The sequence below is a fragment of the Myxine glutinosa genome, chromosome 5, assembly GCF_964187855.1.
Source record: "Myxine glutinosa chromosome 5, kmMyxGlut1.1, whole genome shotgun sequence".
In the NCBI taxonomy this organism is placed as follows: Eukaryota; Metazoa; Chordata; class Myxini; order Myxiniformes; family Myxinidae; genus Myxine; species Myxine glutinosa.
In genome coordinates this window covers 67,563,028-67,707,206 of record NC_136265.1, presented here as the reverse complement: position 1 = coordinate 67,707,206, position 144,179 = coordinate 67,563,028, and the positions used below count along the sequence as shown (strand labels likewise).

General features: G+C 45.5%; 2 protein-coding genes across 2 annotated transcripts; both read left to right on the top strand.

Annotated features, from left to right (window-relative positions):
* Window positions 1-60,381: 60,381 nt before the first annotated feature.
* Window positions 60,382-124,117, top strand: LOC144892028 (uncharacterized). The gene is made up of 6 exons (XM_078777179.1): window positions 60,382-60,544; window positions 60,623-60,685; window positions 67,209-67,277; window positions 68,917-69,060; window positions 108,224-108,373; window positions 123,570-124,117. Exons 1-6 carry the CDS (start codon window positions 60,394-60,396, stop codon window positions 123,584-123,586), a joined length of 594 nt encoding a protein of 197 aa, XP_078633305.1. The 5' UTR covers window positions 60,382-60,393; the 3' UTR covers window positions 123,587-124,117.
* Window positions 75,241-92,880, top strand: LOC144891962 (uncharacterized). Its single transcript, XM_078777071.1, has 5 exons — window positions 75,241-75,996; window positions 76,066-76,764; window positions 77,017-77,711; window positions 91,668-92,054; window positions 92,292-92,880. The coding sequence occupies exons 1-5, from the start codon at window positions 75,241-75,243 to the stop codon at window positions 92,878-92,880; spliced, it is 3,126 nt and encodes a 1,041-aa protein (XP_078633197.1).
* Window positions 124,118-144,179: the final 20,062 nt, after the last annotated feature.

The following is a 144,179-nucleotide window of genomic DNA, read 5'->3' as shown; positions in this document are numbered from 1 at the left end:
TGCGGAATTATAAACTGAAACCAATCAGAAATCAACAAGTTAGATATCAAAACAAGAAAAATCCTTACCATCCACAAAATGTTTTACAAAAACCAGTGCATCCTGAGAATGTACCTGCCGAGATGAGAGGGAGGGAGCGGCCTGATGGAACTCAACCAGGTGCACAGAGCGACGAGTGTAGGACTAGCTGAGGATGTGAAATGATCACCAGATTATCGGATGCAATTTTTAAATAAACATGAATAGAATAAATCTGAAAAAGTATCCCGAACAAGCCTTGCAAATAATTTCCAAAAACGGGTGTGAATAGAATATGCGGTGCAGGAAAGTGAAACAGCAACAAATACAGTCCAACAATTGCAAAAAAAGACAAAACAAATATATAAAAAGAAATATCAAGAAACATACATCAACAATTGGGAGAATGACAAAAGAGCAGGAAAATACAAAAAAAAATTGGACACAGTGGAGATAGACAAAGAAGTCTCATTGGAATGGCTAAGAAGAGGTCAGCTCAACTGGGACGGCGAACAAATCATAATAAATGCCCAAGATCAGGGACACTACAGCAATGGATTTAAAAAGATGGCGGGACTGAGCCAGACGGACAAGTGTAGATTATGCAAGACAGAAACAGAAAGTACGAGTCACTTGCTCTCGGGATGCAAAAAATTATCAGAACAACGTTACACACAACAGCACAACAAAGTATGCAAAGTGATTCATTGGCATATCTGCAAAAAATTAAACATCCAAGTACCAGAAAACGAATGTGAACACAAATCAAGGGCAATGAGGACATCATGCTCACGTACGATTTGATGATTCCATCGAGCACAAACATAGAAAACAAAGCATTGCGTCAAGACATTGTACTGCGGAATAAAAAGGAAAAGACAACATTGCTGATTGACATGTCAGTACCCGGCGATTTTAGCCGAAACAACGCAGAAATCAAGAAAATGACCAAATACCAGGGCCTCAAAAATGAGTTTGAGATCTTGGAAGCTGAAGATCATCGAAATTGTACCAGTGATAATTGGAGCAACAGGAATCATAAAGAAGAACCTCACTGAGATTTAAAAAACCATCTCCGGAAATATTACCACAAATGAACTACAACTGAAGGCAATGCGGGGTTTAGTGATGATCCTGAAAAGAGCCCTTGGAACAAAACTCTGAAAAAGTTGAACAGCTTGGTCCATGAACTGTGATCCCTTACCGAAGCGGAGGTGGATACTTTGGTTCCTGGCAGGACTCTGTTCCACCTCCAGAAACCCCCTTCCGGCAAGTTCTCCCATCTCACCCAAGGAACTTTGTAGTTCTGTCAGAGTGGTCATTGGGTTCTTGGTCACCTCCCTAACCAAGTCCTTCTTGCCCGGTTGCTCAGTTTGGTCAGACGGCTATCTCCCGGAAGCGCCTGGGTAGTTTCATATTCTTTCCATTTCCTGAGGTTGGAGCTCACTGTGTTCTTGCGAACGTTCAACACTCTAGAAATTGTTCTATACCCTTCCCCAGATCTATCCCTCCTCACAATTCGATCTCGGACATCTACAGACAGTTCCTTGGACTTCATGGTAGAGTTTCTGCTCTGACTCACACTGTCAACTGTGGAACCTTGTATGGAAAGGTGTGTTTTTTTTCTAAATCATGTCCAATCAATTGAATTGGCCACAGGTCAAGTTGTACACAGCCACAGATTCCTTTGATGATCCTTGAGATGTATCTCCAATCTAGTTGTAGAGACATCTCAAGGATGATCAAAGGAGATTGGATGCACCTGAGCTCAATTTGGAGTGTCATAGTAAAGGGTTGAACACTTATTGATTCAAGATGTAAGGTATCTCGACAGACTACGATTGATTGTTGCACACGTTTGTTGCCTCTGCAGATACAGGCCCGATTCACCCCAGCGCCGTCTGAGCTGAGCCGTAACTCCCGGAAACGGAAATAAACCCGCGGTCACGGTTGTCCGGATAAAACGGGGAATATTTACACTTTCATACATGACATCCTCCCCTTTAACTCCAAAATTACCAAGAGCAATACGTGCTAGATTTCCAAAATTGACATTCCAAAAGCAACATTTCCAAAAACATGTGAAAATATGTGTGCAAACGATTATGAGAATAATGAAAATACGTGAAAATAGAACATGTGTCAATGTGAAAAAAAAGATTCAAACGGTCGGGTGCTTTTCTCTCGCACATTGAGCGTCGCGGTGGACCAGTGGATACAGAGTCCGAGGTGATTCCTTTGGTCTCCACGAAGGGTGTAGCGTTCGCAGAGGTTTTCGGGGCATCCGAGCTGGCTGGAGCGGCCATGACGATCTCCGGCGGTGGCAGGTCGAACTGCTGTTCTGACTGTGACGATGCTGCAGGCTCTATCGACTGACAGTGACGATAGGTTATGTGGTCCTGATGTCGACGAATTTCGCGGCCGTCCTGCAGGCGAATCACGCAGGACAGTGGACCTGGCTTCTCAATGATGTCCCCCGGTAGCCACGTCACACCTGCACCAAAATTTCGGGCAAACACTGGATCTCCAATGTCGATACAGCGACTGTTGGACGACTTATCGTGGACCAACTTTTGATTAAGCTGGCTCTGATAAACATTTAATGATATGTCTGGTTTGAGATTGTCAAGTGTCGATCTCAGGTGTTGTTTCATCAATAACTCAGACGGAGCTGCACCGGTTGTTGATTGTGGTGTGATGTGGTATTTGAACAGGAGATGAGAAAGCTTTGTTTCCAGGTTTCCCTCCTGAAGTTTCTGCAATCCGGATTTGATGATTCCCACGGATCGTTTGGCCAAGCCATTTGAAGCCTGGTGATGTGGGCTGACAAACTTATGTTTGATGCCGTTCCGACGTGTGAACTCGGAACTGGAAAAACACGTACCGTTATCACTCACGATCATCCTGAGCAGACCATGAGTGGCGAAACAGCGTCTGAGTCTTTCGATGACAATGGCTGATGTAGTACCTACCATGCGCCACATAGGCATCGATCCATTTTGTGTGTGCGTCCGTAATTATTAGAATCATGCTGCCGTTAATAGGCCCGGCATAATCGAGATGTAGGCGATGCCACGGTTCGCTGGGCCATTTCCCAGGGATGCAGTGGCACTTTCGCAGGTGTGTTCTGTGTGCTCTGGCAGGGGTAACAATGTCAAACATGATGTTCGATATCAGCAACAAGATTCGGCCACCACACATAGTTTCTAGCGAGTGACTTCATCTTCACAATCCCGGGGTGACAGTCATGGATTTCATCCATGACCCTGGAACGCAGATTTTCCGGGATCACGACACGACATCCCCAGAGTAGGCAACCATTTTCCACGCTGAGTTCGTTTTTACATGCTTTAAAAGCCGCAAAAGCTGGGTCACCCCCTCAGGTAGCAAATGCCATCCAAGCTGTACAGCCTGGACAGTTCTGGACCGAACCAGGTCTCGTCGAGTATGGGTGCGGATCTAGCCGGAATCGACAGCACAATCTTCCAGATGATCCATCAGTGCGATAATGGATCCTGGTGTAGGCGATCAACGGATTCTGGAAGGGGTAACTGACTCATGGCATCTGCATTTGTGATAGAGGAACCAGGCTTATAACATATGGTGTAGTCATAAGCAGCGAGAAACAGGGACCATCGGATGATCCTGGGCGGAAGTGTGTCAGACGTCGCCTTAGTAGGACCAAACAGACTGATCGGCGGCTTGTGATCAGTGCGAATCGTAAAATGATGTCGAAGAAGGTACTGGCGAAATTTGCTGATGCCGAAAACGATTCCCAATCCTTCCTTGTCAAGTTGGGAATAGTTCTTCTCTGCCGGGGACAACGTTCTGGAAGCAAATGCAACAGGTAATTCCGTACCATCAGGCATCACGTGTGATAATACACTCCCCACTCCATACTGACAGGTGTCGCATATCAGCACAAGATCATTCTCTGGATCTAAATGAACGAGAACATTGGACGATTTGAGCAGATCCTTGGAGGTCTGGAATGCTGATTGTTCAGTGGACCCCCAGCTCCAGGAGACTCCTTTCCTCAAAAGATGATAAAGGGGACCCAAAACGTCGGTCACATTTGGGATGTAACGATGGTAGAACTGAAGCAAACCGAGGTATGACTTCAATTCGGTTATGTCTCGTGGAACAGGAGCATCCTTGATAGCTCGGACTTTCTCATCTGTCGGGTGTAGACCCTCGGCATCAATCGTATGACCCAGGTACGTGACTGATGGCACCATAAACTTGCACTTGTCTCGACGCAAACGTAGGCCGGAGTCCGAAATCTTCTTCAGAACTCTATCCAGGTTTTGTGGATGTTCAGCATCCGTACGACCAGTAACCAGAATATCATCCTGGTAACAAACGACGTTGCGTTCGGCGGCAAACAAACTGTCCATGACATGTTGATAAATGCCAGGTGCAGATTTCACTCCAAAACTGAGTAGGTGGTACCTGTACAACCCACGATGTGTGTTGATGGTAAGATACTGTTTCAAATTCTCGTCCAAGTGGAGCTGGACATAGGCGGATTTGAGATCGAGTTAGGCAAAAGTCTTGCCTCCCGTTAGACGAGCATAGAGGTCTTCGATCCTCGGGATTGGATATTTATCCAATGAAGAACACCTGTTCACGGTCATTTTATAATCTCCACATATAATATGTGGATGGACTGGTCCAATTTTATGACGAACGATGGGCGCTGCCCATTCGGAGTACTGAATTTGCTCGATGATCCCCAGATTTTCAAGATGATCCAGTTCCTTGTCAATCCGCTCCCGCAGGGCGAAAGGGACTGGGCGAGCTCTGCAAAATATAGGATTGGCATCCCGGTCAACACTGAGTTTAGCCGTATGTCCTTTCAAGGTTCCAAGCTCATCCTTGAAGACATCCGGGTACGTATCCAACACATTTTTGAGTGTGTATGCTGCGGTAGCAGAAACGTAGGCTGCCCGGAGTTGATGAATGCTTTTCCACTTCAGTTGAATTATGCTCAACCAGTCCCTGCCGAGTAAGGAAGGGCCCTTTCCAGGAATGACCATCAGGGGTAGGTGAAACTCACGGTTATCGTAGCCCACCGTGACGTCACATGTACCGCAGGGAACAATCTTCTCACCTGTATAGGTGGAGAGTCCATGGGTAGTAGGTTTCAGATGGGGTCGGTCAGCCTCACTCCACAGGTTTGTGAAAACAGCATGGCCGATGAGCGAGATGGCCGCACCAGTGTCGACCTCCATTTGCAATGGTCGATATTGATGACAACAGTGGCAAGAAGAGGGTCCCACCTATGGTGAGAATCAATATGAAACAGGTCATACGATTCTGAGTTGTCGGAAACAGGGCTCACCTGGTCAAGCTCAGGTTCCTCCGAACTGATAAACTGATGAATCTTCTTGTCAGCAGCTTTCCCTTTTCCCGATTTGCGAGTATGATGCAAGCTGGAGCAATATGGCCAGTTTTCGAACAGAAATGGCAGGTGGCATCTTTGAACCGACACGTTTCCGGAGGGTGCTTTCCATTGCACCGAAAACATTTGTTGTGGGTTTGAGACTGCACTGGCTTCTGACAAGGAGCCTTGTTCCAACGTTTTGGCTGATCATGATCCAACCGATTCACAGCAAGGCTGGTACCAGATGAGCGAGTGGCACCGATGCTTGTAGCATTGCGTTCAGCACTTTCCATTGACATGGCGGTGTCTCTGGCATTTTGGAACGTCGGTCTTCTCTCAGCAAGCAGGCGTCCACGAGTGCGGTCATCGGACATGCCAACCCCCAGCAAATCACGGAGCATGTCATCAATCGTGTCCCCAAACTCACACAGATGTGACAGTTTTTTGAGGTGTGCAATGAAGTCTGCGATCGACTGACCTTGCTGCTGTCTGCACATGTAAAAATTAAACCGACACAGGATGACTGAAGGAGATGGATTATAATGTTCCTTCAAAGCGGCCTTGAGCTCTGCATAAGTGAGCTCCTGGATTGTCCAAGGACGAATCAGGTTTTTAACGAGTGTGAAGGTCTCTCCCCCACAAACGGACAGGAAGACGGCCTTCATCTGGGGCTTCCGTCGCGATGTCGTTTACTTCGAAGTAGAAAGACAACCGCTCAGAATACCTGTCAAAATCTCCCTCATGAGGGTCGAATTCATCGACATGGCCGAAAGAAGTCATGGTCTAGAAATTTAGATGTTTATCGTCGTCGTCATGGAAGGTATCTCGACAGACTACGATCGATTGTTCCACACGTTTATTGTCCCCCGTCGCACCACGGGGCGAAAGGGGGACTATGGTTTTCCCCTCCCGTCCGTGTGTGTGTCCGTCTGTGCGTCCGTCCATGTGGGCATGCGTGCGTGCGTGCGTAAGCGAAGGACCGAATTATAATTTGGTGTGTGGGTGCAACCCACGTCAAAATCCAAGATGGCCACCGCCATGTATGTCTGAACCTTGTGAGCAGAATATCTTGAAAAATAAGCGAAGTACCAACTTCTAATCTGGTGTGTGGGTGTATCTCGGCATAAGGAAGAAAGCTATTGAAAATTGGGTCGCCACGTCAAAATCCAAGATGGCCGCCACCATATATATGTCTGAACCTTGTGAGCGAAATATCTTGAAAAATAAGCGAAGTACCAACTTCTAATCTGGTGTGTGGGTGTATCTACGCACAAGGCAGAACTCTATTGAAAATTGGGTCGCCACGTCAAAATCCAAGATGGCCGCCACCATAGATATGTCTGAACCTTTTGAGATGAATATCTTGAAAAATAAGCGAAGTACCAAAATTCTAATGTGGTGTGTGGGTGTATCTAGGCATAAGGAAGAAGGCTATTGAAAATTGGGTCGCCACGTCAAAATCCAAGATGCCGCCACCATATATATGTCTGAACATTGTGAGCGAAATATCTTGAAAAATAAACGAACTACTAACTTCTAATCTGGTGTGTGGGTGTATCTTCGCATAAGGAAGAACACTATTGAAAATTGGGTCGCCACGTCAAAATCCAAGATGGCCGCCTTGCGTCTTCCACTTTGTCAATTCGCATCATTTCACCGACGGAGGACCTAGGTGTAACGCTTGTTCACTCTGCAGATACAGGCCTGATTCACCCCAGCGCCATCTGAGCTGAGCTGCAACTCCCGGAAACGGAAATAAACCGCGGTCACGGTGTCTGGATAAAACGGGGTGTGGCGGACACGAAAGCACTGACGAGGTGACATCACCCCGCACACTGAGTGGGGGTGGGCCACGCCCGGGAGAGAGGCGTGGCCTCACGATATACACGGGGTGCGCAGCCCTGAGAGACGAGAGTTCAGTGTTGCAGTAAGCTCTTGAATAAAGACTCTTACAAATTACCGCGTTGTCAGCTTCCTCCTTGTTTACAAACAGCGCGCGTAACACCGCGCTTTACTGGTGACCCTCGACGTTGGATCTGCCGTAGCGATCCTTCCAAACACGACGCCATTGCCATGGCCAACAACGCGATGTCGATTAAACTTCCCGAATTTTGGGAGGCCCAGGCCGAAGTTTGGTTCGTCCAAGCCGAAGCCCAGTTTCAGCTTCGGCGCCTCACCCACGACGACACGCGCTACTGCCACGTCGTCGCCTCCCTCGGGCCCGGCACGGCCGCTCGAGTTGTGTCCATCCTTCGCCACCCACCGGACGGCCACAAGTACGAGGCACTCAAGCAGCTACTCCTAGCCACGTTCGGCCTCACGGAGGACGCACGGGCCGACCGCCTCCTGGATCTCCCCGAGCTCGGCGACACGTGCCCGTCGGTCCGAATGGACCATATGCTGTCACTGTTGGGCGACGAAGCCCCTGGTTCTCTATTCCGGGCGCTTTTCCGTCGCCAACTTCCAGCACAGGTACACCTCGCGTTGGCCGGGACCGTGCTAACGGAACCCCGAGCATTGGCCGCCGCGGCCGACAGGTACTTCGCAGCTTCGGACACGTGGGCGAGAGTCGGTGCGGCCGTCATGGACCTCGAGGCTGATGCTGCTGATGATGCTGATCCACAGCATCAGCTTACACAGCATACGCAGCATGCTGATATTCACCTCGTGGCCGTCGCCACGCCCCGCCCACCGCCGCGGCGAAAACCGCCACCGCGGGGAACACCGCCAACTCCGCCGGCCTGGCGGAGCCAGCCGCACTCCTCCAGCTCCACCACCAGGTGCTGGTTCCACGCCAAGTTCGGCCACGAGGCTCGACAGTGTCATCCGCCATGCTCTTTCAACAGGTCGGGAAACGCCCGGGCCGGCGCTCGATAGTGGCAATGAGCGCCGGCCGTTCCAACAGCCTGCTGTTCATCACGGACACCTTATCCGGGCGCCGTTACCTGTGCGACACAGGAGCGCAGGTGAGTGTCGTTCCTGCCAGTACGTCGGACAAGCACGCCGCGGGCGGGGGCCCCGCGCTGCTTGCCGCAAACGGGACGCCCATCCGTACGTATGGAAAACGCTGCCTCTCTCTGCGGTTTGGAGGGCAGGTTTTCCGATGGTCGTTCGTCACCGCCGACGTGCCCATGGCATTGCTTGGTGCGGACTTCCTGTGCGCAAATGGGCTCCTGGTCGACGTAAAGCACAGACGTCTTGTCCAGGCCGAGACGTTCAGCTCGCTCGCTTGTGCGCTGCCCAGCTCTTCGAGCAGCCCACTGAGCGGCTCACCGAGCGGCTTGCCAAGCGGCTTGCTGAATGGTTCGGTTCCGGCCACGTTGATCTGTACGCTTCCGGGAGCGGACGAATTCACCTGCCTCCTCGCCGGCTTCCCGGCCCTCATGCGGCCCACCTTCTCGGCGGTGGCCGTCAAGCACGGGGTGGCCCATCACATCCCCACCGTCGGGCCACCGGTCTACGCCCGGGCACGCCGCCTCGAGCCGACGAAGCTGGCGGTAGCAAAAGCGGAGTTCGCTACCCTGGAGCGACTCGGCATCGTTCGGCGCTCGGAGAGTGCTTGGGCGTCGCTGCTGCACATCGTGCTGAAGCCCGGCGGGGGATGGCGACCGTGCGGGGACTATCGCCGTCTCAATGACGCCACCACCCCCGACCGCTACCCCGTCCCCCACATTCAGGACTTTTCCGCCTGTTTGGCAGGCATGTCCTTCTCCTCGAAGGTGGACCTCATACGCGGTTACCATCAGGTCCCCGTCAGGCCGGAGGACGTCCCGAAGATGGCGGTCATCACGCCGTTCGGACTCTTCAAATTCCTGCGGATGCCCTTCGGTCTGAAGAATGCGGCTCAGGCGTTCCAGCGGCTGATGGACAGCGTCCTGCGCGACTTGGATTTTGTATACGTCTACCTGGACGATATCCTCGTCGCCAGCGCGTCCCGCGAAGCGCACCTACACCACCTCTGCACGCTCTTCGGACGCCTGGGCCAGCATGGCCTGATTGTGAACCCCGCAATGTGCCGGTTTGGCGTCGCCGAACTCGATTTTCTGGGGCACCGCATCACCAGGCACGGAGCCGTCCCCCTGCCGGCCAAGGTGGAGGCGGTGAAGGGGTTTCCGCGCCCCCACACGATCAGGGGGCTGCAGGAGTTCCTGGGCATGGTGAACTTTTACCATCGGTTCCTGCCCCGTATCGCCCAGCTCCTGCGCCCCCTGCACGAAGCTCTCCGAGGTAAGCCGGGCAAAGGCGACGTCACCTGGACCGAGCAGATGGACGCGGCGTTCACGGGCGCGAAGCTCGCCTTGGCTTACGCCACCATGCTCGCGCACCCGGCGCCCGATGCGCCGATCGCCCTCACCACCGATGCCTCGGACTACGTGGTGGGTGCGGTGCACGAGCAATGGGTGCGTGGAGCTTGGCAACCGCTGGCGTTCTTTAGCTGGCAGCTTCACCCGCCCGAACGCCGTTACAGTACCTTCGACCGCGAGTTGCTCGGGCTTCACTTGGCGGTCAGGCACTTCCGCCATCTGCTCGAGGGCCGTGCATTCACAGCCTTCGTCGACCACAAGCCGCTGGTCTTCGCGATGGGCAAGGTCACCGAGCCGTGGTCGGCCCGGCAGCAGCGTCACCTCTCGGCCGTGTCCGAGTACACGACGGACATCCGGCACATCGCGGGGAAGGACAACCCGGTGGCGGATTGCCTTTCCTGGGCCGTCGCCCATGCAGTCCACCTCGGCATCGACTATGCCCGGATGGCAGCGGACCAGGCCGCTGACCCCGACGTCCAGGCCTTGCGGACCGCCGTCACGGGCCTCCGCGTCACCGAGGTGCCGTTCGATGGCGCGGGCGCGGCCCTCTTGTGCGACGTCTCCGTCGGGCGGCCTCGCCCCATCGTGCCCGCGGGCTGGCAGCGCCAGGTGTTTGACGCCATCCACGGCCTGTCCCACCCGGGCGCGAGGGCCTCCCAAAGGTTGATCGCTGACAAATTCGTCTGGCATGGCCTCCGGAAGGCCGTCCGCGGCTGGCCCAGGACGTGCCTCGCGTGCCAGCGCGCCAAGGTGCACCGGCACACCCAGGCCACGTTGGCCCCGTTTACGGTGCCGGAACGCCGGTTTGACCACGTCCACATGGACCTGGTGGGACCTCTGCCCCCCTCGCGGGGTTTCACCCACATCCTCACCATGGTGGACCGCACCACCCGGTGGCCGGAGGCCGTGCCCTTGGCGTCGACGATGGCGGCGGACGTCGCGCAGGCTTTCATCACCACCTGGGTCGCCCGGATCGGCGCCCCCTCAGACATCTCGTCCGACCGCGGCCCCCAGTTCACCTCAGAGCTCTGGGGGCGGTCGCGCAGGGGCTCGGGGTCCGGCTGCACCGAACCACGGCCTACCACCCCCAGGCTAACGGCCTGTGTGAGCGATTTCACCGCTCATTGAAGGCCGCGCTCTGGGCCACCCTCCGCGATGGCGGCTGGGTCGACAGGCTCCCCTGGGTCCTGCTGGGCCTCCGGACGGCACCCAAGGAGGACCTGCGCGCATCCGCGGCGGAGTTGGTCTTCGGGCAACCGCTGCGGGTGCCGGGCGAGTTCCTCCCCGACTCCACGGCACCATGGTCCGCGGCACAGCAGCGTTCCACTCTGCAGGAGACCGCCCAGAGGTTCGCCCCGGTGCCAACGGCACGCCACGGGCACCCACCGACGCACGTCGCCCCGGAGCTTCGCACGGCGGAGTACGTCTTCGTCCGCCACGATGCCCACCGGACACCACTGCGGCCCCCATACGACGGGCCTTTCCACGTGCTGGAGACCGGGGTGAAGCACTTCACCCTGGACATCGGCGGTACTCCTGACCGCGTTTCTGTGGACCGCCTCAAGCCGGCCCACCTCGACGTGGACCATCCACCGCCAGTGGCCCGACCCCCTGCGGGCGGACCCTCGGCACCACCCAGCCCCGCTGCCATGCCGCCCCCCCCAGTCCTGCACCCATCCCAGGGGCAGCCGAAGGCATCCCAGATGGCATCCCTGCATCCCAGACGCCGCCAGTCGCCAGGGGGCGCTTCGGCCGGGTCATCCGTTTGCCCCGCAAACTGGCCCTTCAGGTGCGCGGGGATTCTGGGGGGGCGCGTGTGGTGGACACGAAAGCACTGACGTGGTGACATCACCCCGCAAACCGAGTGGGGGTGGGCCACGCCCGGGAGAGAGGCGTGGCCTCACGATATACACGGGGCGCGCAGCCCTGAGAGTTCAGTGTTACAGTAAGCTCTTGAATAAAGACTCTTACAAATTACTGCGTTGTCCGCTTCCTCCTTGTTTACAAACAGCGCGCGTAACAGCGCGCTTGTAGCGCGTGTCGTCGTGGGTGAGGCGCCGAAGCTGAAACTGGGCTTCGGCTTGGACGAACCAAACTTCGGCCTGGGCCTCCCAAAATTCGGGAAGTTTAATCGACATCGCGTTGTTGGCCTTGGCAATGGCGTCGTGTTTGGAAGGATCGCTACGGCAGATCCAACGTCGAGGGTCACCAGTAAAGCGCGGTGTTACGTGCGCTGTTTGTAAACAAGGAGGAAGTACCAAAATTATAATGTGGTGTGTGGGTGTATCTAGGCATAAGGAAGAACGCTATTGAAAATTGGGTCGCCACGTCAAAATCCAAGATGCCGCCACCATATATATGTCTGAACATTGTGAGCGAAATATCTTGAAAAATAAACGAACTACTAACTTCTAATCTGGTGTGTGGGTGTATCTTCGCATAAGGAAGAACTCTATTGAAAATTGGGTCGCCACGTCAAAATCCAAGATGGCCGCCTTGCGTCTTCCACTTTGTCAACTCGCATCACTTCACCGACGGAGGACCTAGGTGTAACGCTTGTTCACTCTGCAGATACAGGCCTGATTCACCCCAGCGCCATCCGAGCTGAGCTGTAACTCCCGGAAACGGAAATAAACCCGCGGTCACGGTGTCTGGATAAAACGGGGAATATTTGCACCATCATGCATGACAAGACATTTCAGCTTTTCATTTTTAATTATTTTGTAAAAAAAAAAATTCGAAGAAAAAATTCCACTTTGACATTCATCAGTGGATCAGTGACAAACAAAAATCTCAATTGAATCCATTTTAAATTCAGGATGTAACAACAATATGTGAAAAAGTCAAGGGATGTGAATACTTTCTGAAAGCACTCCAGTGTTTGTGAGGTCGTTTTCTGGTTTTATCCTAAGGTCCGGAAATGGAATACAAATTACCCAGGTCGAGAGATAGATGTCAACCTGTGGCTGTAAGAATGGTGTAGGCCGGGATGTTTTGCATTGAAGAGGCAGGTGGGAATCAATTTTGGGGACAAAGGGAGTGTTTCCAGAATGACGCAGGCCATATGTTAAATAGAAAGGGAATTGCAAGGGACAGCAGTTTGCAGTGGGAATTGAGGAAGAAATGGAGGCTTTTTAAAGTTAGCAGAGGATGGGCAAGTTATAAAGGAAGGATCAAGTGTTTGAGAGGGTGTGTTGGAAATCAGAAGTTTGTGGATGAGTTGGGTACCGCAGGTGAATTACCGTAGGTTTCTAGAATGATGCAGGCCATATTGGAGGTTATGCTCTCTGCCCACTGATCTCCATAAATGGAGGAACTATTGGCCAAGGAGAGTGCGTTTTCTGATGAAGCCACGCGGGCCGCCATATTGGGACTTCTTACCGACCGAAAGTTCCACAGAAAACAACGTGAGAAAAAAAATCACAGATTAGCAGATTTTTAAATAAACGGAGTTTTTATACGTTACAGGTTTTTTTCTTGTTGTACCAATAGCACGTTTTAAAAGAAATTGAGTTTTTTATTGCACTTTTTCATGTTGTGGTGAGTACCAAGATGGCGGCCGATGACTTCAGTTGTTTTTTTTCCAGCAAACCAGTGATCCACTTATATTTCGATCAGTGGTTCTACCGAGTCGAAGATTTCCAGTTATTCCTTGATACATATATCACGATCAGTCAAACTCTGTCTGAGTAAACATTTGTACATGAACGAAGGTAACAAAGATGGACGAATGAGGGCAAATGGATCAACATCCGCTGATGAGGATTGAGGACTTCGGTTTCTCAACTTTCTCTGGTGCTTTTGAGATCACGTGATTCGAGGGGAGAATCGGCCGTCTTGAAATCGTGGATAACATAGTTTGGAGAAGGCACGCGTCACGTGTTTTTTGTGTTGTTTACCAGAGACACGTGGTTTGTTTTTACCACAATACGTGCTTTACTGATTACTGTACCTCACTCTACTTTACAGTATCTTTCGGTGCGCCATGAACCGAGATGTCTCCGGTGAAACTGAAGATCACAGGTCGAACCCCCCGGGATCCACGAGCGGTTCCGATGGAGGAAACTCGGTCGGTCCGGGAGATTCTCCCTCAGATCGCGGGTCCAGGGTCGGTCCACCCGAGGATGAGGACCCGGGATCCGGTATGTGTCGTTGTCTCCGCACCGTCACCTTCTGCTGGTTCCTGAAAGTTTAGTTTTAATGGATTGTTTTTGTTTCAGGTGTTATTGTGAAGGTGAAGGTGAAGTCCGAGTTCGTCGATGATTCGTTCACTCAACATGAAGGTTTGAACCACAAACACATTTTACTTATAAAGTTACAAATAAAAATGTTAACTTGTAATGGGGTTCTCGGCTGTGCCGCTGATGCAGTGCCCCCTGTAGGTTAGAGCAGGAATTAGTAAAAAAAAAAAAAAATCAGGATGTCGGAGATAACTCGCCAACTCTTCACAAAGTACACCGTGGGATCTTCAACGTCCACCAACGAAAGCTGTCAGTCGGGATACCCAGTTTAGCGTCCATCCGAGCGAGGGCACACACCTTGATGCTTTGCCCTACCTGCGTGACACCAGGATGGCAGTTTGTAACTGGGTCGAGATTCGAGCCCAGGCGAGATGGCTCAGAGGAGACTGTGCATCCCTCTCGGCCAAGCTGCTAGCCAATGAACGTGGTGTGGGATCTTTAACATCCCCAATCGAATGCAAGTAGATGAGACAGCCTGCTTCATGTTCTAATCATTGATGGAAAGCTCTGGATGTGAATCACCAGGACAGCAGTTTGTAGTCGGGTCGAGAATCAAATCCACAAGAGACACCTCGTCCTCGACTTCACTCCTCGTGATCTGTCATGTCATCCCGAACATTCTCGAACACGGTGTATTTGGGATAATTTATTAAATAATATAATATGAATACATTTTCACTTATTTCAGTGAAACATCGCAGGGGAGATTGTTTTTATTCATAAATGTTCATGAAAGTTTCGTTTAAATGGATTGTTTTTGTTTCAGGTGTTATTGTGAAGGTGAAGGTGAAGTCCGAGTTTGTTGAAGATTCGTTCCCTCAACATGAAGGTTTGAACCACAAACACATTTTACTTTGTAGTTACAAACGAAGATGTCAAATTGTAATGGAGATTGTTTTCTCGAGACATTCCCTTGGCCATCTCCCAACACTGTGTGTAGACTCGAACACCGAGCTCGTTTATAAACAAAACAAGAAAGAGCAATTGGAGATTGCAGACCCTCGCCAGGACGTGTTTTCAATGATTTTTAAGGCTTTTGTGTTAAAAACAAATATGGCGGCCGAACTACGTGACCGATGATGTCATCTCTTTTTTTTTTCTCCACCATTTTATCCCGACATGACGCTCAAGAAATTTCATCTTGCTCGGATGAAGTTTTGTACTTGTCGAAATATGACGTCATAATGGAAGCACCTATGACATCATCATTACCATATGTTATTCCCCATGGAGAGTTATTTACAATGAGCCATTAGTCTAGTAGGAAGACTAGGTCCCTCTGCACCCCCCGGAGATATACTTCTAATCAGTGTTTCTAGATTGGAAACAATGTGTAGAAAATGACTAGCTATGGCCCCAAGCTGAAAAAATGTCCCACATACCATTTTTATGCAAATTACTGCTGCCATTATCAAAAAAAGACTAGGTCCCCCTGCACCCCCCCGGAGATATACTTCTAATCAGTGTTTCTAGATTGGAAAAAATGTGTAGAAAATGACTAGCTATGGCCCCAAGCTGAAACAATGTCCCACATACCATTTTTATGCAAATTACTGCTGCCATTATCAAAAAAACGATTTTTGACATATCTCAGCCAATATTGCAGATAATTGAAAAATGAAGGTGTCTAGACCCATGTTTTGAAGGGCATAGATCATGATAGAACTATTCATAACATGATTACATGTGTCTATGGTATACTAGTATGCTAATTAGTGCTTTATTTACAAAATAATCACAGTTTTACGAAATAATAGACTCATATTAAGGTCCGTCTACACAGACGTTAACACAAAGTTTTATTTTTCTAAATACCCTGTGAAATTCACCGAATGCCCTGTGAAACCTGGGATTCTTCTCCAGCTTTTTCAAGGGCCCGACTTTTCCCTTCCCTTTGAAGGCACTGGTGCAGTCTTCTCCGCTGAACACATAGTACCCCAGGAGAGTGGCACAGTAGTCCTCTCCCAGGGATTCTGCCAGCTCAGAGACGTTGACAAGTTGGCGATGCTTCCCTGACCCTGTATCCAGGTACACCGTCAGCTTGATGTTGTGGGCATGGTGGAGCAGGATCAGGAGGATGTCTGTGTCCGGTGTTCTGACTACAGCGTTCTTGTATCCGATGGTAGCAGCATGATGGAGGTACAGAACCACCCTGGTATCAGTCTCTTCCTGGTTGCTGTAGATCGTGGGGAGTTCACGTACCTCGACCTGAAACACAAAAAGGCACCGCATTTCAATCACCAGTCACTGCCAGTTTCAGTATATCTCCGGGGGGTGCAGGGGGACCTAGTCTTTTTTTGATAATGGCAGCAGTAATTTGCATAAAAATGGTATGTGGGACATTTTTTCAGCTTGGGGCCATAGCTAGTCATTTTCTACACATTTTTTCCAATCTAGAAACACTGATTAGAAGTATATCTCCGGGGGGTGCAGGGGGACCTAGTCTTTTTTTGATAATGGCAGCAGTAATTTGCATAAAAATGGTATGTGGGACATTTTGTCAGCTTGGGGCCATAGCTAGTCATTTTCTACACATTTTTTCCAATCTAGAAACACTGATTAGAAGTATATCTCCGGGGGGTGCAGGGGGACCTAGTCTTTTTTTGATAATGGCAGCAGTAATTTGCATAAAAATGGTATGTGGGACATTATTTCAGCTTGGGGCCATAGCTAGTCATTTTCTACACATTTTTTCCAATCTAGAAACACTGATTAGAAGTATATCTCCGGGGGGTGCAGGGGGACCTAGTCTTCCTACTAGACTACATGTCTCAATTTTTTCAATGCAGCACTTACGGAGAAATAGAGGTGCAAAGTTTTTCGTTTTTCCCAAGATGGCGCCCGAACCACGTGACCTGATAGCGTCATAATTATCATTAACAATTCTACAGGTGGAGGTGTACCTGTGGTGAAAATTTCCTGTCAATTGGACCAACGGTTGCAAAGAAAATCATATTTATTCTGTGTGGACAGACATACAGACAGACAGACAGACAGACAGACAAACGGACTCAAATGCAATATGCTCTCCTCTGGCGAGGGTAATTAATTCTGCACATCGAAATGTCGCGATATTCATAGATTTGTTCTGGATAAACGTGCACAAAGCGAGGATTGTGAGGGAATCGCTCGGTTACCAACATGTAATCCCTATGTTCGCGCTCGATGGGATCAGGTCGTACACGAGTGTTTCGTCCTTGTTTTCAACGAACGCTTTTGGTTGGCGTTTCCATGAGTTTTCTGGGACTAGGATATCAATTTTTTTCAGATGCACCACTCGATGACTCCAGATAACTTATTATGTACAGATGTTCTCACATTAGTTTGTACATCCCGATATGAGGTGGCTCGTGCTCTTGCGGATTCTACCTTGCAAAATCGACATCTGATTCAGTCCTGTCATTTTCTTAAAGCCATTTTCGAAAATCCCGGAAATACCCAATCCACTTTGACATTAAGGGGTATTATATGTAGATCAGTGAGAAAAAAAATCTCAATTTAATCCATTTTAAATTCAGGCTGTAACACAACAAAATGTGAAAATGTCAAGGGGTGTGAATACTTTCTGAAGGCATTGTATCTACGACGTACGTTGGGTTATTAGTCCCCTGCCCGGAGGGGGACGATATGCTTGCTCTCTGTCTGTCTGTCCGTCCCACCTGTGGTTTTCTGCACCTTTTCCCCTTACCTTTTAACATATTCAACTGAAACTTTGTACATGGCTTTATTATACTAAGTTACGGAAGAAGTTCGAGTTTCATGGCATTTCAGCAGTTTTTAGCTCACATGGAACAAAGTTCCGGGGAGCTTATGCGATGGCGCGTCGTCTGTCTGTCCGTCAGTCCGTAAACGCTTGCAACTTCTTCTCCGAAGCCGTTGATGGGATCGTGACCAAATTTGGCACAAATTATATTTCTTATGTCGTGACTAAAGTTTGTTCACTGCATTAAAAAAAAATCGTGGTCTAAGGGGGGTATAGCGGGGGTCAAAGTGCATCCCGGTTTGACACCCCAAAATAGGAACTTGCTGTTTCCTCTGAAACTACACACACTATTTCGATGAAACTTTACCACAACCTTCATCACCCTTCATGTACCAATCTTTGTTCACAGCACTAAGAAAATCGAAGTCCAGAGGGGAGGGGTCAACAGGGAGTCAAAGTGGGTCCAGGTTTGACTCCCCAAAATAGATATTTGCTTTCTACTCTGAAACTACACAAAACAATTTCAATGAAACATTACCTCAACCTTCTTCACCCGTGATGCACCAAAGTTTGTCCACGGAATAAAATTAAAAATCGGGCCTTGAGGGGTCTACTGTGGGGGTTTCCCACCCAAAAATTTGTATTTGCTTTCTTCTCAGAAACTACACATACAATTCCAATGAAACTTGACCATAGCATTCCGTTCATCACCCATGATGTACTAACGTTTGTTCCCGGCATGAAAAAAAATCAGGGTGGAAGGCGGTCTATCGGGGGAGGAGGAGGGTTGCCCCCCAGAATAGGTATTAATTTTTTTATCAGAAACTACACACACAGTTATGATGAAACTTTACCACAACCTTCACTGGCCATGATGACATATTTGATGGCCCTCTTGTACTCGGAGGAATTTGTATGATGCTTCGTTCTCATTGGGACTGACACAATCTGTCAATTTCCCGACCCGGATGTCAGTTAACTGTACTTCGTCTCTTCAATACTTGGTTATGACAAACTTCCCTGCAAATGTCTGCTGTTCTTCTTCTGTCCCAATTGGTTCATCTGATAATTTGCTTGTTAAAGTGGACATCTCTCTGGCCATTCTCAGAGAGCCTCCTCAATGTCGACGAGTCTGGCATTTCACTCAGGCCGACTGGCACAGTCGTCAAGCAGCCGTCAATCATCTGGACTGGTCTCCCATTTCTACTGCCTCGGGGTCTCTCATCTATGATAAGTAAACTGCTCTCTCTCATGCACAGATTTATCCCATCTCATCTTCAGTTGTCATACCCTTCCTCCCTCCCATGTCATCCATGGTACACTGAATCTTGTGGTGAGGCAGTTGCCCAGAAACAACTTGCCTTCGCCTCATGGAAGGCAATTCCAACTAAGGGAAATCTCAGTTCCTTCCATAAAGCTCGGAACAAGTGTGTGTCTACCCTCAGGAGAGCCAGGAAACAATATCTCTAAACACTCAAGATTGAACTCTCAAACCTGTCTCCTTCCTCCAAATCCTGGTTGGCGTCTGGTCAAATGTGTTTCTGGTGTTTGTTCCCCCTCCATCTCCTCCCTTACCTCAAACAGTGACACAGCTGACCACACATGGAAAAGGTGAATGCCTCAACTCTGTGTTTGCCTCCAAATCTTGTGTCCCAAACCCATCTCTCTCTGTACCCACCTTATCCAGTCGTACCCAGCTGCTCCTGGACTCCGTGTTCTTCTCTCCTGACAAGGTCGGGGAGTTTTTGTCAAACCTCGACTCTGATTCTGCAACTGGACCAGACGGCATCAGCCCACGGGTCCTAAAATCCTGCTCTGCCGCTCAATGTCAACCTCTCTCTGTTCTCTTCACGCTCTCTCTCTCTTTCTCTTCTTGCTGAATGTCATCTGCCATCTGGTTGGTAATCAGCCAACATTACCACTTTACACAAAAAATGTGCAAAAACAGATCCTTGCAGCTATAGACCAATCAGCCTGCACCCAACCATCAGCAAGGTCATGGAATACATCATCGCTTCTGACATTAAATCCTTCCTCTTCTCCAATGGCTTGATCTCAGATCATCAATTTCGATTCAGACCAGGCCATTCTACTCTGGACATGTTGCTTCTGCTGTCTCAACAATGGATGGAGGTCCTCAATGTCAAACAGGAAATCAAAGCCGTCTCTCTTGACATATATCGTGCCTTCGATACGGTCTGGCACCCAGCTCTGCTCAGCAAACTCTCCTCTTATGGTATCCATGGAAATGTCAACTCATGGCTCGTGGACTTCCTCACCGGTCGCAGTCAAAGTGTGGCCCTGAATGAAATTCTCTCATCTCCTCTTCCTGTTCAGGCTGGAGTTCCCCAAGGTAGTGTTCTGGGCCCTGTGCTTTTTCTGGTCTTCATCAATGATATCTCTGACTCTCTGGAAAATCCTCTTATCTTTTTGCCGACGACTCCACCCCCTGCCGCTCAATCTCTCATCCCCCAGATAGACAAACGGCAGCCTCTTAACTCTCTGCAGACCTGGACAATATCACAAACTTGTGAAACAAGTGGAACATGTCTTTCAATCCTGACAAATCTCACACTCTTACAATGTCTCTCTGAAAAGACCGTCTGGAAAACCCTCCCATCTACCTTCTGAACAATCCTCTTGAAGCAGTTCTGTCACTCAAGCTTTTGGGTCTCACGATCTGCCATGATCTTTCCTGGGAAAACCACAATTCCAATCTGGCCTCCAAAGCCAGTAGCCGACTGAGCATCCTCCGTCATGTGAAGTTCTTCCTTGGCACACTTTAGCTCCTCACCACATACAAAGCTTTTGTCTGCAGCTTGATGGAATACTGCTCTCCCCTCTGGGCTGGTGCGCCTGCCTCACACCTAGCTCGGCTTCATGCTGTTGAAACCAAAGCTTTCAGAATAATTGGAATCTCCCGCGATGAAGCTGATTCTGAGGGCCTTTCACTCTCTCACCGCAGGCAGGTTGGTGGTCTTTCTGTCTTCTACCGACTCCTCTCCGGCCTAGCTCTGTCTGTGCTCTGTCCCCCAAGTATTCTTGCAGTCGGAGCACAAGATCTGCCAACAGCCCTCTTCTGGTGAAACTGCCAAAATCACTCTGCACAATCCAAATTTCCAAACTGTATCAATTTCCGAGCTGAATCTTGGAGCAGGCAGGGGCTTTTGCAATGAAATTTTGCATCAATAATGTGAATATAAAGTATGCGGGGTAGACGTTTTTATTTATTTGACCTAATTTTCAAGGTCATGACCTAATTATAGACATTTTAACATTTTTCACCATAACTCAACGAAGATTTGTCCGATCAGAATGAAATTGCCCTTTTTAAGTAGCCTCGAGCAAGGCGCATTTACGCTAAATTTACATCATATCCTCTGGGTCAATTGTCAAATGGCGGTCTGAAGAAACCTCCTTTTTGTCATCGCTCAAATTATGTGGAATCTCAGATGGCTTGGCTTTCTTAGATATTCTTGCATCACAATAGTGTACCTGCACTGAAGTTTTGCACCTGATATTTAATTGGAGTCCTTGACGTACTTTATTTTCGGAGTGACCTAATTTTAACAAAAAAAACCCACCTTTTTCATCATAACCTGAATAATTTTCCTCTGATTTTCATGATGTTGATTTTGATATGGATAAATGATGTTGATATGGATAGATTGTAGATAGATGGGGACACATTTTCTGTACTTGCACTCCATCCCAAAATGTTGAAAATTTACACTCCATCTGAAAGAAGTATGGCCATCATTGGATCACGGGCTCTGGGTGGGGTGGCTTACATTTGGTGGCTTGCATTGTGATTGCAGATATCTAGTTTTCATTGTAATTGTGATATATTCACCCTTTTGTGAATTGATCGTCTCTGCAGAGAAACGTAAGCCAGCATTTTCTTGTACCAAAAGTTTGCAATTTTTTGACAAACAAGTTTCTTTGAATCACCACTCGGAAAAATTATTCAAAGACGCTGAATTACATCAGCAGAAGTGAGAAACCAAACAAGTCTTCTTTATCTAAGAATGCACTTCCCTCCTTTTCATCTTCAACAGGAGATCAAAATGTACACGCAGAGGAGCAGCCATATAAGTGTACTGGGTGCAGCGAGGTATTTGCTTCTTCGTCATGTTTATCGGAACATCAAAAGGTCCACGCTGGAGTGAAACGGCACAGGTGTTCTGTGTGTCAAAAGACCTTCAATAAGTTATTGCGTTTTGAAGATCATCAACGAATACATACAGGAGAGAGGCCGTACAAGTGTACTTTGTGTCACAAGGATTTTACTTGTTCATCAAATTTATCACAACATCAAAAAATACACACAGGAGAGAAGCCTTACAAGTGTTCTTTGTGTGAAAAGGCCTTCAATAAATTATCACTTTTCAAAAATCATCAAAGAATACACACAGGAGAGAAGCCCTACACGTGCCTTGTGTGTAACAAGGCTTTTACTTGTTCGTCCAATTTATCTCAACATGGAAAATCCCACACAAGAGAGAAGCTCTACAAGTGTTCTGTGTGCAGCAAGGTATTTGCCTCTTCCGCCACACGTTGTCGACATCAAAAAGTCCATGCAGAAGATAAGCCACACAAGTGTTCTGTGTGTCAAAAGGGCTTTATTAGGTTGTCACATTTAAAAAGCCATGAAAGGATACATACGGGAGAAAAGCCTTACAAGTGTTCTTTGTGTCACAAGGCCTTTGCTCAATCTACATATTTAAAACTTAATAGAAAAGTCCACACAGGGGAAAGTCCTTTTAAGTGTTCTCTGTGCAGGAAGGCATTTGATGCTTCCACTAAATTGGGTCAACATCAAAAAATCCATACAGGAGAGAAACCGTACACATGCTTCATGTGCGGAAAGGCTTTTGTTCTTGTTTCAAAATTAAAAATTCATCAAAAAATACACACACGAGAGAAACCCTTCAAGTGCTCTTTCTGCAACGAGGTTTTTGTTGCTTTGTCAAATTTATTGGAACATCAAAGAATACACACCGGCGAAAAGCCATACAATTGTTCTGTGTGCAGTAAAGCGTTTACTTCATTGTCGGCATTGAAAGGACATCGAGTAAGTCACTCAAGCCTCCTGACAAGTACTCATAGCCCCAGGACTCCTTACGGAAAGCTCTATGGTTGGTTTTAACCAAAACTGCCCAACGATGACAGTACATCGTTGGATAAAGACAATAAATGGACACAGACCCCTCCGAAGCTGAGACCAAAGTCTGTGCTGTCACCCTGAGCAGTAGGAATGTATGCCAAAAAGAATAGAGACTGCACCTTTTACAATGACGAAGAAGATCTCGTCAGTATGAGACAGTTTTCCACTGAAGCAAAATGCTGAACGAGTGTGACAGACCCAAAATACAAACTAAGCCCCGATGAAAATATGTTTTAAATAAAATTGAAAAGAAAGTCCAAAATATACTCAAATGTAGAGACAGTCTCACTTAACAAGATAACCACAGTTGCATCAGCGATTCACAATACGCGTCCAACGACACAGTAAAGGAAACAACTGATGTCAGACAACAGATGAGAAGGAAATGCTCCTTGAACAAGTAATTGAACAATATGAAAGTGAATGAATCATAGTGAATGCACTTGGTGCAGAGTCATAGTGAATGAATAAATCGCAGTATCTCATTGTAGACTAGATCGGCTAGTAGAGCGGATAACAACAACAATTGTGCATTTTATGAGAAAAGCATGAAATTTCTAACATAGTTAGTGCATACCATAAGGTTTATTTTCAGATGTGGAGGGAAGTCAGATTTGACCTCTGAGGACTGTGAGAGGTCAAACCCAAAATGGCCACCAGTCCACTGAGTCTAATATTCAAACGCGCTTAATTTTGGAACCAAATAGTGTAGAAAAACATTATAGGTGTCATTTCCAACTAAATTGGGGATGCCCATTCATTTGGTGATACTTTTGAGATCTTCAGATCTGAATATAAACATATAATATAAACATGCCCATTGCTTACATAACATTGCTTTCAATGAACTCCTAGGCATGCCAAGTGAGGTCAGTGAAGGCTCAATGTTACTGCTCGGGCGATTTGTGGTGCTGATGTACGACCGAACCAGTGAGAGCACGGAAGTGAATGATGCCAGGAAACAGCTCTTCACACAGAAGTGTAGAACTCTACAGAACATTCCTCCAACCCAGGCACACTATCTGCCACTCCATTCCTCATCCCTCAGATCGGCAGTCTGCAGCCTCCTCACTCTCTGCAGACCTGGACAAAATCACAGACTGGTCAAACAAGTGGAACATGTCTTTCAATCCTGACAAATCTCACACTCTTACAATGTCTCTCCGAAAGGACCGACTGGACAACCCTCCCATCTACTTTCTCAACAATCCTCTCCAAGAAGTTCTGTCGCTCAAGCTTTTGGGTCTCACTATCTGCCATGATCTTTCTTGGGAAAACCACATTTCCAAGCTGGCCTCCAAAGCCAGTCGCCGACTGGGCATCCTCCGTCGTGCGAAGTCCTTCCTTGGCACACTTGAGCTCCTCACCACATACAAGGCTTTCATCCGCAGCTCAATGGAATACTGTTCCCCGCTCTGGGCTGGTACTCCTGCCTCACACCTTGCTCGGCTTCACGCTGTTGAGGCCAAAGCTTTCAGAATCATTGGAATCTCCTGCGATGTAGTCAACTCCGAGGGCCTTTCACTCACTCACCGCAGGCAGGTTGGTGGTCTTTCTGTCTTCTACCGACTCCTCTCCGGCCTTGCTCCCCCAGCTCTCTCTGTGCTCTGTCCCCCCAATATTCCTTCAGGTCGCACAAGATCTGCCTGCAACCCTCTTATGGTTAAACTGCCAAAGTCTAGGCTCGCTGCTCACCTTCACTCTTTCATTCTCCTTTCCTCCCGCCTCTGGAACAAACTCCCCCACTCCCTTCAATCCCACTCCTCCCTCCAGGTCTTTAAAACAGCTGTTCACCACCATCTCTTATCTTCCCCCATCGAAAACCTTGATCTTTTCTACCCCCGGTAATTCACCCCAGGGTCCTTGCAGTGTTCATATGTTTTATTCCTCTCCCACCTCCCCCCAAGTCCTCCCGATGTCCCTGCTCTTAAATGTTGTGTTTGTGTCCTTCCCCCTCTCTCCCCATCTTGTCTGCCGCTCCCCTTGTTTTTTGTGTGTCGGTTTGTCTTTTTGTATGATTAATGTTAGCTCTTTCACGAGCCTCGATCTTGTATACCAAAAAAGAAAAGAAAAGAAAAAAGCACTCAAGCAGCACATCAAGCGCACTTGCTACCAGGCCAACTGTTGGAACCAGGCATTGGTCATGGATCCAGAGATGCCAGACCCATCTGACTGGGGCTGGACAAAGCAGACAACTGGGTGGCAGCCTCTTTGGACCACTCTTCCTGAAGCATCAAAATCGTGCCAGGAATTGATCGACTGTGGCTGCAAGAAAGAGTGCACTGGACGCTGCAAGTGTGCCAGAGCTGCACTGTGCTTCTGTTCTGAAGACTGTTAGATTTTGATCATTACCAATTTTCATCATTGCACTTGATTTAATGTAAGCTTTTGTGGACATACTTGGTTAACTACAGTTATTTTTTCAGAGGCTATTGCATCAGTCCTTGCAGTGTAAACACTTTTTTTCATCTTTTCTGGTCTTTGGGTGTTCTGTACCTATCCCTGTACCTGAAAAAATAAAGTTTTAAAAGTTCAAATGAACTTTTTCCAATAGCAGTTCCAACTGCAGTATTATATCATAAAAATAGATATTTAATGTAATTCGACCTTGACCTAAATGCATGTCCTTGAGTTCTGGCGATCTCAAAAGTATCACCAAATGAATGGGCATCCCCAATTTAGTTGGAAATGACACCTATAATGTTTTTTTACACTGTTTGGTTCCAAAATTAAGCGCGTTTGAAGATTAGACCCGGTGGACTGGCGGCTATTTTGGATTTGACCCCTCACGGTCCTCAGAGGTCAAATCTGACTTCCCTCCACATCAGAAAATAAACCTTATGGTATGCACTAACTTTGTTAAAAATTTCATGCTTTTCTCATAATATGCACAATTGTTATAATATGAGAGCTTATCCGCCGTACTAGGCACTCATTAGAGAGCAAACCTCCGCCTGGTTGGCCATATCACTCAATGGTGAAGAATCACTTTTAAAATTCTACTAGTTGGATCCGGATCTTAACCAAAATTGAATCGATTCTTCCTTGTCAGACACTCAACCGGTCCAACAAGTTTTGTCCAAATCCGTCCATAACGTTTTGAGATTTTCCTGTTACTAGGACGTGCCCGTACGTGGGTGCCCGTACGTGCGTGCAAAAAAGCATGCGTGCAAACAACAACAACAAAAAAAAACTTTGAAACCACGTGGCAGTAACGACCACAGAACCCCCCCCTCTATTTACATGAAATGGTTTGGTCCATTCGCAACGACCACAGAACCCCCCCCCTCTATTTACATGAAATGGTTTGGTCCAAAGCGAACGGCTTGCGGAGTTTGGTAAAGAAATCGCCATAGCTCGGTAACTACTTCTCCGATTAATATGAAACCTTGAAAAGGCACATCCTCGGGTCCCCAGCAATATACCTGGCAAGTTTCAAGTATATCGGACCGGTAGTTGTCGAGAAACAGCGGTCACAGACAAACACACACACACACACACACACACACACACACACACACACACACACACACACACACACACACACACACACACACACACAGACACACACACACACAGAGATTACTGGAATTATAGATAGATGTATCGTTTTTGGCCCTATCTCCCGATGGTGAAGAATCACTGAAAAAATTCTAGTAGCCGGATCCGAATCCGGATCTTCACCAAAATCTAATCATTTTGTCCGTGCCACATACGCTACATCTCTGCCAAATTTCGTCCGAATCCGTCCACAACCTTTTGAGATATCGTGCTATATATCGTTCAATGGTGAAGAAACACTTTAAAAAAAAAAATTCTCGAATCCGGATTTGGATCTTCAACAAAATTGAAACAATTATTCCTTGTCACAACCCCAACGTGGCCATCAAGTTTCGTCCAAATCCATCCACAACTCTTTCAGATATCGTGCTCTATGTCGTCTTTAGCCCTATCTCTCAATGGTGAAGAATCAATTAAAGTCTCAGATCCAGATCCGGATCCATATCTTCACCAAAATCTAATCATTTTGTCCTTGTCACATACCAAAGCTCTGCACCAAATTTCGTCCGAATCCCTCTTCAACTTTTTGAGACATCCTGTTAACAGAGAAACAGACAGACAGGTGTGAAAACAACCTCCATCCACCTTCAGTGGCGGAGATAATGAGGAGAATGAAACCGGAGTGAATACAGCCCTGCCGACTGCAAAAAAAGAGCAAAATTGTAAAACAAATGAAGAACAAACATTGATAATTGGGAGAATGACAGAGTAGGGGAATTGAAAAAAAAGAGGACACATTGGGATAGACAAAAAGGGTTCATTTGGAGTGCCTAAGAAGGGCTCGGCTGAACGAGGAGGGAGAAAGAGTCACAAAAAATGCCTAAGACTAAGGACACCATATGAATGACTTTAGCAAGATGGTAGGACTAAGCCAATCACACATTTACTACTCCAGGTTCTACAAAGTGGAACAGCAAGTGTCACCTTCCTTGGGATGTAAATTCAAATAACATCTGTACACACAAAGGCACAAAAATGTATGTGGAGTAATTCATTGGCACATCTTTGAAAAACATCAATATCCCAGTCTGAAAAAAAAATCATGGAAGCACCATGATTTTGGAAGCGAAAATTCATGGTTTTTCCATGATTTCATGATTTCCATGAAAAAATGGATGATTTCCATGAATCATGGAAGCAAAAAATCATGGAATATTACGACAACCAAACAACATCTGGAGGTTGCTGGTGTTCCAGTGATTCCTGAAAATAACCCTCAGAATAAAAGATATGGGAACAACAAAAGTTCACAACTTGGTCCATGAAACGTGATCTGTATCACATTCTGAAACTAGCGAGAGAAACACTCTAAGCATCCTGAGAGCAGTAAAGCTTATTCCTCTCTTGGAAGCATTTTTGTTACCTGCATGGCCACCGATACACAAGTGATGTACTCTCTTTTACCAGTCTGTCTGCACAATCACATCAGTTTGCGTGCACATGCAGTGGATGTGCTGGCGGTGCGGACATTACTCTATTATGTCCCATTATTTTTACCTGACCCCCACTTGTAATATGATAACAATGAGTTCCCTTACAATGAACTTCAATGCTGGAAGAGGTTATTCGTCCCATCAGTCTCACACAATGTTTGTCCGTGCTATATCCTTTATAAATCCTGAGCATTAAGCAAGGAATCGGCACACACCATTTAAAAAGGTCTTTGGGATAACTTTGATGGGGTCAGGTTCAAATTGCTGACCTCACATACTCAGATCAAATGCTCTAACCGTTTCGCCACCGAGTGTGGTTAATTTACTCTTTGAGAGTGTCTTTTATGATTTTCAATTCCTGCTCGCTCTCCCCATCCTTTCTCATCACCAACCTTTTGAACCCCGGACTTCCGGCTCCCCAACCCTGGGCTCCCTGGAGAAAAATCACTGAAAAGTTGAAATTTGTTCTATTTCGGTTTTCTGTCTATGAAAATGTTTTTCTAGCCCTGGAATTACAAATAAATACTATTTTGAATCATAGACTGTCTTACTTTCTTCTTCTTTTTTTTTTTTAGTTTATTGCCAATACTCTATTTTGTGGTGCTCGTTAAACCAGCAGTCATTGCCCGGCCTTCCGATACCCAATAATTTTCCACAAAACCTCCCTTGCACTTCCTGAGCAATTAGCGGCGATGCAGACTGAGGAGTCGATGCAATATAACAGAGCCGCTAATTGCTCAGGAAGTTGCTCGTAATATGTTTGTACACAAAGAGAAAATTAGCTTTAGACCATGTATAAAATGAGCTCCATTGTGAGCCTCAGACCATGAAAATAAATAAACTTAAAAAGCATGTGGTGGCTGGTAGACTGGCCGCTAGGGTTCATAGGGTTAAGCAAAGATACGTGTTCAGTATTTTTATGCCTCCGTTGACGAAGTCGCCGGAGGTATTATGTTTTCAGGTTGTCCGTCCGGCTGTCTGTCCGTCCATCCGTGATAGGTTTTCGTTACCGCGATAACTTGAGAACGGCTGAAGGGATCTTAGTCAAACTTGGTGCAGATATGTATAATGAGGTAAAAATGAACCGAGTAGATTTTGGGGTCACGAGGTCATAGGTCAGAGGTCATGTTAAGTAGAAATTATGTTGCCGTGTCAACTTTTGAACAACTGATGGGATTTTGAACAAATTTGCTGTAAGTGTATATGATGCAAAGATTAATTGATTGAATTATGGCATCAACAGATCAAAGGTCAGAGGTCATGTCAGGTAAAAATGTGATAACTTGAGAATAGCTGAAGGAATTTAAATCAAACTTGGTACAAGTATGTATAATGATGTAAACATGAATTGATTAGATTATGGGGTCAAACGAGGTCAAAGGTCATGTTCGATAAAAAAATCCTGTTACAGTGATAACGTGTGAACCAGTGATGGAATTTTGCCGAAACTTGGTATAAGTATATATTATGATGCAAAGATGAACTGATTATATTTTGGCATTAAAGGTGAGGAGTGAGGTGATTTTGGTGATGTCAGAGGTCATGTCAGGTAAAAATGTGATACTTGAGAACAGCTGAATGGATTTAAAGCAAACATGGTGCAAGCTTTCCTATAATGAACTCGTCACATTATTTGCAGGTGACGGTTATCCAGTGAAGACAGAAAATTTCCAAAGTAACCTTCTTCAGATTTCCCAAGATGCATCGAGCAATGAGGATGTAAAACAGGAACCATGTGATTCTTCTCCCACAGAGCCGAAGAATGCTACCCAGCTGCTCGAAGGTAAACAGAGCCGTGCACGCAACACACAGCACTGCTCTACTTGTTTAATTTGTTCTCTAAACGACTAAATGTTTCAATTTCAAATCGCACATATCGACAGATCATCCATTTCTCTAATATGTGCCCACTCAGTATTATTTATGTGACAATGATATTTGTTGTATTTGAAGTCCCAAACAGGAATTTGTTCTGTTTAAATGGCTCCTAACTTAGGATTGACCAGGTTCATGAAGCTTACGTTTGTTACCCCGTGGACGGAAAGTGTAAAGCGGGGTTAAGCAATTGGTTCACTTCTGTCGGTCTGTCCATCTGTTTGTCCACAAACATTAGTTTATGATCGAGGAACAATGGGATTTCAATTGAATGTAATATGTTGAACAGAAATCGCGACATGAATCAGAAAACAAACCTGCTTTAACGTACATGAACCAGTTTTACCGTACTTTGGCTCTGAAATCTTCCTGATCGCGCATGCGCAGAGGAGTGAGATAATATTTTTAGTCTGTCTGTCTGCCTTGCAGTTAAACAAAATTGAAAATCATTTCAAGCTGGAAACGTACTGTTGTTTAAGGATGTTATAAAGGATACAGACAACAGGCATGAAGAACTGATGGAACTGTGTTAAATAAGGAGGGTGTATAAGATGCTGTATCAGCGGTAAACTTCAGGATTAATTTTTTTCTGCGACATTTAAAGTCTCTTTTATTCTGTTTGAATTATATACTTGAACACTGTAGAACACAAAATTGCCTTTTGACACTTTCAAACCCCTTCCATTTAGCAGTACTTGGACATGTTAAATAACGTGGTGTATAAGACTGCATCAACATCCCTAGACTTCTAGAATTGTTTTTATCTTCTTCTTCTCCTTTGCCCCTTTTATAAGGGGTGAGGTTATTTCGTACCAAGCTTTATCCCTGCTTTGACCACAGTACTCCTCCACTCCCCTCTGTCCTCACTTAGCTCTCTCCAATCTCCAACCATGCCCAACCTTACTGATATCACTCCTCACACAATCCTGCCATCTCAACCGTGGTCCACCTCTTTTCCTCCTACCTTGTTCCTCAACCTGTGTGCTCCAGCAGGGAAAATGGCCTTAAAATGCCTGTTGTTGTTGTTGGCTTGTTCCTCGACCTATCCGCTCTCTTTGTCATTCTCTCTTCCCCCATCCGCATCATGTCCAGCCCATCTCAGCCGGAATTTTACCAATCTCCCCATCAAGCTCATTTGCACACCAATCTCCTCCCTCAGTTCATCCATTCTCCTTATTTGATTATTTTTTTAGATGACCTTTAAAATCATAATTTTATTTCAATTGAATTATATGCTTGAACAGTGCGTGGAGAATCTCCTTTTATCTGGTCAAACCCACTCCCCATGAATTAAAGGTTTATAGTTCTTTACCACATGTCAAGGTCATGCTTCATTCCGACCCATTTATTTATCTTCATTTTTCTTCCCCAGCCCCTCCATCAACTTCCACATTGCCATGTTTCCATGCTCTTCACTTTCTTTGGATGCCATAGGGCAGAGAGTTTGGAGAGCAAGGCGGGTCTGGCACTGATACAGATCACTGTATCAAAACCTCAATATATGTCCAGAGAGAGACGGCCCTGATCTCATGTCTGATATTGAACATCCATTGTTGGGAGAGTAGAAGCAGCATGTCCAAGGTAGAGTGACCTGGTCTGAAACCAAATTTATATGAGGCCGTTGGAGAAATGGATGCATTATATTGACTTGCTGATAATTGGAAGTAAGTCTGCAGTTAAGGGCATCTGTTTTTGCACCTTCTTAGCTCACTTGAACAAACTGTTCAGGTGAGGAATTAGCATTGCGCGGTGTCTGTCAGTCAGTCAACATGTAAACACTCGGTGTGTGTCCTCCATAACTAAAAACAAGATCAAAAGTTTCACAGCGGTGTAGCCAGGCTTATTTGGTACTTTAGTTGAAGAGAATAATAGTATGACCTGGGTTGGGATGCCAGTTAGCAAATAATGTAAGTATTAAATTATTTTGAAGTACTCTAAGTCTCTAAACTTCTGTCACCATGGAAGTGAAAATATCGCATTGAGACACTGATTTATTACCCTGCGCTCATGAAGCGAAAAGCAGGGTTAGGCATTCGGTTGCGTACGTACGTGCGTACGTGTGAGATTTAAAAAAAAACATTTTCTCGGCAAATGTTGGTCCGATTGACACAAAATTTCATCATAGGAGTGCGGTAGTGCTTGTAGAATTTATTCATAATTATGACGTCATATGTCACGTGGTACGGACGCCATCTTGGAAAAACATTACACTTCTATATCTCCCAAACCGCTCAATGGAAAAAAAATGAAACATGGCTCATTGTCAAGTGCTCCCAATGGGGAATTAGAATTGTTGATGATGTCATCGGTGCCTTCATTATGACGTCATAATTCGACAAGTACAATGCTTGATCTGATCAGTATGAAAAAAAAAATTCCTCTGCATCTGTAAGTCTGATGGACACGAGATTTTCACCATAGGAGCGCCTCCTCCTGTAGAATATTTTAATGATAATTATGATCATTAGGTCACGTGGTACAGGTGCCATCTTGGAAAAACTGAAAAACGTTACACCTCTATATCACCAAAACCACTCCATGGAAAAATTTAAACGTGGCTCATTGTAAAGAACTCCACATGGGGAACAGGCTCGAGACGGCGGCAGGGATTTTCGAAGCTCCACACGGTCTCCACGTTTTTCGAAGTTAAGTCTGTTCACAATTGTATTTTGTCGAAACTGTATTTATCTTTCGGTGTGTGAAGTTATTGTGTGCAACTTTGGTTGTTTCTCGGTGTTTATCTTTCATAAATTGATCGTCTGTTTGCCGTGTCGTGTCTTGAGGCCTTGTACAGTGTGCACTGTACAACCTTGAGGCTTTGTTTTTCTCTCAGCGGTCCGTCTTTTGTGATCCAATAACTTTCGTTCTCTGTATTCCCAGGCTTTTCACCCATAGCCTACTTCCTTGTGTAAATCTCAACTCAAAAAAAAAAAAAAAAAAAAAAAAAAAAAACATTTTCCTTCTCTGTTCTCATTCGTTTATTCATTCTTATTCGTTCGTTCGTTCTTCGACCACGTGTTTCTCCCCCATTTCCCCAGATAGTTTTCACTCATTAACCTTCAATGTTTACACTTTCCCCTCAAGTTATGTATTCCGTCATATTTTATAACACCTTTTTCTTCTTCTTCTTTAAAAGGCTGCTTTCGACTTGCTCACCAAATCAATTCATCCCAAAAAAAATATCCATCTCCTATAGTGCCTTTTTTCTACATTCCCTAAACTCTCCTGCACTCCATCCTCCATCCAGCGTCCTTAAACGTATTTTTAACTCGAAGGTCACAAGAAACTCGTTTTGCAATAAATGTTCGTTTCCCATAAATCGTACACTTTCAAAAATCCAATCTCACCCCTCCCCTCCAAATCTTCCCCATAACCCCTCCCCTCCAAATCTTCCCCATCACCCCTCCCCTCCAAATCTTCCCCATCACCCATCCCTTTCAAATCTCCCCCCTTGCCCCCTCCCTCCTAAACTACCCCCTCACCCCTCCCCGCCAAGACGCCCCCTCGCCCCTCCCCTCCTAGACTCCTGCCTCACCCCTCCCCTCCAAATCTCCCCCATATCCCATCCCTTTCAAATCCCTCCCCTTGCCCCTTCCCTCCCAAACTCCCCCCTCACCCCTCCCCTTCAAATCTCCCCACCCTCATTGCTTCTCAATTTCCCCCCTCTCACTCCCCCTCCTCAAAGCGTCCTCCCCGCTTCTTCCCCCTTCAAACTCTCACCTCCATCTCCCCCAACCTTCTGCCTCGCTCTTCCCCCTCCTCAAATAACACCTCATTGTGGCTCACCCAATCACCATCAAACCTTTTGTCCGCCCCATCCTTCCCTTTCTCCGAGCTATTCTGAAATCTCTGACACACCTTCAACAGCTCTCCCTACCTCTTCCACCTCTTCCACATCTTACCCTACCCCTCCTCCCCCCTGTTCTGTATCTGATGCTCCCCCTTCCTCTTCATTAACGGTATGGACCTCAAACATCCGGGGCCTTCGTTCAAACTTAACTGATCTCTCCATACAGGTTGCTTCTGTCAAACCAGACGTGATCTGCTTAACAGAAACTTTCCTCCTTTATGATGTCTCTGATTCCATAGTATCTCTCCTGGGCTACTCCCTCCTCCGGTATGATAGACCTGAGCCTCGTCCTGGAGGCGGGGTTGCTATCTTTATCAAAAACTCTCTTCCTCACTCGCCCTGCACTGCACTCTCTCCACCTCACCCCCAGGAATACCTCTGGCTACGGCTTCCCCTTCGCTCCCACCTCTTGTTCATATGTGTGTTGTACCGTCCACCAAACAGTGATGAATCAATCTACATCTCGCTGTCTGATGATATGGACCAACTTCTATCTACTCATCCCAACTCTCTCTTCCTCATATGTGGTGATTTCAACTGTCATCATGCCAGTTGGCTGGGTGTGGGTACCTCTCTCACCAGCCATGGCTCCTCAGCAAAGGACTTCTGCGACTCACTGGGACTGACACAATCTGTCAATTTCCCGACCCGGATCTCAGTCAACGGAACATCTTCTCTTCTGGACTTGGTTATGACTAACTTCCCTGAAAATGTCTGCTGCTCTTCTTCTGCTCCGATCGGATCATCTGATCATGTCCTTGTTAAAGTGGACATCTCTCTGACCATCCTCAGGGAGCCTGCTCAGCGTCGACGAGTCTGGCATTTCACTCAGGCCAACTGGCACGGTCTTCAAGCAGCCATCAATCATCTGGACTGGTCTCCCATCTCTACCACCTCTGACATCAACTCATCCTGGGAATTCTTCCAAAGTAAATTGCTCTCTCTCATGCACAGATTTATCCCATCTCGTCTTCAGTTGTCATACCCTTCCTCCCGTCCATGGTACACGGAATCTTGTGGTGAGGCTGTTGCCCAGAAACAACTTGCCTTCATCTCCTGGAAAGCAAATCCAACGGAAGGAAATCTCATTTCCTTTCACAAAGCCCGAAACAAGTGTGTGTCCACCCTCAGGAGAGCCAGGAAACAATATCTCTCCGTTCTCAAGACCGAACTCTCTTATCTGTCTCCCTCTTCCAAATCCTGGTGGCGTCTGGTCAAATCCGTTTCTGGTGTTTGTTCCCCCTCCATCCCCTCCCTTACCTCAAACGGCTACACAGCTGACTCCGCACGTGAAAAAGCTGAATGCCTCAACTCTGTGTTTGCCTCTAAATCTTGTGTCCCAAACCCATCCCTCTCTGTACCCACCATACCCAGTCGTACCCTGCTGCTCCTGGACTCCGTGTCCTTTCCTCCTGACAAGGTGGAAAAGTTTCTGTCAACCCTCGACTCTGATTCTGCAACTGGACCCGACGGCATCAGCCCACGGGTCCTAAAATCCTGCTCTGCTGCTCTGTCTCACCCTCTCTCTGTTCTCTTCACCCTCTCTTTTGCTCAAGGTCAACTGCCATCTGCTTGGAAATCAGCCAACATCACCGCTTTGCACAAAAAAGGTGCAAAAACAGATCCTAGCAACTACAGACCAATCAGCCTTCTCCCAATTATCAGCAAAGTCATGGAATCCATCATTGCTTCGGATATGAAATCTTTCCTCTTCTCCAATGGCTTGATCTCTGATCATCAATTTGGTTTCAGACCAGGTCACTCTACTCTGGACATGCTGCTTCTGCTGTCTCAACAATGGATGGAGGTCCTCAATGCCAAACAGGAAATTAGAGCTGTCTCCCTCGACATATCACGTGCCTTCGACACGGTCTGGCACCCCGCTCTGCTCACCAAACTCTCCTCCTTTGGTATCCATGGAAATCTCCACGCATGGCTGGCGGACTTCCTCTCTAGTCGTCGTCAATGTGTGGCCCTGAATGGGTTTCTCTCATCTCCTCTTCCTGTTCAGGCTGGAGTTCCCCAAGGCAGTGTTCTGGGCCCCGTGCTTTTTCTGGTCTTCATCAATGATCTCTCTGACTCTCTCGAAAATCCTCTCTATCTCTTTGCTGATGACTCCACTCTCTGCCGCTCCATTCCTCTTCCCTCAGATCGGCAGTCTGCTGCCTCCTCACTTTCTGAAGACCTGGACAAAATCACAGACTGGTCAAACAAGTGGAACATGTCTTTCAATCCTGACAAATCTCACACTCTTACTATGTCTCTCCGAAAAGATCGACTGGACAACCCTCCCATCTACTTTCTCAACAATCCTCTCCAAGAAGTTCTGTCGCTCAAGATTTTGGGTCTCACTATCTGCCATGATCTTTCTTGGGAAAACCACATTTCCAAGCTGGCCTCCAAAGCCAGTCGCCGACTGGGCATCCTCCGTCGTGCGAAGTCCTTCCTCGGCACACCTGAGCTCCTCACCACATACAAGGCTTTCATCCGCAGCTCAATGGAATACTGTTCTCCCCTATGGGCCGGTGCTCCTGCCTCACACCTAGCTCGGCTTCACGCTGTTGAAACCAAAGCTTTCAGAATTATTGGAATCTCCCGCGATGAAGCTATCTCTGAGGGCCTTTCACTCACTCACCGCAGGCAGGTAGGTGGTCTTTCTGTCTTCTACCGACTCCTCTCCGGCCTTGCACCCCCAGCTCTCTCTGTGCTCTGTCCCCCAAATATTCCTACAGGTCGCACAAGATCTGCCAGCAACCCTCTGATGGTTAAACTGCCGAAATCTCGGCTCTCTGCTCACCTTCACTCTTTCATTCCTCTTTTCTCCCGCCTCTGGAACAAACTCCCTCACTCCCTTCAATCCCACTCCTCCCTCCAGGTCTTTAAAACAGCTGTTCACCACCATCTCTTATCTTCCCCCATCCAAAACCTTGATCTTTTCTACCCCCGCTAATTCACCCCAGATCCACCTTGTTTGAAATTCCAACTTCTTTCCTGGAAGTCCTGGCAGTGTCCATATGTTTTATACCTCTCCCACCGCCCCCTTCCCACGCCCCCCCCCCCCAAGCCCTCGCCCTCTCTCAGATCTCTCGATGTCTCCATGTCTCTCGGTCACTGCTCTCAAATGTTGTGTTTGTGTCCTTCCCCCTCTCTCCCCATCTTGTCTATCGCTCCCTATGTTATATGTTTTATGTGTCGGTTTGTCTTTCTGTGTGATTAATGTTCGCTCTTTCACGAGCCTCGACCTTGTATACAAAAAAAGAAAAAAAAAAGAAAAAAAAAAGGTGTTGGTAACGATGATGTCATTGGTGTCGTAATTATGACGTCATAATTTCACTGGGACAACGCTTAGTCTGATCAGTTTGAAATTTAATAAGCATGATCTATGCAACAATTATATTGGAGAATATAAATTTATGATGCAATCGCTCACATGGTCTGGCAGTCATATTGGATCAAAGAAAAAAAAAATGTTAAAAAAACGGAAAATAGACTGCGCAGGGTAAGTATTCTATGAATACCATCTATTTCGATATGTTTTCAGCCAACAATGAACACACCATACACCGCTTCAATCTAGTAACTTTGCAGTTACGACAAAGGGATTGCACTGTTATGATTATGTTTCCAATGTTATTATTATTTACATTATTATTACGAAGACTATGTTACTGTATTAAAAAACTGATCCTAATTCCTTACTCCCGCGATAATTAGTACACCGCTTCTCTCCAGTAACTTTGCAGTCACGACAAAGGGATTGCAGTGTTACAATTATATTTACTGTATTATTATTGTTAACATTACTATTATCATTACGAAAACGATACTACTGTATTAAGAAACCTGGGCTAATTTGTCCGAAGCGGCCCGAAGGTGAGCCATGAAGGCATGAAGCTGAAAGGCCTGTATGTACTGTCATTGGAAAACCCATAACGTCTATGCTTTTGATATTTGATGATCATTTTAACAATTGTTTTTTGTGTTTCACACTGAATGAAAAACGTAAAGGTAGAGCATGCAGATTGTGATATATGACAGGTTCGACGATATGTTCGGCCTGAACTGCATATAAATCAAAATGGTGGTGTGTGGAGTCAGCCGTGGTACGCTGTAATGACATCACAGACGTAATCACATCACATCACCTCTGTCATCTGACCAGATCTTCAGCTCTGATTGGTGTACGTTTGTGAGGGACATACATACATACTTACGGACATATGGACAGCCAAACACTGTTCTAGACAGCTTTGCCCTATGGGCTACGCCGTAAAAACATGAAATATAGTGGTCCCAAACTTTGCATGTGCACGAAATTAACTCCAAGGGGGTGCATGAATGAAAACTGGATGTTTGGTGCTTTTAAACACCCTTTTGAAGATAATTTAGCACTTGTTCTAAGGCATCTCATCCAATTCTGATCTTTTCAATGACCTGATCTGACATATTATAAAAATAATGGTAATAATAATTGGCGTTAATTATAAGTATAATACCATGACTCACCCTGCCACTCATGTAGTGAGCGAGTGGGTGTACCAGTTTGGTTAAATTAACCATTTACTCCAATCATCCGTCATCCAAGCCTTAACCGACTGCATAACATGGGCTGTTTTTACCTTCTTGGTTGTCAATGGAGTGCACCTTGTGGGTAGTGATGAGCTCCGAGCACGCAACAATATGTAGATTCTCCAAAAAGGATGAGTACAGATGTAAAACGAATGTGTGATGTCATGAAAGTGAAAGTACCTGTCTATTGTGCTGTATTTTTCATTGCAATTGTGACTTATTGACACTTTTTTGTGAATTTCTTTTATTTGCAGAGGATCAAAAGAAAATATTTTCTTGCACCAAATGTTCGCAATTGTTTGACACAGAAGTTTCTTTGAATCACCACGGAAGTTTTTGTTCTGACAATAATAATTGTAGCATCTTAGATGAGAACATGCAGGAAAATTGTTTAAAGACGCTCGATTACGTCAACAGAAGTGAGAAACCAAACAAGTTTTCATTATCCAAGAATGCACTTCCCGCCTCTTCATCTTCAACAGGAGATCAAAAAGTACACATAGAGGAGGAGCCATATAAGTGTACTGTGTGCAGCAATATATTTTCTTCTTCATCATGTTTGGTGAAACATCGAAAGGTCCACGCACGAGAGAAACGACACAAATGTTCTGTTTGTCAAAAGGATTTCAAAAGGTTATCGGGTCTGAAGGTTCATCAAAGAATGCATACAGGAGAGAGGCCATACAAGTGTTCTTTGTGTCACAAGGGCTTTATTTGTTCAGCAAATTTATCACAACATCAAAAAATACACACAAGAGAAAAAACATTCAAGTGCTCTGTGTGTCAAAAGGATTTCAATAGGATATCGGGTTTGAAGGTTCATCAAAAAATCCATACACGAGATAAGCGACACAAGTGTTCTGTGTGCCAAAAAGTCTTTGATAAGTTATCACGTTTTAAAGTTCATCAAAGAATACATACAGGAGAGAAGCCCTACAAGTGTACCATATGCGGCAAGGGATTTGCATTTTCTTCTTCTTTTGTGAGTCATAAAATAATACACGCAGAAGAAAGACCGTTCAAGTGCACGGAGTGCAGCAAAACGTTCAATCGTTCATCTCATTTTCATCGACATCAAAGGGTACATACAGGAGAAAGGCCGTACAAGTGTTCTTTGTGTCACAAGGCTTTTATTTGTTCAGCAAATTTATCACAACATCAAAAAATACACACAGGAGAAAAGCCATACAAGTGTTCCACATGCAGCAAGGCATTTGCATTTTCTTCTGATTTTGCTAGACATAAAACAATCCATTCGGAGGACAATCCCTACAAGTGTTCCGTGTGCGGCAAAGGGTTTACTCGTTCATCTCATTTTAAACGACATCAAACAATACACACGGGAGAGAGGCCCTACAAGTGCTCTGTGTGCAGCAAGGCATTTGCTCAATCGACGCATTTATCTGAACATCAAAAAATACACACGGGAGAGAGGCCACACAAGTGTTCTGTGTGTGAAAAGGCCTTTTCAAAATTGTCACATTTAAAAGTTCATCATACAATACATACAGGAAAGAAGCCCTACAATTGTTCGGTGTGTCACAAAGGTTTCGCTTGGTTAGCAAATCTATCACGACATGAAAAAATACACACAGGAGAGAATGTAGATGACTACGAGCGAGGCAAGCCGCACAAGTGTTCTTTGTGTGAAAAGGCCTTCCATTACTCATCACGTTTAAAAAATCATCAAAGAATGCATACAGGGGAGAAGCCCTACAATTGTTCCGTGTGTCACAAAGCTTTTACTTGTTTCGCAAATGTAACACAGCATCAAAAAATCCACACAGGAGTGAAGCCCCACAAGTGTTCCATATGCGGCAGGGCATTCACATATTCTTCTGATTTGGTTAAACATATAAAAATCCACACAGGAGATAAACCCTACAAGTGCTCCTTGTGCAGCAAAGGGTTCATGCGTTCAACAGAATTGTTTCGACATCAAAGAATACACGCAGCAGAGAAAATGTACAATTGTTCCGTGTGCAACAAAGCGTTCACGCGTTCAACACAATTTCATCGACATCAAAGAATGCACACAGGTGAGAAGGACTACAAGTGTTTAGTTTGTAGCAAGGCTTTCAAATGGTTCTCATCATTGATGATACATCAAATAATGCATACTGAAGAGCGACCGTACAAGTGTTCCGTGTGTAACAAGGCCTTCCCTTATTCATCAAGTCTATCCCAACATAAAAAAATACATACAGGAGAGGGGTCCTACAAGTGTACTGTCTGTAACAAGGAATTTATTTATAAAGCAAGTATACGTCAACATTATGAAATGCATGCAAGAGAGAAGCCCTGTAAGTGTTCTGTGTGCAACAAGGTATTTCCTTCTAACTCCACACTTCGCCAACATCAAAAAGTCCACACCATAGAAAAGTCTTACAAGTGTTCTGCGTGCAGTAAGGCATTTACTTCATTGTCAGCATTGAAAGGACATCAAATCAGTCACACAAGTCTGCCGACAATCAGTCTTAGCCCCAAGACCCCTAAGAAGAAGCTCTATGGCTGGTTATAGCCAGAACCACCAAAACTTGAGACCATAAAGGGACAAAAACCCCTCCAAAGCTGAGACCAAAGTGCTGCCGCCCTGAGCAGTAGGAATGTATGCTGAAAAGAATAGAGACTGCACCTTCTCCCAAATTAAGCTCTGATGAAAAGATGTTTAAGAGGTGAGTTGGCTTTTCGATGAGAAGCAAATGTTCCTTTTAGTGCAAAGTGTATTCTGCACATGAGGCATGGCCGTGGACAAAAAAGAACGTTTTGAGGATAAACTAAAAAAAAAAAAAGAAGTTGCATCACCATTCACAAATATTTATCAAATGACAGAATAAAAAAGCATCTGATGTCAGACAACAGAAAAGAAGGAAGTATCTCCAGATGAAGTAATTGAACAATCCAAGAAACTGATCAAAAAAGGAAAGATGGATATTGCTGTGGGTCATGGATAACGCCAAAAGAAAGTGCATTGGATGAGACAGTGCAAACTAATGGGAGCAGATATTTCAAAAAACACCAATTTAAAGACTACACTGTTAGACAAAGTCTGGATTTGTTGAAAATAACAATATTCCAACAGAAAACATGAACGTATGAAAACAAATACAAGGGCAAGTTAAATCCTCATGAACTGAATTGTCACTGACAAATCGAGAATTCCACTAATGCCACAAGTAATGGATTTGACTGGAAATTGGGATGAAAGTTTCAAAGAGGAACCCTTTTAGAGGACCTGCCCATTTCCCATCAATAACAGCTGATTGAGGGGGTAAAGGCGAGAGCAGCTTCATGAGAGAAGCTGGAACCCAGGGCGTCTTGAGACTGAAAAGGCTGAAAGAAATGAGGACCCAGTCCTGAAATCAGAAAGGAGGCCGTGCAACAGGGTGTGAATTCTGACCAGGGCTCAAAACTAGAAGCACAATGGTAGTGCCGAGTGCAGCTGAGGAAAATGGTGCACACCCATCACTGGAAGGAGCGCATGTTCAGCTGCCTCACCGAGACACTGGGCATCACAATGAGGGGCAAGTGTGTGTGTGTGTGTGTGTGTGTGTGTGTGTGTGTGTGTGTGTGTGTGTGTGTGTGTGTGTGTGTGTGTGTGTGTGTGTGTGTGTGTGTGTGTGTCAGCTTCACTATGAAAGAGCAGTTGATGATCATGAGGAGGACGGCAAGTAAGGGCAGTAGAGCAGGGATGAGGAGGAAAATGAGGACAATGAAGAACAATGCAAAATGAAAGAAAAGGTGGCCAACAAAATAGAGGAGATGATATCAGTACCTTTTAGGTTGATAAAACAATCAAAAGGAAAACAAGAAACAGAACAAATTACTTGGAGTACCCGCAATCTGAGCAATCGGAAAAATGTTACCAAGAAGACCCTTATATAAATATGGATTGACAGAACAGAAGAGGATAATTGAAAAATGAGCTGGACTGATTGGGGATTGACAAAAAAGGCTCGTTGGTGTGCCGAAGGAGAGGTCAGCTTAACTCGGAGGGATAACGAGTCACAATAAATGCCCAAGACCAAGGATACCAATACCAACGACATTAGGAAGATGACAGGACTGAGCCAATTGCAATTATTATTGCTTGTCTTGTTTTCTTTGCTTTTTCTTTGTGCAGAATTTTTTTACCCTTTATAATAATTTATTAACTATTACTCTTCCATGTTTGCTTTATTATGTTGTTCGCTTTATTTTCACCTTATTATTATTAAACCGTTTGCATTTATTAGCCTGTCAGCATTTTCTCTTCCCGCTATTGTTTCTATCAATAACAAGAGGGATGGATTCTTGGCTTCAACAAATCCCATGTGGAGATTTGAATTTGGCCAACACCACAACAGGGATCAGTTATCCAAGGGCACAAAATCTGTCTTCAGATTTGAGGATCAGATCTTGTGGACTAAATAAGTGTTGACATCTGGAGTGAAATCTGAAAATTAAGAAATTAAGAAAATTTGGAAATTATATTGAGCGAAGAAAAGATTAAGGAATGTGGCCAAAGTATAACTTAATTGTGCAACAAAAATAAGTAAGCAGCGGGACAAGTTTGGCTGCAGAAATCACTGTGAAGACTCCTGTGACACGAGCAGTGGGCATGGAACCGTGGCCCGGTTTTCCATGGAGAAATTAAATTAAAAAGAATCGTTAACATAACAGGAGGATTAGAGTGAGTAAAGCAATGGAACAAGTGAACTCCGAGTTCTGTGTGCCAAAAAGAACTCAAGAGAGAATTGGATAGTGTTTTCAGTCACAACAAAGCTATGCTTGCTGAAAAAACAAAAAAACAGTGCAGAAGACTCTTTAGCTTCTTCCCAAAGGTTGAAAGGCCTCAAGCTGATGAACATACAGCATCAATATTCTCAACTTATTTTATGACATCAACAACAACTCCATCACCATGAAGTGCAAATAAGCCAGTATGTCCTCTCGTGGAGTTGTCCGACATGGAAGAAGGGGCAAATAACCCTACGTCTCTGTCAGATTAATTATCAACACCATGCATCCTCACACCATGGCAGGATGGCCAAGAGGTATGCACAGTCGCTCTAAGCTGTCTAGCTTGGGTTTGACTCTCAACCCAGCTCTTAATTGTCATCCATTTGTTTCAGAGGCAGGGTAATTAATCAATGTGCGTGTGCTGTCCCTTAGATGGACGTTAAACTGGGCGTCACATCTGTCGGAATTGGTCAGTGGACATTAAAGATTCCTTCTGTAAAAATAGGGGAGCTATCCCTGGCATCCTGGCCAAATTCCAAATTTGTGCTCTAACCTACAGGGGCACTGCCACACCCTCAGTCAATTATGCTACTCTACAACCTTGTGCTGCACAGGAATAAAGAATAAAGAAGATGACCAGACCCACTATGTGTAGAATTTTATTGTACTATTTTAATTCATTTACTCTGAAAAAATTCTACTCAATTTTTCTTCTGTCAGGAATGCATTCTCCTTTAATAAATACAGTCAATGGGATTTTGAAGTTTGCTTTACATTACTTTGATGTAAACGATGTTTTCCAAGAAAGCATCTATGACGTAAATAGGGAAGTGCCTGTATGTATATATATGTACATATTCAGTCGGACCCTGCTATTAGCGGTTCCACTATTTGCGGGTTCCGCAGATTCGCAGTTGATATAATGCGACCTGTTTCTCTATTCGCGGAAAAGTGTCATGTAAATTCGCGGGTTTTTTTTCTATTCGTGGCCGTGTTCCGTGAAATCGCGGGGTTTTTTTTCCTATTCGCGGTCGTGTTCCACAAACTTGCGGTTTTTCAGGGGCGCAAAAAATAAATTTCACGCGCCGCTAACTTGACACATTTATAAAACCCATCTTTCACCAGCCATGCATAAAGCAGCTGGACATATGCAAAAAAAACATCTTCTATGAGCCGCGAACATGATGGTGTTGTATTTTTTTTAGTTTCACGGTGCAGTATGGTTAAGCTGGTTAAGCACTTTTAATAAAGTGTAAGCACATTCCTTCAATAAATTGGAAATGGTGCCTGGTGTCGTCGTTTTCTTTTTTTATTTGTAAGCATTTTTTATGAAACTGTAATCATGTGCATTTATGGTCGAAAACATTTTAAACTTTAAAAAATTTCCTCTATGAATCAGGCACCGCCGGGAACCTATAACGTATCCCCCTTTTCCCCATTGAAACAATGCTGTGGCATACATTCACGGGATTTTCATCGCCATTTGCAGGATTATCGCCGACATTCATGGGTTTTGACTTGCCATTTCCAAGACTTTCATCGACCTTCGCAGATTATCATTGACATTCTTGGGATTTGCCTCACCATTCAAGGATTTTGCCTCGCCATTCGCGGTTTGGTCCTCTCTATTCGCGGATTTTTGCAACGGGAACTTATCCCTCTTTTGTCCATTGAAGCAATGCCCTGCCATTCGCGGTTTGGTCCTCTCCATTCGTGGATTTTTGCGACTCGGGAACTTATCCCTCCTTTTTCCATGCCCTGCCATTCGCGGTTTCGCAATTCGCGGCATTTTCCAGGAACGTATCCACCGCGAATAGCGGGGTCTGACGGTGTGTGTGTGTATGTATATATGTATAGATATATATATAGATATATATATATAGATATATGTATATATAGATATATGTATATATAGATATATGTATATATATATATATATATATATATATATATATATATATATATATATATATATATATATATATATATATATATATATATATATATATATATGTATGTATATATATATATATATATATATATAATATATATTAGCCTGGTGTTGGCTTAGCGGTTAGGGTGCTGGCTTGGGATCCTAGGATCCTGGGTTCGAATCCCGGTCGATCGCTGAATTAACGCCAGGGGGGTTGACTCAGCCTGTCATCCTTCCGAGGTCGGCAAATTGAGTACCAGCTTGCTGGGATGAATGATCACGGTGTGTACCCCGATTTAGAATAGGTACACCATATCCCTGCGCATCGTAAGAGGGTGACCAAGGGTTGGCGTCAGGAAGGGCATCCGGCCATAAAAATATTGCCTCAAACAGGGAACCATGATTGTCATGGGGCCCGCAAGGCGAACCCCCTCTTCTTATATAATGCTCCAGCAGGGAAAATGGCCTTAAAACGATCATTCATTCATATATTTATATATATATATTGTTGTGGATATGAGAATGTTTTTTTTTGTTGTTGTTGTTGTGTAAATTGTTGTAAAATATCGCCCTCCTTGCTCCAGTTATGTATAAAGGTCAAAGTGCATCCCGTAATTAGTTCATAAACACCACACGTTAGCCAATCATAGATTTCCCCCCTTGTTGACAGTTATATCCTTATTATGTGTATTAGTGTAAGGCTGTGTCTTCCATTAATTGAAATACTCCATTGCACCAAGTGAAATAAGGTAGATTCCCTTCCAACCCCCCTTTCGTCAATTGCCAACTGCATTTGGCTGTTGTCTGCAATTGCCGCCATTAAGCGTGGTCAGCTCGGGGAAGAAGGGCGTGCCCGCCCATCGTCATCAAGGGCAGAGCCAGAGGGCCGTGCCGACCAATCAGGGCCGAGGCGAGCTGACCGATGGGCGTGTCCTGGACACTAGCGGCTTGATCGCCTGAGGCGCTATAAAAGCGCGCGCGCAAAAGCCGAGAAGTTGTTGTTGGACCAAGCAAGAGAGAAAGTGGTTGTTGGACCAAGCAAGAGAGAAAGTGGTTGTTGGACTAAGCAAGAGAGGGAGAGGTGAATTAAAAGAGTGGTGCCAAAGGTTCCAAGAAGGAGTTGCGCCAGAGAGGATCCCTGAAAGAGCAGCGGCACGCAGCAGCTTCAGCCACAGCAGCTTCGGGGCTTTGACGGCAGTTTCGAGCGGGGCCGCGAAGGAATGGCGGCTGCTAAACGCGCCGATCGAGAAAGGGCGGCGGCTGCTCATCCCCGACCCGACCGTGCTGCGGTTCCAGCTGAACCTTCCGCTCCCTCCAGCCATCCACCTCCTGCCATCCCTGTCATCATTCCCCGTGTGAGTCTGTCTTTTGTTTGTTCTGTCCTGGGTTAATTAAGACTGTAGGTAAGCTAGCATTGCACTGTGTCTCTGATATCTTCTGTCTTTATTTTATTATCCTTCCTTCTCCCTGGTTTATTTTGGTTGTAAATAGTAAATAAATTATATTTGTATTCCTTACCCTTTGTCTTTCTTCTTCTTCACATCCTTCGCTTTAGTCTTTTCCCCATTGAATACCTGTGGCGCGATTTTGGCCAACGTTCAGGAATCGGGTTAGTCGGGGTAACTGTTAGGGCCGCGGCGCCATCCGCTCGGCAAATCAACATCTTATCCGCGGTCCGTAACAATTGGTGTCGGGAGCGGGATTGGACCCGAAGCGCGCTTAACGCGCTCAAAATTATGAGCTGCCGAAATTTGTTTTGTTTTCGAAAAAAACCCGAACTTTGAAATCGCGCCATGGCTAGTCAAGGTGATCGGATGCCGGTGGGGGAACTAGAAGAGGGGTTAGGGGTAACCCAGGATCAGAGGGAAGAAATGGGGGAGAGCAATGAGGAGGTGGTTGAGGAGGTGTCAGGCATGCAAAATGGCATCCTCGCGCACGTGGGTGTAGCGGCACCAAATTTAGCGGCGCCCGTGACCGTAGCAGCACCAAATTGCGCTGCGCACGTAGCCGCGGCGGCCGAGCCCACGGCGCCGATAGACATGAACCTCTTTCTGATTCAACTCGCGGCAAGCATGGAGAAGCTAAATGATAAGATGGATGCTCAGGGTCAGCAATTGAGGGGCCAAATGAGGGACGAAGCGAGGGGTACCGGTGAACGGTTGGACAGTAAATTTGAGGGGTTAGACAATAAATTTGAGGGGTTAGACAATAAATTTGAGGGGTTAGACAATAAAATTGAGGGGTTAGACAACGGGATAAAAGAGGTGAAGAATGGGTTAACGGGGCTAGAAGATAAGATGGAAGGCAAATTGCGGGAGATAGGGAAGCAAACCGCCCGGGAAATCAAACAAATGGGGAACCAGATAGAGGAGGTGAAAATCGGGTTAGAAGGTAAATTGGATGCTCAGAGGGATGAATTGGGACAGATGAGGGCGGCATCTACTAAAGAGATGGAGGAGATGAAGGAGGAGATACGACGAGGTGTAAGCGAGGAGGTCTCGGGGGTACGCGAGGAGGTAAAGCGAGGTGAGAAGCGTATGGAGAAAGAGGTGAGGAATAATACGGCTAGGTTACAGGCGGGCATAGAGGGTCTGACGAGGGGAGTAGAACAGCTGACAGTGGGACAAAAGGAACTCGTGGACCAAGTGGAAAAGAACACTGCAATAATCGGGGGGTTAAAAGCGACACAAAAAGACATCAAGAACGAATTAATAGCGACACAGAAGGAATGTCAGATGGTACATGAGGGGTTGATGAAGAGGTTGAACGAGGTGACAGAAGTAATGGAGACAAAGGACCAGGAGGTGAGGACGCACATAGAAACGGTTAAGGTAGCCTTAGAGGACGAAATTGAGGAGACGCACCGGGAAATAAAAGAGGTGAAGCAAAAATTAGAGAAGGTGGAAGAGGGGGTGAGTGAAATTAAGAAGAGACGGACGGAAACTAAGAAAGAAATACAGGAGGAGGTGATGGAATATGTGCAAGGTCGGTGCTCAAATCATGATGATGTGCTCGCTAACCAAATAAAGAGTTTGCAGGTGGCGAAGGAGGTGCGGAGACGAGGTGACAAGGTGAGTGGCGATATATTCGGAAATGTATATGGTGTGAGTGAAGCTTCAGTCGGCTTGGGGGTTGATTTGGATCCGGGTGTTCGTGAGAGGCCGTTGGTGAAGTGTGCGACAGGTACGGAGTACGAGAGAGGAGGTGTGCGAGAATGTCCGACTGGGGTGTGTGATGAAAAAGTGCACGCCGAGGAGTGAGTGTGCTGTCGAGAGTGAGTTGGTCGTAGCGCGTGTGCGAGGGAGCACATGGAAGCGCGTAGTAGGGAGTGTTACAAGGGATGTAACGGGAGAATGCACGCCTGTGGTGAGTGTTACAGAGGGTGTAACGGGAGAGTGTGCGTGAGAAAGGTGTGTAATGGACGGGTGCATGAGGAAAGAGTGCGCTGTCAAGAGTAAGGGAGAATGCACGCCTGTGGTGAGTGTTACAGGGGGTGTAACGGGAGAGTGTGCGCGAGAAAGGTGTGTAACGGACGGGTGCATGAGGAAAGAGTGCGCTGTCAAGAGTAAGGGAGAATGCACACCTGTGGTGAGTGTTACGGAGGGTGTAACGGGAGAGTATGCGAGAAAGGTGTGTAATGGACGGGTGCATGAGGAAAGAGTGCGCTGTCAAAAGTAAGGGTGAGTGCGCGACCGAGTGTGGAGGTGAGAGTAGTGAGAGTGACATGGAGCGTGAGTTGGTTGTGGCAGGTGAGAGAGGATGTACACCTGGAATGGAAGGATGCACACCTGGAATGGTAGAGCGCATATGGGAATGCACGCTGGAATTGGTAGTGAGGCACGTGATTGGCTGTGCAAGTGAGAACACACCTGTGGTTGTCACAGAGGAGGTGACCGAGGAGGGGGCGCGAAGAGGTGTGTTGGTGAGGTGTGCGAACGACGAGTGTGTGCAAAGGTGTGCGGTGGTCAGGTGTGTGACAAAGTCTGTAAGCGGTATGAGTGTACCTAGGTGTGCCAGGGAAGGTGCAATGACAAAGAGCATGGAGACGGCTGGATGTATGAGCAAGGAACGGGCTGCGGGGTGTAAGCATGCGAATGGAGCATCGACGCTAACCGGGTTAGCGGTTACAGCGACGTATAGCCGAATCGGGTCTTCGCTGCGAACCGGGAAGCTTTGCGTGCCGTGGGGATCCGCGGCGGTTTCGAACGAACTGCCGTGCGAGATCCACGCCGGGCCGCGCTTTGAACGGCCGCGTCCGTGCTCCACTAAGCGGAGCGGGCGGCCCTGTAGGAAGGGTCATCACGACAACCCTTTGTGGTTGAGGCGTTCCGGCACGTCGAGATCGGGCCATTGGACGGCTCTGTGCCGAGATGGTGCGTGGGATCTCGGCCCGGGTAAGCGTCCTTCCCTGCACCGAATGCCGGACGTATCCAACCGCCGGCACCAAGTAACCCGCATTCATTGCTCGGCCGTGCGAAGCCGGGCTGTAGAAGTGAATTGGCGCACCGAGAGGCACTAGTGAGTAGACTGATGACGAGGATAGTGTTTTGGCCCCGAAATTAGAAAAACAAAATTTGATGATTGGCAAAGGATTGGCAGAGTGATGATTGGTAGTGATTGGCAAATTTTTGATTGGCTGAAATTTGATGTGCAAAATTGGTAGTGGAAGATGCCCGATGTGGTGGGATGGCAACTCTGCCATCTCTCACAACGGGGGCAAAGGAGCACTAGTGTTTTGGGGTTGGCAGTGAAAACTAGCCCGGGAGGGTTAGGATAATGATAGGGATCTAGAGAAGATGACCTTAGGTAACGTTAAGGTTAGGTAGTGACAATGATACCTGTAGTGGGGATGCAGGTAGATTAGAGTGGATGATAATGACGTGGTATGTGCTTAGTTTAAAGGGAAGACGGGGAGCACTAAGTTAGCAGGGCAACAGGTAGATTAGATGATGCCGTGTGTGTGGTTAAAAGGTGTGATTGCACAGGTGTGCAACTGGACAGGTGTATGGAGCAGTGTTTGAGTGGTAGTGATGTGAGTGTGTTGACCAAATGGTCCAGGAAGGAAGGAGGGTGCAGGTGGCACCAGGTGTGATTGCACAGGTGTGCAACTACCGGAGGTATGGAGAATGGTTGTATGGATTACATGGTGTGGAGTATATGGAGTATTGGAATGGATGGCCATGCAGTGAGTATGGTGGAAACTGTGGAGTGGAGTGGATGGTGCGAAGGTGTGAATGGGGGAAGGATGGACCCCCATCACGAATACCCGGGGAGGGTAGTGTAAGTGTTAGGTAGAGGGTATAGGTAAATTGTGGTTGGATATTGGCATATGTGGTGTGTGTGGAAGAATGGTACTTGGATGGGTGCATTAGTGTTGTGGAAATGGCTGGGCGTGTAGCCTGTTGGTGTGTGTAGTTGGTTTGGGCACTCCACCACTGTGAGGATGTCGGCCAGGTGAGGCCGCAGGTGGGCTCTGGGAGCCGGTAGAGTTGTTGTGGATGGGGCCCGAGGATCCGGAGGACGGACCCGGGCAGCCCAGTGCCAGAGGGCACCAAGGGGTGACAGAGCCAGGAGGGGCCTTCCCCAATTAGATAGGTTAGGGTGAGGAGCTAGGTAAGCTCGGGTGGCAACTGCAGTGGTGGAAGTGTGCAGGTGGGTAGACCTGCTGGGAGAGCTACACGCCCCAGTCCTGAAATTGTGCAAGGGCACAGGGAGATGAATCGGGGGAGTGAGACCCCAAATTGAGAAGCACCACAGTTTGGTCAATGGGAATTGGTTTTTAGAACCCATAGTGTAAGATGGCCAATGGTTTGGTAGGGAAAGACCCCGGGTAGTGGAAAAGTGTGTTAATGTAATTTAGAGGATAGTTAGGATTAAGAATCTCCTCGCACCATCTGCATCCACTCACCTGGGATGACGTAACTCCACACCATGCCATGTTTTATTATTTTTATTGATGCAAATGTTTGGATTGTGAGACGCATCATGACGTGGGTGTGACATTGTGCTTGTTGTTCCATCTCTTCCTTCTTATGAGGATTGATGATGAATTGGTGATGGCAAATTTTGAAGTAGAGGGATTGTGGAGCCGAATTTGGTATAGGGGAAATAGGGGGAAGATGTGACGGTAGCGACGGATTTGTAAATGTGTAGATTGTTGTAAATATGGGGTAAGGGCAAGGGTAGAGTAGGTGACAAGGGGGGGTGACGTACGGTAGGGACGAGCTTTTCTCACTTCGCTCTCCGTACGCACTTCGCCTTGCATTGCCTTGTTTGATGTGTACCCTTGAGACCTTACCCCTCGCTCATCTATCTTTTCCCCCCTTTGTCTCCCACATGAGGACCTGTGCACCACTGGGCGCCGAGGGGAGCGTGCGTGAGTCCGCCATTGTGCGCCCGAAACTCCCGGAACCACAGCTGTCTGCATCGATGCACCACCTTATGGACCACATGTCTGTGGCTGAGCACCACTTATGGACCCCATGGGTTGGGGCATGGCCCCTCTGCTGGAACCGGCCGTGAAGGCCTGAGATCTTGCTGGCGGACCTTGGCCACAGGGCACCGATGCCCCACAGGTGAACCACACATAGTCGGCCCTGTGGGCCATAAATAAATAAAAATGGACACGTTGGGTGCATTTTATTTCCACCAATAGGCCGCCAGTAAGAAAATGAAAGAAAGACAACAACTGGAAGAAAGCAAATAGCCAGCAGAGGGAGCCGAAGAGCAAGAGACCACCAGCAGGGTTAGGGGTTGTTTGGTTATTTTTATTTATGAACTGTGGTGACTGCACCGATTGGTGCCTGAGGGTGTATTGGTGCGTTTTTGGGTGCTTTCATGGTGCATTGATGCAGGGCAAGCTGTCTCTCCCCCCCCCAAAAGAACAATCACAGGTCCTGGGTTGCCATTGTAAATAAAGATAGCGTCATTGTAAATAATGCGCCCCCACCGTAAGTGTTTTAGTTTGAAGACCATTCCGCAATTCGGTTAGCTGTGGGCGTGAATCTGTTAGGCAGGGTGCAATGGAGCAGCGGGACATATTTATTTATGTTTTAAAACTGTCGCACTCAGGGTCAGGTTAAATGTAGAGGGAACTACACCTACGTGCCACACTAAAAGTTAAGGTAAGAGGCCCGGGACGTGCCTAAGAGGAGGAGGGTGCAGTGTTGTGGATATGAGAATGTTTTTTTTTTTTTGTTGTTGTTGTGTAAATTGTTGTAAAATATCGCCCTCCTTGCTCCAGTTATGTATAAAGGTCAAAGTGCATCCCGTAATTAGTTCATAAACACCACACGTTAGCCAATCATAGAATCCCCCCCTTGTTGACAGTTATATCCTTATTATGTGTATTAGTGTAAGGCTGTGTCTTCCATTAATTGAAATACTCCATTGCACCAAGTAAAATAAGGTAGATTCCCTTCCAACCCCCCTTTCGTCAATTGCCAACTGCATTTGGCTGTTGTCTGCAATTGCTGCCATTAAGCGTGGTCAGCTCGAGGAAGAAGGGAGTGCCCGCCCATCGTCATCAAGGGCGGAGCCAGAGGGCCGTGCCGACCAATCAGGGCCGAGGCGAGCTGCCCGATGGGCGTGTCCTGGACACTAGCGGCTTGATCGCCTGAGGCGCTATAAAAGCGCGCGCGCAAAAGCCGAGAAGTTGTTGTTGGACCAAGCAAGAGAGAAAGTGGTTGTTGGACCAAGCAAGAGAGAAAGTGGTTGTTGGACCAAGCAAGAGAGAAAGTGGTTGTTGGACTAAGCAAGAGAGGGAGAGGTTAATTAAAAGAGTTCGCCATAGGTTCCAAGATGGAGTTGCGCCAGAGAGGATCCCTGAAAGAGCAGCGGCACGCAGCAGCTTCAGCCACAGCAGCTTCAGCCACAGCAGCTTCTGGGCTTTGACGGCAGTTTCGAGCGGGGCCGCGAAGGAACGGCGGCTGCTAAACACGCCGATCGAGAAAGGGCGGCGGCTGCTCATCCCCGACCCGACCGTGCTGCGGTTCCAGCTGAACCTTCCGCTCCCTCCAGCCATCCACCTCCTGCCATCCCTGTCATCATTCCCCACGTGAGTCTGTCTTTTGTTTGTTCTGTCCTGGGTTAATTAAGACTGTAGGTAAGCCAGCATTGCACTGTGTCTCTGATATCTTCTGTCTTTATTTTATTATCCTTCCTTCTCCTTGGTTTATTTTGGTTGTAAATAGTAAATAAATTATATTTGTATTCCTTACCCTTTGTCTTTCTTCTTCTTCACATCCTTCGCTTTAGTCTTTTCCCCATTGAATATCTGTGGCGCGATTTTGGCCAACGTTCAGGAATCGGGTTAGTCGGGGTAACTGTTAGGGCCGCGGCGCCATCCGCTCGGCAAATCAACATCTTATCCGCGGTCCGTAACAATATATAATAAGTTCAAAACACACCTGGTCACAAGTGTGCCTCACTGACCGGGTCCTCAGTCGAGGTCCTCAGCATCATTCTGTTTCGGCCCTTCAACCTCGATACGGTCAGCTAAGGTGGACCAGCAGGGGCACATATGCCTCCACATGCAGCAGCTACACCTGGATGCGTACATACCCCCACCCCCAGCCAGTGAGAACAGACTACAGCAAGAAAACTTCTTCCACTCCCAGAATCCACAGCTCCTCCTCCACTCACGCACACACCAAAAAAAAAACAACAACTGACCACCACGCTTTCAACATGTACCACTCAAACAAAAACGCATTCATGCAAAACCACACCCACTCCTGCAAAACACACACACACACACACACACACACACACACACACACACACACACACACACACACACACACACACACACACACATCTCCATTTCTCTTCCGCGCTCAGTCACTATCACTTTAGACTGAAATGAACCACCACCCACAACCTCAACCAACCTACACCGTTCGACGTGCCTCCATAAACTTCCTCCATATCCAAAGTGAGCCTTTCAAGGCAACCTCGGCAACTTTGTCACACATCCTCCTTCTTTCTGTATCGCACACTCCAAGCCGACACACCCTCATCGTGCTCGCATGATCCAACACTTTCTTGCTGACCGTGGTGTAGAGCATATGGAGTGGCCTGCCATGTCCCCGGATATGAATCCGATAGAGAACTTGTGGGCAGAATTAATCGACAAACAACAATCGATTGGTAATAATAGGGGAGGAAGAGATGGGACGTCATTGTCTCCTGCGTTGAACTTCCGACTAAAGGAAATGATTATTAATCATTTATCACTGGGAATGCCGACACGTCAGCTGGATATAGCTCCCACATTCCCAACAAAAGTATAAATTCCTCAAAGAATGTAACAACCTCTCTCTTCACCTCACCCCCAGGAATACCTTTGGCTACGGCTTCCCCTTCGTTCCCACCTTTTGTTCATATGTGTGTTGTACCGTCCACCAAACAGTGACGACTCCATCTACATCTCGCTGTCTGATAATATGGACCAACTTCTATCTACCCATCCCAACTCTCTCTTCCTCATATGTGGTGATTTCAATTGTCACCATGCCAGTTGGCTGGGTGTGTGTACTTCTCTCACCAGCCATGGCTCTTCAGCAAAGGACTTCTGCGACTCACTGGGACTGACACAATCTGTCAATTTCCCGACCCGGATCTCAGTCAACGGAGCATCTTCTCTTCTGGATTTGGTTGTGACTAACTTCCCTGAAAATGACTGCTGCTCTTCTTCTGCTCCAATCGGCTCATCTGACCATGTTCTTGTGAAAGTGGACATCTCTGACCATTCTCAGAGAGCCTCCTCAGCGTCGACGAGTCTGGCATTTCACGCAGGCCAACTGGCACGGTCTTCAAGCAGCCATCAATCATCTGGACTGGTCTCCCATCTCTACCGCCTCTGACATCAACTCATCCTGGGAATTCTTCCAAAGTAAATTGCTCTCTCTCATGCACAGATTTATCCCATCTCGTCTTCAGTTGTCATACCCTTCCTCCCGTCCATGGTACATGGAATCTTGTGATGAGGCTGTTGCCCAGAAACAACTTGCTTTCGTCTCCTGAAAAGCAAATCCAACGGAAGGAAATCTCATTTCCTTTCACAAAGCCCAAAACAAGTGTGTGTCCACCCTCAGGAGAGCCAGGAAACAATATCTCTCCGTTCTCAAGACCGAACTCTCTTATCTGTCTCCCTCTTCCAAATCCTGGTGGTGTCTGGTCAAATCTGTTTCTGGAGTTTGTTCCCACTCCATCCCCTCCCTCACCTCAAACGGCTACACGGCTGACTCAGCACATGAAAAGCTGAATGCCTCAACTCTGTGTTTGCCTCTAAATCTTGTGTCCCAAACACATCCCTCTCTGTACCCACCGTACCCAGTCGTATCCAGCTGCTCCTGGACTCTGTGTCTTTTCCTCCTGACAAGGTGGAAAAGTTTCTGTCAACCCTCGACTCTGATTCTGCAACTGGACCTGACGGCATAAGCCCACGGGTCCTAAAATCCTGTTCTTCCGCTCTTTCACTCCCTCTCTCTCTGTTCTCTTCATCCTCTCTTTTGCTCAAGGTCATCTGCCATCTGCTTGGAAATCAGCGAACATCACCGCTTTGCACAAAAAAGGTGCAAAAACAGATCCTAGCAACTACAGACCAAACAGCCTCCCAATTATCAGCAAAGTCATGGAATCCATCATTGCTTCAGATATGAAATCTTTCCTCTTCTCCAATGGCTTGATCTCTGATCATCAATTTGGTTTCAGACCTGGTCACTCTACTCTGGACATGCTGCTTCTGCTTTCTCAACAATGGATGGAAGTCCTCAATGCCAAACAGGAAATTAGAGCTGTCTCCCTTGACATATCACGTGCCTTCGATACGGTCTGGCACCCCGCTCTGCTCACCAAACTCTCCTCCTTTGGTATCCATGGAAATCTCCATGCATGGCTGGCGGACTTCCTCTCTCGTCGTCGTCAACGTGTGGCCCTGAATGGGTTTCTCTCATCTCCTCTTCCTGTTCAGGCTGGAGTTCCCCAAGGCAGTGTTCTGGGCCCTGTGCTTTTTCTGGTCTTCATCAATGATCTCTCTGACTCTTGAAAATCCTCTCTATCTCTTTGCTGATGATTCTACTCTCTGTCGCTCCATTCCTCATCCCTCAGATCGGCAGTCTGCAGCCTCCTCACTCTCTGCTGACCTGGACAAAATCACAGACTGGGCAAACAAGTGGAACATGTCTTTCAATCCTGACAAATGTCACACTCTTACGATGTCTCTCCGAAAAGACCGACTGGACAACCCTCCCAGCCACTTTCTGAATAATCCTCTCCAAGAAGTTCTGTCACTCAAGCTTTTGGGTCTCACTATCTGCCATGATCTTTCCTGGGAAAACCACTTTTCTAAGCTGGCCTCCAAAGCCAGTCGCCGACTGGGCATCCTCCGTCGTGCGAAGTCCTTCCTTGGCACACCTGAGCTCCCCACCACATACAAGGCTTTCATCCGCAGCTCAATGGAATACTGCTTTCCCCTGTGGGCTGGTGCTCCTGCCTCACACCTAGCTCGTCTTCACGCTGTTGAAACCAAAGCGTTCAGAATCATTGGAATCTCCCGCGATGAAGCTAACTCCAAGGGCCTTTTACTCACTCACCGCAGGCAGGTTGGTGGTCTTTCCGTCTTCTACCGACTCCTCTCTGGCCTTGCCCCCCCAGCTCTCTCTGGGCTCTGTCCCCCAAATATTCCTACAGGTCGCACAAGATCAGCCTGCAACCCTCTTATGGTTAAACTGCCAAAATCAAGACTCTCTGCTCACCTTCACTCCTTCATTCCTCTTTTCTCCCGCCTCTGGAACAAACTCCCTCACTCTCTTCAATCCCACTCCACCCTCCAGGTCTTTAAAACGGCTGTTCACCACCATCTCTTATCTTCCCCCATCCAAAACCTTGATCTTTTCTACCCCCGCTAATTTCACCCCAATTCCACTTTTTTGAAATACCAACTTCTGTCCTGGAAGTCCTTGGTGTCCTTGTGTTTTATACTTCTCCCTCCCCCCCCCCTCCCCCCTTGCCACGCCTCCTCCCCCCAAGCCCTCTCCCTTCCACACATCTCCCTGCTCTCAAATGTTGTGTTTGTGTGCTTCCCCTTCTCTCCCCATCTTGTCTTCTGCTCCCTCTTTTTATATATTTTGTTTGTCTGGTTGATTTGTTTGTGAAGTAAATGTTCGCTCTTTCACGAGCCTCGATTCAGTATACAAAAAAAACAAAAAACAGCGACAAGATCAACCACCTCAGGTTCCGTCCCTGTTTCTGTATTTAAATCTGCTCCCCAATAAAATAATGGCTGCACCTATTTATTTATTTTTTAATCAACTGAGTAAATTTTCCAAATACAATTTGCTCCGACATATATCATAATCAATCAAATTTTGTGTAAATCGTCTTGTTTGTAAAGATATTTCTGAGGTAATAGAGACGAATGTAGGAAAATGGTTCAACAGCCCGAGGCCTCGCTCCATGAAGACCTTTTTTTTACTCGTTGTCGCGTGTATTTATATATTGCACTCGGTAGTCGTCAAACTGATAAATCAGCACTTACGTGAAAGGAAATAAACAAGGGCGGCACATCAGGATTTCGGTTTCCCGCGTCATTTACGATCACGTGATTAGAGTGACGAATCTGCCTGCTTGAAATCGTGAATCCGATCGTTTGGAGAAGGTATGTGGTTAGTGGTACGTGGTTCGTTTTTACCGGAACACGTGCTTTGTACTCGTGTATCATTGTTCGGAGTGTACTGTACTTTTGCTCCACCTTGCAGTAACGTACTTTACAACAAAACTGTACTTTAATTACGACACCCGACCTTACATTACCGTACTTTATATACGGTTAAACTCTACCACACGCTAATTTACAGGACTGTACTTTACCACACGCTACCTTCCAGTACCGTACTTTACTACATTCCACCTTCCAGTACCATACTTTACTAAATTCTACCTTCCAGTACCATACTTTACTACATTCTACCTTCCAGTACAGTAGCCTACCATACGTTACTAAATTCTACCTTCCAGTAGCCTACCATACTTTACTAAATTCTACCTTCCAGTACCATACTTTACTAAATTCTACCTTCCAGTACCATACTTTACTAAATTCTACCTTCCAGTACCATACTTTACTAAATACTACCTTCCAGTACCATACTTTACTAAATTCTACCTTCCAGTACCATACGTTACTAAATTCTACCTTCCAGTACCATACTTTACTACATGCTGATTGCTACCTTCCAGGACCATACTTTACTAAATTCTACCTTCCAGTACCGTACTTTACTACATTCTACCTTCCAGTACCATACTTTACTAAATTATACCTTCCAGTACCATACTTTACTAAATTCTACCTTCCAGTACCATACTTTACTAAATTCTACCTTCCAGTAGCCTACCATACTTTACTAAATTCTACCTTCCAGTACCATACTTTACTACATTCTACCTTCCAGTACCATACTTTACTAAATTCTACCTTCCAGTACCATACTTTACTAAATCATACCTTCCAGTACCATACTTTACTAAATTCTACCTTCCAGTAGCCTACCATACTTTACTAAATTCTACCTTCCAGTAGCCTACCATACTTTACTACATTCCACCTTCCAGTACCATACTTTATTACATTCTACCTTCCAGTACCATACTTTACTAAATTCTACCTTCCAGTAGCCTACCATAGTTTACTAAATTCTACCTTCCAGTACCATAATACTTTACTACATTCTACCTTCCAGTACCATACTTTACTAAATCCTACCTTCCAGTACCATACTTTACTACATGCTGATTGCTACCTTCCAGTACCATACTTTACTAAATTCTACCTTCCAGTACCATACTTTATTAAATCCTACCTTCCAGTACCATACTTTACTACATGCTGATTGCTACCTTCCAGTACCATACTTTACTGCATTCTACCTTCCAGTACCATACTTTACTACATGCTGATTGCTACCTTCCAGTACCATACTTTACTACATGGTGATTGCTACCTTCCAGTACCATACTTTACTACATTCTACCTTCCAGTACCATACCTTACTACATGCTGATTGCTACCTTCCAGTACCATACTGTACGACATGCTGATTGCTACCTTCCAGTACTGTACTTTACTACATTCCACCTTCCAGTACCGTACTTTACTACATTCCACCTTCCAGTACCGTACTTTACTACATTCCACCTTCCAGTACCGTACTTTCCTACATGCTGATTGCTACCTTCCAGTACCATACTTTACTACATGCTGATTGCTACCTTCCAGTACCATACTTTACTACATGCTGATTGCTACCTTCCAGTACCATACTTTCCTACATGGTGATTGCTACCTTCCAGTACCATACTTTACTACATTCCACCTTCCAGTACCATACTTTATTACATTCCACCTTCCAGTACCGTACTTTACTACATGCTGATTGCTACCTTCCAGTACCATACTTTACTACATTCCACCTTCCAGTACCATACTTTACTACATTCCACCTTCCAGCACCATACTTTACTACATGCTGATTGCTACCTTCCAGTACCATACTTTACTACATGCTGATTGCTACCTTCCAGTACCATACTTTACTACATGCTGATTGCTACCTTCCAGTACCATACTTTACTACATGCTGATTGCTACCTTCCAGTACCATACTTTACTACATTCCACCTTCCAGTACCATACTTTACTACATTCCACCTTCCAGTACCGTACTTTACTACATGCTGATTGCTACCTTCCAGTACCATACTTTACTACATTCTACCTTCCAGTACCATACCTTACTACATGCTGATTGCTACCTTCCAGTACCATACTTTACTACATTCTACCTTTCAGTACCATACCTTACTACATGCTGATTGCTACCTTCCAGTACCATACTTTACTACATTCTACCTTCCAGTACCATACTTTACTACATGCTGATTGCTACCTTCCAGTACCATACTTTACTACATTCTACCTTCCAGTACCATACTTTACTACATGCTGATTGCTACCTTCCAGTACCATACTTTACTACATGCTGATTGCTACCTTCCAGTACCATACTTTACTGCATGCTGATTGCTACCTTCCAGTACCATACTTTACTACATTCTTTTCCAGTGCCATACTTTACTACATGCTGATTGCTACCTTCCAGTACCATACTTTACTACATGCTGATTGCTACCTTCCAGTACCATACTTTACTACATTCCACCTTCCAGTACCATACTTTACTACATTCCACCTTCCAGTACCGTACTTTACTACATGCTGATTGCTACCTTCCAGTACCATACTTTACTACATTCTACCTTCCAGTACCATACCTTACTACATGCTGATTGCTACCTTCCAGTACCATACTTTACTACATTCTACCTTTCAGTACCATACTTTACTACATGCTGATTGCTACCTTCCAGTACCATACTTTACTGCATTCTACCTTACAGTACTGTAGTATACACCCCTCTACCTTACAGTACTGTACTACTTTACCACTCTACCTTACATCACTGTATTTTACTGCACTTTACCTGACAGTACCGTATTTTACCACAGTCTACCTTCTCGTACAGTAGTTTACTCTCCTTTACCCTACAGTGTCCCCTCCGATGCGCCATGAACCGAGATGTCTCCGGTGAAGATCACAGATCGAACCCCCCGGGATCCACGAGCGGTTCCGATGGAGGAAGCTCGGTCGTTCCGGGAGATTCTCCCTCAGATCGCGGGTCCAGGGTCGGTCCACCCGAGGATGAAGACCCGGGACCCGGTACGTGTCGTTCTCTCCGCACCCTCACCTTCTGCTGGTTCATGAAAGTTTCGTTTTAATGGATTGTTTTTGTTTCAGGTGTTATTGTGAAGGTGAAGGTGAAGTCCGAGTTCGTCGATGATTCGTTTCCTCAACATGAAGGTTTGAACCACAAACACATTTTACTTATTCGTCACAAACAAAAATGTCAAATTGTAATGGAGATTGTTTTCTCCTCAAAACATTCCCATGGCTTCTTATGTTTTTTAATCATATTGTTCTTCGTGTTTATAATATATTAGTTTAGCTTTACATATTTATAAACATTGACGGAATTTTGAAAGAAATTTAAAGAAGAAGAAGAAGACAATTTGGTCACAAATATGCAAACATAACCATACACATTCGCTCAATTATAATAACACTAGCGGGGTCACCCGTGGGAATCCCACGGGCATGGATGTGTGTGACATTTCGACATATTGAGTTATATGCTGCACATTCATTTTTACAAAATGGTTACTGGCAAGTCATCAGATCCAGAAATGGTGTGAATTTAGTTATTTCACATAATATGTGACCCCTCACTCCTCTCCACCTGACACTCTCCTGTCTCCACCTGACACTCTCCTGTCTCCACCTGACACTCTCCTCTCTCCACCTAGCACTCCTCTCCTCTCCAAACCCTCACATCCCTCTCCTTTCCAATCCCTCACCTCTCCAATCCCTCACACTCCTCTCCTCTGCAATCCTTCACACGCCTCTCCAATCGCGCCTCACACTCCTCTCCAATCGCGCCTCACACTCCTCTCCAATCGCGCCTCACACTCCTCTCCAATCGTGCCTCACACTCCTCTCCAATCGTGCCTCACACTCCCCTCCAATCACTCCTCTCCAATCGTGCCTCACACTCCTCTCCAATCACGCCTCACACTCCTCTCCAATCGTGCCTCACACTCCTCTCCAATCGCGCCTCACACTCCTCTCCAATCGCGCCTCACTCGCCTCTCCAATCGGCTTTCCCCGTCTCGTTTCTCTCCTTTTTCTCCCGTCTCGTTCTTTTTCTTGCTCCAAATCGGCCCGTCGGAATCGGAAATCGGCCCGTCTCGCCCGTCGGCCCGTCGGAATCGGAAATCGGCCCGTCTTGCTTTTGTGCTTGTGCGTAAATAAATTGTGTTCATGACACCATTTCTGGTGTTGGGCTAGCGGCTAGGGTGCCGGCTTAGGATCCTGGGTTCGAATCTCGGTCGATCGCCGAATTAATGCCAGGGGGGGTTGACTCAGCCTGTCATCCTTCCGAGGTCGGCTAATTGAGTACCAGTTCACTGGTAATTCCCTGTTTGTCGTTGAAGGCGGCAAAAAGGGTTGGCGTCAGGAAGGGCATCCGGCCGTAAAACATTGCTTCAAAAAGGGGACAAAAAAACAACAACTACCACGGTCCCCGAAAAGGCCAACCCCCGCTTTGCGGGGAAAAATGGCCTCTAAACGGTGGTTTTTACACCATTTCTGGATCTGATGACTTGCCAGTAACCATTTGTAAAAATGAATGTGCAGCATCTAACTCAATATGTCGAAATGTCACACACATCCATGCCCATGGGATTCCCACGGGTGACCCCGCAAGTTTGCATTGACGTTCGTCGATGGACTCGTTCGCCCGTCTCATTCGTTTTCTTGCTGCATCCTGTTCAAGTCTGCGTTCTTCATCGATCGTCTCATTCATTTTGGAAATAGAAGTTTCCACGCAGCGCATGAATTGTCACGATCCTCAAGAGGAATTTGTCTCGTAATCATCAAATCAAAATGATAAATGGCAAGTAAATTATATTGTGGAAAATTAAAGATTTCAAATAAACCTATTTAAAGTGTATTCGCACATAACTAATTTTAAAAAACGAAGAAATATCTCTCGGTAATTTCCTGAAACATATTTTACTTCCGGCTAATAATGTTGAATTAAATAAAAACGAAGAAATATATGTCGGCATCATTGTTGACGTTTTTGTGACGACTGTCATCAAACAAAAAAGGAATACATATCTTAACGGAAAGCAACAGCGAATTTTTAATATATATCGACACGTTGCCGTCGGTGTCATGTTGGGCGGTGTATGATACACCATGACGCGATTTTTAAAAATATATCTCTGCATTTTCCCGCGTGTGTGGAATGTTCTCAATTATTGCTGACACCGAGTCCAAAACCATCGATAAAAATGAAATCATATGGTGAGTTAGATTGGAGATAAAGGCGTGAGAGAGACTCAATGGCCTTGAAGTTGAAGTTACAGGCGTTTGAGAATTCATTTCGTTCTATAAACGGCAACTTTCATTGGATTTCCTTCCGTTTTTTTTCAACCGAGTCGAAAACTATGTTAGCGACTGTGAAAAATGAAATGATATATCGAATTTTTAATATGTATCGACACGTTGCCGTCGGTGTCATGTTAGGCGGTGTATGATACACCATGACGCGATTTAAAAAAATATATCTGCATTTTCCGCGTGTGTGGAATGTTCTCAATTATTGCTGACACCGACTCTAAAACCATCGATAAAAATGAAATCATATGGTGAGTTAGATTGGAGATAAAGGGCGTGAGAGAGACTCAATGGCCTTGAAGTTACAGGCATTTGAGAATTCATTTCGTTCTATAAACGGCAACTTTCATCGGATTTTCTTCTCGTTTTTTTTCAACCGAGTCTAAAACTATGTTAGCGACTGTGAAAAATGAAATGATATATCGAATTTAAAATAGATATCGACACATTGCCGTCGGTGTCATGTTGGGCGGTGTATGATACACCATGACGCGATTTTAAAAAATATATCTCTGCATTTTCCCGCGTGTGTGGAATGTTTGTGGAAAATTAAAGATTTCAAATAAACCTATTTAAAGTGTATGCGCACATAACTAATAAAAAAAAACGAAGAAATATCTCTCGGTAATTTCCTGAAACATATTTTACTTCCGGCTAATATGTTGAATGAAATAAAAACGAAGAAATATATGTCGGCATCATTGTTGACGTTTTTGTGACGACTATCATCAAACGAAATAGTAATATTATCATAACGGAAAAGCAAAAGCGAATTTTTAATATATATCGACACATTGCCGGCGGTGTCATGTTGGGCGGTGTATGATACACCATGACGCGATTTTAAAAAATATATCTCTGCATTTTCCCGCGTGTGTGGATTGTTCTCAATTATTGCTGACACCGAGTCTAAAAGTAAAACCATCGATAAAAATGAAATCATATGGTGAGTTAGATTGGAGATAAAGGCGTGAGAGAGACTCAATGGCCAATGGCCTTGAAGTTACAGGCCTTTGAGAATTCATTTCGTTCTATAAACGGCAACTTTCATCGGATTTTCTTCCCGTTTTTTTTCAACCGAGTCTAAAACTATGTTAGCGACTGTGAAAAATGAAATGATTTATCGAATTTGATTTGAAATAAAACTGGGGGAGAGCAAGACACCACGGGCCTACAAAACAGGACTCAAAGCTATGCGAGTTAATAAAATGGTGGATATTTGTTTATAGCCACTCCCAGAATGGGTGGAGCTATGGGTGGAGCTACTCTGCAAACCGAGTAAGCCACACCCCGGACAGACACCCAACAGATAGACAGACAGACAGAATCATCTACGGCTATTATATAATAACATATATTCAGTGAGACTACAAAATACAGTATATTTGGCTGACCTTCGCCTCCCACCACCACCATTCCCCATCCTCTCACAACGCCCAATCCACCATCACCTCACCACCCCCAATCCACCATCACCTCACCACCCCTCCCCCCTTCACCCACCACCCCTCCCCCCTTCCCTCACCACCCCTCCCCCCTTCACTCACCACCCCTCACCCCTTCACCCCTCCCCCCTTCACTCACCACCCCTCACCCCTTCACCCACCACCCCTCCCTCCTTCACCCACCACGCCCCCTCCCCCCTTCAGCCACCACCGCTCCCCCCTTAACCCACCAGCCCCTCCCCCCTTCACCCACCACCTTCACTCCCTTCACCCACCATCCTCCCCCCACCACCCCTCCCCCCTTCACCCACCAACCCCTCCCCCCTTCACCCACCAACCCCTCACCCTTCACCCCTGCCCCCTTCACCCACCACCCGTTCACCCACCACCCCTCCCTCCTTCACCCACCACCCCTCCCTCCTTCACCCACCACCTTCCCCTCTTCACCCACCACCGCTCCCCCCTTAACCCACCAGCCCCTCCCCCCTTAACCCACCAGCCCCTCCCCCCTTCACCCACCAGCCCCTCCCCCATTCACCCACCACCCCTCCCCCCTTCACCCACCACCTTCACCCCCTTCACCCACTTCACCCACCACCGCTCCCCCCTTAACCCACCAGCCTCTCCCCCCTTAACCCACCAGCCCCTCCCCCCTTCACCCACCAGCCCCTCCCCCCTTCACCCACCAGCCCCTCCCCCATTCACCCACCACCCCTCCCCCCTTCACCCACCAACTTCACCCCCTTCACCCACCATCCTCCCCCACCACCCCCTCCCCCCTTCACCCACCAACCCCTCCCCCTTCACCCACACCCCTCCTCTCCATTCCAGCTCTCCATTCAAAACCGTTAAGGAACGGCTGGCTTGGCAAGCGCTAGCTAGCTGCTTGGTAAATGAGCGCACCTCCAACCTTGTGGGTATATAGATTACAGTAGATCTTCGCTCAGTTCTGTAAGTAAAACTTACCTCACGGATGTCGGGATTCCTCCAAATTTCTTTGTTTAATGTTATAAACAGCATTAGCGACTGTTTAAAAAGCTAATCATATGTGTTTGTGGTTTATAAATTTTACAAGCTGGCTACGCCGCTGTTAGACTTTTGGTCTTGTTTTTAAAAGTATTGAACTTAATTCTGCTGCTGCTCAGTAATCTACAGATATTTGATTTGTTAATACTGTATCAAACCAATCAGTTGCGATTTGTTGTGCTTTTTTTTTTTTTTTTTTTTTTCTATACTGAATCGAGGCTCGTGAAGAGCTGACAACCGCGAGGGAAAGACAAAGACAGTACATGGGGACCGCGAGGGAAAGACAGCACATGGGGACCGCGAGGGAAAGACAGTACATGGGGACCGCGAGGGAAAGACAAAAACAGCACATGGGGACCGCGAGGGAAAGACAAAGACAGCACATAGGGACCGCGAGGGAAAGACAAAGACAGTACATGGGGACCGCGAGGGAAAGACAAAGACAGCACATGGGGACCGCGAGGGAAAGACAAAGACAGCACATAGGGACCGCGAGGGAAAGACAAAGACAGTACATGGGGACCGCGAGGGAAAGACAAAAACAGCACATGGGGACCGCGAGGGAAAGACAAAGACAGTACATGGGGACCGCGAGGGAAAGACAGTACATGGGGACCGCGAGGGAAAGACAAAAACAGCACATGGGGACCGCGAGGGAAAGACAAAGACAGCACATAGGGACCGCGAGGGAAAGACAGCACATGGGGACCGCGAGGGAAAGACAAAAACAGCACATAGGGACCGCGAGGGAAAGACAAAGACAGCACATAGGGACCGCGAGGGAAAGACAAAGACAGTACATGGGGACCGCGAGGTATGTGGCATGTGGCAAGTCTGTAACTGTCTGTAACTGTCTGTAAAAGTCTGTAACTGGACGTTTATGTCGATAATTATATACTTTGAGAGTCTCATGGTAAAGTGTTAAAACAGAGGGGATTAGTGGACAACCAGTAGTTGTATCTGGGTTTCTCGTGCCGCTCCTGCACACATTCATTCTCACATTACATCTCTGCATTGTTTCATCAACTCATCATTTCATCAACATCGCACATTTTCTACAAGTCTATAAGTAAACTATATTTGAGGTTTTACATGTAATTAATTATTTGGTTTATTTTAACTTGTAAGATCTAGCCGTTACTGTACAATTAATTATATTGTATGTGGCAAATATAATACATGTTTTGCAGTTGCAAATCCCACATCTACGCACTTTGCATTTGGATAAGTGTTCCCCATTGGCTAACCCAGAATGGCCACCTCATACAGCCCGGATATCCGAGTTAACTACAGCATTACCTTGTCGAGGAACACAAATCATCTGAGGATGGTTAGTCCCCCCAGTGAGGTTAGGTCACCTGGGGGCTGCCCCGCTTTACATTCCATTTTGTTTAGTTTCATCACTTTCATCGTATGAAACGTACTTTCACAAACACATGAGAATCAAATAAATATAGAAGAAATATGTGAACATATAAGAAACAGAATCGTGGACCTCTTTGGACCTCTTTATCTCCGAAAACGCTCCATGGGAAAAATTGAAGTGTGGCTCATGGTAAAGAACTTCGCATGGGGACTAAGTGTAGTTAATGATGACGTCATTGGTGCCTTCATTATGACGTCATAATTCGACAATTGTACAACACGTAGTCCGATCAGTTTGAAATTTCGTGAGCGGATCTACGCAACAATTATACTGCATCATGTAAATGTATGACGTAATTGGCCATGTGATCTGGCAGCCATATTGGATCAAAGAAAAAAAAACTCTTCAAAAAACAGAAGAATTGGCTCACACCAAGTCGACTGTGCATGGGTAAGTATTCTATAAATAGCATCTCGCTCAGAAATGTTAACGAAAGCTTAGTTCAAATGGATTGTTTTTGTTTCAGGTGCGATTGTGAAGGTGAAGGTGAAATCTGAGTTTGTCGATGATCATCTGAAATTCCCTCAACATGAAGGTTTGAACCACAAACACATTCTACTGATAAAGTTGCAAACAAAGATGTCAAATTGTAGCAGAGATAGTTTTCAGACATTCATTCCAGACATTCCCTTGTTCTTCTCTCAAGACTGTGTGTAGACTCGAACACCTAGCCTCGTTTATAAACAAAATTAATTCTGCACAATGAAACATCACGATATTCATACAGATGATTTGAGTAAACGTGCACATAGTGATGGTTGTGTGAGGGTGAGGGTGTCTCTCAGTTACCAACATGCAATCTCAATAATGGAGATCATGTGTAGATATCATGGGAGATTGGAAGCTGAAGGTGGTACCTGAAGTTGTGGATTGTCCAATCAAAAGTGAGCCTTTACTGTGTGTGTGTGTGTGTGTGTGTGTGTGTGTGTGTGTGTGTGTGTGTGTGTGTGTGTGTGTGTGTGTGTGTGTGTGTGTGTGTGTGTGTGTGTGTGTGTGTGTGTGTGTGTGTGTGTGTGTGTGTGTGTGTGTGTGCCATTTTTAACTCCGCCGCCAAAGGTGGATGGAGGTCATGTTTCCACCCCTGTCTGTCTGTCCGATTATGAACAAAATATCTCAAAAATCTGTGGACTGATTCGGTCGAAATTTAGCAGAGATGTGGCGTATGTGACAACAACGAAATGATTAGGTTTTGGTGAAGATCTGCATTTGGATCCGGCGACTAGGATTTTTTATGTGATTCTTCACCATTGGGAAATAGGGCCAAAATCGATACATAGCAGGATATCTCAAAAAGTTGTGGACGTATTTGGACGAAACTTGGTGGACCTGTTGGGTGTCTGACAAGGACGATTGGATTTAATTTTGGTGAAGATCCGGATCTGGATGCAGGTAGTAGAATTTTAAGGTGATTCTTCACCATTGAGTGATATGGCCAACCAGGCGGCGGTATGCTCTCTACTGAGTGCCGTTCTAGTTAATGTTACATTATGGGATTGGTCGTTCTCGATCTGGATTGTGATTGCTCAATGATGTGATAACAGTGTGGTGCTCGGTCAAATGGTCTGAATTTATCTTTATATTCTCAAAAATTAGTTCATTCTTCGATTTTAACAAAACGTCACTAGAGATCGAAATCATAGGAATTCTCGCCTCTTCAATCCGACCGACCGACATGGGGTTTGCAGTGTGTACTTAATCAGCGATAAGAAGAATTCCGTAAACGTTGTACAACACCGTGTTTCCTGTTAATAAACCTTTTAGGAAATATGTGGTTGCCTTAATTGGATCTATAATAATAAGAGAATGTGTTAGTCAGTGTGTCTCCTCCATAACTTGGAGCTGAGATTGTTTTTGCTGTCACACCCTGATGTAAAGTACTTTTCTTCGGCCGCTCGTCCATCACAAGCGCATCTCTGTCATAAAGCCGTCACACGTGCTCTCGTGTGGAAATTGTTCACATCAGCCTTATTCTGAATATGGTGTGATGAATATATTTTTGTGATGGAGTTAGTGTGATCCTTGATCATGAAAGATGAAGAAGAGCATCTTCCTTGCTGTTTTGAGAGGAAAGGAAGGACTGTTCTTTTGTACCACGGATTTTTTTTTTGACCTTGTTTTAGATTAGTTCATTGATCCCTTTCTGTCGTAATGAACTCATGCCACATTGCTTCCAGGTGAAGGTCATCCAGTGAAGACTGAAAATTTACAAAGTAGCTTTCTTCATATTTCCCAAGATGCATTGAGCAATGAGGATGTAAAACAGCAACCATGTGATTCTTCTCCCACGGAGCTGAGGAATACTATCCAGCTGCTCGAAGGTAAGCATAACCATGCACACAACACACAGCACTGCTCCACTTGTTTAATTTGTTCTCTTAACGATTAAATGTTTCAATTTCAAATCGCACATATCAACAGATCATCCATTTCTATCATACTGGAAGGGACCCGTGGAAAAATTTTCATTGAAACCCTCTTTGTTTGGGCAGTGTATAGGCAATTAGTATAGTATTAATATGTCATTGCGGTATGATTTATTATGTTCAACGATAAAAGTCCTTCTTGGTCATGGGAGATACCATCGTGAGTTCTGAAATAATACACCGCTTTAATAATTAATGTTAGTTCGTGCAGTATTATTGGCCTATACGTACGTACTTTGTCGTTGGAAGACCCGTAACGTCTATGCTTTCAATATTTGATGGTCATTTTAACAATCGGTTTGTTTGTGTTTCACACTGAATGAAAAATTTATAGGTAGAGCATGGCGAATGTGATATATGACAGATTCGACGACGTGTTCGGCCTGTACGGCATATAAATTAAAATGGCGGTCGGTGGAGTCGGCCGTCGTACGCCGGTGTACGCTGTAATGACATCGCAGACATAATGATGCAACGTGACGGACAGAAAACTGCCGTTACTTTAATATATAGATGTGCCCACTCAGCTTTGTTTAAGTAACATGGATATTTGTTGTATTTTAAGTACCAAACAGGATTTTATTCTCTGTTTAAGTGTATCCTTACGGATGATTGACCAGATTCGTGAAGCTTACATTTTCTACAAAGTGAATAGCGGGGTTAAGCAATTCGTTCACTTCTGTCTGTCTGTCCATCCAGGAACATTAGTAGGGAGAAAATGTTGGTTCTGGGACAGAGCTCTTCCATGAACCTCAACTATACTTCAAAAAATAATAAATTTTAACCTCCCCGCCCCCACATTCTAAACTCCACCCCTGTCCTTCCTCCACTCCCCATCCCCCCCACCCCCCTTATACAACTCCCCCCTGTCCATCCTCCTCACCCCACTCCTACCCCCCTCTTCTTCTCCCCAACCCCTACACCCCTCCTCTCTTACTCTTACCACTTTATACCCTAATAGTGTGAATGAAGTTCCTCCCCAGTGCTATAAAACTTTATATTTAAAATTATATATATATCACATGTCTGATGTGTTTAAAAATAATTTTAAGTAAAATTGCTCTCATATAAATGACTTCATAACTCTGGAATAGTATCGAGCCAAGCAAGAACCAAACCAAAAAGTGGAGAGAAATTACAACCATGGTATTTGAATGGGAAGCGTAATGAATGTGGGTGATTTCAAAAAAGTCGAATCTAAGAAATAACCAAGACAAATGTAAATAAAGTTCACAGACTGAGAGCTTTAAAAAGATTTTTAATGGATGCCAAGAAAACAATTGAAAAATAATTTACTACAATCTTAAAATGATATGTGGTTCAGGAGGAGCTCAGAGCAGAAAGCTGAGGGAGGTTTATCATTTTATCTCCAATCAACAAAGATATTTAGCCTATGAAACAAACCCCAACATATTAGTTATTAACATTCTCGATGGTGATTAAAGTTATAAAAAGGAAAGGTGCTTTAATAAACTACAAATCCAACAAATCAAACCAATAGCAAGAAAAGTACAAAAGCATCTATAAACAAGAACGGCACTCGGTAGAGCACATACCTCAGCCAGGCTGAACAGTTTATGTATTGTATCCCACTGATAGGCCGGATCTGGATTCAGACCTGAGCCAAAATCTAGTCGGCTTGTTCTCATCATGGAACCAACTCATCCACCAAGTTTAGTCATAACTCGTCCATAACTTTTTTAAATATCATGTTGTATATCGCTTTTGGCCCGATCTCTCAATGGTGAAGAATCACTTTAAAATTTTTATTAGCTGGATCCGAATCTGGAACTTCACCAAAATCTAATCATTTCATCCTTGTCACATACACTACCACTCGGCCAAATTTCGTCTGAATCTGTCCACAGTTTTTTGAGACATCTTGTTCACAGGCAGACGGAGGACAGACAGAAATGAAAGAAATGAAATTTCAAGTGAATCGGATGAAAATTGAGGATTTTAGAAATTTGAAATTGTTGTTGACCTTTGGCCTATGTTGACCTCTTGGCCTGTGCTGGTCTCAAAAATAGTTGGTGGTTGAATTCAGTTTGCTGATTTGAAAATCCGATTCAAATTTCAAGTCAATTGGATGTAAATTGAGGATTTTAGAAATTTGAACAAAGTGGTTGACCTTTGGTAGAGCAGTGGTAGAGTGTGGTAGAGCAGCAACGAAGGCTGGAAAGGGTGGAAAAGCGAATGGTTCAGTGGATGTGTGGAGTATCGTTGAGAAAGAGAGGAAGACAAATGATGAATTGCGAAAGATGATGGGAATAGAGCCTGTGATGGATGCTGTGAAGAGAAACAGGTTGAGATGGTTTGGTCATGTGTTGAGGAAGGATGAAAGTGACTGGTTGAGAAGAGTGATGGAAATGAATGTAGAAGGAAGTAGAGGACGGGGAAGACCGAGAAAGACTTGGCTGAAGATGGTCAAAGAAGAAATGCGGGCAAGGGGGTTAACAAGGGGAGATGCAGAAAATAGGGCAAAATGGAGAAGATTGTCATGGGGACCGCAAGGCTAACCCCCACTCTTGCAGGGAAAATGGCCTTAAAATGCCTGTTGTTTTGTTGTTGGTTGACCTTTGGTCTATGTTGACCTTATGGCCTCCGCTGATCTCAAAAATTGTTGGTGGTTGAATTCAGCCAGCCGATATGAAAATCGCATTCAAATTCCAAGTCAATCGGATGAAAATTGAGGATATTAGAAATTTGAAATTGTTGTTGACCTTTGGCCTATGTTGACCTTTTGGTCTATGCTGATCTCAAATATAGTTGGTGGTTGAATTCAGTAAGCCGATATGTAAATCCTTTTCAAATTTCAAGTCAATCCGATGAAAATTGAGGATTTTATAAATTTGAAATAAATGGTTGACCTTTGGCCTGTGTTAACCTTTTGTCCTACAATGATCTCAAAATAGTTGGTGGTTGAATTCAGTTAACTGATGTGTAAATCCTCTTCAAATTTCAAGTCAATTGGATGAAAATTGAGGATTTTAGAAATTAAAAAATAAAGTGGTTGACCTTTGTCCTATGTTGACCTTTTGTCCTACAATGATCTCAAAATAGTTGGTGGTTGAATTCAGTTAACTGATGTGTAAATCCTCTTCAAATTTCAAGTCAATTGGATGAAAATTGAGGATTTTAGAAATTAAAAAATAAAGTGGTTGACCTTTGTCCTATGTTGACCTTTTGGTCTAAGCTGATCTCAAAAATAGTTGGTGGTTGAATTCAGTTCGCTGATGTGTAAATCCTATTCTAATTTCAAGTCAATCGGATTAAAATTGAGGATTTTAGAAATTTGAAAAAAAGTGGTTGACCTTTGGCCTATGTTGACCTTTTGACCTCAAAAATATATAGGATTTTGTCGGACCACGAACTCTACCGTTTGGTGAAGTTTTGTGAAGATCGGTTTAAAATTGTGACCTGTAGGCAAGTATAAGTGAGTGGACACACACACACACACACACACACACACACACACACACACACACACACACACACACACACACACACACACACACACACACACACACACACACACACACACACAAACACACACAAACCGGAGTGATCAGCATACTTGCAAATTCTTCTTTTTTTTTTGCCAAGTAACAAACGGACCCAAATGCAATACCCTCTCCTCTGGCAAAGGTAATGACAACAACAAGAAAGAGTAATTAGAGATTGCAGACCCTCGCCAGGCCATGTTTGTGTGGTGTTTATTAGATGCTGTGTTTGTTTGGTTTATTGACGACATAGATTTATGTTAAATCCAATATGGCTGCCAAACCACATGTCCGATGACATCATCAGTTTAATTCTCCCATACAATTTTTGTGTTGATCATGCTCAATAAATTTAAAACTGATAGGATCAAGCATTCTACTTGTCCAATTATGACATCATAATGAAGGCAACGATGACATCATCATGAATATATGTTGTTCCCCATGGGAAGTACCTGACGGAGCCATGGAGTAGTTTTGGAGATAGAGGTGCAAAGTTTTTTGGGTGTATGATGTTGGGTGTATGACGTTGGGTGTATGACGAGGATGAATTGATTCGATTTTGGTGGAGATCTGAAACCGGATCCGGATCCGATATTTTTAAAGTGATTATTCACCATTTGTGATGGGGCTCCAAACAATATGTAGCATGATGTCTCAAAGGGTTGTGGACGGATTCAGACAAAACTTGGTGAACATGTTGGGTGTGTGACAAATGTGAATTGATTCAATTTTGGTGAAGGTCCGAATTTGGATATGAGACTTTTTTTTTAAATTACCCTGCGCTTGCGAAGCGAAAAGCAAGGTTAGCCATTCGGTTACGTACGTACGTTACATTCGGTTATTCGTGTGGCATACGTATGTGTGGCGTGTCTGCATTTTTAAAATTCATTTTCTCGTCAATGGTTGGTCCGATTAACACGAAATTTTACCATAGGAGTTACTCCGCCTGCAGAATTTTTAAATTCATACTTATGACGTCATAGGTTATGTGGTACGGACGCCATCTTGGAAAAATGTTACACCTCTATCTCCCAAACCGCTCAATGGAAAAAGTCGAAACAAGGCTCATTGTCAAGTACTCCCCATGGGGAATAAGATATGTTAATGATGATGTCATCGGTACCTTAATTATGACGTCATAATTCAACAAGTACAACGCTCGATTTGATCAGTATGATTTTTTTTTCTCTGCAATTCTTTGTCCGATTTACACAAAATTTTCAGCATAAGAGCGCCTCCTCCTGTATAATTTTTTATATTCATACTTATGATGTCATAGGTCACGTGGTACAGGCGCTGTCTTGGAAAAACTTTGCACCTCTATCTCTGAAACCACTCATGGAAAAAATTTAAACATGGCTCATTGTCAAGTACTCCCCATGGGGAATAAGATATGTTAATCATGATGTCATCGGTGCCTTCATTATGACGTCATAATTCGACAAGTACGCTTGATCCGATCAGGATGATTTTTTTTTTCTCTGCAACTGTTAGTCTGACGGGCATGAAATTTTCACTATAGGAGCGCTTATTCCTGTAGAATATTTTAATTATAATTATGATGTCATGGGTCGCGTGGTACAGACGTAATCTTGGAAAAAAACAAAAAACGTTGCACCTCTATATCTCTAAAACCGGTCCATGGAAAAAAATTAAACGTGGCTCATTGTAAAGAACTCCGCATGGGGAATAGGTGTTATTAACGATGAAAGTGATTCTTCACCATTGAGAGATGGGGCCAACAACGATATGGAGCATGATATCTCGAAAAGTTCTCATGATACAAAACTTGGTGGATGAGATGGTTTGATGACAAGAACAAGCCAATTTGGATCATTAGTTCAGGTCCGAATCCAGATCCGGCCTAACAGTGGGATAAAAAACCACCGTTTAAAGGCCATTTTTCCCCGCAAAGCGGGGGTTGGCCTTTTCGGGGACCGTGGTAGTTGTTTTTTTTTTTTTTTTTTTTTTTTTTTTGTGTATCCCACTGTTAGGGGACCTAACAGTGGGATGCACAATGGAAACTAAACAACTTGGTGGAGGGATGCGCTCTACCGAGTATACTTCTAGTTTATCATGGAATCTACCAGCACATTTTTTACATTCCATAACATAGACAAAGGATGGGTACCTCAACCATCTAAATAAATAAAGCAAAATAAACAGTTTGTATATGTTCTTTAACTACTCCTACGTCCCAAGGCCAATCTCAAGCAAACATTGTGGATGATATCATGTTTAGCTTCAGCGAGGATTGAACGTACTCCACTTAACTTATCCTAAGGGTGGGGTAACCTGCTCGTGTTGTAATAAAAATGTGTGATGTAATGAAAGTGAAAATACTTCTCTATTATGGAAGAGTATTCTGGAAAGTAAAAATACTTTTTTCCTTTTTTTCAATGTAATTGTGATTTATTGACACTTTTTGTGAATTGATCTTCTTTGCAGAGAAACAAAATATTTTTTTTTTTAATGTACCAACAATTTTCACCAAAGTTCACAGTTGTTCGACCCGGAGGTTTCTTTGAATCACCACAATAATTTTTGTCAAGACAATGACAAATGTAGCATGTTATATGAGAACACTCAGAAAAATTGTCAAAAATTGTTGCTCGATTGCATCAATAGAAGTGAGAAACCAAACAAGTCCTCTTTATACAAGAATGCACTTCCCTCCTTTTCATCTTCAACAGGAGATCAAAATGTACACACAGAAGAGGAGCCATATAAGTGTACTGTGCGCAGCGAGGTATTTGCTTCTTCATCACGTTTATCGAACCATCAAACGGTCCATGCAGGAGAGAAACCACACAAGTGTTCTATATGTCAAAAAGACTTTGATACATTTTCACGATTAAAAAATCATGAAAGAATACATACAGGAGAGAGGCCGTACAAGTGTAGGGTCTGTAACAAGGCTTTTACTTGTTCAGCAAATTTAACACAACATGAAAGAATACACACGGGAGTGAAGCCCTACAAGTGTTCCATATGCAGCAAGGCATTCTTGCGTTCATGCCATTTTTATCGACATCAAAGAATACACACGGGAGAGAAGCCCTACAAGTGTTCCATATGCAGTATGGCATTTGCATTTTCTTCTGCTTTTGCGAGGCATCAAATAATACACACGGGAGAGAAGCCCTACAAGTGTTCTGTATGCAGTAAGGCTTTGCCCTCTTTCTCAACATTGAAGATACATCAAAGGTTGCACACTGCAGAGCGACCCTACAAGTGTTCCATGTGCAACAAGGCTTTTGCTTGTTCATCAAATCTATCCAAACATAAACAAATACACTCAGGAGAGAGGCCGTACAAGTGTACTGTCTGTACCAAAACTTTTACTAGATCAGCATATTTATCTGAACACCGACAAATACACTCAACAAAAAAGCCACACAATTGTACTTTGTGTCAAAAGGCCTTCAATAAGTTATCACATTTTAAAAATCATCAAAGAATACATACAGGAGAGAAACCCTACAAGTGTTCTTTGTGTAACAAGTCTTTTACTTGGTCAGGAAATTTATCACAGCATCAAAAAGTTCACACAGGAGAGAAGCCTTACAAGTGTTCCGTATGCAGCAAGACTTTCACATATTCTTCTGATTTTGGAAGACATCAAAAAACCCACAGAGGAGAGCTACCCTACAAGTGTTCCTTATGCAGCAAAGTGTTCATGCGTTCAACACAATTATATCAACATCAAAGAATGCACACGGGAGAGAAGCCCTACAAGTGCTCCGTGTGTAACAAGGATTTTACTTGTTCAGCAACTTTATCACAACATCAAAAAATACACACCGGAGAGAAGCCCTACAAGTGTTCCATATGCAGTCAGGCGTATACGTATTCATGTGATCTTGTGAGACATCAAAGAATACACACGGGAGAGAAACCCTACAAGTGTTCCGTGTGCAGCAAATCGTTCACGCGTCCATCTCATTTTCATCGACATCAAAGAATACACACGGGAGAGAAGCCCTACAAGTGCTCTGTGTGCGGCAAGGTCTTTGCTGAATCGGCATATTTATCTGAACATCAAAACATACACACGGGAGATAAGCCTTACAGCTGTTCCATATGCAGCAAGGTGTTTACATTTTATTCTCTTTTTTGGAGACATAAAAAGACCCACACAGGAAAGAAGCCCTACACATGCTCCGTGTGCAAGAAAGCGTTCACGCGTTCAACACAATTATATATACATCAAAGAATACACACAGGCGAGAAGCCTTACAAGTGCTCTGTGTGTAGCAAGATGTTTGCTCAATCGAAATATTTATTTAAACATCAAAAAATACATGCAGGAGAGAAGCCCTACAAGTGTTCTTTGTGCAGCAAGGCATTTCATCTGGTCTCATCACTGAAAATGCATAAGAAAATACACACCGGAGAGAAACCCTTCAAGTGTCCTGTATGCAGCAAAGCGTTCATTTGTTCATCACAATTATATCGACATCAACAAATACACACGGGAGAGAAGCCCTACAAGTGCTCTGTGTGTAGCAAGGTATTTTCACAATCGTCATGTTTATGGAAACATAAAAAAATACATACAGGAGAGGGGCCGTACACCTGTACTGTGTGCAGCAAGGCATTTCGTCTTGGCTCATTACTGAAAATGCATAACAAAATACACACAGGAGAGAACCCCTTCAAATGTTCCGTGTGCAGCAAAGCGTTCCCATTTTCATCAGAATTATATCGGCATGAAAGAATGCACACGGGAGAGAAACCCTACAAGTGTACATTGTGCAGCAAAGCGTTCACGCGTTCATCCCATTTTAATGAACATCAAAGAATACATACAGGAGAGAGGCCCTACAAGTGTACTGTGTGCAGCAAAGCATTCACGTGTTCATCCCATTTTAATCAACATAAAAAAATACATACAGGAGAGAAGCCGTACAAGTGTTCTGTGTGCACAAAAGCATTTCGTCTCGTCTCGTTACTGAAAATGCACAACACAATACACACAGGAGAGAAGCCCTTCAAATGCTCCGTGTGCTGCAACTCATTTAGTCAATTGGAAAGTTTGTATGTACATCAAAAAACACATTTGGCAGATAAGACGTACAAGTGTTCTGTCTGCAACAAGGCATTTTTATATAAATCAAGTATATATCGACATCACAAAAAGCATGCAGGAGAGAAAAGGAAAACTACAAAAAGAAATATCAGCAGTACAAAAAGACTGACAAAAGAGCAGGAAGATTAAAAAAAAACAGCTTGGCAGAATAGGGATCGATAAAGTTCATTGGAATGGATCAGAAGCGATCAACTTAATTGGGATGGAGAGCAATTAATCATAAATGCCCAAGACCAAAGACACTACACTAATGCCTTTAAGTGGCAGGATTGAGCCAATCGGACAAATACTGGTTTTGTGGGGGTAAAAAGAGAGTACCAGTCACCTTTCAGGGATGTAAATTGGATGGTATTCATAGAATACTTACCCCGCACAGTCGACTTTGTGCGAGCCAACTCTTCTGTTTTTTTAAGGGTTTTTTTTTCCTTTGATCCAACATGGCTGCCAGACCACGTTACCGATGATGTCATCAATTTACATTCCCCAATGCAATTGTTGTGGAGATCAACGCTCATTAAATTTCAAACTGATCGGACTAAGCGTTGTACTTGTCAAATTATGACATCATAAAGAAGGCACCAATAACGTCATCGTTAACAACACGTATTTCCCATGCGGAGTTCTTTACAATGAGCCACGTTTCATTTTTTTCCATGGAGTGGTTTTGGAGATGTATAGGTCCAAAGTTTTTTGGTTTTACCAATATGGCGCCCATACCATGCGACCTATGACATCATAATTATCACAAAAAATTATAAACTGGTAGACACATACTGAATAATATAATAATATAATATAATATCTATCTATAATTCCAGTAATCTCTGTGTGTGTGTGTGTTTGTCTGTGTGTCTGTGACCGCTGTTTCTCGACAACCACGGGTCCGATATACTTTAAACTTGCCAGGTATATTGCTGGGGACCCGAGGATGTGCCTTTTCAAGGTTTCATATTAATCGGACAAGTAGTTACCGAGCTATGGCGATTTCTTTACCAAACTCCGCAAGCCGTTCGCTTTGGACCAAACCATTTCATGTAAATAGAGGGGGGGGATTGTCACCGTACTCGCAAGCCGTTCGCTTTGGACCAAACCATTTCATGTAAATAGAGGGGGGGGATTGTCACCGTACTCGCAAGCCGTTCGCTTTGGCTTTGCGAATGGACCAAACCATTTCATGTAAATAGAGGGGGGGGGGGGGGGGGGGATATAATTTTAGATATATATATATAGTACGGGCATGCCCTAGTAATAATAATACACATAATTCATTCATACATTCATTCAGACACATGGTGAAAATTTCGTGTCAATCGCACCAACGGTTGCCGAAAAAAGGATTGATTAAAAAAGATGGTGTCCATGCCACATGACCTCTGACGTCATAATTACCACTAAAAATTCTACATGAGTAGACGCATACTATGGTGAAAAGTTCATGTCAATCGCACCAACGGTTACCGAGAAAATTATTAAATTAATTTTAAAAGATTGTGCCAATACCATGTGACTTATGATGTCATGATTATCACTTAAAATTATACACGAGTAGACGCATACTATGGTGAAAATTTCGTGTCAATTGCAATAATGGTTGCCGATAAAATGAATTTTAAAAACGCAGACATGTACGTATGACATACGTACAAACGTACGTAACTGATCGTGAAACCCTGCTTTTCACTTCGTGAGCGCAGGGTAATAGCTCATGTTGGAACAGTTGTATACAGAAAGCCATAACAGCATCTGTAGAGTAATCCACTGGCACATCTGTAAATATTTCAACATTCCGGTTCCAGAACAATCGTGGAAACACAAACCAGATCCCATTATGTGTGGACATTTCAAACAAAGCATTGCGTCCGCACATAGTGCTCAAACACAAAAAGGAAATCTCAGCATTGTTGATGTTTCAGTAAAGTCTGTGCAGCCAAGCCAAGCAGGAGGAATGTATGCCGAAAATAATAGAGACTGCACCTTCTCCAATGAGGAATAAGTTTTCATCGTCAGTATAAGAGAGAGTTCTCCACTGAAGCAAAATGCTGAAGGGGTGTCATAAGTTCAAAACGCATCAAGCTTTGATGAAAAGATGTTGAAAAGAGGTAAGATGGCTTGTTGAAGAGAAGCAGACCTTCCTTTATTGCTAAGTGTATTCTGTGCATGAGGCATGGGGGACGCACAAAATAGGAGAATGGTTTTGAGGATTACCTAAAAAAAAAAATCTAAAATATACTCAAAAGCAAAAATATTCTTACTTAGAAAGATAACCACAGGAGCATCAACAGTCCACAAATATTTATTCAACAACAGAATAAAGAAAAACTCAAACAGTACTCGGTAGAGAGCACTCCTCCACCAGACTGGTCGGTTTACGTTTTGTATCCCACTGATAGGCCGGATCTGCATCTGGACCTTAAAAAAAATCCAATTGGCTTGTTCTTGCCACTTACCAAACCTGTCCACCAAGTTTCGTCTGAATCCGTCCATAACCTTTTGAGATATCCTGCTCACAGACAAATAGACAGGAGTGAAAACAACCTCTGTCCACGTCAGACAACAGACAAGAAAGAAATGTCCTCAGAACAAGTAATTTTATGGATATTGCTGTGGGTTATGGAATATGAGGAAAAAAAGTGCATTGGACGAGACAGCGCAAACTAATGGGAGCAGCTATTTCAAAAACACCAATATAAAGACCATACTGATAAACAAACCCGAAATTGCAAATCTAGGTGTTAGTACCCATCAACTTTGTCTGAATAACTTGGAAATCATGGAAATGACAAAATACCATGATCTGAAAAAGGAAGTCAAGAGAACCTGAAAGCTGAAGAGCACCGACATTGTGCTAATGATAGTTGGATCAATGGGAATGATAAGGAAGAACCGCACCGAGATCATAAATACCATCCCGTGGAATATTACTACAAACAAACTACAACTGGAGGCTGCTGGAGTTCAGTGACTATCCTGAAAAGAACCATCGGAATAAAGATATGAAAACAACAAAAGTTCACAACTTGGTCCATGAAATGTGATCCTTCACAGAAATTGAGGTGGATACTTTGACTTCCTGGGAGGACCCTTTCCACATTCTGAAACTACCAACTGAAAGAAACCCTTAACGTATTCTCAGTTCAGTAAAGCTCTCATACAATAATTTCTGTTACCTGCATGGCCACCTGTACACAAGTGATGTAATCTCTGTACCAATCTGTCTGCAAAATCACATCAGTTTGCGTTCACATGCAGTGGATGTGCGGGCAGTGCCGACATGACTCTATTATGTCCCGTTATTTTTACCTGGCCACACTTATAATGTGATAAAAATGAGTTCCCTTACCATGAACTTCAAACGCTTTCTCACCCTCGGTTGTTTGTCCGTGCTTTATCCTTTCTTTACATGTGCTGAGCGTCAAGCAAGGAAGCAGCACGTGCCATTTTAAAAAGTCTTTGGTATGACTCGGCTGGGGTCAGGTTCAAATTGCTGACCTCATAGACTCGTTGTTCTCCATCAGATGCTCTAACCATTACACCACTGATATATAGCGTACCACCACAACCACCACCATCCTTTAAATTTACTCCTTGAGAGTGTCTTTTATGATTTGCAATTCCTGCTCTCCATCCCCTTCCTCTCTCATCACCAGCCTTGTGCATTTGTGTTCAAGCAAAGATATGTGTTGTCTTTTTAAAGTTTTTTTATTACTAAAATTTTACCCTGTGTAATAACTTATTAATTATTACTCTCCCACGTTTGTTTTATTATCCACCTTTTTATTATTAAACTGTTTGCATTTGATATCCAGGCAGCAATCTCTCTTACTGCTATTGTTTCTATTTGAACAGGAGAGAAAGTCTTTGGGAAAGGCTTTCCTTGGCTTCAATCTCCCATGTGAAGATTTTAATTTGGCCGACACCACGATACGGGTCAGTTATCCAGGGGCACACTCACATGTAAATAAGAAAATCGAACTAATGTATATGGGATTACGGTTATGGACTCAGAAAAGACTGACTGAACACGCCACTGGACTCTTTTAGAGGTTGGACAAAGTGGACCCGTGAGTGTTGATGTTCAAACACGTCAATCATGCCATGATGGAGTAGTACAGACTTGTACAAAGCTGTCCTGGTCCAAACATTATATAACCACATTTTATCACTGTAACAAAATGTACAAAAATGGTCGAAATGTTTAGGTTGTTAGGGGCAACGTTTGGGAAGAAATTCAGAGGTGCAGGTAAATGATTGTCGTATCTACGGCTCTCAAGGTATTGGGCTTCGGGTTAGTGAAGAAATTCAAAGAAGCGCGGGTGAACAACGGCAGTAGCTGTCTCTCTGTATTAGTGAAGAAATTCACAGAAGTGTGGGTAAATGGCAGGAGTAACTATGCCTCAAAGTATTTTACTAATGATAGGTGGGGAATTCACAGACGCGGGTAAACGATGGGAGTAACTAAGGCTATTGAAGACTTAAAGGTCGACAAAATGTATCGGATTCCCACCAAATTTGTTGTAGTCGAGTGTTCAACCACTCCAGCGACTACCAAAACCGAAAACAAATCCAACCGAAGTTACTATAAACCCGTGAGGCCACTCAAAGCAAAAAGTGCATTTTCTCCAAAAGAATTCCTTTACAAAGTCATAATTCCCGATTTATAAGCAATCCTTGCACGATCCGAAAGAAAGCCTAACATAATCCGAAAGCTTATAACATCAGGCATACAATGATATCCATAACTTTAATCAAACCCTTCATTTAGGCAACTTTATTTGTCAAACGCCACGGCTTAGCAACTATCCAAGACCATCAGCTAACAGGCCATATTTTAAAACATTAATAAAACCAAAACTACAAACCTCACAAACACAAGTCTTACCTTATTCTTTTCCACACACTTATCTTTCCAAATATCCACACGCATTCGTACCTGCAGGACCAACACAGGAAACCTGTCTCACAAACGGTCTAAACCCAGCTCACAAACCCTGTTAGTGAGTGAACAATCTCAATAGGCCGAAACAAAATGGCGGCTTTAGAACCCAGCGATGGCACAGTGGGCTGACCAAGGATTTTTTGTTTGTTTTAGTTATGAGCACCCTGTTAATCATCTTCAAAAAGGGTGTTTTTAACACACCCAAACAACACATTCAAGGAATCCCTTGGAGGTCGAGAAGTATGCATGCAAGGTTTGGGGTTGCTAGGTTTCATGGTTTTGGAGTTATGGAGGAGATACACACAATGCCTTTTATTACCTGCGCCACCGAAAATGGATGGAGGTTATGTTTTCACCCCTGTCTGTCCTCCGTCTATTTGTCTGTGAACAAGATGTCTCAAAAAACTGTGGACGGATTCGGACGAAATTTGGCGGAGAGGTAGTGTATGTGACAAGGACCAAATGATTAGATTTTGGTGAAGATCCGGATCCGGCTACTAGAATTTTTTAAGTGATTCTTCACCATTGGAAGATAGGGCCAAAAACTATATATAGCAGGATATATCAAAAAGTTGTGGACGGATTTGGACGAAACTTGGTGGAGAGGTTGGGTGTGTGACAAGACCGAATCGATTTGATTTTGGTGAAGATCTGAATATGGATTCGGATACGAGAGTTATTTAATTTTTCTGTGATTCTTCAGCATTGAGAGATCGGACGAAAATCGATATATAACATGATATTTTAAAAAGTTATGGACGAGTTATGACTAAACTTAGTGGACGAGTTGGGTAGGTGACAAGAACAAGCCGATCAAATTTTGGTTCAGGTCCGAATCCAGATCCGGCCTATCAGTGGGATAAGTAAACTGTTCCGCCTGGTGGAGGTATGCTCTCTACTGAGAACCGTTCTAGTTATTATAGATATGGAGTCGTGTTGGTTTTGAGGAAATCGTTTACATACTTGCCAATTGACTTCATGTCCGACCTTCACATGTGATGAAAACATGCATGTGCATGTAGTCCTCCACATGTGATGAAAACATCCGTGTACATGTAATCCTTCACATATTATTAAACCATGCATGTATATGTAATCCTTCACATGTGATGAAAACGTGTATGTACATGTAATTCTTCACGTGATTAAAACATGCATGTACATGTATAATCCTTCACGTGAGTAAAGAATGCATGTACATGTAATCCCCCACAGGTGCATGTAATCCATCACATGTGATGAAAACGTGCATGTAATGTAATCTGTCACGTGATGAAAACATGCATGCGCATGTAATCCTTCACATGTGATGAAAAGATGCATGTGCATGTAATCCTTCACATGTGATGAAAGGATGCATGCACATATAATCCTTTACATGTGATGAAAACGTGTATGTAATGTAATCCTTCACATGTGATGAAAACATGCGTGTGCATGCAATCCTTCACATGTGATGAAAGGATGCATGTACAATTGTACATATAATCCTTTACATGTGATGAAAACGTGCATGTAATGTAATCCTTCATGTGATGAAAACGTGTATGTACATGTAATCCTTTGCATGATTAAAACATGAATGTACATGTATAATCCTTCACGTGATTAAAACATGCATCTACATGTAATCCTCCACAAGTACATGTAATCCGTCACATTTGATGAAAACGTGTATGTACATGTAATCCTTCACATGAGTAAAACATGAATGTACATGTATAATCCTTCACGTGATTAAAACATGCATCTACATGTAATCCTCCACAAGTACATGTAATCCATCACATTTGATGAAAACGTGCATGTAATGTAATCCTTCACTTGTGATGAAAAGATGCATGTACATATAATCTTTTAGATGTGATGAAAATGTGCATGTAATGTAATCCTTCACATGTGATGAAAACGTGTATGTACCTGTAATCCTTCACATGATTAAAACATGCATGTACATGTAATCCTTCACATGTGATGACAACGTGTATGTACATGTAATCCTTCACGTGATTAAAACATGCATGTGCATGTAATCCTCCACAAGTACATGTAATCCTTCACATGTGATGAAAGGATGCATGTACATATAATCCTTTACATGTGATGAAAACGTGCATGTAATGTAATCCTTCACATGTGATGAAAACGTGTATGTGCATGTAATCCTTCACGTGATTAAAACATGCATGTACATGTAATCCTTCACATGTGATGACAACGTGTATGTACATGTAATCCTTCACGTGATTAAAACATGCATGTACATGTAATCCTTCACATGTGATGAAAACGTGTATGTACATGTAATCCTTCACGTGATTAAAACATGCATGCACATGTAATCCTTCACATGTGATGACAACGTCTATGTACATGTAATCCTTCACGTGATTAAAACATGCATGTACATGTATAATCCTTCACATGTGATGAAAACATGCATGTACATGTAATCCTCCACAAGTACATGTAATCCTTCACATGTGATCATTTGCTCGATTTGATGATGTGATGAAAACATGCCTTTTGCAGTGGGGGAGATTGGATGGTCAGTTGGACGGAGAGGTTGTTTAATTTCCGATATGAGAGGTTAACGTTCCGGAGTAATGCCTAATGGCGGCCTGAACTAATTTGACCATGAAGGGAGACGTCCAAGATCCTGCGAAGTACCGAGGCATCTGTGACTGTGAGAACAAGGAAAGAATACCACCTTCTGGGTAAATCATAACATTATTTGCACATATTGATCTTGGGCCGAATTTGGGTAAATGGTTCAACACTCGCAGATCAGGATTTCCGTTTCCATGGTGATTTGGAAATCACGTGATCAGGGTGACGAATCTGCCGCTTGAAATCGTGCATAAGATCGTTTGGAGAAGGTACGCGTCACGTGCTTTACATTTACCCGAACGACATTTGTACTCGTGTATCAGTTGTCCATCTATAGGTAGGCTACAGTAATACCCTACCTTACAGTACCGTCTGTACTACACTCTACCTCACAGTACCGTTTTACTACACTTTACCTCAGTACATTCTATACTACAGCTACACTTTACCTCAGTATCTTCTATACTACACTTTACCTCAGTACGTTCTATACTACAGCTACAGCTACACTTTACCTCAGTATCTTCTATACTACACTTTACCTCACAGTACCGTTTATACCGCACGCTACCTTACACTTACACTTACAGTACCGTCTATACTGCACTTTATCTCATAGTACTGTACTTTACTACTAACTACACTGTACTCTAGTACATGTAATCCTTACACTTACAGTATGGTATACCATAATACGAGCTGTCATTTTTTTTTACCGTACTTTAAGGATTAATATAAATAATACTGTACATTATTACACGATACTAAAGCGCGGCGTTACGCGCGCTGCTTGTGAGCAAGGAGGAAGCGGGCAAGCGGTAACATATAAACGTCTTTATTGTAAGACTACACTGTAACACTGAAATGCTCCGGGCTGGTCGCCCAGTGTATATCATGAGGCCACGCCTACCCCTCGGGCGTGGCCACCACCCACTTGGTGCGTGGAATGATGTCACCACGCCAGTGGGCTTTTGTGTCCGCCACACGCGCCCCCCCCAGAATTCCCGCGCACCTGGAGGGCCAGTTTGCGGGGCAGACGAATGACCCGGCCGAAGCGCCCCCTGGCGATCGGCGGTGTCCGGGGTGCAGGGATGCCAGGTGGGATGCCCCTGGCTGCCCCAGGGATGGGTGCAGGACCGGGGGGCGGCGGGGCTGGGCGGTGCCGGGGGTCCGCCCGCAGGAGGGCGGCCCCGACGTGGGGGTCGGGCCACTGGCGGTGGATGGTCCACATCGAGGTGGGCCGGCTTGAGGCGGTCTACCGAAACGCGGTCAGGAGTACCGCCGATGTCCAGGGTGAAGTGCTTCGCCCCGGTCTCCAGCACGCGGAAAGGCCCGTCGTACGGGGGCCGCAGTGGTGTCCGATGGGCATCGTGGCGGACGAAGACGTACTCCGCCGTGCGAAGCTCCGGGGCGACGTGCGTCGGTGGGTGCCCGTGGCATGCCGTTGGCACTGGGGCGAACCTCTGGGCGGTCTCTTGCAGAGCGGAGCGCTGCTGTGCCGCGGACCATGGTGCTGTGGAGTCGGGGAGGAACTCGCCCGGCACCCGCAGCGGTTGCCCGAAGACCAACTCCGCCGCGGATGCGCGCAGGTCCTCCTTGGGCGCCGTCCGGAGGCCCAGCAGGACCCAGGGGAGCCTGTCGACCCAGCCGCCGTCGCGGAGGGTGGCCCGGAGCGCGGCCTTCAATGAGCGGTGAAATCGCTCACACAGGCCGTTAGCCTGGGGGTGGTAGGCCGTGGTTCGGTGCAGCCGGACCCCGAGCCCCTGCGCAACCGCCCCCCAGAGCTCCGAGGTGAACTGGGGGCCGCGGTCGGATGAGATGTCTGAGGGGGCGCCGAACCGGGCGACCCAGGTGGCGATGAAAGCCTGCGCGACATCGGCCGCCGTTGTCGACGCCAAGGGCACGGCCTCCGGCCACCGGGTGGTGCGGTCCACCATGGTGAGGACGTAGGTGAAACCCCGCGAGGGGGGCAGAGGTCCCACCAGGTCCACGTGGACGTGGTCAAACCGGCGTTCCGGCACCGTGAACGGCGCCAACGGGGCCTGGGTGTGCCGGTGCACCTTGGCGCGCTGGCACGCGAGGCACGTCCTGGCCCAGCCACGGACGGCCTTCCGGAGGCCATGCCAGACGAACTTGTCAGCGATCAGCCTTTGGGAGGCCCTCGCCCCCGGGTGGGACAGGCCGTGGATGGCGTCAAACACCTGGCGCTGCCAGCCCGCGGGCACGATGGGGCGAGGACGCCCGAGGGAGACGTCACACAAGAGGGCCACGCCCGCGCCGTCGAACGGCACCTCGGTGATGCGGAGGCCCGTGACGGCGGTCCGCAAGGCCTGGACGTCGGGGTCAGCGGCCTGGTCCGCTGCCATCCGGGCATAGTCGATGCCGAGGTGGACTGCGTGGGCGACGGCCCGGGAAAGGCAATCCGCCACCGGGTTGTCCTTCCCCGCGACGTGCTGGATGTCCGTCGTGTACTCGGACACGGCCGAGAGGTGACGCTGCTGCCGGGCCGACCACGGCTCGGTGACCTTGCCCATCGCGAAGATCAGCGGCTTGTGGTCGACGAAGGCAGTGAACGCCCGGCCCTCGAGCAGATGGCGGAAGTGCCTGACCGCCAAGTGAAGTCCGAGCAACTCGCGGTCGAAGGTACTGTAACGGCGTTCGGGCGGGCGAAGCTGCCGGCTAAAGAACGCCAGCGGTTGCCAAGCTCCACGCACCCATTGCTCGTGCACCGCGCCCACCGCGTAGTCCGAGGCATCGGTGGTGAGGGCGATCGGTGCATCGGGCGCCGGGTGCGCGAGCATGGTGGCGTTAGCCAAGGCGAGCTTCGTGCCCGTGAACGCCGTGTCCATCTGCTCGGTCCAGGTAACGTCGCCTTTGCCCGGCTTACCTCGGAGAGCTTCGTGCAGGGGGCGCAGGAGCTGGGCGATACGGGGCAGGAACCGATGGTAAAAGTTCACCATGCCCAGGAACTCCTGCAGCCCTCTGATCGTGCGGGGGCGCGGAAACCCCTTCACCGCCTCCACCTTGGCCGGCAGGGGGACGGCTCCGTGCCTGGTGACACGGTGCCCCAGAAAATCGATTGTGGCGGCGCCGAACCGGCACTTTGCGGGGTTCACAATCAGGCCATGCTGGCCCAGGCGTTCGAAGAGCGTGCGGAGGTGGTGTAGGTGCTCTTCGCGGGACGCGCTGGCGACGAGGATATCGTCCAGGTAGACGTAGACAAAATCCAAGTCGCGCAGGACGCTGTCCATCAGTCGCTGGAACGCCTGAGCCGCATTCTTCAGACCGAAGGGCATGCGCAGGAACTCGAAGAGTCCGAATGGTGTGATGACCGCCGTCTTCGGGACGTCCTCCGGCCTGACGGGGACCTGATGGTAGCCGCGTATGAGGTCCACCTTCGAGAAGAAGGACCTGCCCGCCAAACGGGCGGAAAAGTCCTGAATGTGGGGGACGGGGTAGCGGTCGGGAGTCGTGGCGTCATTGAGACGGCGATAGTCCCCGCACGGTCGCCATCCCCCGCCGGGCTTCGGCACGATGTGCAGCGGCGACGCCCAAGCGCTCTCTGAGCGCCGAACGATGCCGAGTCGCTCCAGGGTAGCGAACCCCGCTTTTGCCACCGCCAGCTTCGTCGGCTCGAGGCGGCGTGCCCGGGCGTAGACCGGTGGCCCGACGGTGGGGATGTGATGGGCCACCCCGTGCTTGACGGCCCCCGCCAAGAAGGTGGGCCGCGTGAGGGCCGGGAAGCCGGCGAGGAGGCTGGTGAATGCGTCCGCTGCCGGAAGCGTACAGACCAACGTGGCCGGAACCGAATCGTTCGGCAAGCCGCTTGGCAAGCCGCTCGTTGAGCTGGGCAACGCACAAGCGAGCGAGCTGAACGTCTCGGCCTGGACATGCCGTCTGCGCTTGACGTCGACCAGGATCCCATTAGCGCACAGGAAGTCCGCGCCAAGCAGTGCCATGGGCACGTCGGCGGTGACGAACGTCCATCGGAAAACCTGCCCTCCAAACCGTAGAGAGAGGCAGCGTTTTCCGTACGTACGGATGGGCGTCCCGTTCGCGGCAAGCAGCGCGGGGCCCCCACCCGCGGCGTGCTTGTCTGACGTGCCGGCGGGAATGACACTCACCTGCGCTCCCGTGTCGCACAGGTAACGGCGCCCGGAGAAGGTGTCCGTTATGAACAGCAGGCTGCTCGAACGGCCGGCGCTCATCGCCACTATTGAGCGCCGGCCCTGGCGTTTCCCGACCCGTTGAAGGAGCACGGCGGATGACACCGCCGAGCTTCGTGGCCGAACTTGGCGTGGAACCAGCACCAGGTGGTGGAGCTGGAGGAGCGCGGCTGGCTCCGCCAGGCCGGTGGAGTTGGCGGGTTTCCCCGCGGTGACGGTTTTCGCCGCGGCGGTGGGCGGGGCGTGGCGGTGTTCACGAGGTGCGTATCAGCATGCTGCTGAACATCAGCGCGCTGTAGAAGCTGATGCTGTGGAACATGCTGCTGAACATCAGCGTCGAGGGCCGTGACGGCCATGCCGACGCTCGCCCGCGTGTCCGTAGCGGCGAAGTACCTGTCCGCCTTGGCGGCCAATGCTCGGGGTTCCGTTAGCTCGGTCCCGGCCAACGCGAGGCGAACCTGCGCTGGAAGTTGTTGGTGCCGGAAAAGCGCCCGGAATAGTGAACCGGGGGCTTCGTCGCCCAACAGTGACAGCATATGGTCCATTCGGACCGACGGGCGCGTCTCACCGAGCTCGGGGAGATCCAGGAGGCGGTCGGCCCGTGCGTCGTCCGTGAGGCCGAACGTGGCTAGGAGTAGCCGCTTGAGTGCCTCGTACTTGTGGCCGTCCGGTGGGTGGCGAAGGACGGACACAACTCGAGCGGCCGTGCCGGGCCCGAGGGAGGCGACGACATGGCAGTAGCGCAGGCCGTCGTTGGTGAGGCGCCGAAGCTGAAATTGGGCTTCGGCTTGAACGAACCAGACTTCGGCCTGGGCCTCCCAAAATTCGGGAAGTTTAATCGCCATTGCCTTGTCGTTGGCCATTGCAATGGCGTCGTGTTCGGAAGGATCGCTACGGCAGATCCAACGTCGAGGGTCACCAATAAAGCGCGGCGTTACGCGCGCTGCTTGTGAGCAAGGAGGAAGCGGACAAGCGGTAACATATAAACGTCTTTATTGTAAGACTACACTGTAACACTGAAATGCTCCGGGCTGGTTGCCCGGTGTATATCATGAGGCCACGCCTACCCCTCGGGCGTGGCCACCACCCACTTGGTGCGTGGAATGATGTCACCACGCCAGTGGGCTTTTGTGTCCGCCACAATACCTTACCTTACAGTACAGTACTTTACTACACTCTAAGGTATTTTTTTTACAAGTTGCCCATAAATTTGTTCACAATTTTTAGACCCAGAATCGATTATATCTTGTCATTTCTGACAAATTTACTATGTTGTAATATCGCGGCAAAAATTTATTAACGGAGAAAATACGAATACAAACTACCTCCTTCTGACGAGAATGAGCCAATCATAGAGCAGTGATACATCATGTGATCATATCGGCCAATGAGCGGCCTTCTAGGTTAGCGGTTAGGGTTACATGAGATTCATTCAAATTTGATATTTATTTCGGTCAAAATAACTCATTTTTTATGATTGGAGGGGGGCGGGGGGAGTCCTATATCGAAAGTGAGTCATTTGCCGCCGAAATCAATATCAAATTCGAATGAATTTCATCAAAAAACATCGGAAAAACCCTGGTTTGATGTGAAAAACGATTATGGGCAACTTATAAAAATTTACCCACTTACGGTACCGTACGTTACTATACGCTACCTTACAGTAATGTACGTTACTATACGCTACCTTAAAGTACTGTACTTTACTACACCCTACCTTACAGTACCGAACTACTACACTCTATATTACAGTACCGTACTTTACTATACTCTACCTTACAGATCGGTACTTTACTACACCCTACCTTACAGTACCGAACTACTACACTCTATATTACAGTACCGCACTTTACTATACTCTACCTTACAGTACCAAACTACTACACACTATATTACAGTACCGCACTTTACTACACCCTACCTTACAGTACCGAACTACTACACTCTATATTACAGTACCGTACTTTACTATACCCTACCTTACAGATCGGTACTTTACTACACCCTACCGTACAGATCGGTACTTTACTACACCATATCCTACAGTGCCGCACTTTACTACATCCTACCTCACAGTACATTTATACTACACCCTACCTAACAGTGCCATCTATACTACCCCTTACCTTACAGTACCATCTATATTACACTCTACCTTACAGTACCATACTTTGCGACACCCTATCTTACAGTGCCATCCTTTACTACACTCTACCTTACAGTACCATCCTTTACTACACTCTACCATACAGTGCCATCCTTTACTACACTCTACCATACAGTGCCATCCTTTACTACACTCTACCTTACAGTACCATACTTTGCGACACCCTATCTTACAGTGCCATCCTTTACTACACTCTACCTTACAGTACCATCCTTTACTACACTCTACCATACAGTGCCATCCTTTACTACACTCTACCTTACAGTACCATCCTTTACTACACTCTACCATACAGTGCCATCCTTTACTACACTCTACCATACAGTACCATCCTTTACTACACTCTACCTTACAGTACCATCCTTTACTACACCCTACCTTACAGTACCGAACTACTACACTCTATATTACAGTACCGTACTTTACTATACCCTACCTTACAGATCGGTACTTTATTACACCCTACCGTACAGATCGGTACTTTACTACACCATATCCTACAGTGCCGCACTTTACTACATCCTACCTTACAGTACATTTATACTACACCCTACCTAACAGTGCCATCTATACTACCCCTTACCTTACAGTACCATCTATATTACACTCTACCTTACAGTACCATACTTTGCGACACCCTATCTTACAGTGCCATCCTTTACTACACTCTACCTTACAGTACCATCCTTTACAACACTCTACCATACAGTGCCATCCTTTACTACACTCTACCATACAGTGCCATCCTTTACTACACTCTACCTTACAGTACCATACTTTGCGACACCCTATCTTACAGTGCCATCCTTTACTACACTCTACCTTACAGTACCATCCTTTACTACACTCTACCATACAGTGCCATCCTTTACTACACTCTACCTTACAGTACCATCCTTTACTACACTCTACCATACAGTGCCATCCTTTACTACACTCTACCATACAGTACCATCCTTTACTACACTCTACCTTACAGTACCATCCTTTACTACACTCTACCTTACAGTACCATCCTTTACTACACTCTACCATACAGTACCATCCTTTACTACACTCTACCATACAGTGCCATCCTTTACTACACTCTACCATACAGTGCCATCCTTTACTACACTCTACCATACAGTGCCATCCTTTACTACACTCTACCTTACAGTGCCATCCTTTACTTCACTCTACCTTACAGTGCCATCCTTACGACATCATGCCTTACAGTCCTCTCCGTTGCACCATGAATGGAGATCTCTTTGATGAAGATCACATAGCAAACACCCCGGGATCCACGAGCGGTTCCGATTGGGTCGGTCCACCTGAGGATAAGGATTCAGGACCCGGTACGTGTCGTTCTCTCCACACCAACACCTTCTGCTGGTTCCTGAAATTTTCGTTTAAATGAATTGTTTTTCTTTCAGATGAAATTTTGAAGGTGAAGTCTGAGTTTATTGATGATTCGTTCCCTCAACATGAAGGTTTGAACCACAAATGCATTTGTAACTCAACTGGACTATGTCCAGCTGAGTTTTTGTCGACACCCAGTGTCCGTCGTCCGTCTGTCGTCTGTCTGTCTGTCTGTCTGTCGTCTGTAAACAATTCGACTTCTACGCTCTAAAAGTCACAAATATTGATTAAATTTGATGAAACTTGTTATGCAGCATCTTTAAGATATAAACTAGTTTGGGATTGCATTTGGGCGTTGCACGCCCAAAAATGGGCGTGGCAGGGTGGCCATATTGAAGATCAATTTTTGTCATATCTTTTTAGCACATATAAACTATACACAAAGAATTAAGTTAAGCACCCCTACACAACGAATTAAGGTAAGCACCCCCTAATATATATTCTTTGTGTATATGTATACATTGGCATATATTCTAAGGTATGTGAGATCAAATAATGATTGGTATGACATTAGCAATTATCCATTGATGAAATTGAGTGATCAAAGTGAAAAAAAGTGATTGGTTGAGTCAGTGATCCGATCACGTGGGTCCTACACACGTTATTGACGCAAAGATCGCTAGAGGTCTTCTCAGAACAATGACTGTACGTTAGAAAACATAAACGTCATCCACACTGTCCGTGATGGACCTATAGCTCCATACTTAAATTGAGGTGAAAATATGCCTAAAATTCCCAAACAATTTCACCTTAAATTATTCAGAATAAAATATTGAAAACGGCATGATTGTTATGTTTTTATGTGACCATAATATCACTTCTCCAGAAAATATAGCAATATCATGGGTATATTACACTGTTTTGACGACAACAAACTTGTAATGTGCGAGGTTGTAAAAAAACGGGGGGGGGTGCTTAACTTAATTCTTTGTGTATATATAGACATAAACTAGTGTGGTTCTATTATGCATATTCTAACCATATTGATGTAGACCGGTTGAGTTCAGGTTCCCTGGAACCTCTCTAGTGTTGATGTTGTAGTTACCCCAAACACGCAAAGTGAAAAGTGGAGTTAAGTAATTGCTGAATGTCTGTCTATCCGTCTTATCAGTTTATGATTGAGAAACAACTTTTTTATCTTGATTGTCATATTTTGACCAAGAAAGGGAACATGAATAGGAAGGCAAGTTTGCCGTTTTACCGTACTTTGGCTCTGAATTTGTCCCGATTGCACATGCGCAGAGATGAGTCAGATCATTATTTTACTCTGGCTGCCTGACACTCAAGCAAAATTGAAAATCATTCCAAACAGGAAACCTATTGTGTTTCAGGATGTCATAATGGACACATACAACATGCACGAATAACTCGTAATGTTTTAGATAGGGTGATGTAAAAGACATTGCTGTGAATGGCAGTAAAAACTGTAGTTAGTTTATTTGTTTGACTTTTATAATCTTTTTTTTTTAATTGACATATATTTTAAGACTGTTTCATCCAAAAACCTCCAGTTATGCAGTGATAACCTCCAGTTAGCGGTTAGGGTGCCAGCTTGGGATCCTGGGTTTGAATCCCGGTCGATCGCTGAATTAACGCCAGAGGGGTCGACTCAGCCTGTCATCCTTCCGAGGTCGGCAAATTGAGTACCAGTTCACTGGTCGTGAGCGGCGACTGTGGACCCTGTGTGTCGCAAGAGGCGACTAACAGGGTTGGCGGCAGGAAGGCCGTAAAACATTGCTTCAAAAAGGGTACCACGTTGGCCCAAAAAGGCCAACCCCTGCTCATCTCGAAAAAAAAAAAAGGATGTGTGTGTGTAACCCATCATTCATTTTCTGTGTGCCAAGTTTGAACAAGATCGGTAAATGCATGTCCGAGAAATGGTTGAGGACGTTGTCAATATCGGGTTTTTTACAACTAAAATGGCCTCAACCTGTCATCCTTCCAAGGTCGGCAAATTGAGTACCAGTTCACTGGTAATTCCCTGTGTGTCGCAAGAGGTGACTAACAGGGTTGGCGGCAGAAAGGGCATCCGGCCATAAAACATTGCTTCAACTAGAACGCCACTCAGTAGAGCGCATACTCCCGCCGTGGGTCAAGTTGGAATAGTACGATTTCACAAAAGTTTGAGGGAGTAGTTCAGTGACAACACAAGACAAGACAACACAAGACAGACACTGCACAGATATATATTTAGAATATACTAGCAGAAGTACCCGGCATTGCCGGGTGGGGAGGGGAACGGGGGGGAGGGGAACGGGGGGGAGGGGAGAAGAGTGGGAGGGGGAGAGGGGAGAAGAGGGGGGGATGGGGAGGGTGAGGGATGGGATGGGGTGGGAGGGGGGAGTGTGGGTAGATGGGAGGGGGACCCGGCAGAAGTACCCGGCATTGCTGGGCGGGGAGGGGAGGGGAGGGGGAAGGGGAGAAGAGGGGGGAGGGGAGAAGGGTGGGGAGGGGAGGGGGAAAAGGGAGGGGGAGGGGAGAAGGGGAGGGGGTAGGGTGGAGGGGGGAGGGGGAGGGGGTAGGGTGGAGGGGGGAGGGGGAGGGGGAGGGGAAGGGGGAGGGGGAAAGGAGGGGGAGGGGGAAAGGGTGGGGGAGGGGGAAAGGGAGGGGGAGGGGGAAAGGGTGGGGGAGGGGGAAAGGGAGGGGGAGGGGGGAAAGGGAGGGGGAGGGGGAGGGAGAAAAGGGAGGGGGAGGGGGAAAATGGAGGGGGAGGGGAGAAGGGGAGGGGTAGGGTGGAGGGGGAAGGGAAGGGGGGACGGAGGGGGGAAGGGGGAGGGAAGGGGATGGCCAGTCAACAATGACGTTGCAGTTCTCATGGTCGGAGAGCAGCACAACAATCGGACAAAAGTTTGAGGGAGTAGTTCAGTGACAAGACAACACAACACAAGACAGACACTGCACAGATATATATTTAGAATATATAGAAGATAATGTTAAAAAAAAACAAGGCAATTTCACTTACATTTTCGGATTCAGCGTTCAATTCTGTATAAGTGAGTGTATTTTGAGGCATGCGTGACTTCAAATAAAATTGTAAGCCAGGAAAAGGGTCGTTTCATTCCTTAGGGATACAACATGTAAAACTGGCCCAAACGTCAAAACAAAACTCGCTCATTTTAAGTCGTACAACCTAATGCGACCACTCATTCTTCTGGGAAGAATCCCGTGCGCATGCTGGTCACACTTATAAGTCACCTAAGTCTTTATAAGTTCATCAAATACTGACACCGCAATTGACATTCGCTGAGGTAAATGTTGATCTCTTCTGAGGTAAACAAACAAACAAACAAAAAAACAGTTTTAAATCATTATACGTATCAAACGATACATTTTATGAAACGGGGAAACCTAATACACACTTTGGTGGTTTTAAAATGACAGAATATGTCTTTAGGCGCGTGCGATTTGCACTTCTGGAAGAAGAAGACCTCTCTTCCGGTCGTTCGATTTGGACTCTTCTCTCCTCGGAAGCTCTTCTGCCTCTTCCCGTTATCCAGCAGAAGAGGCGCGGGCTCTTCGAAAACAAAATGGCCTCGCCGATTACTTTGAAAGAACTTGGTCATATATGACACGTTGATATTACAGCTGTATGGCAAGTTTGCTTAACAGGCTTAACTCACTTAATCACGAGTTCTATTTTACTTATTTGTTGTTTTCTTGGTAATTAGTGAGTGATATGGGAGTGATATATACGCCGTTTTCACCCATAATTTCAGTCACGGAGAAACGCTGCTGGTTATACTTACGCAACAAAGCTGCAAGTGAAAACACAATCTGGATATTTGCATCAACTTGTGATTGTTACGTGGTCCCCTCGGTGACTACCTGGTCTCGGTGACCCCCGGACCGTGAGAGGACTTTCGCCAGAAAGTAGTATTATATATGCGCTTTCGCAACGCAATCCCTATGAATTCCACCCAAGAGAAACTGATGTTCAATGATATATTTCCAGGGTAAGGATATCATACAATTTCAAGGATACAATCACGGATATATTCCCCGAGCACTCAACAACAAACAACCATCAACAATTCCCAATCCACAATCAATTCCCTATATGATTAAGATGGCCATCTTATATATGTGTGTCCCCTTTTGGTACTCACGACCCCCTTTTGGTCTCTGCCCCTCACAATGTCTCTGGGCCCCTCCTGACCAAGATGATGGTCGGCGTCGCCGCACTCGGGCGGTTTGAACGAACCCTGGGTGGACGTGTTTCCACCGGGCAGGTATCGTATCAGGCACCCCGGCTGCAGCCCCTCGTGGCCACGCGAAGTGGGTACGGTAAAGCAAGCCCAAAAGCCCCACGCCGCTTGCAACGCGTGTTAGGCCCCAACGTGCGACCCGTAAGCGTCCTTTTAGACGGTGCCGTGAACGGTGCCAGACGCGGGGTCGATGCACGGCCCCACGTCAACTTGACGTCTCCACCGGGTAGGTACACGTCCCGGTAACTCCTCTCGCCAGACGGGCTTCGGAACGCCGCTTTTCCACGCGGCGCAAGGTCGATCCCACCTTTCGTCGGAGCGGGGCGAGGAAGAAGAATACTCATCGCTTTTCTTCCTCGTGTCTTTTCTTCTTCCGTTTCCGGTCACTTCCGTTTCCGGACACTTTTTCAGAAGGGCTCCTGACCCTCCAACCACAACAACCCTTAATCTACTACACATGGATAAGCAAAGACCTGAATGGTAATTCACATACATTCACATAAATATGTAACACTCCCCCCCTTCAAGAAAGAAAGTTTGAACCCAGCGAAAACTTTCTTTGCCGGCCAATTTGGAGAAACAAACCAGATAACTCAACCCCCCCCCACATTATCAGTTCCCCCCGGGCACAGTTATCACGTAAAAATAAAGCAACCAAAATTTCACCACAACCCCCCCAGATTAACTCACTCTGGACAAAGCGTCCGCCACGACATTGTCCCGGCCCCGTACATGTTCCATTTCCCATTGGACTCCTGCCAAGCCAAACTCCATCTCATGACCCTCTGACTTTGACCGTCAGTTTCTTGTGAATGAAGGTTAAGGGGTTGATCAAAGATCCAAAGTTAAGCAACTCGATAGCACTTTTTCCGGGAGGCCAAGCCGAGTATTCACTACATGGATGCCTTTAGGAACGTGGAGTTCACGGTTAGTCCGTGCAGGAAAGTTCTCTACATGGGCGCCTTGAGGAACGTGGAGTTCACGGTTAGTCCGTGCATGAAAGTTCACTACATGGACGCCTTTAGGAACGGCGTTCACGGTTAATCCGTGTAGGAATCTTGGCTCGGCGGCTCCGCCGCATTCAGTGCTTCAACTTCTCAGAACCTCCCTAATAATTATGGTGGGACCACTTGTCCCTGTAGTCCCATGAATAGCGGTCTCCTTCTCGGCCACTACTTTGACAATCCTTCCTTCGGGAGCTGCTGTAACTCAGGGAGCCTCCATAATAATATTGATTGCGGCCACCACCAAAACTACCGCCCAGTTGTCCTCTCCTGTAGACCTCTCGACGCCTACGAAATGCCTTCCCTACTGTTATGGTCCGACCCTCCAAATCCTTGCCATTCCAATTCTTCTCTGCCTCTCTGGCGTCTTTTGTGCTGGCAAACGTGACAAAGCCGAACCCTCTTGACTGTTGCGTTTCCCTGTCTCTTACCAACCGCACTTCCACCAGCGGCCCATATCTGTTGAAGACAGAGGTCAGAACTTCTTCCTCTGTTTTGAAGTTCAGTCCCCCTACAAATAACTTGGCACTTTTGTCGCCATCCCGAGCTGGTGTGGTGTTATTTTCCCTGCTGGGCTCTTTACCAACCCTCAGGTTACCATAAACTTGACCCCCGGCCAAATCATTCCCGATAACCACAGAGACACCCTCTACAGGAAGCGTGGCTTGTAAACCGACGGTGACCGGTCCTGACACCAAATCGGACTCCAAATGGATGACATGAAGTGGAGCACTAACACCGCCCCCGATCCCCTGTAAACGAACACTATCCCCCGTTGCCGTCTCCTCGGACCATGGCAAAATGCCTTCAGGCATTAAAGATTGATGTGCCCCTGTGTCCCTCAATATCCTAACCGGTCTCCGGTTAGTCGAGGCTCCATCCCGTGACACAAACCCCTCTGAAATAAATGGTTGGTAACCCTTTTGATGGCGATTTCTCACAATGGCCATTGCATTTGGAGTCGTAATAGTCGGACTCCGCTCTGGGTCTTCCCTTTTCATGCGGTAACAACTGGACATCAAGTGTCCCGGTTTCTTGCAAAAAGCGCAAGTAGGCCCGGAGGAAAAACTCGTGGTCTGCCTCGGGCCCCCCGAACTATAAGTTTGTCTTGGGCCCGCATCCCTCTGATTTCGAACAGGTGGGGTATCCGCGTTGTCCCCATAATCCTCTCGAGGCCGCCGCCATGTATGGTCGTTCTCCGCACCTGCTGTTCCCCACCTCCCCTGCGGAGATCTAGGCGAGGAGTTAGGTTCGTGGACCCCTATTCGGTGGGTTAAGGCGTAATCATCTGCCATGGTGGCTGCGTCCCACAACTTTGGTACTTTCTTTTCCTGCAGGTACACTTTGATGTCCTCGTGGACACACTGCTGGAATTCCTCCACCAGGATCAAGTCACGCAATGTTTCGAAGTCTTTCCCGACTCCTTTTGACTCACACCACCGATCAAACATGTTTTCTTTCACTCTGGCAAACTCCACATGGGTCTCACTCTCCCTCTTCCTGGCATTCCTGAATTTTTGCCTGTAAGCTTCCGGAACCAACTCATAAGCTTTGAGGATGTGCTTCTTCAGTACCTCATAATCTGCACATTGGTCCATTGGTAGCGCCGAATAAATCTCTTGAGCTTTTCCCACCAGCACACTTTGCACTAGTATGGTCCAGGCCTCCTCCGGCCAGTTTAATTGTCGAGCCACTTTCTCAAAGTGTGGAAAAAATTTCGCGACTTCCTTTTCACTGAACGGTGGAACCAGCCTCACATGTCTGCCCACATCCCAGGTTTTCTGGTTAGGTGTCGACCCCGTCAGCAAGGGTGGTGCCTCTCCCCGTTCTCTCATTAACTCCAGCTCCTTGAATTTAATTTCCTGCCGAAGCTCCATGTCACGTTCCTTTAATTCCCTTTCTGCTTTTCTCTCCTCTGCTTCGAGTTCTCTTGCAGCTCTCCTCTCCTCTGCTTGTTTCTCTTCTCTCCTCTCTTCTGCTTTCCTTTCTTCTTCTTTTAACCTTTCCTGGAGTTCTCGTTCCACTCTCCTTTCCTCTGCTTGTTTCTCTTCTCTCCTCTCTTCTGCTTTCCTTTCCTCTTCTGATCTTTCCTTTTCTGCTTTCCTTTCTTCTTCTGCTCTTTCCTTTTGTGCTTTCCTTTCTTCTTCTGCTCTTTCCTTTTCTGCTTTCCTTTCTTCTTCTGCTCTTTCCTTTTCTGCTTTCCTTTCTTCTTCTGCTCTTTCCTTTTCTGCTTTCCTTTCTTCTTCTTTAATCCGTTCCTGGCTCCGTAATTGCAACTCCAGTTTCCGGAGCTCAACATCTTCTGGTTCTTCGGGTAGCCACTCCCAGGCTAACTCGTCCCATGTTCCTAATCCCACCATAGATTGTATCACCGTGGCCTGCAACTCTGCCTTCCTCAAATTAGTTCGGACCTCCAAGTTAAAATGTTTGGCCAATTTCAAGAGGTCCGACTTTAGTAACGCTCGGAACTGTGCCTCACTCGGTGTTACCGCAAAGTTCTGTGCCACAAACGCCATGGTGACTATCGTTAACACCTGTTAACCTTCACCCAAGACTTTACCCCAATTTCCCCAAAACTTTACCAATTAATACTTAATTAATTAATAAAAATATTATTTTATTATTTTATACAAATACACTTTTAGATCCCGGACGTAGACCCAATTGCGAATCCGCAAATCGTAATTTGGACGAGCCCCCAATTCTGTTACGTGGTCCCCTCGGTGACTACCTGGTCTCGGTCACCCCCGGACCGTGAGAGGACCTTCGCCAGAAAGTAGTATTTATATATGCGCTTTCGCAACGCAATCCCTATGAATTCCACCCAAGAGAAACTGATGTTCAATGATATATTTCCAGGGTAAGGATATCATACAATTTCAAGGATACAATCACGGATATATTCCCCGAGCACTCAACAACAAACAACCATCAACAATTCCCAATCCACAATCAATTCCCTATATGATTAAGATGGCCATCTTATATATGTGTGTCCCCTTTTGGTACTCACGACCCCCTTTTGGTCTCTGCCCCTCACAATGTCTCTGGGCCCCTCCTGACCAAGATGATGGTCGGCGTCGCCGCACTCGGGCGGTTGAACGAACCCCGGGTGGACGTGTTTCCACCGGGCAGGTATCGTATCAGGCACCCCGGCTGCAGCCCCTCGTGGCCACGCGAAGCGGGTACGGTAAAGCAAGCCCAAAAGCCCCACGCCGCTTGCAACGCGTGTTAGGCCCCAACGTGCGACCCGTAAGCGTCTTTTTAGACGGTGCCGCGAACGGTGCCAGACGCGGGGTCGATGCACGGCCCCACGTCAACTTGACGTCTCCACCGGGTAGGTACACGTCCCGGTAACTCCTCTCGCCAGACGGGCTTCGGAACGCCGCTTTTCCACGCGGCGCAAGGTCGATCCCACCTTTCGTCGGAGCGGGGCGAGGAAGAAGAATACTCGTCGCTTTTCTTCCTCGTGTCTTTTCTTCTTCCGTTTCCGGTCACTTCCGTTTCCGGACACTTTTTCAGAAGGGCTCCTGACCCTCCAACCACAACAACCCTTAATCTACTACACATGGATAAGCAAAGACCTGAATGGTAATTCACATACATTCACATAAATATGTAACATGATGTAGTGTCATCTTTGTCTAAATCTTCCATCATGAGCGCGAGTAATACATGTTTGGCCGCCATCTTGCTTCTCTTCTGCCTGTTCGGCGCAAAGCAATCTTCCGGAAGAGGCTTCTGTCTTCGGAAGAGACCAAATCGCACGCGCCTTTTATTAAAAAAAAAAAAAAAAAAAAATGAACATTGAAGACGATGCTGCTAAAAAAATGCACCGCTCTAACGCATAACCACGAGTTTAAACTTCATTTACAACAAATATGAAAACTATTTTCATATCACAATGTTAAATATATAATATATAGAAGATAATGTAAAAAAAAAATGAGCCCTATCTTCCAATGGTAAAAAAATCCTTCAAAAAATTCCTGGATCCGGAATAATATCCTGAGCTTCACCAAAAATTAATCAATTCTTCCTTATCCCAAGGGCAATCATCCCACCAACTTTCATCCAAATCCGTTCAGAACTTTTCCAGATATCTTGTTCACAAACACACGAACATATGAACACACACACACACACACGGACGGACACGATCGAATGCATTACTCCCTGGCGGTAGTAAAAAGGGGACCATGGTGCCCGAAAAAGGCCAGCCCCTGCTATGCGGGGAAAAATGGCCTCCAAAGGTGGTTCAATTGAAGTTACACTGCACAGGCTCTGACCTCTCCGGTTACCCTTGCCAGAGGAGATATTGCATTTGGGTTAGTTTTTGTTTGTTTTATACAAAATGGAAGATTCGCAAGTATGTTGGTTGGTCTGGTCTGTGATTCTGTCTGTTTTTTCTTGGCAAAATAAATTTTGTGAAATAAAATTCTATTTTAAATAAATAAAATACATTTCGCCAAGTTTGTTGATCAGTTCGGTTAGTTAGTTAGTTTGCTTGTTTGTCTGTCCCCTCCTCTACAGTCCAAATCACTCAGGCGATCGTTCTGAAACTTTTGCAGATTGTAGGTACCATCCCTACGACCATCCCAGTTTTCACTCCTGTCTGTCCGTTTGTCTGTCTGTCTGTTTTTGAACAAAATATTTCAAAACGTTGTGGACGGATTCGGACGAAATTTGGCAGAGATGTAGCATATGAGACAAGGACGAAATTATTAGATTTTGGTGAAGATCCGGATTCGGATCCGGCTACTAGAATTTTAAAAGTGATTCTTCACCATTGCGAGATAGGGCCAAAAACAATACATAGCAGGATATCTCAAAAAGTTGTGGACGGATTTGGACGAAACTTGGTGGACCGGTTGGGTGTCTGACAAGGAAGAATCGATTCTATTTTGGTGAAGACCTGCATATAGATTCGGATATGAGAATTATTTAATTTTTTAAGTGCTTCTTCACCATTGGGAGAAAGGGCCAAAAACGATACTTTTTGGCCCTATACACCGCTCTAACGGTGCAGGATGGCTGCAGGATATCTCAAAAAGTTATGGATGGATTTGGAAAAACATGTTGGGCAGGTTTTGTGTGTGACAAGGAAGAATTGATTCAATTTTGGTGAAGATCCGGATCCGCATCTAGCTGGTATAATTTTTTAAGTGATTCTTCACCATTGATTGATATGGCCAACGGAGGTATGTTTTCTACTGAGTGCCGTTTTAGTTAATGCATGTACTCTTGTCTGTTTGTAGACGATTTTTGTGCACTGTTTTGAAGCAATTATTTGAATTATTTTGTGCACAAAGATTTATATACCAAGCAAAGAGGGTGCCAAATATAATTCATCAATTTAATTTATCTTACTTTATTTTGAGCTTCTGCTCATCTTGGTTAGTGGCATAGGAAAAAGTCCCACGTGGAAAAGAGAAAACTGTGTCCATGACAACAATGTCACCCCATTACAATCAAATGGGATGTTTTTGTGATTTAATTGTTGCCAAACCTCAGGAATTTTTCAAGATATCAGATTGAAACTAACACAGCTTATTTGCATGCACGTGTAGCGTATGTGCATGAAATCTGTTTAAAATCAGTCAAAGGTCAAGGTCAAGGCCACCCAAAACAAGTAAAACACCTATTAGGCCGCGATTAGAAAATCTATCGATCAAATTTTGTTATGCACAACATTCCATCATGCAAAACACTTGATTGGTCAAATTTTCCAAATTCTCAAAATGCTGTTTCCATGGCAACTTTTGTTTGTTTGTGTTTCACAAGTATCATGCTATGCACAACATCTTTCTTGTTTGCTTGTCTGTGAGCAGAATATCTGAAAAAAGTTGTAGACGGATACAGACAAAATTTGGTGGGCAGGTTGGGTGTGTGACGAGGAAGAATTGATTAGATTTTAGTGTAGATCGGCATCTGGATACGAGAATTCTTAAAGGAATTCTGCACCATTGAGAGATAGGGCCAAAAACGATATCTAGCATGATATATCAAAAAGTTATAGATGTATTTGGACGAAACTTGGTGGACAGGTTGAGTGTGTCACTAGGAAGATTTGATTCGATTTTGGTGAAGATCCGAATCGGATACGAGAATTTTTGGAATTTTAAGTGATTCTTCACTTTTGAGAGACGGTGCCAAAAACGATATATAGCACGATATTTCAAAACGTTGTGGACGGTTTACGACAAAACTTGGTGAATGAGTTGGGTCGGTGACTAGAACAAGTCAATTCGATTTTGGTTCAGTCCAGATCCAGATCCGAACCATCAGTGGGATGCAAAACGTAAACTGTTCAGCTTGGCAGAGGTATGCACGTTACTTAGTGCTGTTCTCGTTACTTGTTTTAGTCTTGATTAGTGCATGGTATTTTGCTCATGAAAACTTAGTTTAAATGGATTTGTTTTTGTTTCAGATGCTATTGTGAAGGTCAAGTCAAAGTTTGTCGCTCATTTGTTCCCTCAAGCCGAACGTTCGAACCACAATCTGCCCGCTAGTTATGGATGATGATTCATGTACATTGGTGGTGAAGATAGTTAATTTATTGAGAGAAGCTTCATCCTCATGAAGCGGCACTTACACAGAAGGAAGCTGTTGGACTTGCCTTCAGACCTTGTTGTGACTCAAACACCAAGATCGTTCAGAAATGAAATCCATTCTGCACATTGCAACATCAAAATATTTGTACTTCAGGATAAAAGTGCACATACTGATTGAGGACTGTGAGAGATTTGTTTGATTCCCAACAAGCAATACGGATAATGGAGATAATGCCGAGATATGATGGGATTATTTTTGTTGTCCCCCGTCACACCGCGGAGCGAAAGGGGGACTATGGTTTTCCCCTCCGTCCGTGCGTGCGTGCGTGCGTGCGTGTGGGTGTGCGTGCGTAAGCGAAGGACTGCATTCGAATTTGGTGTGTGGGTGCAACCCACGTCAAAATCCAAGATGGCCGCCGCCATGTATGTCTGATGCCATGTATGTCTGAACCTTGTGAGCGAAATATCTTGAAAAATAAGCGAAGTACCAACTTCTAATCTGGTGTGTGGGTGTATCTATGCATAAGGAAGAACCCTATTGAAAATTGGGTCGCCACGTCAAAATCCAAGATGGCCGCCACCATATATATGTCTGAACCTTGTGAGTGAAATATCTTGAAAAATAAACGAACTACTAACTTATAATCTGGTGTGTGGGTGTATCTACGCATAAGGAAGAACGCTATTGAAAATTGGGTCGCCACGTCAAAATCCATGATGGCCGCCGCCATGTATGTCTGAACCTTGTGAGCAGAATATCTTGAAAGATAAGCGAAGTACCAACTTCTAATATGGTGTGTGGGTGTATCTCGGCATCAGGACGACCGCTATTGAAAATTGGGTCGCCACGCCAAAATCCAAGATGGCCGCCTCCAAGTATGTCTGAACCTTGTGAGCAAAATATCATATCATAGCATGTTTTCTGCATCTTCCACTTTGTCAACTCACATCACTTCCCCGACGGGGGACCTAGGCGTAACGCTTGTTTTTACAGATATTGACCGGAAGCTGAAGGTGGATCCTGAACTTGTGGATTGGCCCGTTAAAGGTTAGTTCCCCCCCCCAACCCCTCCACACTCCCCCCCCCCCCCCCAGGCACGTGAAGCGAAAAGCAGGGTTAAGCAATTGTTTCTTCACGTCCATCCATCTCTCATCAGTTTATGATTGAGGAACAACTTATTTAAATTGAATGTTAGATTTTGAAGATGATTTGGAAGATAAACCTGCCATTGAACAGTACTTTGTCTCTGAATTTGTCTCAATCACACATGCGCAGAGGAGTGAGATGCGCATGCGTAGACTAGGCATGACAATTAAAAGATGATCACAAAAACATCATTGGTCACATGGTGTGGCAGCCATATTGGATTGAAGGAAATTATTAAATAATTCTTTATCTTAAACTGCTTACCCTGTCGATGCTAAATATTACAAATATCATCTAACATCATTGTTCCATATAGTTTGAAAATGATGATGTCGTAGGTCACGTGGTTTGGCAGCCATCTTGAATAGAAAAATGAGCCTTAACCGATCAACACGAAACTTCACAAATGTGATCGCAGACACATACATATGCATAGTGTACATTTTTAAAGGTCATATGTCACCTGGTGTGGCAGCCATATCAGCTTGAAAGTCAATATTTTTTAAAATCCCTTCTCTGAAACCGCTTCACCGATCGATGTGAAACCTGTCATGGCTGGTGAAAATGTGAAACTTGAAAACAGCTGAAGGGATTTAAATTAAACTTGTTTATTTTTCCGACAGTGAACGAGGGTCTACCCATTGTGGGACTATGCGGAGGCATATTGGCGACACAGTCGCATTGCTCTAGTTTGGAATATAGGTTGATGACCTCCGTTCTGTTCAGGTCATTCTAGAAAAGTTGGACTTGTAAGCAGTATTTGTACCTTTTTCAGCTGTCTTCCTTGAAATTCCCATTCCACAAAAGGGAATTCTTCTTTTTGCCAAATACATCTTAGTTAGACAGGTCAGTAATCTCTGAATTTTCTGTCACATCTAGTGATTAATCTTCTATGTTACTGACGCAAAGAAATGTTTGACTTTGATGTCCTTTTATGAATAACAATTTATTTTATTTACATTTGTGATCCCTTTTATTGTGATTTCTGAAATTTATCGGGTTTTGCAATTTCTTTGTGTCCAATGCTTTTGTTGCACAGAGTCAAATTTTTGAATAAATTCAGTGCGTTTTACATCCTTGTTTGAAGTAGAATAAAACACATTTTTAGCTCACCTGGAACGAAGTTCAGGCGAGCTTATGTGATGGCGTGTCGTCTGTCCGTTAGTCCATCCGTCCGTCTGTCAGTCTGTCCATAAACACTTGAAACTTCTTCTGCGAAACTGCTGATGGGATTGTGACCAAATTTGGCACAAATGATATTTGTTGTGTTGTGACTAAAGTTTGTTCACGGCATTAAAAAAAATCAGGACCTACGGGGGTCTACCGGGGGCCAATGTGGATCCAGGTTTGACCCCCAAAATAGGAATTTGCTTTTTCCTCTGAAACTACACACAATTTCGATGAAACTTCATGACAACCTTCACCACCCGTGATGTACCAAAGTTTGTTCATGGCATTAAAAAAAAAGCTGCCCCTTTAGGGGTCTACGGAGGGGTTTCTCCCCAAAATCGGTGTTTGCTTTCTTATCAGAAACTGCACACACAATTCCGAGTAAACTTAACCACAACCTTCATCACCCGTGATGTACCAACGTTTGTTCACGGCATTAGAAAAATCTGCTCCTTTGGGGATGTGCAGGGGGGTTGCTGCCTAAAATAGGTATTTGCTTTATTCTCAGAAATTACACATGCAATTCTGATGAAACGTGACCACAACCATAATCACCCGTGTTGTACCAAAGTTTGTTCCTGGCATTTAAAAAATCGGGGTCTAAGGTGGTCTATGGGGGTTTTTCCCCCCAAAATGGGTATTTGCTTTTTTTCTCAGAACCGACACACACAATTTTGATGAAACTTCACCACAACCTTCATCATCTGTGATGTACCAATGTTTGTTGAAGGCATTGGAAAAATTGGGGTCTGAGGAGGTACACAGGGTAGGAGGGGGTGAGGGGTTGCCCCCCAAAATAGATATTTTTTGGTTTCTTTGTTTAAAGTCTTATGATTATGTTGGTATGATTCTCCATGCTACCCTGTCTTCTAGAAACCATTGAAATTTGTTTAAAATACCTTTAGTCAGTGTCGTATACTGTTTATTGTACCAGGTGAGCGTCAGGGGTATTGTCCCTTTGTTTTATTTTACTATCTCCGAGTAGATTTAGGGTGAGACGTTGTTGGTTGCTTTATAATTCTCTCACCACTGTTTTGGTTCTTGATTTGATCGTTGATCCCTTTCTTTCATGTAAAGAACTGATGTCACATTGTTTACAGGTGGAGCTCATCTCGTGAAGACAGAAAATTTCCACCAAAGACACTTTCTTCAGACTTCTCAGGATTCACTGAGCAATGAGGGTGTAAAGCAGGAACCTTGTGATTCTCCTTCCAGGAAGCATTTAAGCAATGCTAATCAGATACTTAAAGGTAAGCAGAGCCAAGCAACACACGTACTACAACAACTTTTACTTATTTAACAGCCCCAATTATTACCACCTTCTGGTGTGGTAGCCAGGAAAAGTTTTGGTCCCAGTCCTTCACAAGGTTGCTGGCCAGGCGGCTTGGCATTAGGCTGAAGCTGTACTCTACACAAGCCAAAGATGGAGCAGCTAGATAAAGTTCTGTACGAATGGTTTGCTCTTAAGCGTTCTGAGGGAGCACCAATCTCAGGACCGAAGTTCATTGAGAAGGCAAAGTATTTTTATGATCAGATGGGATTGACTGATCAATGTGCATTTTCTTCTGGCTGGCTAGCTTGTTTCAAGCTGCGACATGGGATACGGCAGCTTGATATCTCAGGAGAGGAAAAGTCTGCAGATCGCAAGGCTGCCAAGAAGTTTAGCAATAATTTGGCTGAAGTTGTCGCTAAACATGGCTTGACTTACGACCAAATCTACAATGCAGATGAGACTGGGCTATTCTGGCGGTGTTTGCCGACATGCACACTCGTTGGTTATGGCGAGAAAAGCACTGCAGTATTCAAGAAAAACAAGGATCATTTGACTATTCTCATGTGTGCCAATGCCGCCGGAACACACAGAGTCAAGCTTTTGGTGGTTGGGAAGTTTAAGCGGCCCAGGACTTTTAAAGGTGTGCATCATATACCCATCGATTACCAAGCCCAAGCTAGTTCATGGATGGATCGTGATATATTTTATGACTGGTTTCATCATGCATTCGTTCCAGCTGTCAAAGAACACTTCAGGAAGATCGGCTTGCCTGAAGACAGCAAGTGCATTTTGTTGCTCGACAGCTGTCGAGCACATCCTTCGGAGGCAGATTTATTCAGTAGGAATATCTTCACAATTTTCCTGCCCCCTAATGTCACATCTCTGATCCAGCCTATGGATCAGGGGGTTATCCATCATCTGAAATACCTATACAGGAGGAGATTTATTCGGAAAATGCTCAACCATGATGACATCATCTATGATTTTCAGAAACAATTCAGCATCAAGGATGCAATTTACAATGTTGCACAAGCCTGGGAGTCCGTGAAGTCTGTAACTCTACGAAGGGCATGGAAGAAGGTTTTGCCAAGTGTTATGCTCGTTGAATGCTCGTCAGATGAGGAGGATTTTGAAGGTTTCAATACCCGAGGGAATAAATCTAATATCCAGGAAATTTTCAGTATGGTGAGGATAGCAAGTGACGATAATCCACTTCAGAGTTTGACTGAAGCCGAAATTGAAGAGTGGTGTGAAGTGGACCGAGATGTTGAATTAACCCGTGTTATGACAGACTCTGAAATCATCGATGGTGTTATTAATCCACAAAAGGAAGTTGAACAACAAGAGGACAACGATTCAGAAGAAGACAATGACTCAAAAGAAGACTTTTCAACTGAGCATACCACTTGGGCTAATGCTGCTAAAGGTCTTGACACGCTTGTGAAATTTGCTGAAAGGCAGAAAGCTTACAGCACCCAGGAAGTGATGCAGCTGCACTTCAGACAAGAACATTTCATGAGGAAGAGGCAAGAAACAATGCAGCAGTCTGACATAGGGAAATGCTTAAAGAAAGCCACTGGAGTTCGACAAGATGATGAGCCTCAGAAAGAGGAAGTTGACACTTTAGATCGTACATCAACTTCAAAAGACTAGTTTGTTTTTATATAATACAGGTATGTTATTGTCTTGCATACTTATTAGTAATATTACCTGTATACTGCACTGTAATAATGTTATTATTTAATCTATTTTTCACAGGCAAAGTTTTGCAAGTTGTTATTTTGTGCCATTCTATGTAACATTTAGATAACGGGCATATTTGATTAACCGGCAGGGGAAAAGTCCCATAGCTGCTGGATAAAAACAGCTTATACTGTACCTTGTTAAAAAACATTATTAAAACCTCTTCCTCTCTTCCGATTACTTCTTCACAGTTGGACAAGATAAATTGGAAATATTCCTTCCCCTCTCTCTACTTTTAATTATTCTGTCATCCGTAGTATGAATATGATGAGAGTTCTGGGACATCCCCAATTTAACATTGACGTCAGTGGAGAAAAGGAAAACTATTTTACCATCCTCCAAATATATCACACCCATTTCTTCCACTTTCAAGTAAGCTGGATGAATAATAATTAAATTACCTATAAACACATATTTCAAGTGATGCAACATCACTTATTCAAACTTTACTCGCGAGTGGATTTAATGTACGGGTGTTTCAAAAAGATGGACCCGATTTGAAATCGCTATATCTCTGCAACCACGAACCGCCCAAAAATGAACCTCTTACCACTTGAAAGGGTGGGGCATAGAGTTTCAAATGACCACTGCTAGATGGCTCTCCCAGCGCACCAACAGCCTCTAGCCTCAGTCGTTCGCAAGATGGCGACCCCGCAACACAAGGCGTTTTGCGTTCTGCATTTCAGCAAGACCGAATCCGTAATTGCGGTGCAGCATGCGTTTCAATGGCGTTTTGGCATTGATCCGCCAATGCCAAAGAGCATTCGTCGTTGGTACCAACAATTTGAGGAAACATGCTGTTTATGTAATGGGAAGAGCCCAGGGCGACCACGCACTTCAGAGGAAAACGTGAGAAGAATTCAAGGGAGTTTTCTGCGTAGCCCGCGTAAGTCCACTCGTCGTGCCAGCCGAGAACTTGTGATCCCTCATACGACTGTCTGGTTTGTGTTAAGGCGACGTTTAATCCTGAGGCCGTACCGGTTGCAACTGGTACAGGCTCTTCGTACAGGTGACAAAGGAAAGTGTGTAGAATTTAGTGATGCAATGTTACAGAACATGGAAGGCGACAGCTTCTTACCGCGTTTGATTTTTAGTGATGAAGCAACGTTTCATCTAAGCGGTAAAGTTAACCGTCACAATGTGTGCATATGGGGACTAGAGAATCCACACGAAACTGTAGAGCATGAGCGTGATTCCCCGAAAGTGAACGTGTTTTGTGCCGTTTCTCAAATAAACGTTTATGGTTCTTTCTTTTTCGAGGGAAAAACAGTTACGGGGCAAACCTATCTCAAAATTCTGCAGAACTGGCTCTTTCCACAACTTGATGAAGATTCCGATGACTGCATTTTTCAGCAAGACGGAGCACCGCCACATTGGCACCTGCAGGTTCGACGTTTTCTAAATGACACACTGCCTCAACGTTGGATAGGTCGCATGGGACCCTAAGACTTGGCGCTACACCCTTGGCCCCCAAGATCCCCAGACATTACACCCTGCGACTTTTTCTTGTGGGGATACGTCAAAGACCGTGTTTTTGTGCCACCATTAGCGACTAATCTGGATGACCTCAAAAACAGAATCACGGCAGCGGTGACTTCAGTGAAAGAAGACACTCTGAGAGACGTTTGGGACGAATTCAACTATCGTCTCGATGTTGTCCTTGCAGCAGGTGGAGGGCACATAGAGCATTTATAAAATGGTCAGTAAAACTTGATAACTCATTAAACCGTTTGTAACTTTTTGTGTAATTGTAACATGTTGCCATCGTGAAATATACTGCTTTGAAATTGGGTCCATCTTTTTGGTTGGCTTAGCGGTTAGGGTGCTGGCTTGGATGGAAAGTGCTCCGTCTAGATGATGGGTGGATCCGTCTTAGATGGGTGCTCCGTCTAGGATCCTGGGTTTGAATCTCGGTCAATCGCTGAATTAATGCCAGGGGGGTTGACTCAGCCTGTCATCCTTCTGAGGTCGGCAAATTGAGTATCAGTTCACTGGTAATTCCCTGTGTCGCAAGAGGCGACTAACAGGGTTGGCGGCAGGAAGGGCATCCGGCCATAAAACATTGCTTCAAAAAGGGAACCACGGTGCCCAAAAAAGGCCAACCCCCGCTCTGCAGGGAAAAATGGCCTCTAAAGGTTGTTTTTTTTGTTTGTTTTTTTGAAACACCCTGTACTATTATCACATATTTATAACTCCCATCACAATCCATTATATGGTAATACCCTCAGACCTCGCTATCGCGGGGGATACTTTCCTGGAAAATCCGCAAATCGTGAAACCCACGAATAGCGGGACATTGTTTCAATGGAGAAAGGGGGATAGGTTCCTGAGTCACGAAAATCCGCGAATAGAGAGACCCAAACCACAAATAGAGGCAAAATCTGTGAATGGCGAGGCAAAATCCGCAAATGTCGATGATAATCCACGGTTTTATAAACACAGTATGTGAAGCTAACGGCTCGTGAATTTTTTTTTTTGCGCCTCTGAAAAACCGCTAATTCGCGGAACACGGCCGCGAATAGGAAAAAAAAATGCGAATTTGCAGAACATGGTCGCAAATAGAGAAACAGGTCGCATTTTATCACCCGCGAATAGCGGGGTATGACAGTACATTAAATCATGCACATCTTACCTTAAATATACCATGTCCTCCAACCAGCATGACCACACCTTCTACCTCTGGATCAAACTCACTTATAATAGTTTTTTTTACATGCTGTCGTCTCCTAGCAACCATTGAAAATGTTTCAAAAAATTGTAGTATATTTATTTTTAATCATGTACTGTATTTATATAAAGATCTCATGAATAATATTTTTACTATTTTATTAATTCGATTTGGTGTCTTTTTGTGATATTAAAGAAAACTTGTTTTAATCTGCCAACTGTAGCTCCCTGTGCTAACATACGTCTGACTAGTTGTTGTAATCTATTGACAAGTTCAGAGCTGTGTGTGGTTGCTCTCACAGTCCTAATTATTTCACCTGCAACCATACCATAAAATAGCTTCTTTTTTTTTTCTTTTTTTTTTTTGTATACAAGATCGAGGCTCGTGAAAGAGCGAACATTAATCACACAGAAAGACAAACAGACACACAAAACAAATAACATCGGGAGCGGTAGACAAGATGGGGAGAGAGGGGGAAGGACACAAACACAACATTTGAGAGCAGGGACCGAGAGACATGGAGACATCGAGAGAACTGTGGGAGGGAGAGGGCTTTGGGGGGAAAGGCATGGGAAGGGAGGGGGGGGGGGGGTGGGAGAGGTATAAAACATATGGACACTGCCAAGACTTCCAGGAAAGAAGTTGGAATTTCAAACAAGGTGGATCTGGGGTGAATTAGTGGGGGTAGAAAAGATCAAGGTTTTGGATGGGGGAAGATAAGAGATGGTGGTGAACAGCTGTTTTGAAGACCTGGAGGGAGGAGTGTGATTGAAGTGAGTGTGGGAGTTTGTTCCAGAGGCGGGAGAAAAGAGGAATGAAAGAGTGAAGGTGAGCAGAGAGCCGAGGAATGTTTTTAGGAATGTTGCTGTCTAAGAAAGGCATTCGGACAATGTGGAAGGGAAAAGCTTCCTGTTTATCAAATAATTTTGGGTGAAATTTATTATTATGGATATCAATTTGTAATTCTAAAAAGGAAACTGAAGTGGAAGTTTGGTTTTCCTTTTTTAATTCAAGTTATTTTGGATATATATCATCATGAAGCTGATTAAATACAAATTCATCATTAATTGCCAAAAAACATCAATGAACCTGAAGATGTTTCCACATTGTTACATATTTATGTGAATGTATGTGGATTACCATTCAGGTCTTTGCTTATCCGTGTGTAGTATATTAAGGGTTGTTGTGATTGGAGGGTCAGGAGCCCTTCTGAACAAGTGGCCGGAAACGGAAGTGACCGGAAACGGAAGAGGAAAAGACACGAGGAAAAAAGGACGAGTATTCTTCTTCCTCGCCCGATCCGACGAAAGTGGGGATTGATTGAGCCGTGTGGAAAAGCGGCGTTCCCGAGCCTGTCTGGCGAGAGGAGTTACCGGGACGGATACCTGCCCGGTGGACGTCAAACTGTCGTGTGGCCGTGCACCGACCCAGCGTTGGGCGACGTTCGCGACACCGTCTAAAAAGACGCGTAAGGGTCGCCCGTTGGGGCCTAACACGCCTTGCAAGCGGCGTGGGGTTTGGCTTGCTTTCCCGTACCCGCTTCGCGTGGCCACGAGGGGCTGCAGCCGGGGTGCCTGGTAGTGGTACGATACCTGCCCGGTGGAAACACGTCCACCCGGGGTTCGTTCAACCGCCCGAGTGCGGCGACGCCGACCATCATCTTGGTCAGGAGGGGCCCAGAGACATTGTGCGGGACCGAGACCAAAAAGGGGGTCGTGAGTACTCACCGGGACACACCTATATAAGATGGCCATCTTAATCATAGGGAATTGATTGTGGATAGGGAATTGTTGATGGTTGTGTATTGTTGATTGCTCGGGGAAAATCTCCATGGTTGTGTCATTGAAATTGTATGGTATCCTTACCATTGAAATATATCCTTGAACATCAGTTGTCTCTTGGGTGAAATTCATATGGATTGCGTGGCGAAAGCGCATATATAATACAGCTTTCTGGCGAAGTTCCGCTCACGGTCCGGGGGTCACCGAGACCAGGTATTCACCGAGGGGACCACGTAACAGAATTGGGGGCTCGTCCAAATTACGATTTGCGGTTTCGCAATTGGGTCTACGTCCGGGATTTAAAATTGTATAACATAATAAAATAATAGTTTTTTTATTAATTAAAATTAATTAATTAATTATTAATTGGTAATTTTTTTTTGAGAAATTGGGGTAAAGTCTTGGGTGAAGGTTAACAGGTGTTAACGATAGGCACCATGGCGTTTGTGGCACAGAAGTTTGTGGTAACCCCGAGTGAGGCACAGTTCCGAGCGTTGCTAAAGTCGGACCTCTTGAAATTGGCCAAACATTTTAACTTGGAGGTCCAAACTAATTTGAGGAAGGCAGAGTTGCAGGCCACGGTGATACAATCTATGGTGGGATTAGGAACATGGGACGAGTTAGCCTGGGAGTGGCTACCCGAAGAACCAGAAGATGTTGAGCTCCGGAAACTGGAGTTGCAATTACGGAGCCAGGAACGGATTAAAGAAGAAGAAAGGAAAGCAGAAAAGGAAAGAGCAGAAGAAGAAAGGAAAGCAGAAAAGGAAAGATCAGAAGAGGAAAGGAAAGCAGAAGAGAGGAGAGAAGAGAAGCAAGCAGAGGAAAGGAGAGTGGAACGAGAACTCCAGGAAAGGTTAAAAGAAGAAGAAAGGAAAGCAGAAGCGAGGAGAGAAGAGAAACAAGCAGAGGAAAGGAGAGTGGAACGAGAACTCCAGGAAAGGTTAGAAGGGAGAAAAGCAGAGGAGAGGAGAGCTGCAAGGGACCTCGAAGCAGAGGAGAGAAAAGCGGAAAGGGAATTAAAGGAACGTGACATGGAGCTTCAGCAAGAAATCAAATTCAAGGAGCTGGAGTTAATGAGAGAACGGGGAGAGGCACCACCCTTGCTGACGGGGTCGACACCTAACCAGAAAACCTGGGATGTGGGCAGACATGTGAGGCTGGTTCCACCGTTCAGTGAAAAGGAAGTCGCGAAATTTTTCCCACACTTTGAGAAAGTGGCTCGACAATTAAACTGGCCGGAGGAGGCCTGGACCATACTCGTGCAAAGTGTGCTGGTGGGGAAAGCTCAGGAAATTTATTCGGCGCTACCAATGGACCAATGTGCAGATTATGAGGTACTGAAGACGCACATCCTCAAAGCCTATGAGTTGGTTCCGGAAGCTTACAGGCAAAAATTCAGGAATGCCAGGAAGAGGGAGAGTGAGACCCATGTGGAGTTTGCCAGAGTGAAAGAAAACATGTTTGATCGGTGGTGTGAGTCAAAAGGAGTCGGGAAAGACTTCAAAACATTGCGGGACTTGATCCTGGTGGAGGAATTCCAGCAGTGTGTCCACGAGGACATCAAAGTGTACCTGCAGGAAAAGAAAGTACCAAAGTTGTGGGACGCAGCCACCATGGCAGATGATTATGCCTTAACCCACCGAATAGGGGTCCACAAACCTAACTCCTCGCCTAGACTTCAGCAGGGGAGTTATGGAACACCCGGTGTGGAGAACGACCTTACATGGCGGCGGCCTCGAGATGATTATGGGGACAACTATGATACCCCAACGGTTAGAAATCCGAGGGCTACGGGCCCAAGACAAACTTATTTTTCGGGGGGCTCAAGGCCGACCCCGAGGTTCTCCCCCGGGCCTACTTGTGCTTTTTGCCATAAAACTGGACACTTGATGTCCCAATGTTACCTCCGGAAAAGGGAGAACCCGGAACGGAATCAGTCTAGTGCGACTCCGAATGCACTGGCAAGTGTGAGAAATCATTCTTGGAGAGCAGAGCTGGGGGAAGATTCCCCTGTCAAAGGTACGGCGTCCCGGGAGAACCTGGTTCAGGAGGGCTACAAACATTTCATTTCAGAGGGGTTCGTGTCGCTGGATGGCGACCCGAGTAACCAGAAGCCAGTTAGGGTATTGAGGGACACAGGAGCCCACCAATCGTTGATGCTGGAGGGCATTTTGCCATTGTCGGAGAAGACGGCAACTGGGGTTAGTGTGCTTTTACAGGGGGTCGGGGGCTATGTTAAAGCTCCGCTTCATGTCATCCAGTTGAGTTCTGAGTTGGTATCCGGACCGGTCACCGTCGGTTTACAAGCCACGCTTCCTGTAGAGGGTGTATCTGTGGTTATCGGGAATGATTTGGCCGGGGGTCAAGTTTATGGTAACCCGAGGGTTGGTAAAGAGCCCAGCAGGGAAAATAACACCACACCAGCTCGGGATGGCGACAAAAGTGCCAAGTTATTTGTAGGGGGACTGAACTTCAAAACAGAGGAAGAAGTTCTGACCTCTGTCTTCAACAGATATGGGCCGCTGGTGGAAGTGCGGTTGGTAAGAGACTGGGAAACGCAACAGTCAAGAGGGTTCGGCTTTGTCACGTTTGCCAGCACAAAAGACGCCAGAGAGGCAGAGAAGAATTGGAATGGCAAGGATTTGGAGGGTCGGACGATAACAGTAGGGAAGGCATTTCGTAGGCGTCGAGAGGTCTACAGGAGAGGACAACTGGGCGGTAGTTTTGGTGGTGGCCGCAATCAATATTATTATGGAGGCTCCCTGAGTTACGGCAGCTCCCGAAGGAAGGATTGTCAAAGTAGTGGCCGAGAAGGAGACCGCTATTCATGGGACTACAGGGACAAGCGGTCCCACCATAATTATTAGGGAAGTTCTGAGAAGTTGAAGCACTGAATGCGGCGGAGCCGCCGAGCCAAGATTCCTACACGGATTAACCGTGAACGCCGTTCCTAAAGGCGTCCATGTAGTGAACTTTCATGCACGGACTAACCGTGAACTCCCGTTCCTCAAGGCGCCCCTGTAGAGAACTTTCCTGCACGGACTAACCGTGAACTTCACGTTCCTAAAGGCATCCATGTAGTGAATACTCGGCTTGGCCTCCCGGAAAAGGTGCTATCGAGTTGCTTAACTTTGGATCTTTGATCAACCCCTTAACCTTCATTCACAAGAAACTGACGGTCAAAGTCAGAGGGTCATGAGATGGAGTTTGATTTGGCAGGGACAATGTCGTTGCTGGTGCTTAGTCCAGAGGGAGTAACCTGGAGGGGTTGTGGGGAAATTTTGGTTGCTTTATTTTTAAGTGATAACTGTGCCCGGGGGGAACTGATAATGTGGGGGGGTTGAGTTATCTGGTTTGTTTCTCCAAATTGGCCGGCAAAGAAAGTTTTCGCTGGGTTCAAACTTTCTTTCTTGAAGGGGGGGAGTGTTATATATTTATGTGAATGTATGTGGATTACCATTCAGGTCTTTGCTTATCCGTGTGTAGTATATTAAGGGTTGTTGTGATTGGAGGGTCAGGAGCCCTTCTGAACAAGTGGCCGGAAACGGAAGTGACCGGAAACGGAAGAGGAAAAGACACGAGGAAAAAAGGACGAGTATTCTTCTTCCTCGCCCGATCCGACGAAAGTGGGGATTGATTGAGCCGTGTGGAAAAGCGGCGTTCCCGAGCCTGTCTGGCGAGAGGAGTTACCGGGACGGATACCTGCCCGGTGGACGTCAAACTGTCGTGTGGCCGTGCACCGACCCAGCGTTGGGCGCCGTTCGCGACACCGTCTAAAAAGACGCGTACGGGTCGCCCGTTGGGGCCTAACACGCCTTGCAAGCGGCGTGGGGTTTGGCTTGCTTTCCCGTACCTGCTTCGCGTGGCCACGAGGGGCTGCAGCCGGGGTGCCTGGTAGTGGTACGATACCTGCCCGGTGGAAACACGTCCACCCGGGGTTCGTTCAACCGCCCGAGTGCGGCGACGCCGACCATCATCTTGGTCAGGAGGGGCCCAGAGACATTGTGCGGGACCGAGACCAAAAAGGGGGTCGTGAGTACTCACCGGGACACACCTATATAAGATGGCCATCTTAATCATAGGGAATTGATTGTGGATAGGGAATTGTTGATGGTTGTGTATTGTTGATTGCTCGGGGAAAATCTCCATGGTTGTGTCATTGAAATTGTATGGTATCCTTACCATTGAAATATATCCTTGAACATCAGTTGTCTCTTGGGTGAAATTCATATGGATTGCGTGGCGAAAGCGCATATATAATACAGCTTTCTGGCGAAGTTCCGCTCACGGTCCGGGGGTCACCGAGACCAGGTATTCACCGAGGGGACCACGTAACAACATCTTCGTGCAGTTGTTAATTTATTCCTGCACATGTTCTGGTCCCAATCAGACTCGTACATGTGCAGGAACAAATTTGCAAAGAAAGGGGCCGGATCTGAACCCATGGGTATCCTCATTGTCTGCTGGAGTATCTTGGGATCTGAACCCATGGGTATCCTCATTGTCTGCTGGAGTATCTTGGGATCTGAACCCATGGGTATCCCCACTGTCTGCTGGAGTATCTTGTTTCCAAATGTAAAGAAACTGTTGTTTAGGAGAAATCAAATACTTTCTTTGAGTTTACTTTTTGAAAAACTGCATGAATATTGATTTTCCTTTACAGACCAGTTTGCTCTTTTGATTTTGATACATTTTTGATATTTGATATACAAATGTATACTTTATTACCTCCTGCAAATGCTTTATCTACCGCTCTGTCCAATGTCTGTGAAATGCTTGTGTATAATGTGGAAAAATGAAAAGTTAAAAACATTTAGCCTTACCCTTGTTAATTTTGTGGATACTGTCGATTACAGGTTTGGAATTATCAATGATGCAGAATTTCTTAATACCAGAATAAAACATCACCTTTTATATGGTAGTTTTTTAAGCATTTATAGATTTGTTTCATTGCCCCTGTAATACTACCAGACAATGGATTCAAACTACATCCTGTACTTGTGATATTGAACCTCGTCTTAAAAGTGTTTTGGTGCATTTTTGGGATCAAGTAAATGAATGGTAATTAATGGTGTTTTTTTCTGGAAGTAACAGTCTTCTCACTTTTGAATGATTTATATGATGTTGTATCAAGTCTATTTTATTTTCGCTACTTATTTTGTAGGCCTTTGAAATACTTTTCTGTAAGCCCAATTCTTCCAAAAGTGTTTGAATGTGGAATGTTTTGCATACAAATGCAATATTATTATTTGTTTTATCAATTGCTACAATTTTGTTTGAATAATCACGTGTCTCCGGATTGTTCAAAATTACTTACAGGTTATTGATTTGAACTTTTCTTTTCAAATCAACAACTCTCATTTTTACAAGTTTCGCTACCTCCTCCAACCATAAAGCCATTTATGTTTTGTATTTTGTGTTTATCAATTTGTTCTCTCATACGTTCGCTCAGTCCTGTGCTGATACAACCCTGCTTTGAGCTTTGTAAGTTCCATTGCTTTATTCCAGTTAATTCTTTTATTCTCTCTATAATTTGGTCCTTGTGTAAGCAATCCACGTAATTTTCTAACTTTCACTATTCTGAGATATAACTGCTGGCAGTGATGACCGGTTTCATCTGCCTTTCCGCTTTGATACAACCCCACTTTCATTGGACACGCTTTGATACAACCTCACTGTGATACAACCTCGCTTTGATACATCCCTGCTTTGATACAACCCCGCTTTGATACATCCCCGCTTTGATACAACCCCGCTTTGATACAACCCCGCTTTGATACATCCCCGCTTTGATACATCCCCGCTATGTTACATCCCCGTTTTGATACATCTCGCTTTGATACATCTCCGCTTTGATGCATCCCCGCTTTGATACAACCCCGCTTTGAATCCCTTTGATACATCCCCACTTTGATGCAACCCCACTTTCATCATAATTAAACATCCACTGAAAAGTCACATGGCTGGAGAAGGTAAAATGTACAGTTTCTTCTTCACACAATAACAACTTCTACCTTCCAGACTGTGCAACCAATCATGTTGAAATTTTAAACACTTGTTCCGCTTGAAGTCATGAACATTACTTTGAAGTTTCACGCTGATCAATGAAGCGGTTCAAGAGATGGAAGGTTTTTAAAGTTTCCCGTTTAATTATGCATCACTGTCAAATCATGTGACCTCTCGCAAATTCCAAACGACCATTTTAGCATCCAGGCACGGGTAACATATTTCTGAAGTTTCTACTTGATATGTTCAAAAATGAGGGAGGAGATAGGTTTTAAAGGTTTATGCTTCAAAAAATCATAGCTCCCAAACCATGTGACCTACGATGTCACGGGCCCTGCACTTTTAGTTCGTCATGGGTATGGTGTGCCGTCATGCATGTAAAGTTTGGCCTCAATCTGTTCAGCCGTTTCAAAGAAAATGGGTTTTTAGTGATTTTTAATACTTTTCTCTTAAGCAAATATAGCGGCCGAAGCACGTGACCAATGATGTCATCATTATTATTTTTTTCTCCATCTATTTATCCCTAGATGAGGCTCAAGAAATTTCATCCTGATCGGATGAAGTTTTGTACTTGTCGAATTATGACGTAATAATGGAGGCACCTATGACATCATCATTAACATCATTTTCTTTTCTATATTTTGCCACATGGCACACACCATATAAAGGAGCCTTTTATATGCCCCTGAAATTTTTTCAAAGAATTAGTACCGGAGTTGAAATTTTTCGATGTCCAACGTTTTTGGGAATCACCCCTATGAGCCAAGCAAAAATCGGACCGCCGGTCCTGGAGCTCACCTGAATCCAGAGCAACAGCCACTCAAACCCACCACAGACTCCCTCAGACCCCGATATTTTTTAATGCCGTGAACAAACTTTGATACATCATGGGCGATGAAGGTTGTGATCAAGTTTCATTGAAATTGTGTGTATAGTTTGGAGAAGAGAGCAAATACCTATTTTGAGGGCTCAAAAAAACCCCCTTTGCCCCCTTATTGAACACAGATTTTGATGTTGTCAATACACCTTCGATAGGCATAGATAAGAAGCTTGTTGCCAAGTTTCATCAAAATCGTGTGTGTAGTTTTGGAGAAGAGAGCAAATAGCTATTTTGGTGGTGGGGGAGGGGTTGTTCCAATCAAAAGCAAAGCTCCCCCCCCCCCCCAGACTTCCTTAATGAGCGCAGATTTTGAATTTGTTTTGAAAGGCACTAACTAGACCTATTGGCCGATGTATATTCCAAGTTTCAGCTAGTTTCAATGTATAGCCTTTGAGATACGAGTGCCAACACATTTGGGGCAGGTGGGTGGATGGACGGACAGACCCCAACATGAATTTGAGGGTTTTCTTAATAAAACTCAAGAATGCGGAAACAGGATTTTGTTGAAATTTGGAACATATTACCCTGACGTACAAAAGTATTTACTTCTGAAATCTGCAGCCAATTTCGTCCAGTAGAACCCGAGAAACGAGTTTTTAGTCCCCATGTTAAAGTTGCATACAGAGAAACCATCGATATATATATAAAACACAGTTTGTGTGTGTGTGTGTGTGTAATGTTACCGATAGACTCCTAAACGGAGAGGCTCACGTGCTTGATATTTGGCATAGACATGGCCATTGAGCCTGGGAAGAACATGGCCTACCTAAAAAAAAAATTTCATAATATTTTTTTACCATATTTTTACCTCAGCGCATTTCAGCGAGGAATATTATACACAGAATCTGACCGGTGGTAGAGCAGCGTGCTGATTCGCTCAGAGCGATCACGTGATGTTCCATCCCCGCCGCCAGTTGGCTTCACTTTTCACGGAGTATGAGCGTTCTATATATTTTCAATTCAGTGCGGCCGACTCCCTCACGTACTTGATTTGTGGCATAGACATGGCCATTGGGCCTTCACGGTGTAATTTGTGCGAGGCTTTTGTCCGAGTGAGCTTGATTCGAGAGGGCGAATGTACGGGTTGGGAATGTACGGGTCTCCCTTCCCCCGCCCGGCAACGCCGGTACTGGAGGGCGTCACAGGATCGGTGAGTCTCCAAAATCCGCTTCGTGTTGTTGCAAAGATTCAGGACGATGTCGCGATTGTTGTGCTGCTCTCCGACCATGAGAACTGCAACGTCATTGTTGACTGGCCCTCCCCTTCCCTCCCCCTTCCCCTCCCCCCTCCGTCCTCCCCTCCCCCCTCCCCCCTCCCCCCTCACACTGCCCCCCTCCCCCTCCCCTCCCCCCTCCCACCCCTCTCCCCCTCCCATCCCTCACCCTCCCCCCTCTCCTCCCCTCCCCCCTCCCCCTCCCCCCTCTTCTCCCTCACGTTTATACACGGAATGCCGGGTACTTCCCCCCCCTTCTTCTCCCCTCCCCCCTCTCCTCCCCTCCCCCCCGTTCCCCTCCCCTCCTCTTCCCCCTCCCCTCCCCTCCCCCGCCCGGCAATGCCGGGTACTTCTGCTCGTCCCAAATAAAGGGATGGGCGCTTCGCGTTTCCCTTGATTCTCATAAATACTAAAACCTAAAAATCTTAGATTTTCAGTAAAGGACTGGCTCCATACTGATGTTGATCAGCCTAGAAATGCAGATTTAATTAAAATGTTCAATAATTATAAGGTTCTGAAGTTCTACAATATAAATCTCTTTTAGAAATCCAGAATAAATCTTAAATTTGCATCTAGGGTTGTCCCAGAACTCTCATATTCATACTACTCTCATCCCTGTCTTCACTTCAGTGACTTCCTTGCTCCCCACCCCCATATTCTTTCTTTCTGATTGTCTTACCTGGCCTGATTGTCTATCCTTGTCACATAACCCTCTGCATTTGAGGTTGCTTTTCATGGTGCTTTTTACTCATTTTTTCCACCCCTTTCTCAACAATGGCTATAACGTGTCCCTGAATTAGCTTGAGATTGTGAAACAACAAGATTTACAGCAAAAACAGACTGATCAGCATTATGTTGTGCAATTTCACATCCCACTGACAGGTGGATTGCTGATCTGAAACAGTTGACGTGCTGGTCTAACAAAGAAATGAAATGGAAAACCAAATAGTGCATTGGAGTCATCAGAAGAAACCAGAAGAAGTAGAGAGTAAAGATGGAGTAATCAGGAGGAACCTGGATAGGATTCGGGATCCAGCCGTTACTCCACAACCCTCAAACCCATCCAGGCGCAGCCAAGTGAACCTTCCAGAAAAAAATTCTGCAAGAATTCACTTCTCCTAAGACAGATAGATAAAGAAAGAGAGAAATAAAGAAGCAAGAATTAGAATGAATAAAGAGAAATGTGAAAAGTAGAAAGAAATGTGAAAGGAACAAAGATGTTGGGAAGAACCCGGATAGATAGATTTCAGCAGTTTTTCCTCAGGCAAAAACGCAGCAACAGTTACAAACTATCAGAGGTCCATCAGCAGGGAAGCACAGTCCACACAGCATCAGGATATGGTACAATCGTAAATAAACGATTTTTAAAAAATGTCTTAAACAAAGTTTGTAACAATTGGTATAATAAATGCTCTCCGAGCTCTTCTCCACTTTCAGGTTGTTAGGTTTCCTTGCCTTTTCTCTATCTTCTTCCTGATTGTTTATTTCTTGTCTTATAATATGATGTCACCTTGATTTTCAAAGAGCTGGGATTTTTTATTTTAAAATTTTTCACACTCTAACAGTAGCTTCATCAACATGCGCATAAAGTTACTTTTCAGTTGCACTTTATTGTGACTTTCAACTTCCAATGCCATAATCTTTTATATTATAAAAGGAGCCGTGTCTGTCTGTTTGTTTGTTTGTTTGTCGTGTTATAACTTGAGAAAGGATTAACGGATTTCAATAAATCCAACTACGGCGGATTCGCGCAACTCCCGGGAGTGTTTGAGATCAAAATTATTTTTTTATGGGTACATGGACACGCATGTCAAAACTGCAAATGCCAACACGTGATGTTGGTTATCCCTGCACGGAGAGCATGCAGGATCTCCCAGGAATCCTTTTTGTTTCTTCCCCCATATATTAGCCATCGCAGCAAAGATTGGTATTTCCGTCAGCGAAGCGACAGGTCTTGTATTCTAGTCATAACAAAACAACAGTTCAAATTCAAGAACCAGGAAATTAAGTACATTTTATGTTGTTGTTTAGCTTGCTGCTGAAGGTTGGCAGTTTGTGTGTGGGGAGGACTCCTTGATCGTAACAGAATTCCACAAACAGATTGAGAATGACGAACTTTATTAAATACCAATTACACAGATCTGGAGGAAAACGAAGACGTCTACAGCACGGAGGACCATCATGCCATGTCAACCTTCCTAACTGCACATCGATTCACAGTTCATTTATATAGGGACACGCTTTATCAGAGAATCTCCGCTAGAGTCCGAGAGGACAAAGGAACTGGCAAAGGGTCCTCCCACCGTCATCCCCAGTGGGCCAAGTCCCCCACCGTCATCCGTCCTTTCGTCTTGGAGGAGTGAAGCACGCACCGTTAGGATCCGGACCAGATGTGTTTTCAAGGCTCCGAGGTGACAGGAAATATAACTCACTGAAGGGGGATTGCATTCCTGGTTCTGATAAGGCCATAAAATGTATGAGGGCGTTCTGATGAGTTCCAGGTGTTGAATGTACCTTCCAGCTCACTTTCTCATTTAAACTTAAATCCAGAGCATATTTATCGTAACTCAAGCGTCACTTTGATTATACGAAGTATTAGTTAATGTTTTAACAGTCTGTATGTCTACAATTCACGCATCCTACGTAAGGTTCACATTCCACATATATATAATCCGCCTTCCTGCCCGCGGCTCGAGGCGCCGTCTGCGGATCAAGGAGAGAGTTTACGACTAGGCTATCTAGCCTGTAAAGGACGCACGTATACAACGAAGCCATCTGTTCTGCACAGATGAAGCAAGTATTTTCTCATTTTAAACTATGGCAAAGCGAAAACCTTTTATTAACTTATGAAATAACATTTTTAAACAGCATTTATAACAGAGCTTATGCAGTAACAAATCAGCTACCTGACAATTAACCTTCCTCTTGTCTCGTCGAGACAAAGTATCTCAAGAGACAACATGCCGCATCGGGCTTTATTGAAAGACAATCGTGTAATGCGGGTATCTCCCAAGGGCATATCGCGCGCCCATAGCGCCTCGCCCGTGCATTTGGGGAACGTGTCGTGTGGTGCGTGCTTGGAACCTGAGGGCTCAGAACATGAAAGTCCATTAACGTTTCGGATCCACAACGAAGGCGTCTGGTCCAGATGAGGTTCTGCCCCGCCAGGGGGCCAGCCACCTCCCCTGCGGAACTTGCTCCCCCCACCCTTTGCAGACGCGGTCCTTGCAGATCTTCGAAGTTAATCAACGATCATGCCCATGAGATCTCTCACGTGCTGCTGTTCTGGGGAATACATAATGTTGTCAGTATCTTGTGTCTCATGTTCCTGGTCAGGGTACAGAGCGTTAAAATCCGAATCACTTGAAGCAAAGAGATCCGAAACATTTGAAGCAAAGAGAGGGACTTCCTTTATGTCAAAGTCTCCCATGGACGCCTGGTCGGCTTGCGGGTCTAGGATATCCACGTCGGGTCCCTCGACTGCCAGACCCAGCGTCGCAATCAGATCCATAGTTGGGTCGGAAGGGGGTGTACAGCTGTGAGCTTGTAATACATAAGGGGCGTTAGCCAGTACACGCAAGGGGTTTACAACACAAGTATCACAGTCATCACAAACATCAATACAGGCAGCAGCCAGTTCCCACAAGGGATTTTCAACACAAGTATCACAGTCATCACAAAATTCAATACAATCTTCTGAAGCGCCGGTCACATCTGCCTTGTTGAAGGACCCATTCAGGTCGACGGCCTCTGTGGTCAGAACCATAGTCGTTGTCGGCGGCTTCTTCATTTTCCATCCTGTAAAGTACTTTCTCATACAGAGGAGGACTAAAGATTTCATTAGTGCCCCCCAAATTACTACCCCGATTATCACGGCCAGTGCGGTCAATAACCACTTCACTATAGTGCCCGTCCATCCCCGGAACCAGTCAGTGAGCCAGCTAAATTTATAAGAGTTCTCGCGCGCGATCCGATCGATCGTCAGGGCGTGGCTAGTTTCCCTTAGTCTCACTATTGCGGCTGACACTCCTTCGGATGGATCAGGTATGTAAGTGCAACATTTTCTCTCTATTATTCCGCATACCCCTCCTTTCTCTGCCAGGAGCATGTCCAAAGCCACCCGATTCTGCATCACCATTGTACGCATGTGAACTACCGTGTCCAATAGTATGTCATGAGCCGTAGCGGTGTCGTTTGCCACCTTTTCTAGGGCCAAAGCCAATTTATCTATCCGGAAGCTGTTCATGGCTGTGCCCGCACCTGGGAAGAAGAAACCTAACACCTTTTCCCATAGGCTCCCGTGTAGTTTAGTGGTTCCATCTTCGTTCATGACCGACCTCTTATGTCGCCTGTCCAAGGACTTTGGGTCTAGCTCATCCAGTATCTCAACGTCAGGAAGGACTGAACCAAGATAACATGTGCCCCCCCAATTATTTGGTAAATAGGGGTAAGCCTTGTCGCCGCATATAAACATTGTCCCATGGGGTGGGACCAGGTGGGTGGATAAGCACTGGAGTCCCTTTATCACCCCATTAATCCTACTAACCCCCCTAGAGAATGTTATAGCCGTTATGTTGTGGTTGTGTTTATCTTGCAGTACTATTCGTAATGTAATCCCAGCACTCCCTTGTCCCAGCTTACCGGGGAGATGTAGGCGCATTCTGATTCTCCCATAAGCAAGTGGCCGGAACCCTGGAGGCAGACCATCCCTTTCTGTGGTTTGACCCAGACGGGGGCAGGCCTCTCGGCCACATGGGCAATCATTGACGGGCGATAATTAAATTGTCGATTGCAACTCTTGCCGTTGCCAACCCCTTCTCTTTCCAGCGTGGTGACTAAACATGGGGAATCGATAGGTTGTGAGCAAAGGTCATTGAGGGACAGAGGTAGCACTATCATGTGTATTCCTGTGGTGCCTGCTTGGGGGAAGTGCATGCACGACCAGCAGTGTGTCCTATTTTGAATTGTCGCCACCTCTCTTGCCAATTTCCAATATGTGTTTTCACCCTTCTTTGGGGCCTTGTCCTGGGGGTGCGGCGTGAGTATGTATTCGATGCATGGTGTGTATTTAGTTTCGCCACTGGCCGCGCCAGGGGTCCAGACGCTGCACCGGACCTGAATAGTCATGCCTTTCTCTAGGCGTGTGCGTGTTTGTAGCTTAAAATCAGGGGTTCCCCATTTGTATCCTGGTTGGGCCAAGGTCTTAATGCTAGCTTGCCCGTTTTCCCGGAACTCTCGTTGCTTTCGTAGTACAATGCCAACGCGTCCAGGCCCTGCCGACAGTGCTAGCCATCTTACGCTTACCCAATTTGTGTGCAGGGCTTTCTGTTCGAAACATGGTAGTGATACTCTTTGTCCCCATGTTACGGTGAGGTGTCGGGTTCCATTTTCGCATCTATTGGAATCGGAGCTTCCCCTAGCTGCTGTCGCTATCAATAGTATCGTACCTATGATTAGGCCCATCCTTACTGTGGTTGCTGTGGTGTAGTGTCTGGTGCTTGTATGGCCAACTTACAGTGCGTGGCGTGGATCCACGAGGTCTTGCCCTCGCAAAAGACAGCCGTTGGTGTAGTCAGCAACACCTGGACTGGTCCCTTCCACCTTGGTTCCAAGGCGTTCTTGCGGGTGAAGTGCTCCACGAACACCTGGTCTTTTTCCTCTGGTGGAACACCTGGTCACCAATTTCCTAATCCACTTTTTCCAAGTGGATCCAATTTTATCCAATATTCGATTTTAAATTCAATCCAATTTTCTCTAATCCTTCTCTCAGCATCCCATTTGCCTGTTTCCTACATCAATAATAAATAAAAAATAAACGAAAATTATTTCAGCTAGAGTTTCAACTAGAATTACCACAAACAAACCACCATTAACCTCCATTAACCTCCCCCTATTATTTATTTATTTTCGCGAATAAACAAATAATAGAAATAACCTGGTCTAATTCCAATTCCAATTCTGGTCAGTTCTGGTGTCTGGTCACACACAATGTTTTTCTCACCCACTGTGATTCGCTCAAAATAGATTCTCACTGTTGTTATGTCTGAAATTCGTCTCATGAAAACCCATTCAAGAGTCCGGTGTAACAGACAGACAAACACATAGACACGCCGAAGACCCCAGGGTACCCATCAAACTAGCTTGTCCCCAGATCCACAAACAAAACTTGTAACTTACTCAATTTTTTTCTTTTCAATTGTCATCCCAATTGTCATTCCCTGTGCAAATTAGAACACTCCGGACTATGTCAACAACTGAACTTCCAAGACAACAACGATAACACACACCACCTGTCATTCACAGTAGACAACTGCATCTCCTTCCTTTCATTCATCCAAAGCAAAATTGATGACATCTACAACGGCTCAATCACCACAACCTGCTCTATCCTGACAAACTGCATCACTGAAATAAAATCCTGGCTTCAGATCAACAACAACCAACAACGACCTCAACCACCCATAACTCTGCCCTCAACATTGATGGTTTCCCAGTATCCACCTTCCCTCACATCCGGAATCTTGGCATCATCATTGACCAAACCCTCTCCTTTGACAAATACACTAAACAGATCATAAAGACAGCCTTCTTTCACCTTAAAAACATCGCCCGTCTCCGTCCATCCCTCTCCTCCACGGCTGCAGAAACCCTCATCCACGCTTCATCACCTCCTTCCCACACACTGCATCATTTAAGCTGACTACTCCCTTCTGAGACTTGCGCTTCCCAGTCGCCTCTTATACTATTGCGCTCCCCCGTCATTATAATCCACCAATCTGTTACGTCCCCTACTACAGGTAACTCTTCCTCAGCGAGCTTACACTGCCATATTTCCATTACCTATAGCTTATTTATGCTATATTTCACACCTTACCTCCATGGAACAATGACGCCTGAGCACTCAATTAGCCCTCCATAGGATCGTACCACTGACTTACAATCAGACAGACAGACAGACAAATAACAGAGGCGTGTCACCAGCCTCAGCACAGGACATCACCTCTCCAGACAGGCACAATATAATCCACAGTATCGAAAATGCCAACTTCTATCTGGAGCCTCGCAAAGCCAAAAGTCGGGCATGTTCACTGCATGTCACGCAATTGCAACCTCCAACCACACGGGGTGTTCCACCCTGCTCCATGCTCTATGCATGCTCCAAGCTCCACCAAGCTCCATGCATGCATGCTCCACCATGCAACCCGATCTGTACTTGGTGCGCCCCCCATAATCAGCAAGTTATAATAACCACAATACACCTGGGCACCCACCTCTTGATACCACAACTTAATCCATGTTACTTGCATCTCTTTGCATCCTCCCAAATGTCCTCCATTTAACATGACTATCCCCAGAGCTCGATCAAACACGTCACTGTACTCAGCCCGGTTAAATTAAATTCAAAGCATACTGTACCTGACGCTTCCGGTTGGCACCGGAAATCTGTTTATTTCTTGAGTCCCCTGAATCACCTATTGAGACGTCAACGACAACCACAACAACAAAAACAGAACTCGATATTCTCTGTTCACTAATTACGTACATGATTTCAGTTTTAACCAACAATATATGTCCTTTCTTTCCAGATTTAAGTTCTATATCCTGCCGTTAAAGCAACACCCAGTAGATTGGCTCAGCCTGTCGTTCTTCCAAGGTTAGTGAATTACCTCTGACCTCTTTCCCTTGCATATCTCGAACAAAGGTCAAATAAACTTCAAAAGGTCAAACTTCAAACGAAGAAAGGTGGTACAAACGTCGAATTGGGGTAACCAGCGCTTTCATCCCACAAATAATACAAGTCCGGCGACATCCCACCCCTGCAAGAACTCCACATCCGGACAGACAAACGACCATTATTGAGGCTCCACATTGCAAAATGCTAACACCCTACGAATCAAACAACCGTCAACAATCCGCCCAGGAACTTCCGTGGGAGGCGTGCTTTACCATGCAGCACCCTCTCTACCTGGTGCACACCTTTCGCACATCCCTCCTCGTTTGCACACTTCATCAACACACCTCCTCGCGCCCACTCCCCCTGCACTCTCCTGTGCGCCCACACAACTGCAGCCCCCAGTGCCTACCCAGAGTGCCCAATCTGCGACCCACAATCTTCTCGGGGCACACACCTCCTCCTTGAAATCCATGCCTCAGAAATATAACTCCACAGACAGACACAGCAATGAAACCACAACCTCCGCTCTCTCTCCAGATCAAGGGTGTGTATTTCGCACCTCTGACCGCATTTCACACCATGACATAATTTCACACCAGCAAACTGTAATCTTTCTCATTACACGACCCATTGACTCCCAAGGTCACATCGGCCTCAGGGATATACTCATACAATCCACAAGTCATCAATACACAATATAATCGTTAATCGCATAATTCCTGCAGGCAATTCAAGAAACCCTTTGCCAACCATTCACGGACCTCCCACCGTGCGGGGCACATCCTTTTTGAGTAGGCAGGTTATCACCTGCACTCTGAGCAAACTCCGTATTCTAAATTCAACTTCTGAATTCAGTTGAATTGACTGAATTCTTCAATCTGCCATTGAATAAACTCTTCAATTCAAGTCAAACACACATTTCAATTCAAATTCTGGATTTAATTCAACAAATTCCAAATTGCTGCCCGACTGCCGCTCGAAAGGCAAAGGCACCCCATCTTGTAACCATCTCCAAGAAACCGCTTCATATCAACGCTCCTCCGAGTGCTCTCCTGACCCGATTTATATCAAATCGCTCCCAAACACTCCCAAACAAATGAAAATCCGGACTCAGTTAAGGACCTCACCTGGTCCCTCGGATAGACGCTAAAATCGACATTCCCGGCCTGGATTTCCCGCACGTCAAGCAGACCACTTACAAAGCTTCACACCGAAACCCTCTGCTTTGCATATGTCATACAGACAAATACATTGGCCAGATACACACGTCAATTAATATCCCAATATACATTCATTCCTCATTCGTAAACCAGTGAGTCTCCCAGACTTCGCGCGAAAATCAGATCGACTCAAATCATGCCCCTCCTCCAGTCACTCCCATGTACAATCTTTGTTCATTCATATTACGTCTCTCATTCAAGGAAAAAGGATTTTTGGGACGGGCTGGATGGGGTGGGTTGAGGTGGAAAGGGTATGGCAGGGCGGGGGTGTTGGGGTGTTGCCTAGAGCCCCGGGACTGAGCTCAGGTCTTGGGGTGGTGGTTTGCACGGCCCAATTCTGCGGCTGTGGAGGGGGCCCCTGCATGTTCCAGTTTTGGGGAGGGGGCCCTTGTGGGTTCCAATTTTGGGGAGGGGGCCCTTTTTTCCTGGACAAGCATTTGCAACATGTCGTCCTTTACATCGGCCTTCTTATCGTCGCCGTCGCCACATTGCTCGGCCGCTTCAACTAGTTGGTCGGTTGGGGTGTTCCTCCATCCTATCATAGCCGTTTGAATGCGCTTCCTAACTGCCGGTCTCATCCCTTCTACCATAAAATTGTTCACAACAGCGCGAGGGAGATCTTGTGCCCGCACCTGGCCCAGTCCTCCCCACTTTAACACTGCTCTTTCTACCCTCTCTCTCCAATCGATTGCTGCTTCGCCATGTTTCTGTTTTAGGCCGTATATTTTATTCCAATCTGGCCCCGCGGCTGGCATCAGTGCGGTGTATACCCCGGTCAACAATAGGTCGACAAGGGCATTCCAATCGACGAGGGTCTGGGCCACGGTTTGAGCCGGGGTTGGTGCTACATTTGGCCAGCGTGCGTGTATTTTGGCCTGGTCCCACACCCGCGCGGGCAATACAGCCTTCCCCATGTGGCAGACGTCCCGCCAATCTGCACCTGTATTTTGTATCCACAAACGCATAAATTCCGGTATCTGACCGGGCTCTTCAGCCAGCAAGGTTATCACCCGCTCCTGCATAGACGCCAAATCTGATTCTCTCCAGGGTACCCTGATGTTAATGGGTGCCCCCGCTCTCAGTCCTATGGTTTTTAAGGGACACATCCCGATTGTAGGCTGTGGGTTCTCCGATTCCGTGAACCCTTCCAATGAGGGGTACAGTTCTCCTAGCCCTTCTGGAGGCGCGAACCCGCTGTCCGCCCCACTAACCTCTTGTCCTCTAAATGGATTACCCGGGCTAAGGTGAACCTGAGGGGCGGCTGGTCTAGTTCTCTGGGGGTCTAACCCCTGGGGAAACAGGGGCGGGGGTGGGAGAGGTGGCGCCTGTGGCCCGGGGACAGGGCTCAGGGCTTGGGGGGGGTAGAGGCATGGTAGCTACCTCCCCTACCGCGGGGTCTTGGTCTGGATCCTGGACCAGCGGCATCAACCGCTGATTTACTTGCTTAACTGCTTACTTAATTGTCCTCTGTCCTTGTAGCTTCAATAACTACAGCTGTAATGCTTAAATTTTCAATATTTCAAAAACCACTTCTGTCCTTCCTACCTGTGGTTACCTGGCCCCTTGCTGTGAGCCTATTTATTTTCTCTTGTTCACCTGGTCGTGGTTTGTTTCTATCTGGATTTCTGTTGCTTGCTTCCTCTGTCCCTACAGCTTCAGCAACTTTCCTGCCCTCTTGTCTAGAGCTTAGTCTCGAGCTTCCTGGCTTGACCTCGTAGTTGTCACTACCTTCTTGTCAAGCCTACCTGGTACCTGCGCGTTTCCCTATTCCTGGCCATGTTCCTTTGGCCCTCTACGTTAGCCACAGCCCTTCTTTCCCTGGCATGCAATGGCATACCCCATCTTGTCTCTGGGCTGATCCTTCCTGGAAAGTTCTTGGCCACCGACGCAGCCTTATGGCTGTCCGACCTCACATTTCCCCCTCCTCCTTGCTAACTGTAACGTTATCCTTACTGTTATCCTGCGCAAATTCTACCCTTAGCGTTATTCTTAATGTTATCCTGCGCAAATTCTACCCTTAGCGTTATTCTTAATGTTATCCTGGTGAATTTAACAAAGGCTCGTCATTCTGAGGCATGAAAATAGCCTTTACTTACAATTTTCGTTCGGAGAGCAGGCAGGGCAGATGGCAAGGGAGCGGACTGAGCCCGCTCGAGGGAGGGAGGTTCGAATTTGGAAAAGTAGCCCTTTAATACAAGACAATGCTCACCTTAAAACAAATCAGCGTGCCGGCGCCGGCCTCAGGCAGCCTCCCTCCTGTCGTTCAGGGTCTGCTCCTCTTGTCCTCCTCTGCTGCAATCCGAGTCACGGCACCATAAAATGTGGGGAGGACTCCTTGATCGTAACAGAATTCCACCAACAGATTGAGAATGACGAACTTTATTAAATACCAATTACACAGATCTGGAGGAAAACGAAGACGTCTACAGCACGAAGGACCATCATGCCATGTCAACCTTCCTAACTGCACATCGATTCACAGTTCATTTATATAGGGACACGCTTTATCAGAGAATCTCCGCTAGAGTCCGAGAGGACAAAGGAACTGGCAAAGGGTCCTCCCACCGTCATCCCCAGTGGGCCAAGTCCCCCACCGTCATCCGTCCTTTCGTCTTGGAGGAGTGAAGCACGCACCGTTAGGATCCGGACCAGATGTGTTTTCAAGGCTCCGAGGTGACAGAAAATATAACTCACTGAAGGGGGATTGCATTCCTGGTTCTGATAAGGCCATAAAATGTATGAGGGCGTTCTGATGAGTTCCAGGTGTTGAATGTACCTTCCAGCTCATTTTCTCATTTAAACTTAAATCCAGAGCATATTTATCGTAACTCAAGCGTCACTTTGATTATACGAAGTATTAGTTAATGTTTTAACAGTCTCTATGTCTACAATTCACGCATCCTACGTAAGGTTCACATTCCACATATATATAATCCGCCTTCCTGCCCGCGGCTCGAGGCGCCGTCTGCGGATCAAGGAGAGAGTTTACGACTAGGCTATCTAGCCTGTAAAGGACGCACGTATACAACGAAGCCATCTGTTCTGCACAGATGAAGCGAGTATTTTCTCATTTTAAACTATGGCAAAGCGAAAACCTTTTATTAACTTATGAAATAACATTTTTAAACAGCATTTATAACAGAGCTTATGCAGTAACAAATCAGTCAAACGACGTTTATAACAGAGCTTATGCAGTAACAAATCAGCTACCTGACATGTGTGCACGTCTTGTTCAGAAACTTGCTGATGTGGAAAGGTGTAAAATTCTGCCTTTCTTTCTGCTTGAATTTAGATTTGCCATTAAAAAAAAGATGAGCATAGACAAAAGGCCAATGAGTGATCTAACGAGAGTGAAAGTACTGACTACGATGCTACGTTTTCACAGGAATTGATTTATTAACCATTTTTGTGAAATGTCTTTGCAGATAAAAATCAAATGGAAGTTTCTTTGAATCAGCATGATGGTGCTTTTTGTCTTGACATTGATAAATGTACCATTTTGTCTGAGAATACTCACGCAAGGTCTTCAATAACAGTCAAACAGATTCAAAGAAATGAGAAGCGAAACAAATGTTCTTTGTCCAACAAATCACTTCTGTCCATTTCATCCCTAAAAAGAGATCAAAATGTACACAAAGATGAGAAGTCGTACACGTGTCCTGTGTGTAGTCAGGCATTTTACAAGTTGCATTATTTAAAGAAGCATCAAAGAACACATAAGAAAGACAAACCATACTCGTATATGTGCCTGTGTCAAAAGGCCTTTGTTAAGTTGATAAATTTAAAGAATCATCAAACAACATGTACAGGAGAGAAGCCATTCAAGTGCTCTGTGTGCAAAAAGGGTTATGATTATTCATCAGATTTATCGATACATCAAAGAATCCACACAAAAGAAATGCCCTACAAGTGTTCTGTGTGCAGCAAGACTTTTGGTTATTCATCAAGTTTTTCTCGACATCAAAGAGTCCACACAGGAGAAAAGCCTTACAGATGTTCTGTTTGCAGCAAGCCCTTTGCTTCGTTATCCCATTTCAAAATACATGAAAGAATGCACACAGGAGAGAAACCTTACATATGTTCTGTTTGCCTCAAGGCCTTTCCTTCGTTTGCAAGATTGAAATCGCATCGAACAACCCATACAGGAGCGAAGCCTTACAAGTGTTTCGAATGCAATAAGGATTTTGCTCGTTCAGCAAGTTTATATCAACACCAAAAACTCCACCGGGGAAAGAAGCCCTTCAAGTGTTCTGTGTGTTCTAAGAGTTTCTCTGTAAAGGCAACCTTAAAGAGTCATCAAAGAATTCACACTGGAGAGAAGCCCTACAAGTGTTCTGAATGCAATAAGGATTTTACTCGTTCATCAAGTTTATACCGACATCACAAAACCCATACTGGAGAGAAGCCCTTCAAGTGTTCTATGTGTTCTAAGAGTTTCTCTGTAAAGGCATCCTTAAAGGATCATCAAAGAATTCACACTGGAGAGAAGCCCTACAAGTGTTCCATGTGCAGCAAGACTTTTGCTCGTTTATCAAATTTACAGACGCATCAAACGCGGCATACACGAGGGAAGTCCTACAAGTGTTCCTTTTGCACTGAAGCCTTCGCTTGGATGTCAACATTGAAAATACATCAACGAATACACGCAGGAGACAAGCCCACCAAGTGTTCCGTTTGCAATAAGAATTTTTCAACTAATTTAAGAATGAAGGTCCATCAAAGAATACACACAGCAGTGAAGTGTTTCACGTGTTCTGTATGTAGCATGGCGTTTTCTCGTTCATCCATTTTATACCGACATGAAAGAAGTCACATGGGAGAGAAGCCCTATAAGTGTTCTTCATGTAGCCGGGCATTTACCTGTTCATCCCTTTTGACCCGACATCAAATGAAACACACAGGAGAGAAGCCGTACAAGTGCTCATTGTGTAACAAGGCTTTCCCTCATTCCTCAAGTTTATCTGAACATGAAAAGATCCATACGGGAGAGAGGCCTTACAAGTGCTCCGTATGCGGCAAAGCATTCATTACATTTTCTTCATTAAAAACGCATCAAAGAATACACACCGGTGAGAAACCCTACAAATGCTCTTTGTGCAGCAAGGCGTTTGCTCATTCGGGAACTTTATCTGAACATCAAATAACGCACACACGGCTGAAGCCGTACAAGTGTTCTTTGTGTAGCAGGGCTTTTGCTGTGTTATCAACAATGAAACGCCACCAAACAATGCATACCATAAAGAGGCCGTACGAGTGTTCTGTGTGTAACAAAGCCTTTGCTCGTTTAGGATATTTATCCAAACATAAAATAATACATGGAGGTGTTACGGAATGATAGACCACCTACTACTGAATAAGCGCATACTTGAAAACAGCAAGGTGCAGAATCAGATTTTTCACAACCTGAAAGACCATTTCAAAAATGCCTTTGATGGTGTCCTATATTCATGGATGGTAAAATGAATGCAGCTATACAAGAACAACCCCCAGATAATCAAACGGATTGAAAAAAGAACAGCTCTGGGATACCACATTGATAATACAGCACTCGGAAGGAAAGATTGAAACACCATGAATGAAGATACGACGTTGGATCTTCCATGGCAAGCTCCCCCTACCCCCTCCACCCTCTCACTCCCATCATTTCTGGCTGGCCTGGACCCACTGAATAACCTCAGTAAACGAGCAAGGACACAGATACATCTGAACATCCAAAAGAAGACATTTTTATCAAATTGTTTTATCATTTTTATCAAATTTACTGGGTCCAAAGGATCAAGAAAGGAACATCTATGTCAACCAAGGCTAATTCTACAAACATATTGTTACATTTGTAGGGGGTAGACAATGATTGCCTTAGAGCTAGGTAGAGTGTATAGATTAGTGTGCTCTGACTGTTGTGAAGAAGAAGAAACCTCGATGTATCATAAGTCGGAAATTTGTGTAGACCGTATGTCGGGTAAGCTTGTATATCCACCCCATGAGAGGGGTGGGGTTTGTTAATTAGCGAGGGATTATGGGTAAATTAAACCCCTGTATGTACTTGCCTCTGTAATCTTTCCTGTTCCTTATGACACCGCACTACGCACCATAGCCAAGCCAAGCAATCGACACCACAATTAATAACGCTAAATAAAAACCAACCGGAAACAAGACAATGAGCACTATCGCTGATAACACCGACTTGGTGAGCACACAGGACAGGCAGGTTGGTGAGGCCACGCGCTGAAGAGCAGTGATTGGTCTGGAATTTTGATTGGCACAAGGACTGGTAAGATGGGACTCGCTAATAGGAGCAGAGACGGAGACGTCGTGGGATGACGTCAGACAAAATAATTGGAACAACGGACATTTTCTTCTTCTCGTTCTGGATCTGGTGGTGAACGGTCGTGTGCCGACATTTTGGGCTTCTCATTCTGGATCCCATAGCGAACGGTCGCTATTGCTCTTGCGCAAGGAAGATTCATCATGAACGGTCGTGTTCTGACATCTTCCTAGTGATCATGAGGAGTAGAGGAGGAACTGTGGATTGAGAACTGTGGTTTCCCAAGCAAGAACGACGAGTGGACAGGCAGCCTGCTCGCTGTGCTCTCGACGAGGCCAGGAGTGAGCAGATGCGCACGAGGCCTAGTTCAGGCCCATGGCAGTGCAGCCTGTGGTTTTCCCGCCAAGGATGCGTGGGGGGGGGGGGGGGGGGGGGGTTGACGATTCCTGGCGAGATTCAAGAGCCAATTTGAGCCAAGTGCCGCGAACCACACATAATTATTTTCCAGTTATTTTATCCCTTGTCTGTATTCAGGTCTGTGTGGGAGTGCTCCAATTAGGAATCTAGTTTATCATGCATTTTCTTTGTTACCGGAATTTTGATTAATAAAGCCGGCATTTTTGGTACATTTTAAATCCTGTGTTGGTTTAATTAATTATTGCACGTTTGAAGACTGCCAGTGGGATCCGTGAAGGTAAGCGCTTACGGCTTCTCTCCCACTTGCTCCCCGTGTATATAATGACGGTCCGCCATTGAATTGAACGCCTCGGAATTAAAGCTCGTTTGGTCGTCCGTGTCACCCTGCAGTGTTCACCACAAGGTAGTCGCATGACAATATTCTCTCCTCAAGAAACAAAGTCGAAGTAATAAATAAACTCGCAGTACGAGTGTTCCAATACTGTTGCGAAATAGTAAACAGGCCACAATCATAAAATCTACAGGAAAGTCCACAAAACCAGTGCATCCCGAGCATACACCTGCCTAGACGAGAAGAAGGTGGGTGTCCTGACGATTGCAAATGGAAATTGAATCGACAACAAACAGCTCCAGTCAGAACAGCATTCGGTAGAGTGCATAATTTCATTGGGCTGAGCAGTTTGTTTTGTATCCCACTTATTGGCCGGACCTGAACCAAAATCGAATTGGCGTGTTCTTGTCACCTAACCAACAGGTTGAGGATATAAAAAAAAAAAATGCTCATTGGAGTGGCTAAGAAGAGGCCTTAACTGGCATGGAGAATTATTGGTACCAAATGCCTAAGACCAAGGATGCTAGACCAATGGCTTCAAGAACCTGGCAGGATTGAGTCAATTGGATAAGTGTAGGTTCTGCAAGGTAGAACATAAACCATCAATTACCTTATTTGAGGATGTAAAAACACTCATGTCAGAACAGCTCAACATGCAAAGGCACAATAAAGTGCACAGAGTAATCCACTGGCACATCCACAAAAACTTCAATATCCCACTGTCAGAAAAATCTAGGAAGCACGAACCAAATGTTCTTTCATGACCGTCATGCTCATGTACGTCCTGAGCATCCCATCAAGTGTGAATGTAGAAAACAAAAGCATTGCCACCAGACATAGTACTTGGATTCAGAAAGGGAAGAATGTCATTGCTAATTGATATGTTAGTTCCCACCGATTTTTAATCGAAACAACACAGAGATTAGAAAAACTACCAAGTACGAGATTCTGCAAAAATGAAGTCACCACAACCTGGAAGCTAAAACGTGCTAACACTGCGCCAGTGATAGTTGGAGCAAAGAGAATAACAATGAATAACCTGACTGGGATCTTTAAAATTATGCCTGGGAAAATTACAAGCTGTCTGGAGGTGGATACCTACAATGAAATGCAGGTGGTATTAAAATGGAGGTGGAAAATTAAAAATACAACATCCACAAAGAGAGGAAGGCAACCTAGGTTTGGTAACGGCCAACTCACGACGCTGGTGGAGGAGTGGTGCCACACCAGCGGAATCCGCTCACAAAAACCTCCAAAATGAATTACAACACAGAGAATCATAACGATACCCTCAACTAATGGGATTTACCTTCTGAAGGGTGTGGCTGAAGCTTACTACGCAGACAAAGCCTCTCCACCTGGTCCTTGTTGACTATAAGAAGGCATTTAACTCTATGAACCACACACTACTGTTTGCGAAATTGCGGGATCTTGGTATAGAAGAGGATGTGATGCGACTGATTGAGGATCTCATCAACTCAAATGGTCAGCTCCGTTGGAAAGGCTGGATGACAGACGAGTTTGAGACGCCAGTTGGAGTACGACAAGGCTGTCCATTGTTTGTCCCCTACGCTATTCAGCCTCTACAGTCTACACTGAGTGTCTCATGCGAGAGTAGTATGAGCACACAGCACACCTAAGGGCACCAGATGTAAGTGGTATCTCCTTAAAGGAGATCAGATATGCCAATGACCTGGTGATGATGGCACTGTGCAGAGCTGACACAGAAGAGATGCTTGCTATCTCGGGCAACATATCAGATGGGTATGGGTTTGTCATCCATCCTGGCAAGACGGAATACATGGTTCTCCATCCAACATTGGAGGGCAACACTATCACATACTGCCTGAGAGCAATACCCCTCATCACATCTTTCAAGTACCTGGGCATGTTGATCAACCACACTCGAGATGACAGCAAGGAGGTGCAACCGACATCAGGCGATTAGACGGCTTTGGCCGAACCATCTGGTGTTACCTGCTTAACAGGAAGTGGTACGACCGTATTACAAACGAGAGTCTATTCGAGATGATCGGCGACTGATGGTGTCTCAGCAGTAGCAATGTGATGGAGCGCAAGGCAGCATGGCTGGGCCATGTGATTCGGTACGGTGGATTGGCAGCAGCTGTCGTGGATGGTTTTCCAGAGGATGGACTAACATACCAAAGAGTAGACAGCCTTGGTATTTAAATGGAAGACATCATGAAAGAAATAACAAGGGTAAGAGTAGATAAAACAAATAAGCGAATCTTACTATAATTCACCAAATGTCCGTCCGTCTGTCTGTCTGTTCGAAGGTACCGTAAAAACTGCTGAACCGATCGCAAATATATTTTGGGTGGATAATCCTGGGATCTCCAGGAGTAAAATAGGCTATTTAGTTTTCCCAATTTCAGCTTTAGCCTCCAGAATTCTCAGGTTTGGACTCCCGCATAACATTCACGTTCGCATAACGTTCATTGTTCTCATTGTGATGATGTTGTTTTCCCGGGTGCCGCACCAACGGCGGCACCGATCGCTGCACAGCTGCACCGATCGAACTCGGTGACCTCGGACATGACCTTTTATAAGGACACGGGTTGAATCCCTGCTTGAGAGAATTCTAACCCATTTCAACTGAAGGAAACACGTATCGGGAGTACATACGACATAGCGATTGTGAACACGATTATCGATCACGATTCACGATCACGATCATAGTGTATCGATCACTGTGGGACATTTATGAACAATGAACACAATCTGTCTGTGGGACAATGAACGTTATGTGAACGAGAATGTTATGCAGGAGTCAAAACCTGAGAATGCTGGAGACTAAAGCTGAAATTGGAAAAACGAAATAGCCTATTTTACTCCTGAAGATCCCAGGATTATCCACCCAAAATATCGTTGCGATCGGTTCAGCAGTTTTTACGGTACCTTCGAACGGACGGACAGACAGACGGACGGACATTTGGTGAATTATAGTAAGATTTTACCTTTTCATTTTGGCCTCCCAATTGAAGCCCTGCCCGTAGGGCGGGTACTGTTGCTAGTAAATTTAAATATGAATAAGTTAGAGGCTCTAAGAGGCAACATCCTTGAGTGGATTGAAAACTTTGATGGTTGTGAAGAAATCAATGGGAAAATTATTTACTATATTAAATCTCAAAATGATATGTGGTTCGGGAAGGGGTCAGATGTGATCATTTAGAGAAGTTTATCATTTCATATTGGCTCAACAGCGATACCTAAACTGAGAGTCAAATTCGAATATAATATTTATCAATATTTTAGATGGTGATTCTGCTTTTAAGAAAATTAAGCTATTACCTAGATGGTGATTCTGATACCTAAAAATGAAACACGAATATTCGTTGGGTCTCTGTATGAGTATAATGAAAAATGGGGGAGGGAGGAAAGGGGGTGCAATTTTTCGAGAGAGGAGTGGTAGTTAGGTTTCCTTTATTTACCCCCTTTTTTTTTGTATACAACATCGAGGCTCGCGTAAGAGCTAACATAAATGACAAAAACAAACAAACGGACACATATAACATATGATAAAGGGAGCGGGAGACAAGATGGGGAGCAAGGACATCGGGAGATCTGTGGGAGGGAGAGGGCTTGGGGGGATGAGGCACGGGTAGGGGATGAGGGGGGGGGGGGGGGTGGGAGAGGTATAAAACACATGGACACTTCAATGTTAAATTTTATGTGAGCCAGAACCTGCTTTTCCCCTCTACTGATGTCATCATTCGGTAGGCCGACGAAAGATGCGTTGGGTTGACAACATCCGAGACTGGTCAGGGTGCAATATCACTGAACCTAAAGTGTCAACGCTGGAAAGACGCCTTGTGCCGAAAGCGGCGGTGGTGGTTCCGGTGGTGCATAATTTGAGGAGGCGACCACGCGCTTATGCCTATGTCGAATGATGAACAACAAAGCTTCACAACTTGGTCCTTGAAACGTGAAACTTAAATTAAGTCCGACATCTGGGTGGATTCCCGGAGGACTCCGATTCCAGGGGGATTATGTTCATCTTATGAAACTTGCAAATGGATATTACAGCCGAGAGAAGCATTAGTGTTCCTTGAGCAGGAAGGCATTTGCTTCTTCAGCATATTTATATAAGCATGAAAAAGTCCATGCAAAATTGAAGCTCAACAAGCGCTGTGGCCAAATGTCATTTGTCGAGTTCTTGACAATGAAAATGCATCAAATAATGGATATGGCAGAGAACGTCAAACTGTACACACAGGAGAATTGACAAATTGTATAGCAAAATGAGCAAACTGCTGACTATCCGCAAAATGTTCCAAAATTAAAAGCCAGTGCATCCTGAGAACTATCCCAACTTGTTGCCTAGAATGGCAACTGCAAGAGTGTATGTTAAACGCCAAACAGACGATTGAATCCAATTTAATTTCGATACGAGCACAAAGAAAACAAGCCAGCAAAATGTGCCGAAATCACCTTGCAAAAGATTTAAAAATACAGGTATGACGAGAAGATGCTACACATGAAATTGAAATGGCAGCGAATACAGCTCCAGGAATTCTGAAGAAAACGAAGAAAAAGTGAAGAACGAAATCTTCATCCAGATGTGATAATAAGTTGGAGAATGACGGAAGAACACGAAAATCCAAAAAAGAACGGTGCACTTGAAATACATAAGCAGGTGTCATTGTAGTGGTGAAAATAATGCAGCTGAATTTGGATGGCAGGACACGGTTAATCACACAATTACAGGCTCTGAAAGGTTGATGCAGAAAGCAACATCTTCTCTAAAGATGCAAAACGTTCTGTCAGAACAACTGTGCACACACAATCTAAAAAATATATGCAAAGTCATTCCCACTGGCACATCTGTAAAAACTTGTGTATCGCACTGCTAGAAGAGTCATGGAAATTCCCCAAAAAAAGATCGAAGGCCTTGGATCAGCGCAGCCCCCTTCCACGTCCAAGGAAAAGAAACAACGTGGTATGATCAGGTGTACTTCAAAGATTATTCCATTGGGAAGATTCAACAGTTCCTGAAAGCCCGGATGAGACAGCATCGTTTGTCAAACCCCGCAAAGTGTATGCCAGACTCGCTGATGTAGTCTCATCAGCAGACGACAGGCCACACCTTGAGTACCAAGGGTCGCATGAGCAGCACAGGCTGGGTGATACTTATCGCTAATCACGTAACATTCAACCACAGCAAGGACCATTGGCAAATTCACCTGAGGTCATTGCCTGCTGAAGCCAATTGGGTAAGCCGTGCAACATCGCATATGGAGTGAGGCAAGTACCAGCATTGGATTTAATACCATGCGACTATATCTTACTTGAATAATGAAAACTTTAATCTCTACTAGGAAACCTGTAAAAACCGGAGAATGGAGATCAGTGACAATCCTGAAAGAACCCTTGGATGAGATACGAGAACAGAGGAACTCCAGTGCTCAATTCTGAAAGAGCCCTTGGATGAGATACGGGAACAGAGGAACTCCAGTGCTCAATTCTGAAAGAGCCCTTGGATGAGATACGGGAACAGAGGAACTCCAGTGCTCAATCCTGAAAGAGCCCTTGGACCAGATATGAGAACAGAGGAACTCCAGTG

Excerpts from the sequence above, each read along its gene's own strand:
- LOC144892028 (XM_078777179.1), top strand. The coding sequence starts at position 60,394 with ATGAACCGAGATGTCTCCGGTGAAGATCACAGATCGAACCCCCCGGGA. Across the intron at positions 60,545-60,622 it reads GGATGAAGACCCGGGACCCG|GTGTTATTGTGAAGGTGAAG; the intron begins GTACGTGTCGTT and ends TTTTTGTTTCAG. Across the intron at positions 67,278-68,916 it reads GAAATTCCCTCAACATGAAG|GTGAAGGTCATCCAGTGAAG; the intron begins GTTTGAACCACA and ends CATTGCTTCCAG.
- LOC144891962 (XM_078777071.1), top strand. The coding sequence starts at position 75,241 with ATGTTATATGAGAACACTCAGAAAAATTGTCAAAAATTGTTGCTCGAT. Across the intron at positions 75,997-76,065 it reads AGAGGCCGTACAAGTGTACT|CCACACAATTGTACTTTGTG; the intron begins GTCTGTACCAAA and ends TCAACAAAAAAG. Across the intron at positions 92,055-92,291 it reads CTACTACACTCTATATTACA|TGCCATCCTTTACTACACTC; the intron begins GTACCGTACTTT and ends CCTATCTTACAG.